The 144,179-nt window shown below is 39.2% G+C and overlaps 3 protein-coding genes across 6 annotated transcripts; 1 reads left to right on the plus strand and 2 right to left on the minus strand.

Moving 5' to 3' along the window:
* Positions 1-31,790: 31,790 nt before the first annotated feature.
* On the minus strand, positions 31,791-80,625 carry SH3YL1 (SH3 and SYLF domain containing 1). 3 transcript variants are annotated; one of them, XM_050894311.1, is made up of 10 exons: positions 80,570-80,625; positions 72,169-72,279; positions 71,035-71,148; positions 70,470-70,534; positions 67,205-67,317; positions 62,626-62,754; positions 60,487-60,631; positions 59,698-59,770; positions 58,912-58,968; positions 31,791-32,376 (listed from the first exon to the last, which is right to left on the minus strand). In XM_050894311.1, coding segments are annotated over exons 1-10 (1,008 nt in total). In that variant the 5' UTR covers positions 80,571-80,625; the 3' UTR covers positions 31,791-32,176. The 3 variants fall into 3 exon arrangements, with proteins under 3 accessions (XP_050750268.1, XP_050750267.1, XP_050750269.1); XM_050894310.1 differs by having other exon boundaries at positions 60,469-60,631; XM_050894312.1 differs by lacking the exon at positions 31,791-32,376 and adding an exon at positions 48,040-48,086 and having other exon boundaries at positions 60,469-60,631.
* A 317-nt stretch (positions 80,626-80,942) lies between these two features.
* Positions 80,943-99,668, plus strand: ACP1 (acid phosphatase 1). 2 transcript variants are annotated; one of them, XM_050892957.1, is made up of 6 exons: positions 80,943-81,024; positions 90,560-90,633; positions 90,914-91,027; positions 95,497-95,558; positions 97,868-97,973; positions 98,877-99,668. In XM_050892957.1, the coding sequence occupies exons 1-6, from the start codon at positions 80,982-80,984 to the stop codon at positions 98,952-98,954; spliced, it is 477 nt and encodes a 158-aa protein (XP_050748914.1). In that variant the 5' UTR covers positions 80,943-80,981; the 3' UTR covers positions 98,955-99,668. The 2 variants fall into 2 exon arrangements, with proteins under 2 accessions (XP_050748914.1, XP_050748912.1); XM_050892955.1 differs by lacking the exon at positions 90,914-91,027 and adding an exon at positions 90,745-90,858 and having other exon boundaries at positions 80,946-81,024.
* Positions 99,669-102,734: 3,066 nt separating this feature from the next.
* Positions 102,735-116,841, minus strand: ALKAL2 (ALK and LTK ligand 2). The gene is made up of 5 exons (XM_050892958.1): positions 116,518-116,841; positions 113,971-114,024; positions 113,781-113,861; positions 111,321-111,387; positions 102,735-103,390 (listed from the first exon to the last, which is right to left on the minus strand). The coding sequence occupies exons 1-4, from the start codon at positions 116,774-116,776 to the stop codon at positions 111,323-111,325; spliced, it is 459 nt and encodes a 152-aa protein (XP_050748915.1). The 5' UTR covers positions 116,777-116,841; the 3' UTR covers positions 102,735-103,390; positions 111,321-111,322.
* Between the last annotated feature and the right edge of the window lie 27,338 nt (positions 116,842-144,179).

Raw genomic sequence — 144,179 nt, forward strand, 5'->3', positions numbered from 1 at the left:
TGGTGGCCCTGGCCACTGCTTCCCACCACTCTCAGCCCTGGGGGGCTCTTATGGGACCAGGCACCTCTGAGAAGGAAAAGAAGGGCACGAGGTGTGGGCAAGCTGCAGTGGAAAAGTAATTTCATACAAGAAAGAGAAAGGGAGGGATTTTCAGGAGCACTGAAGGAACGGGAGTTTTCCCTCTCAGTTGAGAAGCTGCTGGATCAGGCTCTAAGTCACCTCCAGAAGGAGATGCAAACCACCTGGCAGGTCTGACAGAGCTCAGGAGCAAACCCAGCCGTCCCCTAACAGTGGTGCTTGAGCAGCTTGTTATGCTCTAACTTTCCTAATTTTCAATATGTGATTATTTCACCACTGAAATGGAAGGACTAAATGCAAAAAAAATTTTTTGAAAGCTATCGTTTTCCAGCTGGTAGGAATACATCGTGTCTCCAGAGTGAAAAGTGCTCGTCTGGTGCAAAACGTCTTGGTTTGTATTTAAATCAGCCGTGGTATTTAGTGACATCTAGGGACTATCTTCGAGTATTACATTTTCTGGAAACTACACGTATCTACATGTGTCTCCAAACATCAACCAGAGGTTTGAACTCTAAGCCATTACTTCCCGCCGCGCTGGTAAATACTGAAGTCTGTGGATAGACATTTCCATCTTTACAGTGACTGAGAAATGCAACAGGCCGTGATCTGTGGAAACAGATAAATGCTGAGGGACTACTTTATATTTTAAATGAAACATTCTGAGTAAATTAAATATTGCAGTTTTTGACCGGAATAGAAGATTTTTGCCATAACTCTGTTTACATCCTTTTTCTCCATGAAATTACATTTGTGGTTTATTTTCAAAAAAGTGCCATGATAGTCTTAGGGCATTCCAACAAAGGCTGCACTGGCAATTTTTTTATTGGGAAGAACATAAAAATTTCTCATAAAATGCTAAAAATCTGTGGCTGATGAATTATTTTTTTTTAAAAGCTAAAACTGCTACCAGAATTCAGAACTGCACGGGCATGCTGCTGGGCTAAAAATTCGTATCCAAGTATTTGCTTATGGTGCATCCCTATGGAGAGTTGCTGTTGCCTTACTTTTCAGTTCAGAAAAGAAGACTACTAAATATAATGGTCTTGAGACATCATGTTTACACTTATTCCTGTAGTAAATAATAATCGTTATTTATTTTGTTTTATGAATTAGATGTTATTAACTTGGAAACCATTGCTACGTTAGATACTGCTAGTGCAAGACTGTAAGGAATAATCAGCATTCAATCTATATCAAGCCTACACAACAGTTATTTAAAAATTCACAGTATTTTTAAGAGTGGCAGTCTGTTTCTATGGGCAAAATAAAGACCAGTAACCCTTAGATTTAACCCCAGTACTACTGGTGATTTTGCTATATGACTGCGAGGATGTCATTTAATCTTTTTTGATGAATACTGCTCTCATCGACACTGATGTCAGGAAACAGGAGCCAGCCAAGTGCAGCTCAGAGGAGAGCAGGACGGCTGACTGCTCAAATCCTGCGGTTCTGCAAGCTGGAGCAGCGTGTTCCCAGGTGGGTGTCAGTGGTGGCATCTGACCCTTGGTGGACATGGGTGGCCAGGCAGCCCCCACGAGCACTGTCCCAGCCTGGATGCCTGCGATAGCCCAGCCTCGGGTGGCTTTGCCCTGGGCTGTGCTCACCCCTCCGCAAGGCACCGTGGGCAGGGGGAGACTTACTGACTCAATACATAGTAAATATAAGGGGGTGCAGGCAGTGTGCTTGATCACATTTTAGAGTATCTAAGTTATGAAATAACTTAAAGTATTACTGGTTAAGAAACAAGATTCTTGTTGATGCATTTCTCATTTGTGTGTATTCAACAACTGTAAGTGAATAAATATCAGTTCTTCTTAACCAGCATTTCTCCTCTTTCAATCCCACTTTGGAGAGCTGGGGAAGCTGCTTTTAATTCAATTTACCCTTTGAGTCCCCTGCCATTGGTATTTCCAGGCATTAGCCACTCAGGAAGCAACTGCTGAGCTGGAGGACCAGGTCTGAGCATCATGTAACCTACAGCCTCGTACTGCACCCCCGGGTACTCCTGACAGCATGGCAGGAGTTACATTGGGTATTTCAGGAGAAGAGGGAAGGGCTAGCACCGTGCTGCTTACCCTGAGCGGTGCGGGGCTCCCGAGGAGTCCCAGCTCTGCTTGGCACGACAGTGCAGCAGCAGCAGGTCATGGGCAGCACAGGTGTCGGGGGCCGTCGGTGCCTTCCTTAAATAGACTGCTGTGGGAGCCAACGTGAACAGGGCAAGGTATGTCCCAAACTAAAACACCTCCACTAAAAATTCCTCCTTTCCTCCCACCCAAACCCGCTTGGGATTACAGAAATGAGTGCAAAAACCAGAGACCTTTGGTCATATCGTTCTGCACAAAAACTACTCTGGAGGTTTAGCTCTCATGACAGGATTCTGTCAAACTTGAGATCACTTTGCTAAGAAGCCAGCTGCGCTGTAGATGCAAACAAGTCCATGCTTGGTGGACCGAACAGCAGGATGAGCCATAGCGGCATCATGGGATCTTGCACTGTCATAGTAATTTTGTTGCCAGCACCTGTGATCCCTGGTAAACGTACCAGAGGCTGTTCCTGCTAGGAAGTCTACTAGTTAAATGGAAAGAAGGGCAAGAAGAGGCATAAAAGGACTTGTAGTCTAAGGTCCCAGAGTAGGCTCTACATAAGAGCACTAGAGCCCATATCTATCCCCCTTCCCAAATTTAGTGAGGGATGTCAGAGCATTTCAGTGGTTCTCAGCTATCTCAGCTGTGGAAGAGTCTCCTCCAGAACATGATTTGGATATGTGGGGGGCAGCCTTTCCTCTGGCTATTGAAGGAGATCAGCTGAGATGATGTGTAACTCTGGTACCTTCATCTCCAAAAAAATGGCATGAATTTTGACCTACATCTCTGGTGTGGCAATCTTGATAACCAGCTCTGCTGACAGTTCGTTTCTCAGTAAGAGATTATGTACCGAGGAGTGGTGGAGGCCGACATGCTTACTTGTTTATTTGCTTTATTTTTAAACTCAGATGTGTTTTTTGAATGTTGCCTGTAACACTACACTGCTGGGAGGGATCCCAGTGCCTTTCATTCCTTGAGGTTTTTGGGTCTGTGGTTACTCTGCTGGTCTCTGGAAAGTATTTACTGCACATGCTTATGACCACGGAGCCATTCATGCTACTACAAATATATTGCTGATTAAATAACCTTGTTCCATTTTGAATTTCATATTGCACATCTTCACAGGGATACCCCAGCTTTCAGTGCGCACCAGGCAGACCACGGTGATGCTGCCTGCTCCTGGACCGCTCAGCTCCTGGACCGCTCAGCTAAGCAGCACTTACACCATGGGTCCAGGCAGTTGTGCACCCCTTTTGTTCTCCTGCTGCTCCACTGACAGTCCCACCAGGAGAGCGGCTACATCACGCCAGCCCCTGCTCCGCACAGATGTGGCTCCTGTACCTTCCCGAGCGAAGCAGCTTGTGCCTGGCTGACCTTGGATGGAGGCGGAGAGGGCATGAGGCTGCCGGCACCAGTACACGTGCCCTTGCCCTGCTGTTCAGCAGTCACCTGAGGTTCCAGTTCTTCTCCCTTCTGCCATCTGCTTCATATAGGCTTTTCTCATGTTAATTACTAACCTACTTATTTGCTTATGAATAGGATAAATTATGTTTCTCCCTGGAGAAATCAAGTGCTCCCAATCTGAGGTTCCTTCAGAGAGAAACCTGTGCCCAGGCTCGACAGAAATAATTGCCTTTGCCCCAGCGTAATGACAAAGACATAAGCAATCTCTGTGGCCCGGCAGTTTAGTGAATCTATCTTCTCTTCTTAATGGCTGGATTAGAGGCTTTGTGCTCCCAGGCTCTGGAATAGTTTTCATCTCTCAGAGAATACAAATAATTGCTAAGAACAAACCATGCTATCACAGTTGTCATATATTTCTTGGTTGAGTTATCACCAATAACTTATCTATTATCCAAGGTTTATTGTTTTGGCACCTTTGGGAAACATACATGAAGCACAATGCATATAAATCACGTTGCATTTTGACAGCGTCTTAAGATTTATGGAGAAACTAAAGAGAAAACAGAACCATTCTGTAAGTGGAAAGGATGGGAAAATTATTGATTCAAAAAATGCTTAGAATCGTCTCAATCTGGTAAGACAATGTGAGCAAAAGTTTAACTTCAGATCCATGGAATAATGCCAGTGACCTGAAAATAGTAAGGGATTTTTAAGCAGCTTCACTGAAGTCAATGGGGGGCAGGGAGGGAACCGTTTTTGATTTCCAAAGTCACAGGTAGACTGACAGAGAATGCTTTTGAAAATCCTGCCTGCAATTTGTACTGTTTAGAATAAGTTAACAGTTACGAGAAAGTCTTTTCTATTTGGTTTTCATGGAAAAATGTTTGCTACCAGAACAGGGGGAACAGCTAAAATACACGGAAGCCTGATCACACCCATGAATCTGTGTTCAACCCAGAGACCCTGAAGCTATAATGCCACTGCCATTTTCCCTGAAAAATATTTGATTTTTAGTCTGTCTGGTACAGACTCTTTATTTCCTTCTAGGTCCTGTAATACGCCTCTAATCATTAAGGTGATTCCCAGAGCATGGAAGTGAGTGACCTAACTCCTTATAAATGTTATTCAGCCCACTTGAGTCCTAGGTAAAGATTTCAACTTTGAATCAGATGGAAAATACCTTGTGGCAGAAGTAGCTGCTTCTGTTGTCCCAACACAAACAGGACAAGTTGGCTGTCAGTCTTGCCCCTGGCTGCCCACTCAGCTAAAGGCGTTGGTTCATGACATCCATCTCTGATGGCACCACAAATGTGCATCCCCAAAAAGACACGTTATCCTTACATTCTTGCTCCAGTAAGATGTCACCTAGAACACCAGGTTGGTGCATTCTGATGAATTAAAATATGATTCCAACTGAAAAACACCGTTGTGTTAAAACCTGGATAGTTTGAAACAAATTGAATTGCTTTGGGTTGGATTAATGCCTAGTTTGAGCAAAAGTGGTTTTTTAAAAAATATGCCAATATTTCCACCTCCAAATTAGTAATTGTATTAGGCTGGCCATAAACCTTCATTAACCCATATTTTAGAGGTCAGCCACTAAACCAAGTTATTAATTATGCACATAGACATAATTCTTAGTTTCTAAAATAGTGACAAAGTAGTTAGAATTCAAAAAAAAGAAGCAAAATGAAGAGAGCTTGATTAGGAAATTCCTAGAAAAACTAAATCAGAAGAAACAAAGGTCTTAACCAGGTGATTATCACAGAAAAACATAGTGAAAAATGAGAAGTCCAAAAGTAAGAAAGGATACAAATTGAGAAAAATATCTGTATTAACAGATGACAGTCATGGAAGAGTCTTGTGCTAATACATCTTTAAACACATATACTTCTATTTTCTGTCCTCTTCGAAAATACTGATGATCAACAACACAAAAACTGACATTACGGATTTCTGACTGAACACGCACAGAAGCACATGCATTGCCGGGTACGGGACATCAAGTCCCAGGATAACAACTTGTCCAAAGGCTTTTGTGCTGCATGAAACCAGCAGTTTAGAAACACAAGACTAATGCTCCTTTGAAAAGAGGTGATGATTGGTGGTTCATTTAATGCACTGTGCAACCAGATCTTTGATCATCACGACAGAAGGTGCAAAAGTTTTCATTGCCCATAAAGGACAGTCTTAAACATCAAACGTCACTTTGCCTACTCAGTGGCAGTTCTGTTTACAAGATTATTCCCATTATTTCCACTATTTTATAATTCTTAGGTATTATAGGAACTAACAGCTAGGCTTATCTAGGCTCCCTTTCTCACGAAAGATTGGACCAGATGATCTTTCAAGGTCCCTTTCATCCTGGGCTGTTCTGTGATTCTATGATTCTATGAAAACATTGCTTATTCATTTTTTTCTAGTACTTGAAGAGGTCTCATTTCTATGTACTATTAAAATAATGAAATACCTCAAAAAAATGTAAAGATCCTGGTTGTGTGTCAGTCTGCAAACCTCTACACAGGTGAAACAAACAAGCAGCGCTTGGGATAAATAGCCCTTCTTTGGGTCTGAGGTCGAAGAAGCAAATCTGAAGTTAAGAAAGATCAAGAACAGCTTGAGAAAGGCTGAGAACAGAACAACTGCTCTGAGTTTAATTTAATTATTTTAATGAATTAGACAATTTGAAAAAAAGGCTTGGTAGAGGATTTTAAAAGAGGACAGATGATAAGGTCATTAGTCCCAGTGGAATAAAAAGAGAGGGACATTTGTGGAAGAGAATGCTTAATAGGAAAGAGTTTTTCTATTGTCTATAAAACAAGTGGAATTATGAATTTTAATTTTCAAGTTCAGCTTTTGAAGGGGAACAGGGCTGAGAGCTCAAAGTCAAAGTGTCCGCTTTGTGAAAAATATTCTCCCAATGCTAACCTGTGTCCTGGTTTCGGCTGGGACCAGAGTTAACTCTCTTCTTAGTAGCTGGTACAGTGCTGTGTTTTGGATTTAGTGTGAGAATGATGTTGATAACACTCTGATGTTTTAGTTGTTGCTAAGTAGCGCTTATCTTAAGCCAAGGACTTTTCAGTTTCCCATGCTCTGCCAGCAAGCCGGTGTGCAAGAAGCTGGGAGGGGGCATGGCCAGGACAGCTGACCCGAACTAGGCAAAGGGATATTCCATACCATAGAACATCATGCTCAGTATATAAACTGGAGGGATTTGGCTGGGAGGGGTGGATTTGGCTGGGAGGGGTGGATCGCTGCTCAGGCATCGGTCAGCGGGTGGCAAGCAATTGCATTGTGCATCACTTGTATTTTCTCAGGGTTTATTTCTCTTTTTTTTTTGTTATATTCCTTTTCATTACAATTATTATTATTATATTTCATTATTATTATTGTTAGTATTATATTTTACTTTAGTTTTTAAACTGTTCTTATCTCAACCCATGAGTTCTGCCTTCTTTCCCGATTCTCCTCCCCATCCCACCAGGAGCGGGGGGGGGACACAGGGAGTGAGGGAGCGGCTGTGTGGTGCTTGGCTGCTGACTGGGGTTAAACCACGACAACCTGATGTTTATGTACATTAGTGAGGGTGTGTTCACCTTGGTGTATACAGCTTGGTTAGTTTTGTCCTCATAGCACCATTCTCTACTTGATACCTGGATGAAGCATATCACATTCAGAAAAGGACCAGTGAACTGTCTATACATTTCTTTAGCTCTGTTGGCAAGGGACACTTACTGTGACGGCTGCAGAGTGGTGTTGACTGGTTTTAGCACTTAACAGGCATCATGTGGCATATCAAAAGATAGCATCTCTTCCTACAGATCTTGCCTTTCGTCTGTCTTCAGATTGCTAGGGCTGTAACAATACAAAGAACGAAAATGAGAATAAGACATTTAGTGTTTCATCTTAAAAAGAGCAAACCCAAATATTTTCAGATACAACCACCAACTTCTGGTCTTTCTGCCTCACACAGGCAAAATGAAATATGATTTCACCTACCTATTAGAGTTCTTTAGCTTTTGGCATAGTTACACCAAACTGTGGGAGCTTTCTGACTTGCTTTACAGCTTGAAATGCAGTTACAGGACTTTCTCCTCATGCACAATTGACATTGTTAGCAGCAGAAGCAGCCCAACTGGGAAACTTGCTCTAAGAGGCTGCCACACTTGGCTGGTGGTCACTACAGCTCAGAAAGATGCTTCAGGGGTGGTACAGTGGGGAAAAACTGCTTATTGCCCTGTGCTGACCTTCTGAAAAATGTCTTTGCTGTTTAGATGATAGTCTTGTCTACTGGAATCCTTTCTGCACCATCTCCACTGAAGTCAAATGGAGGCATTAATGTTTGAACAGTGCCTGTGTTTGTTAAGTGCCTATCATAGTCGGCCCCTACATCTTAAACTGAGGTCATTAGATACTTCAGCCCACACAGAGTGCTTGCATCTAGCTCTAGCTGTATGTGCTCCCTGCACCTCAGCTCCTTCCTGTATAAAGAGCTCAGATATGTGTAGCAAACTTGCAGTGGTGACACCCACTGACGTTACACTACACCTTGTTTCTGTCCCCGCAGTCCTAGAGGGTTTCTTGCAGGTGCCATGTAGTGCCATCTCCAGTCATTCAATCCCTTCTTTTCTTCACCCAAGCCACCACAGCCATCGGAACCTTGGAGAAAAGAAAACAGATGGCCTTAGGCTACCTTTGCCTGGTGTTGTCAGCACCATCAGCACCTCACTGTCATCAAGAGGATACAGGAGCCACAATCTGTCCTTACACATTTGGTTTGTTCTTAAAGAATACAATAATTAAAGTAATCAAAAAGCAAACCTTAATCTAAGATAACTCCATACATTGTCTCATTGTTTTAGGGGAAAAACATATTTGTAATGCTTTTCATCAACAGTTTTAGCTATAGCGACTGCATGTCTATTCACTAAACTCCACAAAATCTATGCATCCCATAGAGACTGGGTGCCTGTTTAAATAACCAAATCTTTCTCTTTTTCCACTAAACAGCACTAGAGATCTATGCTGAATTCGAGATAAATGGAAACCAGGATATATAAGACAATTATAGACTTTTCTTACATTTTAAAAAGAGTTTCTCAGAGGGGAAAACCCCCAACCAAATGTAAGCAGCACTGTTTCAGAGTAGGCTGTGCAATTCTGACACAAACACTGTCCATTTGCTTGTTAATCTTATCAGAAAATCCTCCTTGTGATGCAAACACCGTAATTTTTAAGTAGTTGAAGCCTTTTATTTACCTATGCCCGCGCTAAGTAGTTTTTTCAGTCTTTTTCGCACCTTTACTTCCATTAAACTGTGGTCTCAATTAATTCTCCTTAATTTTAGGCTACCAATTGAATTAAGAACCTAATGGCTTGAGGCGCTGTGAGGCCACTAAAACTGCCCTCTAGACATGTCCATTTCCCTGTGAGGCCGTGGAGGGGACTCGGATGCCTCAGACACAAGCCCAAGCAAAGCTGGATGACTCTGGTTTAGTGTTGAAGTTACAGGGGAGGAAGGGATAGGGGTTGGGGTTTTTTTCCCTCTTCTACAACAAAACTTTTCCTTTGAGAGTCTTGATTAACTCTGTAGTTGATAGCAGACAGCATTTTCCTTCTTTAGACAATTAAAGTAATCAATTTCATGTGGCCACTCAGGGAGAACTGATACATAACTATTTGTTTTCTTTCGTTACCTCTCTAAAACATGGACTCCTGATCCCTGCTGGAAAGGAACAGGGAATGGGGAGGAAGGGGGGAAATTTAAGTGGACAGGGGATTCTAGAGACTTCTTATGTTCATTGTAACTTGACCCCCTTCAGATTAAATAAAAGAGCTGGTAAGGCTACAATCTAATGTTGAATGTGTCTGTATACCAGCCTGCAAACTTACAACCTTCATTCAGGCTATGAATCAGATTGTGAAAGCTGGCGTTCACATAACTGAATATTCTCCAAGCCAAATGCCATCCGTGGCTGCTGCCTGCCTCGGCTTGCCGTGCTGGAGGGGATATTCATAGCACTGACCCCAGGAGGAGCCTGGGGAAGATACTCCCCAGCAGCTGAGGAATAGCAATAAGACAATTTCATGGCATGAAATGCAATGTTAGTGCCTTCGCCCTCTGAAAGGAGAGAACGATGGGGAATTTCTGTAATATTGGGTCCATGACCTTCTTTCTCTGTGGCCTGCATTTCCTCCCACTTATAAAAATGATCTGAGAATGTAATAGCAGTAAAGCATTACTATAGCTTGCCTTCTGGGATGGGAAGATTTGGGTTTCCTTGCCCAGAATCTCACATTCTGGGTGTGGTGTAAGCAGTGCCTACAGTGCCCTCTGTGCTCAGGAGCTGTTGGCAAAGCATCACCAGAAATACATGGGATTCAAGCATGTGATACAAGCTCTCAAATGTGGTCCTGATGCTTTGGTGCTCCTCTGCATCTGTTGTTCCTGCATACTCCCAAATGTCAGGATGGTCTTTGTTCACATTCGTTGTTCTTGTCAAGGGGGCAGGATGCAGGAACTCAGGACGCAGCTGAATGCTTGCACTATGCTTTAAACGGAGGTCATTTGAGTTAAAGCTAGGTGAATAAACTGGCTGAGGCTGCAAATACGTCCTTTAAATGTTTGTTTACTGCATTCCAGTGGTGTGGCTTACATACTATCAAATCTACCTTTGTCAAATGCAGGAAGAAAAGAAAACCATTCTCCTCTGTACTGAGAGTATGGAAGCCAAGTTTCTGTCTGGAATGATCTTGAGGGGCTGATTTATAGATATCCAGAAATACAGGTTTATAATGAAGAGGTAGAGTGTCCCAACGCCGTACATACAAGTGGGGATAGCTACATTGCCTTAAAAAGCAGAAACACGACACAAACCAAAATCCTCTAGAAGATGTTAATAATAAGTTTTTAATCTGTTCTCTTTGAAGTAGTTCTTTTCCTTAAATGAAAAGTAGTGAGGGAGACCCAGTATCTTACTAGGTATCAATCTTACCTGTCTGAAAACTATTTTCGTAAAACTTGTGTTAGGGTTTACATATCCTTACAAGTGTAACTATTTTTCTCCCAAAAGTGCAGTCTTTGGGTAGCAATCTCACACAATTTCATGAGATGGTGTACATGAACATAAATTCAGAACTTAATTTTCCCATGTTGAGAAACTTCTACTCTTAAAATGAAGTGGCTTATCACTTTTCAATGGGAAGATTTGACAGAAAATGGAGGGCTCTGACTTGTGGATATGAACATACCATATAGAAGATGGCAGACAGTCTTAAATAGTTCACCACAGTTCAGCCAGAGGGATCAGATAATCCCAGAACACTGAGAGAACTGGCACATGGAGCTGCAAGTCTGGTAGAAACTGTTATAAATACACCCTTCACACTGACTGTGGTAGTTTTTGACTAGAGAATAATAAACTTACTAGCTATATTTAATGAAAGAAAAACACAAACCAGCCATCTACTGATCCATTTGTCAGTATTCATGATTTCAGAACAATTTTGAAGAAAAACATAAGTAAAGATGTGGAAGAAATGCAACAATACTTACCAAATATGGATTATGCAAGGCTTATCTCGCAGGTTTTGTGATAAGCTGTTCCCGGGTAAGGGTGCTGAACCAGAGCCAAACTATCCGGACTTGTCTAAAACACTTGCTATAGCCTTTGATCATGTCCTACATGAGAACTGAACTGAGATGGAGAAGATGAGGAAAATGGAAAGTGATCATCAGGACAGAAATACTTAATAGGGAGAAAGTGAGGTGTTGCTTTGAGCGGGTATCTATGGAGCTGAAAAGGGCTTTTTTTGACAGAGACTGGTCATGAGATGGGGCTGATTTAATATTTTAATTGATGGTCTTCCCACACAAAATGGGTACTTACAAACTTTGCTAAAAAAGCAGAACACTGAGAAGCATTACAAGCACAGAGGGGGCTCAACATCTGGACAGTCTTGAGACCTGAATTTATAGAAATAGGGTGAGAGTTAACAGCACAGAGTGGAAGTTAGAGCACCAGGGGACCATGAATTAGCTTCAGAAGTAACGTCTTTTAAAGATTAAGCAGTGGAAGGTCCCCAGTGTTCTGATGACGAAGTATAAACCGACATTAAGAAGTCCAAAGGCGTGTTTTCTTTCTTGCCAAACTGTTCTCAGACATGTGGTTTTGCTAAATAAGCTTGGGTTTCACCATACATTTACCTGCTATTCTGCTTTTCTTCTTCAGCAGTGTATTTTTCTGTTTCTCAGCTTCGGAGTGTTTTGAAGCTATTCTCATGACAATCACTGGGAAGGAAAATGAAAACCATAAAGAAATAAGAGGAAGAGCTTTTTTGTTTCAAGATAGCAGCAAAAATGAGAAACCCGCTCCCTGAATTTTCCTTTGCCTTCTGGCAGGATTATGCAAAAGGCAGAAGAAAAAGACTTTTTTAAGAGGTAAGGCAGATGTTTGCTAGAAAAGGTAGCTCCTACACAGGGTTTCAGACAGCTCGACAGGGTCATGCATTTTCACCGACGCACTAAAAGAAAACCTCAACGTGTATCAGTAACAGAGTTATTGAAGGATAAGGGCGCCAATGAGCACTGCTGCATACATTCAGCTTGCAGACGGGCTTAAGCAGCAGTTTGTGCAGGGTGAGATTGAGCGGGGGAATGATCTTGCCTCATGGTCCAGCCCTCGTGTAAAACAGTCCCTGGACCTCACTTGTGGGAAAACTAGTTTTTGGGGGTACCCACAGGCAGTCAGGAGGATTGCACTAATCAGTGCAGGTGCAGGGGACAAGGTCCGAGTAGCTTATTGAAGAACATGCTTGGGAAGAATCAAGGGGGTGTGTTTTCTTCTGGTGGGGACTTTTTAAGGGCAGCCTGCCAAGCGTTTCAGCAGCTAATTATATCGGGAGTTTATTTTTTGAAGTGTTTATAAGTGATCCAAAAAGAGGGAGGTTTGATTCTTCCACTTGACATGTGCCAAATATAATTGGAATGATCACACAGTGGTCAATCTGTGAACAAACTGGATTTGCAATTTTGGCAATCACTGGCTTTTGAAAGGCCCTCTGGAAATCAGGATGGTTTGTTTCATGCGATGCTGACAGTTTGTGCACAAAAAAAGAATAGAAAAATAAGCACTTTCTTGCTAGACAAATAAGATCTAGGATGAAATCTTACTCTTTTGAAGTTGATGGCAAAATTCCCATTGGCCATGATTTCACCCCAAATCTTTCAGCAGTGAACCTAGTAGTTCCTAGCAGATCTGCAGAAAAAACCACTATGAAAAGTAATCTGACAAAGTTATCTTTTCTCCTTGCAACTATAAACACTGTGTATGATCAAGCTGACATTGTCCTACCTGTAAAAACCCCATCATTTATAGAAATTAGGAAGCGAGGGAAGTCATTACTTTCTTTAGGTCAATAACATAATGGCAGGGAAAATGTCTAAAAGTGCTTAAAACAAAGGCTGAGGACTTTTTCAGTCTTATCTTCAATATTCTTTTCTTGTCCGTTTAGTCCCTTAACTTTATCAGGCTGTCATTCTGAATGACTGGCTCAAGGTCAGTTGTTTCTAGTATTTTCTTTGCTTGTACTGCTTATGCAGTCTTCTGAATTGTTTTTGTCCTTCCAGTTTTCAAAGTCTGTGGGGCTTACTTTTTAAAAACCTAGAAGGAGAAATGGGAAATAAGTAACATTTCTTGTCCTGAATTTTGCCATTTCATCTGTTCTCCCTATTTCTCTTTTATTTTTTTTTTTTATTTTAGGATTTCCCCAATATTTTAATTAGAGATGAAAAAACTACAAGACTAGAAAACTCTATTTTTTTATTTTTAAAACTACTTCATTTAGGCCTTAATTGAGCAAAGAAACTTAGTTCCCTGTTAAATTTAAGCATTTATTAAAGTCCAGTGTGACTTAAGCACATGTTAAATGTATTTCTCAAGAGAAATGGAATATATCTATATATCTTTCAGCTATACAGCATCAGAATGTACATTTTAGATTGCCACCGCCACTATCCAGTAACCTTCACTCTAGGTTCTCCTACTATCAGCTCGGCTCTTTTGACTCCAGTGGGAGCAAGATACATTTCTTTAGTTACTTCTCTCTGTGTTGAATGTTAGAACTCAGGACAAAATCCGAACTTCAAGAGAGGTCGTTAACTTGTAAACCTTTCTCATTGATACATATTTGCTTTTGTGACAAAGAGTAAAAAACAATTACTTAGTCTCCTAAAAAATGTCATTTATACATGTCATGTTCAAAACCAATGAAAAATTACAAGTGTTTGTTCAAAGAAAACAAAAGGAATCCAAACCAAAATATGCTGTTGTCAATGCAATGTATGAATACAGACACGAGGATGCAAGTTTCCTTTCTAATTCAGACTTTCAGTTCCAATGATCGTAAGTTTTTGTCAATGTAACAGAGGATAAAAAAATGCTTTCAAAACTGTTTATTAACCCAACTGGCTAGCAGGAAGCTCTATTTGTCAAAAGCCAAGTTAGCTATTGCTCTGCTGGCTGCCACTGGCAACAAAGTTTAGACTGTCTGAGAGCAAGACTCCCACTGAAATGAACTGAGCCATCAGAATTCTGCATTTTTGAATGGCAGCCAAACTGTACTCAAAATTTGCTTCTTTCGTGAAGACTTTATCCCTTCTGTATATTATTTCCTTGGTAAATTTTATTCCATAATGTGAACTACAGATACTCACCTAATAACCAGGCAAACATAAAAATGTAAATGCATATTAAAATCTATGGAGCTCATACTAATGTTAGCATTTTAACGTCACATAAATTTGCAGAAAGGACTATCAGGTCATGTAAATAAATGAATTGTGTCAATTTTCTGTAGTTACAGAATCACCTGAGATGTCAAGATATTCTTTGTGTTTCTCTTTCCAAAAAAATAGCTGGTTAGCTAGGTGTGGCCCCTGTAATCATAGTAGTGATGTGCCACAGAAGTATCTAAGAAGAAAAGTAACAATAACTGTCTTTTTCCCTTTCTCGTCTGTGTGCTAAATTTTGTATTGAGCCTAACAGTGTATTTTTCTTTGATTCTGCAAGGAACTGAGTTGATATACCAAAAGCGGGGGGGGGCACGAGAAATTCCAGGACAGTGAATGCGAAGAAATCAGTTTTTTACTTAGTTCTGAGGGGATTTGGAAATCACACGCATCAGGCATAGATGTGCGAAGGCCAAAAGGAGAACTGCTTCATTGAGATTTGCACGGTCCATTGCTTACACGTTTGCTCACAGCTGAACGCTTTCTACTTACTGCTCATGCCATTATTGTGGCAGGCTCACCCTGGCAAGCACTCGGGGCGGCTATTAATAATCCACAGGAGGGAAAGTTTTGCTATTAGAAATTACAAACAGCTTTGCTTGAGACATCATTTTTCTTGAGAGGGCTTCCAAGTTTTAACCGTATTTCTGGCTTCGCAGAACACTTCACAGATTTCTGTGTAATCCTTGTGGGGGGGCCTTGCTAATGTTTATGTTGTGCCAATTTTATGCTTTTGGCTTTATGGGATGAGGATAAGGAGAAATAAAAGGATGTTTAATATCATCGGGAACTCAATAGAACAACAGATGTCTCTTCCATTTATCTTTAGTTTATGGGAACAAATGGACTGTTCAGTTCTTCTGCCATCTTCCTCCTAAAGCCTTAAAGACAACTCCCAAAATAAAATGAGGCTGACACACCAACCACAAAACATTTGGATGAATTAATTGGTGCTGCAAGTCTTCTGATACAATCCTTTTACACTCCCTCTATTCTACAGCTTCTTCCCAAGTTCTTCCTATCTTGCCCAACCTCTCATTTTCTCACAAATTCCAGTGTTGGCTGGCAGTGCTACTGCAGCTCCTCTTTACTGAAGCAGACTGATAAGACCATTTTAGCTGGTTAGATAGATACTTATTTATCCTCTCTATTTATCTGGAATCACAAGATCTTCTTCCAGGAGTGACATATCCCTTGCTCCTTTCCCTTTGTCCCACACGACTTGGGCTTTGACTCTTCCTGCTCCATGTGCATGAGGAAACTGGTATCTGGGCAGTCGTGTCTTGTATGTCTCACAAACACTTCTCAAGAAGCCTTGATCAGCTTCTCATATTGTCCCAATGATATTAATTTAATTTAGAACATTTAAAGTATTAGGAAAAAAGCCCCAAAAGATAAGAGGATGGTAAACATGGGTACTCTTGAGCTAATATAGAGCCCACTGCTGTTCTTGCTGACATTGATGGTATCTTTTAATCTGTGATATGCCTGGGGCTGTGACCACTGTAACTCTATGGATGTTGACACATTAGCCAACTGCTCTGTAAATTAAATGCCCTTTACTTTACCCCAAACTCTTCAAATATGTTCAGTGAGGCAGCTCATTTCTTAAAAGAAGAATGTCCTTAGGCATTCAATATAAAACTCTAAAGATTTCAAGAGGAATTGGATCAAACCTTTTTAGCATATAAGCTATTTTAATCTAGTTTCCTATGGGTTTTTTATTTGTTTGTTTGTTTGGGTTTTTTTGCATTTCAGCATTTACCAAAGGACTTGTAGGACCACAATGGAAAAGCAGCAAAAATGAGCTTTTTCTTTCTTGCATTCTTTTTTTTTTGCAATGAGAACCTCCTATTCTGTATTCCATTCATGTGATACTTCTACTTTCCACAGATGTTTCAAGTTAGGTAGGATATGTATCATCCGTATACTCCCACCAGCAAACAGCCAGCACCCAAACTTGCCAAACTAGAAGGTGCTTGGCCTGGACTCCTCTTGGCTTTGGACCTAGTAAGTACAAACTATGGCCATTTATAGCGTCTCTAAGACAGACCTATTTGCTGTCTGTTCGCTTTCGGGTAAGCCAGGCAGGTGCTCAGGCGACAATGCCTTTCTAAACAAAATGGGCATGTACACAACAGAACCTTGCACAGAATTCCACTGTGCTGTGAAGGAGAGCTGCTGCCTTCACTGCTCTTCCCCCACCGTGTTCCCACAGTACGGATGCTTATTTTAAACTTTTTTTTTTTTTCCTTCCCCATGTTCTTGCTTCTTTTGGATGACATACATATAATTGTGAAAATATAAAAGGGGCCAAAGGTTTGCTTTTGGAGTGATGGATGCCTGGGACAGCCAGGGTTTACCCAGGATGGCAAGTCTTCTCTGTGATACAGCTTTGATTATTTTGTGGGCACATAGCAATATTACAACTAATTTGCTTTCACTTTCTTTAATGCCATGGAGACCACAGGGAGCTCAGCATATTACTGTGCTGTCCCCTAAAATAAATGACTAGTCCAAAATGACTGCACACAAGCAGTAAGTTGAACAGTGCTGCCAGGGTACCAACATGGAGAATCTAAAACAGGAGTGCTTTAGAAACACACTTCCATCTTTCAAATGTGCCTGTGTTCAGTTCCTTCCAGGTATTAGTCCTTGAAGTGTTTTAAACACAGGATGTTCCTCACATTGCACATGGGTAAGTGGCAAGGCTGGCTCAACCAAGAGATTGTATCCAGCAAGTGGCAGACTGGTGAGCTGGATTGACACAGATGCCCAGCTTTCTCCTCTCTGCCTACTGCTTTGCTGTTGTCCCAGCCTGACAGCCTGGTCCTTGATGGCTTCTGTTTGCAAAAAAGGTGTGACCAAAACTTCATCTTCTGGTTTAAGGAGATGACACTTTATCTCATGGCGCTGTCTCTGATGTGAAAGCTGCATATAACACCTGAATTCAGGAGTATAAAAGATAAGGTTGTCAGACTTTGAGAACAAACTTATCTACGTTTGTCCAGAGAAGACATAATTTTAACAGGAGTTACTTACATTTCCACGCTGACCTTTGAAAATCATTTTATTCTTACTTAAAGGGAGAATTTTTCTGTGCCAGTTCACTCCTTGGCCTCCTTGCTGAGTACACTAACCTGGAAGTTTGTTTCATCTATGGGCACAAAATATACTTCTTATAATATTATTTGGTTCGGTTCTGTTTTGGATTCATGGGGTAACATCGGTGAAGGAATTATACCCAAGCACTCAAATTAAAATCAGGCCTACATCATATCTGCACCCTGAGTTATATTTGGCAATGTACAAGTATTTTGAAAGTCATGGGAAGCGAGCAGACCTTGAAAAAATACGGATACTCTAAATGTTGATATCATTGCTGTAAACTTTTTCATTGCTCTGGTATTCGGAGTACTCTACACTGTTTAATTTGAGCTATTAACATTCCAAATGAAAGTAGCAAGAACTCCACCATAAGTTTATCTTTCTTTGACTAATCTTAACATGCACCCAAATCTCTGTCTAGCTTTCCAAGAACCACATGGTACGGTTATATTTCAGAAGCACATTATCTACGCTGTCTGCTTTAGCCATTTTACTGACACTGCCTAAGTGGCCCCCCAGGAAGCACTTACCTCTCTCCAGTGACTATGTAGGGAGTTTGCTTTTCTAATTTTTCTCTTCTGAATCAGGGCAAAATTAGATCTTACAGTAGACTAAACCAAACGATGCCAATATGTCCACCAGTGTCAAGTTGGAGTTTTGATCCTTTAAATCTTATTCATGCAAGTAAATCAGCAGTGCTGCTTGTGGAGTGGAAGAGAAGCGAAGCTATGTTATTAAAGGTCACGGGACCAGGGCTTCAGAGTATTGATGGCTTTTGCTCCACTCAGCCTTAAAATTCCCATGCTCAGCCCCCTCCCTCCATTGCTGTATTTTAGCCAATTTCTAAGTAATATTCCCAGCACAATATAATCCTGAACTTCAAAGCAGGCTCTTATTTCTTTACAGATGTAGTAAAAGCAGTTATGAAAATAAACATCAGCTAATAATATAATGATGGAAAGGGCATGATGCAATGTAATCCAATCAAAGAGGTTCAGTCCAGCATTACTTCTTCACCAAATACTACATATAGATACACACACATGCAGAGGCACTCATAAAAACTGCTACACAGAATCTACCCTTAGCTTACTCAGTCCCGCTACTTTATTACCTACTGATGCAGTAAAGCCTTTTGGCATTAATTTAATAAGTGCAATGAATACTTATAAAAAAGATACCAAAGAACAGGATTTGAAAGAATCTTCTTTCTCTGCAACCAGAGTTTCATCCAGCTTCAGTGTATTTTCCTTTAACATTAAAATCTGACATGTCAGTGCATAGGGGGAAGTTTGCATTTTCTTTACTACAGGCAATTACTAGACTGTTGTACTGTTAGTGCAAGAAAAATAATGCCAGGTGAAGAAAAAAGGAAGAAAAGGAATATAATTATAAAACGCACATTTACAGCTTTCTGTATCTCTGATGCACACATTCTACTGCAGGGATTTCAATCACTTTTTATTTCAGTAGTTAAGTTTCTTTGCTCTGAAAGGCCGTGAAATGCATAAACACAAATCTAAGAGCAATATGTATGAAAGTTACTGAAACACTGTAGGATGACAAAACTACTGGGAACAGCAGAAGAAAAGTCCCAGGCAGCTGGAACACCTGAAACACACTTGAAGAAAATTTTATTTTTCCCGATTTTTACTGAAATTATCCTTCAACATTTTTGGGAAAAAAAAAAGTAAATTTAAACACTTTCTATTTTAAAGAGTTTAAAAAACGGACCATTCTTGTGAAAGGGAAGATTTTGTGGAAAATTCTGTTCTGTTGAAAAAATGACTTTTGTCAAAACCAAATACCACAGCTGTGATTCAAAGAATCAGAGAAGACCACATACCAAGACGAGCACATTCCCCTTTCAGGATCCAGAAACTGGGACACCAGCCTCCATACACTTCTCAATACTTATGCAAGGATAGTCCCTTGCTGTCATCATTTCAGTTACGTAGGTCTGCACGTGGTATGCAGATAGCTGTATGTCTGAGGTAGAGCTCTGGTAAAATGCAATGCAGGGAAAAAAATCTGTGGATGGTTAGCATAAGTGCTTACAGCATGCTGAATTTATAATTGTACAGCCTTTATTCTGAGGGAACTGAAATTCATGAGCTGGAAAAAATAGATTTGAATAAACATTAATTAAGACATTCACCTTTCCCACATAAATAGTGGAAATTGATACTAACATACGTTGACTTGTTTCACAAAGCATAGATACCTTTGCCATCCTTGTGTGTGCAATACTTCAATTAAGGTTATCTTGTTCCAGTACTAAGTCCTGCAATAGATTCTTCACTATCTTTTTATTTAAGTTTGGCCATCATTTGAGTGGTACTTGGGCAGGTTTCATCTCACTTCAGTAAAGACTAGTTGTTTTGTACCTCATGAAGCATGTATGGGCCAAAGACACAGATTCCTTGTGCTCGAAGTCTCTGCTGACCTCATCTGCTGAACTAAGGATCTGTTTAAAATATATTGTCATTTGGATTAAAGTTAATTTTAACACAAAAGAAAAACATGCAATATACCTGTACTATTTTAGGCATATCTAATTCATTGATCTTATTAGGAGTTGGTCATCGAATTCCTTTTAGCAGTAGAAAGTAGTGGGATGCCCACAGTATTATTTTACGCAGTTACGCAAATTGAAAGGTTTTGTAGTGAGAAAAAGATAAAGACAACTATAGACAACTTAAGAGAGTTAAGTACAAGTGCTAGATTTAAAAGGGAAGATGCTGTTTCAGGATGCCAGCCATGTTATACAGCTGTTTTTCCCAGACAGGAACCCAAGGGTCGAAGGGACCATACAAAATCCCTTGGGAAAGAAAGGTGACATGAATACTTGGCGGCCGCCTGAGAGGAAATGGGGAGCACGCTGAAAGAGGGGGAAAGGAAAAACAAAAAATGTAGCTAGGCAATCTGACAAGCACAAAGGCAACACTACACAGACTTTGCAGAACATACAAGCGCAGAATAAAGATTTAGGTGAGAGAGGAATAAAGATTTCTTGAATTTTTAACCCTTTCCTGCATGTATCTCTGAATGAGTAAGAGACTGTTTGAAGAAAGCCAATTCCGCATGACTGGCCATAGGTTCTTAGACGAAGGGATATTTTTTGCTGTGTCAAATACAGCTGAGTTTATCTTGTCATGCCATCTGGAAGCAAAGAAGTGCAATCATGGGCTTCAGTTTAAGATTAAAAGAACTGTGATGATATTCCTGGCTACAAAAGAATGAGAGAGCAGACTCGCCCTGGAGCCCTGACAATTTTCAAAAGCTTTCCACCATTTTCATTTAAATGTACATTGTTTCCTTAGACTTTCAGGTTTCAGGTCACAATCCAGAGGAGGAATTCCCTTTTTCTTCCTTGTTCCAAAAATTACTGAGGGATGTAATATATATTCAAGAGCCAAGGCACCAAGAGGGATTAACCACATTGTTAACGCTTTCAGTGGACTCTACTTACCTTTCACTGTACCATGTAAGTAAGTATAAATACATCTTGCAAAGGAAGACTCTGTCATGGAAAGTAGAATCTATATTCAGTTCCTCAGGCACAAAGAAAATACCTGCACAGGAAGAAGACATCTTCGTGGTTCAGTAAAGCGTGAAGTTCTCTAGTTTTTGAGTAGTGCACAGGACAATTATTACAGAAAGGAGGTATAGACACCTGACGACCCATTTCCAGGAGGAAATGTGAAAAAGGTCTTGAGGAGAACCTGAAAATTTTATTTTCTTCCAGGAAATCAGTTGGAAAAATCTTCAACAATTTTTGTAATAAACTTTGATGTGTTCCACTGCCCAAAATCATGTTTCCACTGAAGCCAATGGCAATGCTCCTGCAGATTTCAGTGGCTATAAAATCAAGATGTAACTGTTGATACAGAAGATAGTGCTACATAATTAATTTTGTGCTTAGAGATGTCAGACTAGATTTGTTAAGATGTTTTAATTGCTTAGCTGCCATTGAACTAAGTAGAGACAGGCAGTGTAATAATACTCTTCTGTAATATCTGAATCAGATTAGAGGACTTAAATCTTAAAGCCATTGTACAAATCCCTATGATCAACTAATACTTCAGCTCACTTGCACTGATCATGTTCATATTTTTAATTCAAGCAGTAGCCTCAAACGTACAATTATTTTTTCATCCAAGGTTTGTTTGTTATCTATTGATATCTATTTTCTTGATTTAGTTTTTGCTACCTGCAGAAAACTTTGAAAAACAAACACAGTGAATCTATGGAAATTATGCATTTATTTAGACATGTCAGATTTTTAAGGCTTATTACTCTGCTAATTCCATTAACCTTTACTTATCTCCTAGTCTACATTGTTCAGACACCTATTCTGGTTTTCACAGCAGCTTATAAAATACTTTCATTAAAACCCAGAACGGAACTCTCCATCTATCATGGAGGTGCATGACTTTCTTTAAAAACAACAGCCTAGGCTTTGCTAGGGAAGAATGACTTTTTATCTTTGTGACAGAAATCCCAGCTGACAGCCCTGTTTACGCTACAGAAAATAATGACTGCTGACAGTCTCAAGGACCACCCAGTGGGTTATTTACATTTGAAACATTTGAAATCAACTCTGTTTAGATAATGTTTCAGTTTTGCATCTGGCTTGCCTGCACATGTTGCTTGTACGCTGTATTAAAGTTAGTACATCTCATCGGAACTGTAATCAATAACGTCCAAGTTTCATACTGTCAGCCAGGATCTATTAACATGAAACTGCTGAGTTTCATGTTAAACATTTTGTTCATTTGGATTTTGGAGCCCAGCTGTTAACAGAAAACTCTTCATGTTTAAGAAAACTGGCACTTTTAAAATGTAAGTGAATAACATTTAGGCTTTTTATTCTGACATCACCCTCAGGAGAAGAATATAAATACAATTTTTTAATATTATAACGTGTAAAAGAAAGATATTCCAGGCTACCTGGGTTCCCTTAGGCTTAGTGTGTTAGATATCATCAACAATTAATATTGTTAAATTAAGAGCCCTAGATTAAGACAACCCATTTAGCAACATATGATTTGAACATTTTTAAGAAATAACAGCTTTTCATGAGATCTGTATTTTCTTCAGTTCAGGAAGTTCTCTTTTCAGCTCACTATTTTCCATCTCTGTTTCGCCAAGAATATTTCTAAACTGATCAAAAGAAGAGCAACTTGAAGGGTGTTCTATTGATCTAAAACAATTCTCTGAATATGAAGTTAGATAGATACATATTTTTATCCAGCATTTGTCTTAGTACCAAAAAAGGCAATGATGAAATAAGCAGATAGCTTGAGTGTGTCAAAACCAGCAACTAAGATTAATATCCCATATTAATCCTTATTACTGAAGTAGATATGAACTTAATATTCCTGTCAATTATATCTTTCCCTTTCTTAGATTTTCCATTCTTCATTCACAGTGGCAGTGATCCATAGTTTCAGTTCATGTTCCAGTTTGGAAACTTTTGTTAATAGGATTTGAAATTGTGTCTCCTTGCTTAATTTAGTAGGTCATGGAGAAAAAAACATAAACTCATTTCTGAAATGCAAGAATAAAGTATTTATATACAGAGATCATCCTGAAGGATTGCCAACAAAATGACATTAGGATGACAGTTTCAAGGAACAAGTTAATCTTCTCTACTACAGACTCCAGAAAGCGCTCTAGAAGGCATTTCATGCGACCTACCTCTCTCGACTGACTGCTTTGGAAAAACAGACACCTAACTTGGGAGGACTCCTAAGCCTATCTGAACAGGTACTTGAAAGTAGATGGCACAAATCTAGGTATATTTTCAAAAATAAAAATGCTCTTTGGACGATGTATTGGTTGGTGCTGAATATCCTTCCCCTCCACTTTTGTTTTTGTTTTTGTTTTCTAACATTTGTCAGCAGTGCAGTACTGAGTGCTACTCTACGGAAGGGGACCTCTGTGTATCAGAAGAAAAAGCCTTGCTACAACAGGAAAATGCTTGACATCATGAAATACTCTAACTTAAGCTAAGGTAATGTTCCAAACCTTGAGAAGGCAAAACAAGGAAATAGCTATAGGATTTTACTTTTTATACAGCCAATTCTTTTTTATGCTATCCAAAGAGCAATTGTGATAGGAATCTTCGAAAAGAAAGTCTGTTTCCTTTGGCTGCCATGTTCATGACCAGACTCCAAGGGATCTATAGGAAAAGATGCTGGCAACCTGCACAGGCATCTGCAAAGGAGGTCAGGGCTGCTTCAGAGCTTCCGCCGTAATTGGCTTCAAACATGTGAGAAGTATACGATGGCTTTTTAAATGACAGAAGTTAACTGACCAGAAGAACACACAAACCGTAATATAGGAAAAAAAATACTTAGCATGGACTGATGCAAAGTCAGTATCCTTTCTGCTAGGAATGTGAGCTACTGGAAAGCTACTTTAAGAGTATGTATTGCTTGGGAGTGTGATGGTCATGGAGAAAATACTGATTGGATTGTTTTCAGAGGCATATAAATATATCAATAATCTCTGTCTTACACTGTAATTTGAGCAGCAGCCTGGCTCTTAGTAAAGTCAGCAGAGTAATGTAGATTTTAAGTAAATGTAGCACCATTTAACGTTTAAAGTCTACCTCAAAGCTACCAAAAGAATCCCACTGATGTAAAATCAGCTGCAACAGGCTCAAGTATTTTCAGCATTGCCAGAAGGAAACAAGGGGTTAGTCTGAAAAGCATGAAATCAGATATGCAAAAGAAGTGATCCAAAACACATCAAATACAACCTTGGGCTGCAAAATCTTAAAGCAGCTTGTCCCAGTTCACATTTGTAAGAATCTGATGGCTGACAAGAAACCAATTAGAATAAGAGACTGATGTTTTGAATTTCTGGCTTAACTGTGGCCTTAATTTTGACATCAAATATGACAGAAGGAAATTGGGAACATTAAAATACAAGACACACTAAAGGGAATACCAGGCTGAGAGCAAGTAATAGCCTGAGACAGGTTTTAAAAGGTAATAGGCAGATCTATTTTCCACAAAAAATGACCACCACAGAATGTATAACTCAAATTAAACCCAGTATTTTAACAGACATCACCTCTGCTTAAAAAAAGTTCGTTTTGGCCCAAATTTCTGCATTTGATAAAATCTTACAGAATGGCACCTATTTAAGTGACTTGATACTTTAGTAATCAAAAATGTCTCCCAAGCAGCTGGAACTGTCAATCTGCGACAACACTTTTGCATCCAGGTGCTTTATTTATTTCCCTCAACAGCATTATCTAAATTTATTGTGAGGCATAAGTCACATTTAATTGTGTGAAAATTAGAGTCTAAAATGATTTAAAACCCTTGGAGAAAAGGATTTGACTAGCATTTGCATTTGGAAAATAAAATTAAAATGTCTGAAAGCATAAAAGGCACTGCAAATATTGTGAAAACAAGACGTTCAGAAACTCAGAATTCTAATAATGTTTGTTGTGAGACCATGTATCTCATTTGACAGAACAACAACTTTCATTTACAGGAATGATGTGAGAATGTAGGCTGCCAAAGCCAGTTAACTAGTCTCTTCTTCCTCCCCCGCCCCCGCCCCAACTAACTGTTTGGTACAGTGGTTAGCATTACTCAGATGTTTCGAGGGAGCCCACAGGAAGGTTAGGTTTAATTGCCTCGGACACTGTCAAACATAGTCCTCAAGCATTCAGTAAGTCAGATACTAAAAGGCCATGCATAGCACAAGAATAGTACCAGACTGGAGAAGGATACACTGGTGGAAAAGAAGAAGAGAGGAGGAGAAAGTCTTTGCTTCAAAATCTCTTAAACAATAAAATTACTTTAACTATGATTATTGCTTTTGTGAATGGAATTAATTGTATTCAAGTAGTTTATGGAAACTCTTCATATACTTAAAATGACCTTCAGGCTTATATTACCACTACAGGCAATGTCCTCAGGTTCAACAAGCAAGCAGCTCCTGGTTCTTCAGCTACGCAGATCTTCCATGTGGTAGACAGCTACGTTTAGCTCCTCTAGGCACTGCCCGGCTTGCTTTCTCTGTCTCTCATACAGACTTTTGTATCAAATTCTCAAGCTGAAGGCTAGAAATACGCATAAGCGTGCTAGGAGTATTTGCCTTTTCCATAATGTTAAATGGAACGTGAACTTTGCCAGGTAAACGGTTCAAGAACCACTGAAGAGAACTCCAAAGCCGGTACTACCTATAAGCTTCATAAAGGCAGATGCAAAGACTCACCTTAGCAATGCAGATGGCAGAATTTCTCTGCAGTCTACAGTTACCAGAATTTTTATTTCTACTGTTCAAAAACTGATGTAGGTAAGGAATTACAGGATGAATCACAGACATAGAAGAACACGTGGATATTCATCTAGTGTTAGGGTTAGCATGCATTAGTTCATACACTCCTGACATTTAAGGAACTATTTGCACTTAATTTTAGATGAAATGAACTAAAACCTTTTCCAAAGAATGAAGCTTGCTATTTCTTTTTATTTATTTTTCTTACATTAGTTATGGCATGGGAAAAGCCCCAAAGGTTTTCTTTGCAATATTTCTAATTCAATTAAGAGCAAGAACCAATTAAAAACTCACAAATGGTTTCCCATGAACTTTTAGACTGAAGTGTTGGATAAATTTAGATTCTCAGTACAACCTAATTTGATTTCAAAATGTTCTGGCCAAGGTTTTTAGAAATAGATACCCATAGGTAGGATGCTGTGTCTATATTTAGGTAACACAGAAGAAACGTCTACACTTGAAAAGTTCTGTGCATCTAAGTACCCACAATAAATCAACATAAACAGCTGCAGTTCAGCTCCCTTTAGATCAGACAGTTCTTTTAAAGATCTACTGCAAAGGCTATGTAAATTACTATTTTGGCTTCCTTATGATCTTATAGGCATAAGCTATGTATAGAAGTGGTAGAAATGTATGCAATATGGATTTAAGACCGGTAAGTTTGACACAATTTGTAAAAAACTGGTTTCAAAATTTGTGCAAGCATGATTAGAGCTACTGTAGAAATTTATTGAGCTTTTAAAGGACAAACTCAGTCATTTTTCAAGGAGATGCCAGTACTCAATCCTGAGGAATTTCCACCTGCCATCCTACTTCCAATTTATTAAGGCAAATAGAACAGAACATCACTGAGGAAGACATTCAGTCAGACTGAGCTGGTCCTTATCCAAACATGGATCCAAAATAACCACGCAGTGTGCGTGTGTGCGCGCGCGCGCGTGTGTGTTTGCACACATACAGGAAGAGTGAAACAGAACAGTTAACCAGGAAAGACTGGCCTCAGACGTTCTTGTGGAAGGTTCCATAAATGGGAATGTTTGGCCTGATACGAGAAGGGAGAGTAGGATTACATGTTTACTTGTTGCTGAAGAACTGGAGATATTAACCATGACGGAAATTTACACCTACACCTAACAGAAATATTTTTTGGTCAGCAATGGCCTGTAAGGAAAAAAAGAATGGAGGAAAATGTCAGATCAAAAGTTTTGCAGTTATTACCAAAGTTATTTTTAAAATTATGAGTTAAAGTTAATTTACTAGTAGATTAACAGATTTTTGCAAAACAGATATTACAAATAATAGAATCTGAACACACTCTCATTATGGTTTTGGTCATGTACTTAAAAGTATGGCAAATGAACATAAATGGACAAAATGATGTAAGCTGTCAAAGACATGTTAGGAATAAACTCAGTAAGGTTTACAAAACTTCTTAAAATTTCTGAAAGCATAGATACCATTTTAAATAGTTAATTAAAGAGGATGCATTAATTAAAACAGATGCATTAATTAAAATGGATGTGGAAGAAACATCTTCCACAAGATAGTTCCACTGATACCAATAACAGTTGCACACTGTTTCTGTCTTAACAACTAGCTGATGCAATGCCTGTAAGAAAGAAAACACCCTTCTTTTTCAGTTTTCCCCCTTCATTTTGTATCTTTGGCTGGTATCAGGATAAAATGAGTACTTTGGTTTTTAAGCTAATCTTAGTGGTTTAAAGATAAACTTTAAAATGTACCATCCTGTCCCATTATCAAAAGCTGAATACTTTTCTTATTTACATAATTTATTGACAGATGGTTGCCTAAATACTCTGAATATTGAAAATTTTGGAAGCATGGAACTGTCAGATATTATTGTTTCACCATTACAAACATTATGTAAAACTTGGTGTATTTAACAATTATGGGTTTTTTTCTGAGTTTTTTCAATGGATTCTCCTTGCAAAACTAAGAGACCCTGTTGTCAGCTAATGTAAACTTCACTAAATACCAATATAAACCAGATATCAAGTCTTTTGAAGTTTTATTCTCTGGAAAGGGTGGATTTGAAGAAACTAAGCTGTCATATGACTTGAAACCACATAAAACACAGAAGAAGGAGAGTGAGTCTTGATCCAAAAGCTGATGAGAAGATTGTAGGCAGTAGGATCTTACTGTGAGTTGAACTCTTGCTGGATAGACTTGGTAGGTAGTCTTGTTACCATCAATACATACTCTCCAGTATATTCAGCTTTTGTTGTGGAAAACAGAATTTACTTGATGACAGTGGATTGGACAGTGAACAGCCTCACGAGGAAAAACTTGCATGCACTGAATGAACTCAAACCAGGGGAGAAGCTACATCATCTTAACATGTCTAAGGCTCCAGAAGTGCCTTCCTATAGGTGACAGAGGGAGCTTAGGAACTAATTCAAACTCAGGTTTGAAAATATGGGTGGGGGAAAATACAGCCTAGGGAGACTATGGAAACTGTTAAAAGAGGAAGACTACTTCCCTTTATCCTTCTCCAGTTGTAAGCAATGAAAGCTATCACAAATAGATAAAGATGGTAAGACTTTAATCACCTTGGATTTACCTGAAAAAAACTTGTTCAGTCCTCTAAACTATTACAAGGAATATCTTTGGGTCCCCTAGAAACCAAGCAAGACCCAAACTCATGCTGAGGGTGAGAAAAACCTAAGTTTTCATTCTTCTTATCCTTCAACTGTGACATTTATGCAAGCATCTCAGTTTCTGAAAGGATGAACAGACACAGATAGCAGGGAAGATGCATTCAAATGCTTGTAGCAGACAACTGATTTGACATTTTATAAAAGGCCAGAGTTGGTGAAAACTTTCTTGCAAACCTGCCATCAATATGTGTACATGTGTTAGTGAATACACACCAGCTAGACATGTCAGAAGGAAGGTTCTTTGTAGCGCACCTTGCAATACTGATATGCCAGTCCAGTGATCCATCGGTAATCATATCCTGAGAAAAATGCTTAGAGGTACAACAGAAAAAATTATTTCTGGGCACCATGAAATTCAAAATTTGAAGCCTATAATAAGATTTCCTCCAAGAAAGAATTCTACTTTGACTATTTAGAATGGTGAAACATTTAATTTTAAGACAAATTATGATTAAGTTACCTGATGATGTTGAACACGCAGCATACAGTCCTAACTATTACCCTTCGGGAATTACCTTGCTCAAAATAAAGCCTATGAAGACTGACAGGAAATTGGGCTGCCGTATATCAAATATAGTCACAAAATAAATATGGGAAGTACCTGTATTACATATAGAGGAATTACTATTGTCTGATTAACTGTGCTTCAGCAATAAAAATAGTTGTTTTGTATGCTGAAGATAACTGCTTATAAGAGCAAGATAATGAATTGAACCTGCTCAATGCCACAGCAGAAGTACTTTGCCCATAATCTCTGTACCTGTTATTAAGTATCCCCTTGAGGGAACACTATGGCTCCGTAACTCATTTTTTCTCTTCTAGGACGGATACCTATTCATTTGGCCCTACAGACATCTATCCTCCCAACCGCCACACTAAAACCCGGATGCCAGGCACCTCATAACTGGTCTACAAACACATTTAATACTTTGTGCTAGAGGCACCATCTTCTTCAATATCTTTGCTTTCTTGTGGATCTGGGTCAGGCATCCTGTAGCAAAGGAACACATACGTGGACTTTTTTTCATGGAAAACCTCTCTTACCACAACGTAAGTGTCTCTTGGGTGACTCTGTGTATCTCTAGGTTTTTGTTCCTAGACCTCCTGCAGAGAACCTGCTATATAACTACCTATTACTTATAGATCTCTTAGTTTACCAAATCGTGCAGACTGCCTTTTACTGGAAAGCGTTTTTACTGTAAAAACACTTTTGGAATTAGCCTAAGCCCACTGACATGGGTTGATCCAGCCTGTGACAAAAGCATGTAGAATCAGGCAGTAGAGTTCTGGAGTGCTTCAAGTAGGTTTGTTTTTGACAACCAATGGCTTTTCTTGCATTAGGCTAATCCACTAAATCTTCTCTTTCCTATATTATATTTAGATGAAGAAAGAAATGTTCCAAGTATGAGATATGCTTCCCATTTAATATTTCCCCCTCAAAATGCAGCTTGGATTTAGTAATTAATCAGTGCTATCCTGCAGAGTCTATAGACTATCATGAACACTTACATTAGACAACCCCCATTTTTCCCCGAACTCAGCTAAGGCAATCCAAGAAACTGAATTTACATAAACAATAAAAAGATTTTACTGTGCAAGTTCATAAATTCTGACAGTTTCATGGAAGAAGACACTTGAGATGAGTTAAGAAGCTTTAACAACCCTACACAAAGGCAAGTACACTGGCTGAAAAAGCAGCCAGCATTCTGGAAATGACTAATGAAGTACTACAGCACAATTCTGCTAGTGGATGCTTCAGCTTGTACTGCATAACTAAAGTGCAGCAACAGGGTATAATAAATGCAGGAGTAACTCTTTGTGAATATGTGGCATATCTAGCTTCTGGGTCTATGATTTTATTATTAATCCTGTTCACTGAGTCTTGATATTGGATGATACAGTGTTTTCTAGCTTAATAAGCAATAGGTGCAGTCTATGAAAGATAGGTAAACACAGGATTTGCTTTCTTACCTTGAACTGGCAGATGCTACAATGGTCCTTCTAAAGGTGTATGTTAACACTTCCACTGCAGCTACGTAAGGTTATATAACTCTTTCCAACTGGTTGGAAAATACTTTCTAAAAAAATACCTGCAAGCAGTATGTACCCCTTTGGTGGTGGTATCTGTCTGAAAATAGATCACATACATCTGTCTTGTCTACAAGGCAAAGAATATGCAGGATTTTCATTGAAAGGTAGTAAACGCATTCGACTATGGTTTCAGTCTCTTCTGTCTCATTTTGAGTTTGTTTACCAAAAATATGTGGCCCAGTCTGAAAGAAATCCAGAAACTTTTGCCAGTGAGTGGAACGGAATGATTTTCTCATGATGCTAAGTCTTCCTCTATACTAGGCTTAACCTTGCCATTCAGATGGGATAACTTAAAGCTAAACAGCACCTGATAGATTAGTAGATCATAACAGCAGATCAACTGCAACTCGGTTGCTGGAAAGATCACACATACTAATTTTCCATCTGATACTCATGGCACTGTTAGAAGAAACAAGGACTTAACAAAATACATTTTCAAGTGAGGAAAAGCTGAGACTGAAGAAGCATAATTATCATCTTGGCATTAACTCCATATAAGATGCAAATTCAGCATATCCAGCAACGAGAAGGAAACTAAACTGGTTCTCAAAAACTCCAAGTCTCATTCTCACTTCTGCTCTGACTTGTCACATCAACTTTCAAGTCAATATCTGCATCTGTAAAATGAAGTTGATTTACAAAAATACTCAAAATGAAGTTGAAATCTGAGAATGACAGTGCTATACATTACTACTACATATATCCTACAGAAATACCTTCCGTATCTTACTGTTAATAATTTACTCTATTTACTCTGTAATTTACTCTATGTTGCTCTTTCCTTAAAGATTAAACATTAAAAAAATCTTAAATGGGAAGAAGCAGGAAGAGTTGTGCAAGCTCACTTGTGAAGCAGGCAGAGATTTCTCTATCTTGCTTTCCATCTGTGGAACAAGTTCCTACAGGAATCAAGGGATATCATAAGCCTATGTATTTTCTGGGAGGGACTATTCATGCATTTTATTAAACAAACTTTCAGAAGTGCTTAAATTCTTCAAAGATGAGGGCAATATAAGACAAGCTATCAGAGAAGCTGAACTGCTTAACTGTTACAGTTGTTTAAAAAAAGGTCTTTGTATCACAAGGACAAACATTGGGGACCAGACCTAAAGTAGTTACTAAGAAAAACTGCAGTGCCTAAAGTGATTTTTAAAACCAAGTATAAAGGTAATTTCTTTTGCCATACCTGCAAAAAAATATCCATGTTTAGTAAAAGTAAAGAACTCCAACTCAGAGATGGTTTGAAGCAAATTTGAGAGCATTTATTATAGAAAGAGACCATAAATTATAATTTAACAGAAATCAGTATTTTTTCAGTGTGTCTAGTTTTAAATTGTTTTTAATTTTTCCCTCATGTAAAAAATAAATCCACATAGCAAGACAGAACTGAAACTAGACACAAATTGGAGTACTTTTTATATGGCAACTTGCTCAAAAATAAAACTTCATCATAAATTGACTATCACCTACTGTTTATTCAAGAAATAAGTTTAGGGGAAAGTTAAGGTCATTTAATGCATTTCAATTTTGTGTTAGAATAGTCTTGATCAAGAATCTCATTTTAATAAAATCTGAAAAGTTACAATATTTTTTTTGTGTAAATGTATTACTGCTTCAACATTTTCTTCTATACAAATTTAGTTGTTACTTATAGCAACATAATTGGCTGGGAAGATGCCAGTTTGTCCTCCTATTCTTCCTTCCCACCAATCGAACTGGGAATCTGTTTTGGTTGTGACTGTGATTTTGTCTCCAGCTTTGAAAGTCAAGTCACCTGGCTGCTGTCCTTCAAATGAATAAAGTGCTGTCACTTCTACTGGATTACTCCAAGAGTTACCTGAAGTGAAAGAAATTAAATAAAAAGGAAATTACTAAACTGCACATACAGTAAGTCCTTAAATACAATATTCTTAAATGACAGTAGAAAACAGTGACAAAGACACCAAAATAATTTATCTGAGCATATAAACTGCTGATGAAAAACCCCCTCCATTTCCACTACATTCTTAGGTAAGTGAAATTTGGATTCTAGCCTATCAGCACAGTCTATTTAATAAAGTAGTACTCTATACAAAATAAAGATCAGCAGTTTTTTCTATATGCCTCATACGGTCAAACAGAGACAGTGGGAACAAAAGTGGTGTGTTGAAGAAAGTGCGAGTGCTTCCTGAAAGATTGCTGAACAGAACCACTTTTGGGTTTTAGTTCTGGTATGTGTTCTCTGTGAGTTTCTTCATAGAAACTGCAAAACTTAAAGCAGGGATTTGATTTTTTTATCAATACTCAGGATATAGGATGGTAAAATACAAAATATCCACAGCACTTCCCTTCTCTTTCCATAGGGTTTCCAGTGTCTAGGATTTTGGTGTATCTCACAGGTTAAACATAACACACAAAATGTACTACTGGAAAGAACTGATTATGGTTTGATGTACTGGAAGTGACTTGGCTTGCATAGTGGTATTTTAGACCACATATACAAATGGCTTTTATTCTCTTTCCACCAGTCTCTTACATAACTCCTTCAGTCCGTAGCTGGGGTTGGAATCATGCCATGAGTCTTCTGATCTAGTTTTAAAATCATGTAAAGTCTCAGATACCATTATCCAGCCTCCATTCCTGTTGACATTTTTTTAGCCAATATCTCAGTGTTTATTACTATTGAACTTTTAATCTAAGTGAATATCTTCAATTTGCTAATAATTATGTTTGCTCTCAATTCCTTTAACTGTCTGAAGTATATGAGGTAGTTGCATTTGTTTAATGTTGATTTAGAAAACAGTTAAATCTCTTGCATGAATGCATCTAAAAGTAAAAAATGGAAGGTGCAATGGAAGACTAGTTAAGAGGAAATAATGAAGACGTTTACACAGTTAAGTGGAGAGATTTCAGGATTTCAGCTCATACGGACATGACAGCTGCACAAATGCTCAAGCATGCAAGATTAAAAGCTTTTAGCATTAGCTGTACCTGCTTGCTGCCAAAACTGTGTTGCAAAAGGGGAAACCCAAGCTCTTCTTAGTCTATACATTGCAAGTACAGAGCTAGAAAGGATGGTGACAGAAGCACTGATACAACTATTTTTTTGGCAGTCTGTTGTCAACAACTGATACCCACAGAACTTTTCTTCTAGTTGCTTTTATCACTTCAAAAGAAGGAGGAAAAATCCTTTTCCCTCAAGCCTCCCAAATACAAACTGTAGCCAAAACAGGACAGACAGAGAATAATGGACTACAAATGTATGCATAAACAGCATAGATTTTTTTTTCCCCAGCATCTGTCAATATGAATGTTCATTCCATAGGCCAGTTCTTTCCCTTAATGATCTGCATTTGTAGCAATCATCAAAGATTAACACAAAATTATTGGCCATGTGCTGGGAGAGTGTTGGTTGCAGAGAAGTCAAATGCTGTCTTCCTTGATCACACAGTCTCTCTCTCCTGATATCTATATTCATGATCTAAAGTCACACACTACTATTTCTTTTGATGTGAAAACAAAACCAGATGAGAATACCCATGTTTATCAGGTCCTTATCTCCACCAGTTACTCCTACCAAAAAAAGGCAGCAATACAGCTTTTCTAAATATCTTTTTTACTTTCACACTTGAAACCCTGACAGACTGAGTATTCAGCAATTACATGATCTCCGCCAAGAATTCAAGCATTTGATACAGTCAGGATAATATGATGTGTTCCCATGCACAGTGTGATTTGAAGCTAGATATTTTGATTGAGGAAATCATAGCAAAAAACCACAAAAGTAGAAGATGCTTTGACTTTTTAGTCCTAGTTTTAATTGAACAACAGTAAGAAAATACTGTAGCTCAGGACTCTCTAGGTGCTACGGCATGAAAACAGTTACGACTCAGTTGCGTATAAAAAGGAAGAGGGGGTGCGTTTTACCCCTGTGCCACATTCAGTCAGCAGGCATGGGTAAAAGTGCATTTTACAAGTTACGATGAAGGCTACAAATCCTTATACTTTGAGTTCTTAACCATATGTGTTTCCATCACCTAAACGTTCAAATGGATAACCACTCAAGGAGAATTAGAGTTACTATATAACTGCCCAAACTATGTTAATATACTTGGAAAAATCAGATAATTGACAGCACAAAAGAAGAGACTGAAAGTGCTAAAAGTGACGGTGAGAGCTTCTTTTCATTACATTCAATAGAAGAACTGTCACCACCACTTTAATATGGTGGACTCATAGCAATGGCAGCAAGTAATAGTTACCTCCTCCATGGCTGAACTTGCATTAAGAGTAAGGCTATAATTCCTCTTATACAAACTATTGAGTATACTGAAATTGGCTTAGTAAAAGTAGGAAGAAAAATGAAGGGAAACTAGACACAAATTAAAGCATGAAAAGGTGGAACAAAAGAAGTGCGTGTGAGATATTAAAGTGTAGGAGTGCATTCGATGCACCAAAATCATGCCTCCAATAATTGTTTCCTCTGTCATATGAACAAGATTGTTTTATGCATTTCCCTTCCCACTTTTTGCCCCTGTGCATGTGTAACTTTTCAAACGTACAGAAACCTCAAAGCACTACAGCTGATTATGAACACTGAATTCTGTGTTCTTGCCCCATTTGCTACCTGCTGTCATTTAAAAACATTTTCCAGCTTCATTCCTGTCAGCTCTTTTATAACAATTCCTACTTAATTTTCCCTAGCAGCTCTTTCCCATACTATAGTTTCATTTTATTTTTCACAAAGATTCTAATCTCTGTGCTTTAATTCTGTATTTTTGTAGCATAAAAGAGATAAAATGCATATTTATTGCCTCCAGATTGCAGCATCACATGCCTCATATTTATATGGATCATCCTAACAAATAAGTATCTTACATGAATGCATTGTTATGAAATCTACCACATATATTATAAGGGGGAGCTATTTCATGTTCTTGTTTCCTGATTTCAGTTTTACATAAAAGGGTTTTAAATAAAATTGTTATAGTCAACACGAAGATTGCTGAATGCATATATTGAAACCACATTTGCAGCTCACACAAGATGGTGCTACAGTGCTACATACAGCATATGATACTGAACTCATTAAGATTTATGAGTATGCACACTGGAATAAAAACAAATTACATTGTGGAAAATCCTTAATTAATGGTATCTGAATACACACAGCACACTTCTACAAACATAGCGGTCAAAACAGAAATATAGAAATTTTGGCTGAAGATCAATTAGTGCAGCAGCCAGCATACATATTCAATGCTCTAGCATACATGGGTATGGCGTATGCTTGATAACAAACTGCTCTGACCACAATATCCTTTCATTGTTATTCATCTTTACATACCATAATGATTTGAACTTTTTGCTAAGGACTACTGCTATAGATTAAGGACTTGATGAGGTATAAACTAGAGTGAATTTATGGCCTCTTGGGCGCGCTGCAGTACCAGCCCCAGAGTGAATGAGAAAGTAATAAAACTATCTTTAATTACAGCACATTTACCGCAGAATGAAAGCATTCTCTAGAAAGTTGCTATAGAACAGATACACTAGCTACATTTCTATTAATCAACTGAAGAGTGTCAGAGCCCTTCTTTGACTTTGAGACCAACTGGTGCAGACTGGCCACATACATACTACTAAATGCTCACCATCCAGAGAGGAGAGCCACATCCAAACTACCTACTGGTTTCTATACTGGAGTAACTCCTAAACCACACCTGTGAATTATCTGGGAAAGTACTAAGTGAGAATAACACCAAGGAACTTTCTAATAACACAACCACACAGTGCTTGGGCCCATGCTTTCACACCGTTTAATTTACTAGTAGATGTAGCCACTAGTTTCGCATTCTAATGTGAACCTATAAAATATTAGTAAGCCCACAGGCTGATTCTAAGACTGGTTTTTAGAAAAGAAGAGGCATTCTACATCATTTTGGGTTCAGCTTATTATGCTTTCAAAAACTAAATCTCAGTTGGAAGACAGAATAGTACAGTCCAGCTGTGGGTCCCAAATTTAACTTTACTGGCATAGATGTATATATCCCCTAGCCACTGAATGTCTGATGCTGAAGAGCTTGCAGAAGAATTATATAAAATCTGTAAAGTGCTGCTTTTGGCCATTGACACAGCAATAAAACTGAAATAAGTTTCATGTGCTTGAGGTTAGTGGTGAGATTGCTAAACATCCACTTTGCAAAATTCGCTAATTGTCAGCAATTAGAGAGCTAGCATGATTTTGTGGGTCATGTGTGCACCTATATGATAGAAACTAGAAGTGAACTAACACAAACTATTACTGCTGGTTTTGGGTTCATCTAAACCATACTAAAGAGCTTGCAAAAAAGGAGCCCTGTGACTCAATTGTCACTGCCAACAAGCCATCTGATCAAGGGTACTGATGACTGACAGGGTAATCCTCTCGTTGACTGTCCATATATTATGCACTTTCTGCTAAATCTTTACTTTGGTAAATGGGCTGTGGGTCTGCTTTCTTTTGAAGTTGAAAGGTTATAACATTGCTTCTATTGGGACGCAACGTACCATATGAAAATGTGATTGTCTAGGTAAATATGTTTTTTCTGGAAACTGAATAGTCTATCTTACTCAAATTTTTTGTGCAACATTTAGAATGCATGGCTATAGTTTTTGTTATTTAAAAATCAATCTGAATGAGCAACACATTCGACATACTAACTTCTACTTTCTCTGTATTTTGTAAAGAAGTAGAGAGAAGTGATTGGACCTGCCACACAAAATGTTAAAAGTCAGATGAGTCTCCAGCATCAGAGATGACAGAAGTTGTATAGTGCTGGCATAAAAGCTCCACCAAAAAGTGTCAGCTTACAGAGAAGCTGTAATAGAATTCTCATTGGTTAAATGGAGACCTAAAAAACTAAGCAACCACATGAACCCTGTTTGTGCAGCAGAAGTAAGAGAAAAACAACAAACAGATCAAACAATGGAAAACAACTAATGGATCTAGGCAGATGCTTTTAAAAACAAATATATCAAGTATCAAAAAGGTTTACTATCACTAGTACAGCATTCAGAGGCATTGAAAGCCTCGGGTATTGCTCACAGGTTTAGGATGAGAGCTGCAACTAACAGCGAACAGACAGAAATCTTAGTTCTTTACCCGTTATGGGACACTGGGCTTTCGTTTGGACAGGATTAGTATTGAGTTTATAATTAGAGTCCAGAAAAGAATCCAAAGTAGGCTGAAGAACTAGGTTAATTACTGGGTCCTGCAAATCTCTGAGTAAAAAATGATAGTTGGTGCCAGCAACAATGAAGAGTTTATAGGAGATTTTAACAGCCACCCTTAGCAAATGGTCTGGACACCACCTGCTAAGATACGATTGTGAGTGTAAATACTGTGTGTGTATACATATATTGATTATACTAAACTGCCTGAAGGATGTTTGCCTCAAATTATCATATTAAAAAGCAATACTATTATCAGGTCCCAACTGGACATGTTAAAGAGGAAGACAACCATCAGCTTGATTCAACAGCTTTACATGAGCCAGCAACATGCCGTTACAGCAAAGGCGGCGAACAGTATCCTGGGCTGCATCAGGCAAAGTATTGCCAGCAGGTCAAGGGAGGTGATCCTTCCCCTTTACTCAGCACTGGTGATGCCACACCCGGAGTGCTGGGTCCAGTTCTGAGCTCCTCAGTACAAGAGAGACATGGACATGCTGGAGAGAGTCCAGCAAAGGGCCATGGGGATGATGAAGGGACTGGAGCATCTCTCCTATGAGGAAAGGCTGAGAGAGCTGGAAATGTTCAGCCTAGGGAAGAAAAGGCTCATCAATGTCTATAAATACCTGAAGGGATGGTGGAAAGAGAATGGAGCCACGCTCTTTTCAGTGGTGCCCAGTGACAGAAGCAGAGGCAATGGGCACAAACTGAAACACAGGAGGCGCTGTCTGAACATCAGGAAACACTATTTTACTGCGAGGGTGACTGAGCACTGGAATAGGTTGCCCAGAGAGGTGGTGGAGTCTCCATCCTTGGAGGTATCCAAAAGCCATCTGGACATGGTCCTGGGCAACTGGCTCTCGGTGGTCCTGCTTGAGCATGGGGGTTGGACCAGATCATCTCTAGAGGCCCTTTCCAACCTCAACCACTCTGTGATTCAGTGAAAAACTTCAAAGAGACTTTTGAAACAAAGTTACCTTGAAGTATAAAAGCAGCATGAAAATTCGTAATTGGAAAGGAAAGAGTTTGGACTGCAACAGCAGTAATCAAAACCCAATTTTATACAAATGGAAGTCACCTTGCCAGCATCATCTCTGTCTAGGCCAGACAGAGCAGCCTCCCTGTCAGATACTGTAACTAACCCGTGCCCAGCTAGGGGAGTGCCAGCATGGGGTGCACCTAGTAGGGACTCATATCTCTGCGTATGTGACCTCGTGGTGGGGCTTTCTTGTCAACATACGGATCAGTGGGTTGTAGAGAGCTGCAGGAGCACACATAGAGCTGCAGTACCCACATCTCCAACAAGAGGTTTGTGCAAGTAGGAGAACCTGCACTGCCAGAATAGATTGTGAGTGCTCATAACCCATACTACCCGTGAGAGGGGATGTGCATGAATGTAAAGCTTTGTACACATAACACTTGATATGCGTGCATGCCTGGAAGTGCAACTGAAACTTTGGAGGTTGCATTTAGAAACCTAAGGTGTTTATTAACTTTTTTAGTTAGTTATTAACTTTAGTTGTCTAATGTTGTGATTTATTTGCTGTAATACTGATGTTGATCCTGAATGTATACTTCACAGATTACTAGCTAATTATCTGTCATTAGTGAATTAATAAAGCATTTTGATCCTGATTTTGGTTTAAGTTACATGAACTGAGCAGTCTTTCCCTGTGACAGTTCTTGCAAAAGTGTTTTCTCCCACAGCAAAGATTAGGGTTCAGGCTGAATGGCTCATGGCCACTGCTGAGCTATAAGTAGTAATTATAGTGAAAGAACTTATTTAACTGCTGGTCTAGTAAGGAGGGCAAGTATGCGTTGTGATGATAAAGCTATGCCGAGAGCAGGAATTCAAATATGTAATGAAGCGCTAAGCTCACTAGCAGTCCCATGAGAAGCTAGGATGGCTGTTCCTTTTTGCAAAAATGAATCAGCTTAGCCTAGGACTGACAGAGCAATTGGGCTACTGTTAGGGTTAAGACTAGGATCAGAGTTTAATAAAGCAAGGGGCTGAAGAGAAAGATTCATTGGTGGACAAGCAATATCGGGAATGAGATGAGGCATTAAATGGCAAAAGTAACTATCTTACAGATATTTCTGGATTTGCTGTGTTCATCGACTGATAGAGCTAGATCTGGAAACTAAAAGACAACATTGGATCCTTGCAGGACAGGTGAGGGATAGAATAAGAGCAACAAACGCCTTATGGTTCATTCTGAGGTGGATATGAGTTACTGCATTACAGTCAAAGTCAGCTTTAAGGGTGGAACTAGAATTTGAGTACGGAATCCAGTCAGCAACAGTTATTCAGCTTCTGCACTCACTGTTAATAGGGGTTTGAACCAGTCCAGTTCTTACAGTGATGACTGCTGCCCCTCCTCCTTCATATTTTCAGACTTGAGGCTTACTGAGCTATGTTTTGGGTAGGATTTGCGTAGGAACTGTAAGCACCAAAGAGATACATTTTCTGCTGGATCCAGCATGCTGTGCATTAGAATGTGGAAGGCAAGGGGTGGGGAAAGAAAATAGCATGTAGTAAATTCTGAAGGCATCAGGGTAACTACTAATGACAGGGATAGCTTCTGAATTAGTGCTAGGGCTCATGATAGTAGGAACTAAAGACCTAAAATTTTGACTTGAGGAATGTAGCACCATTGGGCCACAATCATGCCTAAAGGCAGGCAGGGAAATGGCTTAAGTTTAACTTTGAAGTAGGTAGATGAACCACTAAGTTCAATCTGTAATACTCACAAGAATGGGATGAAAGCTGGATCTGGTAGGGAGTGCTTTTGTTTCTGTTTGAGCTCAAAGACATACTTAACCTGAGAGTCAGTGGAGGAATGTAAAGGACAGGCAAAGTGATAGGGCAGGAAATTAACTTTGAAGCAAGAACTGATTCTAGATGAGAGTAAAGGAATATTGAATTTGCAAAGGTCAGAAAGAAGGATGTTGCAACAATTGAATCATAACAGGACAAAAGCCTGGACAAAAGTGGAGACGGAAAGAAGACGCTGCATCTTTGAAATGGTATTCAGAGAACAATCTATAGGACTCATTGTTCAGAAAGTGAGAACTTCTAAAGAAATTCAACTTGAAGATCACACATGCTCTGCAGTGCTCAGCAACAGGCAGTTTCAGATTCTATTTGATCATTTTTAGCTTGAATTCATAATTAGTTAACAATGGAGTACCAGAGTAAGGCAGGAAGAAATGGATCTGGAACAAAGGTAGTTATGAGTTGTTTGCAGAAAATGTTGTCTAGCAAATGAAAAGGGACAAAGGACAGCTAGCTGGGAAATCTTAACAGAAAAATAGAGGGCTGATAAGGACGCCTTCTCAGTGACACACTGGAAACATAGATGTAAAGGCAATTACAGACATAGCCCAGCAATGGAATTCAAGGAGCACAAGTATTACCAAAGAAAACAGACGATGACAATTAAACTATCAGGTTAAGGGAGGATGGAATGTGATTTCTAATATGTGGTTATAAAAAGGTCACCAAAGACTTGGAAGTAACAGTTACATTTACATCAGTGAATGGAGCAGTACCAAGGCCAACTGTCAGTCTGGTCCTGTCCACGCTATTAAACTCCATGTCTCCAAATCAGAGTAGCTTCATTCATATTGACTACTGGGGACAGTCTCTGGCACATACTAACTTCCAAACTACTAAGGACAGTCCACTACCTTTCCCAGATCAAAATCATACCAGGAACCTGCTAACAATTTAATGGAATAAATGATAAAGTTTCAGTGCCCAAGCACATTCCCTGGCAATGTTTAATTTATCAGTATAGATAGAACCAATGGCTTGAACTGGGTGCAAGAGAAACTGCTTTAAAGAGGGTCCAGCATAATACTGAAGAACTCTAAAACAACAAGATAAAAGAAGATTAGGTAACAGCAATATGATCAACTGTGGGCTTTGTGAGATGAAAGAGGATGAGATGCTAACATTGGGAAGAGATATTGCTGGATGAGATTGAGAGGTTAAGGGTCAAAAATAAGTGACAAGATAGGATGGATACCTGAGATAAACAGAGAGGGGATAGAACAATGAGAATGAGAATCTTCTCCATCTGTGAAAGCTATAAAGTTTAGAGAAAATATGAGCTGAGGACAAGTAGAACCATCATATCTCTATCAGTATCCTCCTGAAAGATACCCAGTATGGACTGGTAAGAAGGGACAGACACTGGCTAGGACCTGAAGAATGGTCTAGTAATGCAAGACCTCTATACAGGTGAGACTAGGAGCACTAAATAAAGCACGTTCTCTGAGACTTAGGTCAGTGTCTGGTGTGTTGCCAGACATTAAACCATCTTTTTGGCCACATTAGTCATCTGAGGAGGCTATTTCAGAGCTGTACTCCCCCAGTCGGTAAGATAGCTTTCTTAATGTCCAGCTCCAAGTAATTCACTGCTAGTTTACATCTATTTTTTTGTTTGTCGACATTGGCCTTTGGCTGAAACCCTTCTTTCTTGGCATTTACCTTCCTCATGCTTTTATAGTCAAAAAACATTTTTTTAAACCTTCAGACTGTTACACTAAAAATAACTTAGCTACCTCATATAAGTGACTCCTTGCTCCACTCATTGTACTTATTCTTCTCCACATCTATTCAATTTAACCTAATTTTTCTTGAAAATGAGTAAACAGAATATTACCATCAGGTAAGCAGCCTGTAGGTCACTTCTCACTGACTTCTCACACTCTACCATCAAGCGCAGAGCTGTTTAAATAGAAGGGTGACAGAACTGAAGGAACAGAGAGCTCATTTTGTGGAGATCATGGATTTAGTTCTGAATGTGAAAATAAAAAAATACTTGGGATGAATCACCACAGGAGACTGTCAGATTTTTTGATGAGGAGATAGCCATGAATGAAGAGATCAGCAAAGAAAAAATGGAAGGGGAAGGAGAGCAGAGAACACTGGAGAAACTGGAAGCCACAGAAAGCCGAGGTACAAGAACAGGAGAGGTATTAGTGACGTAGCGGAGCTGCTCTTTTAGCTGAAGGCTGAGCTAAACCAAAGCTGCAGAATAGGTGATAAAGCTAGACAACACAGAGCTAAGGGGCCAAATGCATTTAGAAAAATGATAATGAAGTTACAAAAACTAACAAGGAAGATTGAGAGAAATCAAAATAAAGGGGATGTGTACATAATTTCAAGAAACTTAAATATAAAGAGATAGATTTTGAATATGAATGGATGTATTCTAAATCCCAGAACTGTAAACCCAGAGCCATATCAGAATTCAAGATAATACAATATTGAACACAGATGTTACTCATTAGTTTGATGACCATTAATCCAAGAAAAAGTCATCAGTTTTATAAACCATTTTAATATTAGTAGGTTTTGAAAGGAGAGAAGTGTCTGTGTACAATAATGGAACCTCTTCCAAGGTTACCAAAGACAAAAAAAAGGAAGCTAGCAAACAGAAGACTAGAGGGATGCAAAGTTAGGAGGGAAAATAAAGATGCCTTTGCAATTAGTGCCTTTATCTGCTCCCTGACCATAAGAAAAAATACCAGCACATGAATTAAATGGTGCAGCTGTTTCAAAGAGACTAAGGAAATAGGCCTAAAACCAACCTGTTGATATTAATTTAGAAAACAGTTAAGAACAGCATTAATCAGGTTGAAGTCAAAGCACTAATTTTGTGCTGGACCACCAATATGGAGAGAGAAATTGGACAGTGTGTTGTCTGATACAACGCTAATTCTTCAGCTCTCTCTTCTCCAAAGAATTAGGAAGCTGAAACTACTAATAGTCTCAGTGATACAGCACCTTTTTCAAGAACGAGGCAAATCCGATGTCTTGGTTATGTATGATCAGTCACACTGGGGAGTATCTACCTTTTACTACATCTAAACTTACCCTCTTGGTTTCCATTATATTTTATGTCTATTTCTGAACTATTATGTAAAACAGCAGCTACGAAAATAACTTATGAACATAAAGTTATGCCCCACAAAGATTTGATTTCTTAGGTGAATTGTGTCAAGGATAGCCAAAGAAGCATTGGAAGGGAATGGAGAGGCAGTGTGTGGAAGAAAGACATAAAGCTTAGTGCTGGATTTCTGAGGAAATCACTAATTATTCCTACATGCCAGTTTCCTGCAAGCTGTTCAGTCCTTTAATTTTAAGGATCTCATGCCTTACGTCACTACTACATTTTGTAATTGCTTTTAAATAAGAGTTTTAAAACAAGAATGAATACTAGTTTTAAATTCAAGACGTGAATTAACAGTGGTTTTGATCATAATAATTCTAATGAGTCACACTAATGAGTTAGAACAAAGAAACAATTGAAGATACACTTTATTGATATTCTAAAAGACAATCTTAGAAATAGTTCAGTTGTCTGAAAGCGTGCATGTATGTGACTAAACTTGTCTCCTTAGAAACAAAACAATGGAAACTATTTCATTTATGTTATGGTAACAGTCAAAAATGCACAGAATACCTCTGAAAACACAGAAGATGATCCTTGGGGGTGTAAAGAAATAAAGCTACAAAAGTACATAATTGTATGTTTATTACTAACCACACGCACACATACAACAAACAAAAAATCTTTTGTTATAACTAATTTTTCCACTCAGAGTTTGGAAAGCAGTCAAAATGATGAAAACTGCAACAGAAAACAGTATACTGTTATTGAAACGGAAAATATATAGCTTGCAATGGATGTGACTACCAGTTTGAATATTTCCTCAAATTTAAAACCCTCTTGCATATATTATGTAATTCCTTTATTAAAAAGGACTGGCTCATTCACTTGCTAGAACGTAAACAAAGAAAAAAAATATTTCCACAGTGATATTATAAAATATTGAAACTACATTGCCTCAAAATATCCACTTTATGACCACATGCAATAATAAAAACATGACAGATACAGTATCTTATTCCATGTGACTTTTGGAAAATCGGCATCTTGGAGATTAAGACCTCATTAGGTATAGTTCACTGGATACTTATACATCATAATGTTTCAGGGATGTAGAAGTTTAATGCAATTAATAGTCCATGCTTTGATGATACTTGAATTCTGAGGCTTTACTACTCACAAATAGTTTCTAACAAATATTGTTTAGGTAATGTGAACTTTGGCTCAAAGTTGGGACCCAGACCCACAAAGGTGATGTTGAGTTCACGTTCACAGCTACGTTGCACAAAAGTTAAGTGAGATTACTGAATTACCTAAGTTACAATGTCATGATAAGCAGAAACAACATACCTTATAATGTTAAGATTCACTTACTGGGCAATGTCTGTTCTCAGGCTTTATCATTCACTATGCCTGGCGATAGGCCTAAAGCAGCCTGGAAAGTGACAACTGGTCTGTGTTTAAAGACTTAAGAAGGAAGTGAAGCAAGGAAAGTCAGAGAAAGGATGAAAGGAAGTGCCACATGAGTTATTACACAGAGAAAAAGGCGGCCGTAAACTAAAAGATGTCATGGCTTTCTTCTCTCAAGACAAGACGAAACATCAGCCAGTGTGGGCTGGGGAAAAGGGAGTAAAGCAGAAGCATATTGTAGTATGTTACACACTGGGACTCTCTGAAGAAATTAACTTTTCAGGTCCTGTATGGCAACAAAACATTACATGTGCTAATGCCTACTTAGAAGAGTCTCTACGCAACTCTCACTCAGAAAGAAAAATAGTAGCCCAACTGTATCCTAAATACCAGAAGTCAGGAAAATAATTTCAGTTCTTGAATCACACCAGTATACAGATCAGTTCTTTTTTCAACCTAATGTGCTTCATTTTCCATATTCTTAGATCACACCTCTCAGCCTTTAATCTAAGAAGAAAAGGTTTTATCTTAGCTTCTAGAGCAGAACAGACATATACCTACTTACAAATTTCATTTTAGTTGTTTCTGGACAAATTACAAACCAACCATTTGTTCAATCTTACAAGTGAAAGCTCAAATGTCCTATCCACATTAAACTACTAATTTCCTTAATGGCCTTTTTTATTTTGTTTTTTAAATGTAGACTCACCTCAAAAAACCCTCAGCATACACAAAACAACAACCTCAGATCTCACTGAACAGATGTTTGGGAAGGCCTAAATATGCACAGTAGATTTTATGTTTTATATCTACAGGTACTAATCTGCTATAATCAGATATAAGCATAAATCTTTCTGTACAGATACATGAAGTATGTCATATGCCACCATTGATCCAATTAATCTCCAATAATGCTCATCTGATCGAAGGTCAGGAGACATGATATTCAGTAGATCATGCTCAGAACAAATAATCTCTTGCCTTAGCTGCTGTTTTGCCACTAACAATGGCTTGTTTTGGGTCAGTAAACAAAACCACTTGTCTTTCCTTATTTTCTGGAAAAAAGCTTCTTAAGATTCTCAAAGTATTTAAATTCAACATTGAAATCTGAAAACAATTCCTTCTTCATAACTAAGAAAACGAGGATGGACTTTTTGGGGTAACTGAGCTTCCCTAACACTGCAGTAAATGCCTTTAATGCCCACACAAATGCATATTCGTGCTATCAGTTACACAAACCTGCTCTGAAGAGGGAGGGCAGGCACCAGTTGCTTTGCTCTATTCCACAATCACTTTACAGGCAAAGAAGTGTCCTATATCCGGAAGACCTGATGTCTGTTTTGTTACAGCAGATGTAGATTTAAGGCAATTTCAAAACGTTCAAGGTACCTTGGATAATATCAAGGAAGGCCTGTATCATTCCAGGAACTGCACTCTTTAATATGTCTCGGTACTAAATGTACACCCCAGTCCTGGAAAGGAGTGCAAAACCAAATGTTAAGCCCTCTTCCACTTCCATGGGAACTGTCTCAGCAAACCCTATTTTCTGAATTAGTTGCAGAGCTAGACGTTATGTATTACTTAACTAGGTACTCTGTCCAGGTTTCCAGTATTACAAAGGCCTCCAGTTGATTTCCGGAATAACTTAATAAATACGTTCTCCATTAACAAAGAAATCGTGGCTGGAAAAAACTATTCCATGTTTAATACTTGTTGTTAAAGACAGTACAAACCAAAGTTAGCCACAGATGTTCCACACAAGGTATGCTATCCTCAATTTTACTCCAGAGCCTCAACAGGTAAGAAATTCATCATCAGCTGCAACTCCGTATGCATGGAATGGAGGTATTATACACACTTTTATAACAGACTCACAAAACCCAGAAAAAGTATTTTTGACCTTTTCCACATAAGCTGGAAATGGACCATTTCAAAGCAGCTTCCATGTCACCAACTTGTGTCACATCTAGCAAACAAAACTGGTGGTTTCATTGGTGGTTGAAACAGACCTCACTATATTTAAAGTTTAAGTTCCTGTGCAAATTAAGCTCATTCAGTATGAAACATATTTCACTGTTTTTGAGTTTCTGGCCTACTAGGGAACATGCTGGCTCATCATCTTCAGCTGCTGATGGAATGTTTTCTATCTTTGTTTCAGCACACTCAGCTTTTGCATTAAAGTGCCTTTTTTGTCAAGCATCTGTGGATGTATTTGATATTTAGGATATAAAAAAACACCTCCCGCTTGCAAGAGTCAATTCTATAACAGTACTTTTGCTGATTACTTTTTGGATTTTTCTGCCTTTTCAAAAAATGTTTAAATTTTCATTCAAACTGAAATGGTCAAATAAACTATATCAATGTCAAGGGCTTTATTATGTTCAAGACTACATTAATGCAAATAATACCTGTGCTGAAATCACACTGCAAAAGCTGAGATGCAATGCTAAGCATAACCTTCATATTCTGAAAAGTACAGTACAGTAATGAGAACTGAGCACTGTTTTATTCACGTCAAACTGATGATTCAGGAATGATTTGCAGATCTTTTATTAGGTCAACAAGCTTCTCCATGTTTCCTCTACACATACTGAGTTAACATCTCAACCTGAATACACTGTCTCTGCATTTTGCTTCTCAAATCTCTGTACTGTCAGATTCAAAAGTTCTGCTAGTGTGTTATTCGCACATTAGCTAGTTCACTTGATATAAGTCTTAGCTTTTACCCCAGTCTGGTAAACAACCTACAGCCTCAAAAAAAAAAAAAAAAAGAAAAAAGTAGTAAACCCAACTTAATTCTGTACAGTTTCTGCCAGTTTCTTAGGGTAATATTTTGTGAAATACTGATTGAAAATTGTTTTCAGCCTTGCATGGAGAAAAACTTCTCTTCACTGGTTAGAAAAAATGGTTAAAAAAGAGGTATCTCATATGGAACTATACAAAATAATATTATTGTACAAGGCCTCATTTAAAGTGCTGTTGACAATCCTCATCACCAATGTTTAAAACTGGACGAGGAACAGGATGACCAGGAACAGAAAGCCTGTTTTCAAGAGAAAATGAAAATGAGCTTCACAGAATAAAACTCAGATGAAAGAGGTTACTACTACCAGACAAAGGACTAAGACAGAAAAATATTTTAGCTAAAGAACAAGAAAGCATGAGACAAAACTGATTTAATCTTGCTAAGAATAAATTTAGATAAAAAGCAGAAAGAAGTTTCAAGTCATTAAAAAAGAAAGATTCAGAAACTGCTTTCTGTAAAAAAAGCTGGTGAGTATCTATCTCCTAGCTATTTTAATATGAAGTCTACCACTTTCATGATAACATATTTATATTACGTGAACACCTACAATATATAGAAAACTCCTGTTAACTTCAGTTGGGTTAAGGGGCTCAGGGGCTGTTGAAATCTATGCTAGGATTTATTCTTGCCACAATTACTTATTCTCATTGCTGTTGTGTTACTCTACCACCAGTACAGCCATTATTAACTCTACCTATACAATGGGCACCATCAGCTTATAACTTCGAAAGGTATTCAACAGATGTTCCCTTCCTCTGCCAAATGGTGACCCAAGCAATTGTACTTCCACTTACAGTGTCCCATAGCACAATCCTGTATCATTTGATCACAGTCTAAACTGGTAGGAGAAAGGTAGATACCCCTACTTCATCAGAGAACAACTTCAGTAAGAGCTAGAAACAGCACAGACCCATGAACGAGAGCCTAAACTGATCAGTGCAAACTCGGCAACTTGCAACATCCACCCTTATGAAGATGAAGCATCTTGGACTGCCGCTATCAACCCAACCTGTGTTCACATCATGCTTCCCAGGCTAGCACACCCAGCCTTCACTGAATACTCATTACATCAGCCTGGCCAAAAAGTACACAGTTATGACAAAGTTCATGAAATGAAACGGCAAACAGTTCTGCAATTTTCAGTTAATATTTAAGAATGGTATGGACAGTATTCGTCATACTTTTATAAACACGATGCAATGCTATGTATGCTTTTAGGTTAAGTGAAATATTGGATGTGTAGATGCTCCTTCAAAAGAAAAAGCTTATAGTAACTACATTTGTGAAAAAAATATCCCTTAGTTCAAGTATGAGGAAATTCTGGCTTGCGGATGGGATTCAGCCACTAACTCCAATTTGTCCAATGTGCAACAAACATGAAGGCAGATTTTTCCCCCAACAGTACCTCCAAACTTCCTCTGCTGCCCCATACCCAGCTGTACTACTAATCTAAAATTCTTCCTCATCCTTCTGTAGTAGTTGACAAATGGCAGAACCGGTGGAAGGAGTAGGGAAGAGACAGTCTGAACCTTATGGCAGGGACCGATACATGAAATTGTGTACCAGAGCAAGTTTTTCCTTTCTATTTTTCCTTACAGAAGAGTTTTCTATTTTCTTATTTTTTATCTTCTTTTAACACCTTCCTTGCTAAATAGCAAAGGATCTCTAAGAACACAAACATGCACCACTGAGAGGGGGAAGTCTCACAGTGTATGAACAAATTAATAATACCTCACTTCCTTTCCACAAAAGTAGAGGTCGTTTCCAGCTGAGCTTCTTAAAGGAACAACTGGAAAAAGAGTATGTGAAGGTTGCCTGATATGGCAATAAAATTGTTAATGAGAAAGAGAAACTCCATGGAATATAACCAGAGAAGCCTCAATGAAATTCTTGCCAGACCTCCCCATGAACAGGTAAGAAGTTTCTTGAAACTGTATCTTTTTGTAAAAGTGAGAAGCATTATCACACCATTTCTAGAACAATTATTTGTCATACTAATTTAGTTTATATTAGTGTTTGCTTTATTGATTTCTTTTTGCGAGGCCTCCTATTTCTTAATAAGGAACTGACAGTTTTTCCACAAAATGTGAATGACCTTCTTGGTTCAATCAGCAGTATCCAGCTGGCTGATCTGCACAATGTAAAGCTGAACTAGCACAGCCAAGGTAGACACAGGACCCCAGGACCCTCCACGACAGAGAACACATCACTTTTTGGGGAACTATGGCACTTAATTTTACTGCTCATGGAAAAATATATTTAAAGTGTTTGTTCCATCAGGGTGACAACTAATGAATTCCCAAAGAAAGGAAAGTATTATCAGAGCCTTCCCTTAGCACTTAGTATAAAGTAGATGTTCAGTATCCTTCCAGAAACAGATATGCAGCATTTCCTCCCATCTCCTTCCTGCCTCTCACCAGAGACAAGGGGAGTGTTGGGGACTATGTGGAAGACAGGATGTTATCAAACATGCAGTTTTCAGATTGTGCTGGTTTTGGCTGGGATAGAGTTAATTTTCTTCATAGTAACTACTATGGGGCTATGTTTTGGATTTGTGCTGAAAACAGTGTTGATAACACAGGGATGTTTTCGTTATTGCTGAGCAGTGCTTACACAGAGTCAAGGCCTTTTCTGCTTCTCACACCACCCCACCAGCAAGGAGGCTGGGGGTGCACAAGAAGCTGGGAGGGGACACAGCCGGGACAGCTGACCCCAACTGACCAAAAGGATATTCCATACCATATGATGTCATGCTCAGCATATAAAGCTGGGGGAAGAGGAAGGAAGGGTGGGATGTTCAGAGTGATGGCGTTTTGTCTTCCCAAGTAACCGTTACGCGTGATGGAGCCCTGCTTTCCTGGAGATGGCTGAACACCTGCCTGCCGGTGGGAAGTAGTGAATGAATTCCTTGTTTTGCTTTGCTTGCGTGCGTGGCTTTTGCTTTACTTATTAAACTGTCTTTATCTCAACCCACGAGTGTTCTCATTTCACCCTTCCAATTCTCTCCCCCATCGCGACACGGGGGGAGTGAGCGAGTGGCTCTGTGGGGCTTAGGTGCCAGCTGGGGTTAAATCACAACACAGATGTAGTGAAGCTTCTTGTCCCTGCTATCAAGATGGATCTGTAAAGCGTCACTCTACCGTTACTGCAAAATGATCTCCATTTCTTAGATCACTGTTAGCTTTCATCTCAAGCCAATCAAGCACAGGGCATTTTGTGGCAGTCTGGATAGGAATCCTGTGTATCTATCACTTCCTTGAGGTACTTACAAGTCCTTTTTGGCTTCTATTAGTATTAATGAAGCAGAAGCTCCCATACTCCCAAAGGCTTCTCTAGATAAATAGGTAGGAAAGCAATTTAAACTTGCCTTTATCCTACTACTTGAACAATACAGAAAGAAAATACTATCTAATGCAGTACACAGCTTTGAAACAACTTTTTAAGCATATATTTCATAAATATGCTAAGACATTAAGCATGCTTTACAAGGGCCTCAGACAAAAGACTAACCTATACAATTTAACATTTGTATGTTCACATGAACAATTTCACATTTTAACTGCATTTACAGTGCATTTAAGTGCTTTACACTTAAAAAATAAGCGTAGATTACACTGAGATTTTCCTATGATTTAGCTCTAATTTCCTAATTTTTATTCCAAGCCATTAAAAAATGCCAAGAAAAAATATTGTTCCCCATGCCAATATGTCTGGTTCATATTTAGCATAACAGCTCTCTGCCAATGCATGCACACATCAGAAAGACCCCAATTTCATCCTAGCACGTCTGACCTCAATCCCTCCATGCCTTGTTGTATTGAGTTAGCTGATTATACACAGCAAGTTATTGGTTTCATTATGACCAGTGAAGTCCTGCATGCTACATATTTTCCTCTCAGCTTCCCACAACATAAGACATAAGCAGCTTGATTATCTGACTTATTACATTCATGATAGTAATAGTACAATCCTAGTAAAAGTGAATCAGGGATAAAAACAGTCTCAAAAGTAATTTCCTGGGATTTCCTGGGTTTGGTTAGTATTAAGAAAGAGCTCATAACAGCAAGAAAATTAATACTGTGGGGGACCACCAGATGGATGTTTTATTTTTCCGGTAACTAAATATAAACATGTCACAAGCCTTGCCAGGAAAAACACAAAAATAGACCAAGCTTAGCTAAAACTCTTAAAAACAAACAAACAAAAAAGGTACTTCAGTTACTTTCCAGGGAGTTAACTTCCTCATGTTTACTAAATTAGTAGACAATATCATGAAGGATTATGACAGATACATCATACATCTCACTTCGTAAAAATTTTCTAAAACAAGTATCTATTAGCCACACTGAGCTGTCTTACTGATTTCACAGTTTATAATCTGCTAGAGTTCCTCCTCAAATTATAGTATAGAAGGAACAGATTACTGCACAGCTTGATGAGGGTTCTTGCTTACAATGTGAAATAGTTCTACTCGATCCTACAGCAAATCTCTGCCTTTCTTGGAAAAGGAGTAATTCATGAACTGAAGAATGAAAAGTGGCTTTTTTTCAGTTCCAAATACACAGCACACATCCATAGCACCTGAAGGAATATGCACATATCTGATTTTATCTGAGTTTGTTATTTTAATTATTTTATCCAGTTTTCAGTTAATTATTGAAATAGGTATCTTTTATTCACCATAAAAAAATGTCTACTCCACTTCCCCATGAAGACACACAATGGGAGAACAATTTCATTAACCAGTTAACTTCCTTATCTACGAGGAGTGAGTAACAGCACAGAAATATCACAGGAAAATATGGGAAATTCAACTGAAAGAACGGCTTCCTTTATCAGCACTCCATCAGGTGGAGCTGATTATTTATCTACGCGTTCTCATACCCCCTTTAATGAATAGACTTTTAAAAGTGTGCAGTCTAATGCCTATGAAAATGACTCAGGGCCAACATTTCTGAAATATCAGCCAGTCTCAGCGACAGAAATAAATCATGTTTCCATGGATGATTTCATTTCCAGTTCAAAAGCAAAATGCATTTTTCCCCTCATTGTGAACAATGGAGTCTTCCTCCATCCTTAAAAACAACAGGTTTTGGATTCCTTCTCCCTTCCAGGTCTATGCAGACAGCATGGTACAAAAACCATTTTATAATCTTAAGTTAAAAGCTTTTGATTCATTTTTACTACAATTCAAGTTGGCAAATGAATCTTCAGAATGATGACACCATTTTAAATCATCTTGATTCAGAACAGACAGAAAGAAGCAAAAATTGCTATATTGACAATATTCTAGAAAGACAGACTTTAAGCATATGCTTTCTGACAACAAAGGAAAAACAAAAATTCAGGTAATACACCGGGAAAAAGTTAGCCTGAGGCCACAGAGATACCTGAATTTTATTGGCTCCAAAATAGATGAAATACTTTTACTTTACTATTGTGGTGTTTAGTCTTAATTACAATAAAAATGCCCAAGTCAAAAGTTGCTCATCAAGAGGAGATTTGGGCACACTTACATTCCTCTTATAGTGTAGTTGCCAGAATTTTTTTGTCAGCGGGTATTTCTAAATGTGGAACTGTATTGCTGATATAAATAGCTGTATGTTAGATTTCCAGTTAAATTTGAGTTGTTCCAAAATAGTACTAGTTCTGTTAAAACTAAGTTAAGAGAAGCTTATCAGAAAAATAAAGCGATTGCTTCAATACACATTTAGCAAAGCAAGGCTATTTTGAAGTTGCAAGCACATAGAGTGACGCTCTCTTTCAGCAGCTCTAATTAAAAATTCCATTGTTTCACTACATTGTGTTTAAACCAGCTCAGCAGTACACGTAATTAGAGGTACTAATTAATGCAGACAGCTAGAATGGTGTCCATGTTCCAGGTTGTATTTTGTCTTTTCCCTGAATTTGATCAATATTATCCTACAGGGTAGTAGCTCTAAAAATAACAAGATCATAAGTCAGATGGAAACTGAACTGCAGAACAGGCATGCAAGTAAAATAAGTGAAACAGGAGGTGAAGTCACAAGTAAAAATTATGCTATTGCCCTCAGAGCTGCAAAACAGATGTGTTTTTTTAAAGCTTTTTACCTCAGAAGCAGTCTATGAATTCTTAGTCCATATAATTGTGTTGGCTTAGTTAACACATTTTTAACTGGCCACAAAAAACCCTCATAATGTACTAACAAAAAGAAATTCACATACAGACCCTCAAGTTTCCTTGACAAATATGTTTCAGGAGGCATGAAAATCTGTCTTGGAATTCTCACAGCAAACAGATTTTCATAGATCTACTGAACCATCTGGCATTCATAGATTACTGAAAGAAACATTGAGATCATCTCCAAAACTATAGAGAATTGGGCCAGACCTGATTCCTGGAGAACCGTAACCATGAAAAGCAGCATCTCTGAGAGGGATTTAGTTAACACAAACCGAGTTTACCACAACCTCATGGTACCACCTAATCAAAAAGGTTTGATATTGCCTCAACTGTTTTACATACAGTAGCAATAGGTAAGAAGGTTAAAATAAATAAATGAATAAATAAATAATAATAAAGGTAAAGATTGAAGTTTAGTCCAAATCCATTATGGCTTTTAGGAGCCCAAATCTTATTGATCTCAGTGAGCTCACATCTCAGAATGTGCTATTTGTAGCACTATTTAAAATTTGAGAGGAAAGAGAAAATGACTTATGACAAAGAGCTCATCAATCTGTTTAGCAATCAAAAGAAAGATCAAGGAAGATCAAAAGGTGATTTGATTACAGCACAAGTGTCTCAAAGGGAACAAGAGGGGAACAAAAAAACCCCTCTGGGTAGGAAAGGGCTCTTTAATATAGTGAAGAAAGCCACAACAAACATCATTGTCTAAAAGCTGCAGACAAATTCATATGGGAAGGCATGAATTTTTAATAATGAGGTTGACAAATCACTCAAACCATCATTAAAGGAAGGAGGGTTTTTTTTGCTTCTTAAAAACGGTGACAAATTTCTCATCTGCCTCCATGTCTTCATCAGTAGGCTTGATATAGCACTTTCAGTATGTAAGAATACAAATATATGCCTAACGGGTCAGTAACAATCTGTTAATATTTTCATATTATTTTCCAAGTGAAAAGTTTCTGCTGAAAAACTAGTTACAATTCATATTTTGTTTTGGTTTTTTTTTTTCCTTAAGTTTTACTGTAATCAAGTTTGGGTGTGATGATTTTATGCACAATAGTCTTAAGAGTTCAATGTCTGCAGACAGATAATTTATGCAGTTCAAAAATCAGAAGAAGAGGGCACACATTTTCCCCAAGATAAAATTAAATTTAAAAATATTTCGTTCAAGTACTTGTGGAAGGTAAGAAAGCCAGTGTTTCTGAGAGAAATCTAAAAAAACCTTGAACACTTAGGCTTTACAGGCACAAGTTCTTATGAGTTTCTTAAGCAAATCATATCACTGCTTGAAAGACGCAAACAGCATCATTATTTTCTCCAAATTATGACAAAATACTTACACTGTTATAAAAAGAACTGCTTTTGTGTTTACGAGGAGCATTTTATCTTACAGTATTGTAGCCACAGACCCACCCTCCTGTTCGTAAACATTCCTGAAAGGGAACACATGACTGAGCAGAGGCAGAATGAAACACTAAGCAAGTATGCATTTTTGAGGCCCATGATGATTTTTGATACTTGTGAATGAATAGTGAAAGAACAGTGTTTGGAAAAAAAATTTTTTTTGCATTTTCATCCCCATTCCTGCCTCAAGTCTGCTTCCTGATTGTTTCAGCATCTTGGCAATTTTAAGTGATTCTTTTCCAAACATGTGAACCAGTCCTTTTCTGATTAGCTGAGCTGAAGCAAAAGTGAAAAAATGTCTGACTTGTGATTCTGAACAAATTGCCTGTTAATGATTCAGTTCTCACGAACATTCCCGCTAGCCCAGCTCCTGCTTTTATTAGCAGATCGCTACTCCTGCTGCTACCAGTTCACTTGGGAAACCACATCACTGCAACGTTTTCAGAATTGTATAGTATTCAGCAAACTGTTACAGGTAAGTCAAGTAATGATTTATCTACATTTTTGGTTACCTGCTGCTCCATTGAAGAGCCCCAAGCAGAAATAACTAGAAATCACAACACTAATGAAAACCTAATATCTAGGATTAGATATTCTAGTGTGACAAACTATCAACCTAATGTATCTAAAAAAATTGTCCTAATAAAATAAACTTCTCCTGAGTTTACAATGCCCAAGTAGTCCACTAGAGAACCATGGGTCATTTATGTTACAGATCTGGTACAGAACTCTGCAGAAACCTTCTATCCAGATAAAGTAAAGTTAGATTGTGGTAATAAAGCTTGGAAGGACCAGTCAGCCCTTTTATTAGATTGTACAACATAGAGGGGACAAGTAGAAAAATGAAGCTGCAAACCTCTAATTCTAGTAAGGGAGGAGGCATGAACTTTCATACTCATAAGCAAATCTAATTTCTTTATCTGAACAGTCTCCAGAAAATTCTCTCCTACTGTAGAAACTTCATACTTCACTGAATCACAGTAACTGTAGCAGCTATTATTTTTTTTTCTTCCAGAATTGTAAAAGGTCTCTGCAAATCATTATTTTTTTAAAATAAAATTTGTGGTATTTCCAAGTTTCTGGAAATATTTTAAAGCATTACTGAACCTCATTTTACAACTAAATGCATTACCTTAAGTATTATTCAGTTACGTGAAAACAATCTACTTGCATCTGAGTTCATGTATCACATTATCAGTTTAGAAAAACATGTTTTTCATTTAACATTCTTCTTGCATTTGAAATAGGTAATGTAATATAACCTATCTAGATAATTCAGGTCCACATAAAATAATTAAAAGCGTTTCATCCACACGTCTAGCTCTTCTTCCATCTAATCACAAAAATTAATGTTTCAACCTTTCTACTACTTTTGTAACTGTTGCAAAACCAAAACCTTATAACACAATGCCAACCTCCCCCCTCCCTGCCCAAAAGCAAGTCCTTACTACTGGCAACCCAGAGAAGCTTGTTGCTCAACATCAAAACCTACCCCTGCACCAGCCACTATACCTAAAATGTAGCTTCCTAAAGATTAGTTTCATGCACTCTTCCATTAGTTATCTAAAAACGTTTTTTTTTTTTTTAAACTAGACAGAAAAAATGTTGAACATTTTTTTCAGATCACTGTAGAACATCCATTGCAATCCTGCAATAAAGATTGGCTAGTACGAGCTATAGCTGCCGGCAGCTCTGTTGAAATCATCTGGACTATAAACAGGCAAGAAGAGATTATTGACAGGAGGTATGGCCTTAAGGCTCCTTCTGTTCCGTCACCCAGCATTAATACTCCCTTTGTTACCAATGTGAAAGGGACTGCAACTCTTTTCCAGCCTCCCATCAACATGCATGTAGGCTATGGTATTGAGACACTCGGGGAACTGACTTCAACCTTGATTTTTCCCTGTGATAAGAACAATTCTTTAGCCTTTAGAAACATATAGTACTTCTGTGGATTCAGATAGCATTTGAACTGTTACCTATGGAAACACAATCTGCAATAGAAAGCAAAATATACCATGTCAAGCTTGTAAGGTAAACAAAAATTTACCATGAGACAACATTTCTTGCAGGAAGCGTCATTTGCACAAGGTCCTACTGCCTCTTGCACTCCTCAAAGATAAGCTTGTGTACTTCTAGAAATCGTTAGGAATCCTCAGTAGTAGACTGATTGAGTCTACATTTTGATTTCAAAGAATCTTGAAAGCCATCAAAAGATAGCTCTGGAAGATTTTTACCTTGTCACTTGCACCTGAATGGAAGAACACTCTCTTTAATACAGCAAATGTGTGTGCAAGTTTTTCCTACTGCTTTAGAAACCTCTTCTCAGTTGGTCAGGGGTTTTTTTAAGACTGGGAAAGTTTAGTTTTAATGGCCAGAAGACCAATTTTTCTTTCTTTTTGGATGACAGCTACTGAGTCCAGATCACTAGAGTCATCATTCTTTTCCTGGTAAAAGTTCTACTGCACAATAGCAAATTTTGATTCTCAGGAAGTCTCTGATCTGCACAAGTCACACCAACAGCTCAGCTTAAGATCCTCCTATGTCGGTCCTCTCAACAGACACACATATCAACAGCATGTATGGAGAGAAGATATGAAGGAGAATGTAAAGACAATGACACATACAATTGTGCCATATAATGGCACACATATGCCTTGGTCTTGGTTTTGATCCTAGCAGAGACCACTAAAACATTTATTTATCAAATGGACAATATATTTCATGGAAGACATAATTTATTTCACTGACTGAAACAGCCAAGTCTTTTACCTGTGAAAGATGAGACTCTTTGTGGGTGACAACACTATAGTAGCCAAATGAACGTAACCACTTTCATAATAAAATTTTTCCCTAACAGATCACAAGTTTCCAGATGATGGGCTCCACAGTTCAAGAGTTACATTGCTAATACTACAGAGTAAGATTCTCCCATTAGAGCTGAAACTGCTTTAAACTTAAGAGAATCAGAATAGAACAACAGACAAGTACTATCTTTGTAGTATAATTCAGAGTTATCTCAACTCAATGCAAAAACCTCAAGGAGTATAAATGCAATGGAAATCTGTGTTTATGCCAGCATAATCAGATATGACCTGTGGAAGCACTTTTTAATTAAAACAGGAGTTATAGTACCTTGCATAAGGACTTGGACACAAGCTTGTTATATCAGCTTGCTTTTTCACTTCAATTAGGTGGCAACGTAAAACAGTTTTAGTACTTTCAGTGCATTTTTCAAGCTCACTGAATAAAGCAAAAGAACTTCTGCTGTTTAGAAAAAGAACATCGTTGTTGGAATGTAAAGCCAGGGAATAAGATTCACATTTATGAAATATTTTCAGGAGAGCATACAAGACCCGAATCTCATTTTAGCACATGGACAATAAAGAAAAATACGTATGGCCAGATATTGTTATACGTCTTCCAAAGTACTTTTAGGACTTCTCAGATTCCACACTGCATTAATAAAATATGTGTAAGCTTAATACTTACCCACAGAGGCATAATCATTTGGAAGTTCAGGATAAAGTTTGTTTGTATTCTTTTTAGCTGAAAGAGAAAATAAAGTAGCAAGTCATATGATATACAAACATATAATTTTATATTTCATATACTGCTTTTCTAATATATGTCCAATAGTTACAAAATGATTGCAGTTATCTAAGGAGCAGTATAGAAGAAAGAAATAAGGACTTTGCCTTATATCCTTGTCCAGAGAAATAAATCAAGTTAACAACAGGAGCTGCACAGTAAAACCTCACTTTCAATGACAGCACGTTGGCAGACAAACTGTTATAGAGCCAAAACTCTGCCTCCTCTGCCCTACTGTAAGACCTCTACCTATTAAAAGATAATGACAACCTAAAAGAGAAACTAAGTTTTCTAGAAACTAGAAGTTTCTAGAAGTAAGACTAGCAGTTTCTAGTAAGACTGTTCTTTTTACTAAGAAGTTTCATTGTACCATGGGACTTCTACGTATCCAATAAACATGAATTCTTCCTTTGAACTATTACATGCTTTTGTAACTATACAAACACCATTTCTATAGCAAATCTGTCAGAGAGAAAAGGTTTGTTAATAAAACAAACAAACAAAACCTTTACTCTTTATCACTCATGGCACTATCCCCACATATTTTCAGTATTTGCCCAAGGAAGAGTATTAACAACATATTTTTATAGAGACGGCTACTACTATAATAATTGCATAACATTCATTAGCTTTAATGCTCTAATTTTATATAGAGAATAAATTAATCATTATCAAAATGTTTTTAACCTGGTGGTGTTGGTCTAACAGCCGGTTTAGGTGGTTCTGGTCTCGATGATGGTCTAGCAGGTGGGTCATTTACCTAAAATGTACAAATTTTTATAAAAAGTTGCATCACACCTGGAAGTAGATTGTTACTTCAGAGCCTAGAGGTATGTCAAGTTACACTGAAGGAAAAAAAAAAAAAAAAAATCTCTTTCTCCACTGAAATTGTATGAACTTGATAAGCACACTAAAGAACTAGTGACATATACATGACTGTAAAGTAATTCACCATGGGTTTAACAAAGATGAAAGTAAATGATTGTGTATTAGCAACATCAACACCTACAAGAAAACATTTTCTACAGTCTTAGTATTATATTGTAAATGTGATTGTTTGAATGGAAGACAGAAAAAGTAGAAAAATGAAGAGTATCCACATCAAACCTGGTATGCTCATTATTTGCAGATTAACTTGTTGATCAAACAAAGTTCAATCAAAAGTTGAACAAACTTTTCTATTCATCACCTCAGATTTGATTATGCAGTATTATAAAAAACAAGGATATACTTTGTTATTCTGGAGGATGCAAAGCAAAACCAGCAACATTCTTGTCCAGAAGAGCCTACCAGGGCAACACTGGAACAAACGTATTACTCACATGCAGTATCTGCAATGTGTTACGCCTTTAAGCATCCAATAGAGAAGTTAAGAATGCCACATGAACATCAACATTACAACTGACTAGGAACAATTCAGGAACGGAAAAAGCCTATGTGAAAAAGACGTGCACAAACCCTTCTTTGTTCCCTTACAGCTTTTCCTGGATTATTTTTTTGCTCTTCATTTTCATATACTTCAGTGAAGGATGCTAGAGTTTCATAAAGATCTTCTGCTTGAGCAGGAAAAGGCACATCACCAAGCAAGATGGCACTAGCACGAATATCCTGCCCGTAAAACCTGACATAAAAGAAAAGATGCCAGGTATTTGATCATCGTTACATTTCAATGTGTAGATAAATTCATCATGTGCAAATGTTTCCCCCCCCCGTTCCCTGGCCCTGCATTTCTCCTACTGGTCGTCTATTGAGAAGTGACAGAACTAGTTCAATGCTGTAAATTTGTTATGATAAGTAATTGTAGCAAACCTGAATGCCTACCTACGACCTTATTTCACAATGTTCTTCACCAGTAATATTTTGTTCCTGGTATGCATCAGCTAGACCATTTGAAAGCCAATCACATAGCAAACTGAAGAAACACACACCACTTTTGCAAAACATTGTAATAGATTCCTTAATGATGTAGTAAAATTCCTCAATGGAAACACTGGAACCTCAATTTTATGAATGGAGATAGCTAAAAGTTACTGACATGCAGTCATTAAAATCAGTGTTAGTCTTTGCTGATATTAGCAGAATCAAAGTTTTCATAAACACAGAACATACAAGTGCAAGTCACTCAGAGGTTCCTTGGCTTTTAAACTTCATAGGCTGCACAAAGGAAGCAGCATTCCATAAGCTGGGTATTTTCTCAAATTCCGTGATGCTCTAAACCAGATTTTTTTTTTTTGTTTCAAATGGCCTAAAAGAACATTTCTCATTATGCAGTAAATACCTCAATACCTATCTTCTACAATATTGTGCTGAGTTTAGATGGCAAGGTTTTGGTAAGGGGTAGGGCTGCAGGGGTGACTTCTGTGAGAAGCTGCTAGAAGCTCCCCCTATGTCCAATAGGGCCAATGCCAGTTGGCTCCAAGATGGACCCGCCGCTGGCCAAAGCTGAGCCAATCAGCGATGGTGGTAGTGCCTCTGTGATAACATATTTAAGGATAAAAAAACCTGCACAACAGCAACTGGGAGAGAGGAGTGAGAATATGTGAGAAAAACAACTTTGCAGACACCAAAGTCAGTGAAGGAGAAGAAGATGCTCCAGGCACTGGAGCAGATTCTCCTGCAGCCCATGGTGAAGACCATGGTGAGGCAGGCTGTCCCCCTGCAGCCCATGGAGGTCCACGGTAGAGCAGATATCCACCTGCAGCCCGTGGAGGACCCCACACCCAAGCAGGTGGATGCCCAAAGGAGGCTGTGACCCTGTGGGAAGCCCGCACTGGAGCAGGCTCCTGGCAGGACCTGTGGACCCGTGGAGAGGAGCCCACGCTGGAGCAGGTTTTCTGTCAGGACCTGTAACCCTGTGGGGGACTCAGGCTGGAGCAGTCCATTCCTGAAGAACTGCACCTCATGGAAAGGACCCACGCTGGAGCAGTTCATGAAGAACTGCAGCCTTGTGGGAAAGACCCACACTTCAGAAGTTTGTGAAGGACTGTCTCCCATGGGAGGGACTCCACGCTGGAGCAGGGGAAGAGTGTGAAGAGGAAGGAGCAGCAGAGACAACGTGTGATGAACTGACCACAATGCCCATTCCCCGTCCCCCTGCGCCGCTCGGGGGGAGGAGGTAAAGAAGTTGGGAGTGAAGTTGAGCCCAGGAAGATAGGAGGTGTGGGGGGAAGGTAGTTTTTTTTAGATTTGTTCTTCTTTCTCATTATCCTACTCTCTTATTAACTGGCAATAAATTAAATCAATTTCCCCAAGTTGAGGATTTTTTTGCCTGAGATGGTAATTGGTAAGTAATCTCTCTGCCTTTATCTTAACCCATGAGCTTGTCGTCATATTTTGTCTCCTCCCATCCTATTCAGGAGGGGGAGTGACAGAGCAGCTTGGTTGGCATCTGGCGGCTAGCCAAGGTGAACCTGCCACAGATATATAATCTCTAAACATTCAGCATCATCTCAATATCCATTGCAAGATGTCTAATTTGAAGAAACCCTTGCCCCTCAAGAAACTCTAAACTCAGCACAGTATGTTCTCACAACAAACTTTTTCCAAACTGCATGTGTCCTAGTCCATTTTGTCACTATGCCTTCACTGAATCTTCTAGATTTGAAGAGAACTTACTTGCGATTTGTTTCTTTCCTTTCAATTAAACAGGTTCCTTCCAGAGATACACCTGCAAACAGTCCTCGAGATTTGCAGTATGTATAGACAGCAGCAGAGCTTCTGAGGGCAACATCCCCTTCTAAGTTTCTAGAAGGAAAAAAGTTTTGGTTGACATTCTTCAATATGGCTTTGCAACATGAACAGCAATTGTCTTTTTATTCTAATCCTACCAAAAGTCAGCAAGAGTTTCACTTCCCTCTGTTCTTACAAACTCTATTGAATATATTCAAGTGGGTCAGACCTGAAATCCATTTTCAGTTCTTATTTCAGACAGGACCCAGCACAAAGTAATTAAGTTGTTTGATAAGGTTTCCTCTGAAGCACAGAACAATGTTGCCTCATGTGAATGCTCCACCTTAGACCTCCTCTTACATTCAGAAGTTGGAAAATGATTAACCCATGTTTTAATCAGGTTTTAAAATGATCTGATTATGTTTGTGGTGACTTGGAACTCTATTCAATATATCCAAATCCTCCTTGATTTTATGGTGCCCAAAACAGCACAAAGTATTTCAAGTAAGGCCTTATCAGACCTAAATAGAATCGGAAGACTAGAACGTGTGTCCTACACAGGATCACATAATATTTTAGATTTGAAGATACCTCAGGCAGTCAGCCAGTCCAACCTCCTGCTCAAAATGGATACAAGATCTGGTTGCTCTGGGTTTTGTCTAACCCGTTTTTGAAGACTTCCAAGGATACAGATTCCACAGACACTCTGAGCAACCTGTGTCAGTGCTCAATTATACTCATGTTGAAAATTTTTTTCTCACATCCAGTCAGAACCTTTCTTGTTTCAATCTATAACTACCATCTCTCACTGTCTTGACATGCACCTCAGTAAAGAATTGGGGTCTGTCTTCTTAAATCTGGCCAGGGACATCAAGGGCAACAAGAAAAGCTTCTGTAGGTACGTCGGTGATAAAAGGAAGACTAGGGAAAATGTGGGCACTCTCCAGAAGGAAATGGGAGACCTGGTTACCTGGGACATGGAGAAGGCTGAGGGACTCAACCACTGTTTTGCCTCAGCCTTCACCGGCAAGTGCTCCAGCCACACCACCCAAGTCGCAGAAGGCAAAGGCAGGGACTGGGAGAATGAAGAACTGCCCACGGTAGGAGAAGATCAGGTTTGAGGCCATCTAAGGAACCTGAAGGTGCACAAGTCCATGGGACCTGATGAGATGCCTCCGCAGCTCCTGAGGGAACTGGCGGATGAAGTGGCTAAGCCACTATCCATCCTATTTGGGAAGTCGTGGCAGTCCGGGGAAGTTCCCACTGATCGGAAAAGGGGAAACATAACCCCCATTTTTAAAAAGGGAAAAAAGGAAGACCCGGGGAACTACAGGCCAGTCAGTCTCACCTCTGTGCCCAGCAAGATCATGGAGCAGATCCTCCTGGAAACTATGGTAAGGCACATGGAAAATAAGGAGGTTATTGGTGACAGCCAACATGGCTTCACTAAGGGCGAATTGTGCCCGACAAATTTGGTGGCCTTCTACAATGGGGTTACAGCTTTGGTGGATAAGGGAGAGCAACGGATGTCATCTACCTAGACTTGTGCAAAGCATTGGACACTGTCCCGCACAATGTCCTTGTCTCTAAATTGGAGAGACATGGATTTGACAGATGGATCACTTGGTGGATAAGGAACTGGCTGGATGGTCGCATTCAGAGTTGGGGTCAATGGCTCAATGTCCAAGTGGAGAGCAGTGACAAGTGGTGATGCTCAGGGGTCGGTATTGGGACCAGAGCTGTTTGTTTAACATCTTTGTCGGCGACATAGACCGTGGGATTGAGTGCACCCTCAGCAAGTTTGCTGATGACAGCAAGCTGTGTGGTGTGGTCGACACGCTGGAGGGAAGGGATGCCATCCAGAGGGACCTTGACAGGCTTGAGAGGTGGGCCCGTGCGAACCTCATGAGGTTCAACAAGGTCAAGTGCAAGGTCCTGCACATGGGTCAGGGCAATCCCAAGTGCTGGGCGATGAGTGGATTGAGAGCAGCCCTGAGGAGAAGGACTTGGGGGTGACAGGAACCTCAACATAACCCAGCAATGTGCGTTTGCAGCCCAGGAAGCCAACCATATCCTGGGCTGCATCAAAAGAAGTGTGGCTAGCAGGTCAAGGGAGATGATTCTCCCCCTCTACTCTGCTCTCATGAGACCCCACCTGGAGTGCTGTGTTGAGCTCTGGGGCCCCCAACATAAGAAAGACACGGACCTGTTGGAGCAAGTCCAGAGGAGGGCCACAAAGATGATCAGAGAGGTGGAACACCTCTCCTATGAAGACAGGCTGAGAGAGTTGGGGTTGTTCAGCCTGGAGAAGGCTCCAGGGAGACTTTATAGCAGCCTTCCAGTACCTAAAGGGGGCCTACAAGAAAGCCAGAGAGGGACTTTTTACAAGGGCATGTAGTGATAGGACAAGGGGTAGCAGTTTTAAACTGAAAGAGAGTAGATTTAGATTAGACATAAGGAAGAAATTCTTCACTGTGAGGGTGGTGAGGCACTGGAACAGGTTGCCCAGAGAAGTTGTGGGTGGCCCATCCCTAGAATTGTTCAAAGCCAGGTTGCATGGGGCTTTGAGCAACCTAGTCTAGCAGAAGGTGTCCCTGCCCATGGCAGGGGGGTTGGAACTAGATGATCTTTAAGGTCCCTTCCAACCCAAACCATTCTATGATTCTTGGTGGTTCCCTGTTGGGAATGCAGCCTCTTAGAAGACCTCAAGGTCTTCCCTCCTCCAGGTTAAATAAGCTGAGCTCCCCCAGCCTCATCATTCACGTGCTCCATGTCCCTGGCCATCTTGGTAGCCGTTCACTGCAAGCACTCAAGTTTATAAACATCTTGTACTGCAGGGCCGAAACTGGACACAGTATTCTAGGCACAGTCTATGAAGTGCCAAGTAAAGGGGAACAATCACTTCCCTTATCTACTGGTTACAGCTCTGTTGATGCAGTCCCCTATGCTGTTCACTGCCTTTTCTGTCTGGATGCACTGCTGGCTCAGCTTACTGTTCACCAGGACCCCAGCACCTTCTCAATAGGGCAGCTACCCAGCCTGGCAGGCTCTGCCTACATAACTGCAGAGGGTTCATCCAACCTAGGATGCAGAACTTAGCATTTGTCCTTGTTTAATTTCATGGGGTTTCCTGTTGGATCTTTCCTCTACACATTCTAGGTCCACCACTCTGAATGGCGGCCCTACCCTGAAGTGTATTGGCTGCACTCCCTGATTTGGTGTCATCCACAAACTTGAAGAGTATATTTTGCATCTGCTCCTCCAGGTCACTGATAAAAATATCAAGCAGGAGAGGTCCCAGAAGAGCGTCCCAAGGAATTCCAGAGAAACCTGGCTTCTGAGTACAACATGAATCATTTACCACTATTCTTCAAGCCTGATGATCTGGTTTTTCACCTGTTTGCTAGTCTGCCCCACCCTGACACCTAGGCAACAATGTCCCGGCTTGGACACAGAGATGTTGCAGGACAGCATACTGAATGTCTTTGCAAAGCAGATGACGTTCACTGCCCTCCCCTGATCCACAGATCTCTCTCATCTGTGGAACAGGTATCATCTTATCCTTTTATTTTGTCAGAAAAGATGAAAAACCATCAGTAAAAACCTCATCATTAAAAAAAAAAAAAAAGCATAAGGAGGCCCATGTCCCATGAGCAGAGTCTGACGCAACTGGGCTTGGTAAGCCTCGAGAAGAGAAGACTTAGGGGGAACCTAACAGCAGCCTTCAAGTATCTATGAAGAGGCAATCAAGAATATGAAGCCAGGCTCTTTATAGAAGTGTATGGTGGAAGGATAAAAAGCTATGGACATAAATTGAAAAAAGAAATGTTTTGACTGGATGTAAGCCAAAACTTTTCACCATGAGGACAGGTGAACAGTAGAGCAGGTTGCCCAGAGAGCCTAAGCAGTCTCCATCTTTGGAGGTTTTCAAGACCCAACTGGAATAAAGGCTTGAGGAACCTGATCTGAAGTCATAACAGACCTTGCTTTGAACAGGAGGTTGGAGTAGAGATCTCATAAGGTCCCTTCCAAGTTAAATTATTCTGTGATTATACCACCTCATCCTTCAAAGTATGCTGGCTTAACCACTTAATGTTTAAAAGTAATTATTTGGTGTGGTTTTTATTTACTGTCAGGCAGATCTGTGGTGACAGAAAGCACAGACCCATAGGTTAATGAAAATAATATTGTCAGGCACAGTAGCACCTGTGCTCTTTATTGAGCCTAGCCAAGCAGTCTCCTGCAAAAGGAGAACAAATCTCAGAACGCTTTCCCTCTACCAATAAATGCCTTTATCAGGAAAGAAAAAAAAAAAAAAAGGCAAAAAAAAAGGCAACAAGTGACTGAAAAGGTGTAACACTACAAGAACAACATGGTCTAGTCAACATACAGGTTGCCCAGGTTGTTTTGTAACATATCAAAAAAAGCCACACTAATGTTTATATATAGCTTTAAAAACTAACTTCCATATTTAATTCTACCCCATATTTAAATCTACCTCATATTAGGAAAGTATTTTACTCACCTCCCCAGAGGTCCAATTGCCACAGTAAGATTTCCTCCAAGCGTAAGATTCCCTCCTTTGGCAAAAGCATCTACTGCTCTTTCATGATTCAATATTATCACTAAGTCTGAAACCTACAAAATATCAAATAAAAGTACTATGCTTTTTACTAAGAAAGTTAGAATGGCACAGGAGAAGTATCTTCCGTTTTGCAGGAAAACAGGTGGGAGTATCAAAGATATTCCCTTCTGCAAATGAAATCTAGCTCCAGATTTATCAAGGTTTTAAGTCAAGTGAGAATCTCTCATTCTTACAGAGAATTACTTCCTTTCTTATAAAGGATTCTTTTGAAACAGTTTTCATAACAAAGTTGATTCTTTTTCTGCAAGGTATTTTGAAACTAAGAATCCTTTCACCTACTTTTTAAATCAATTTGACTGATTCTTTTCCAAGTGCTGATATGGTCAGTATGTGATAAACAACAGCTGTAACAGAAATCCTATTTTAATTCAAAATTTCCTTATTAACAAATTTTTATTTTCTATGGCTTTTGCTAACAATTATGAAGGCAATTGCAGATGTGAAGAGAGATCAGATTAAGAAAATCCTTCCATAATTGAATTAACAACAGCAAGACAGAACTTAGTAAACAAAAATTACTGTTGAAAGAATAAACAGCAAAAAGGATACAGGTTTTCCCATTATTGACAAAATTTTATTTTCTTGACAGAAAATTAGGGGTTTAATACATATATGTGTATATATATGAATTAATATTTAATTTGTTAACACTTGAATATATGAGATGTAGCCAGTTTCTTCAAGAAACTATTAAACCAAACAACTGAAGAGCTAACAAAATATTTTTGAGAGATTCAAATGCAAAATGGACAAAAAGGAAAATCACTATTTTTAAAAGACTTTATTTGCCTGGATTGTGACACAAAATGCATGTACCAAAGAACTTCTACTACTATTTAAGGTGATGCCTATTACCATCAGTACTGTAAAACTATAACTCTATTTGATTTAACAAGTTTCAATAAAAGTCTCCTACAACTCTTTTCCCTAACCAGGAAGAATTTTAAAGAAGCAAAAAGTCTTTCAAACACAAGCATGATCCTATAAAGGTCACTCTGTCTTACCTGAAAGCTCAGTAAACACACTACATGTATTAAAATACTGCAGCAGTACCAGCCTGTTCAACAGAGTAGATTACACTTTTGTAACTTACTGTGATGGATTACCTTTTCAACAGATATCTTGACTACTCAAGGACTACTGTACCTGATCTTTCATCTGATGGACTTGACTGAAAGCCAGGTTCAGAAAAAACTTTCAACTTACCCCAAATTCCAAACAGTGACAGCAGGGAATACAAGAGGAAATACCAGATTACTTGCAAAACAAGGCTGGCCCAGAAGTATTGCACGTAGCACAACAGAGGCCTTTGTTATTAGACCCCTGGTAACCTCCACCCCATCCCGAACAAAAGATGGCTGACATGAGTAGTTTCTGAATCATCCATGGATGGAGAGAGAATGTAATTCAGGATGCTGCTACCTCCTCTTACCCATTAGCTAAAGCTAAATGAATCCATAGTGAGAAAACCTTCAAGGAAAGCATTTAGATGAATTTTAAAATTGGTCTTCAGTTTGAGGTACCAAGTTGTTTACTATGACTTCTGAAGTCTGTGATTTCCTTCTTTTTTAAAACCACCCTTAAGTACCACTACAACTATGCCAACTATAATCTCTCCTACAGGAATAATATTCAACCAATGTCTACAAGGTTTAAGTTTATATATGACTAAAAGAATGTTGAAATTAGACTCTGGGCTCCTAAGCCACTTAGGTATTTCTGAATAGCATCTCTTCTCTAGAAGAAATAAATAAGATTGTGTTATAACAACGTCAGTAAGGAAACAGTGTTTTGTAAGCTGACTAAAATTTCAAATGAAGGGCACAATATTGCTTAGAAAAAACACCCTCTCAGAAATAGCTTCTGTACTGAAATTATTTAAGTATCAATAGTAAATGGTTACATTATCTAAAATATCAGATGGAGATGATTACAGGAAAAGTTTCATAGATTAATCAAAGTACATGAAGAGTCTGTTTCATTGTCATAAAAGCAACAACAACAACAAAAAAGCAAACCACCAGACCCTGGGGCTCAAACTCAATGTTTTGTAATGAATTCAGATCCTGCATTCAGGAAAACCAAAGAAAAATCCCTACAAAAATTAATAATTTTGTATTCACAGCATCCTTTAAAAAGTGCACAGCAATAATGCCCGAGATCACACAGTGAACAATGAGGATACAATAAAATATCGATCTGTTGCTCATTACGTGAGTGCTGGCTGACTGGCTGTCAGGAAAGGATTGCTGCTTAGTTGTACAAGACACACTGGGGGCTGGCATGGACCACCCAGATCAGCTATGCATGGATTCTTCTGAAGAGCAGAACGCCCATAGCAAGAGATCTTGTTGGCAGCATACTGTTACTTTGATTTGCTTTGGGAATCACCAGAACAGAAGCTAAACAGAAGGACAAAAGAAGGACAGGAGTGGAGGCTAGCGTGGCAAAGAGGGGGAAAGATGGAAACAAACAAAGGTCAAGGAGCTGTGAGTAAGAAGAGACGGGAAGCAGAGGCAGAGCTCTGTCAGGGCTCAGATCAACAGGATTTCTCTGAACTTGTTGAGAGTCCCTTACTTAACCATTTCTACTGGCTGGAAACTGGCTCATTTTCTGTAGCATTCCTTCAGAGGAGGCACCATCAGTTTTGGTGTTCCCAAACTGAAGGGTGAAGTCAGTAATCACAAGTTTGAGTGCGAAATGCATGAAGTACAGTAACATTAGCTAGGCTCCAGTTTACTCCACCTTCAATTCCTTTCACTCTTTCTTGCCAGATGGAGTCTTTGTGCTCTTTAACAAAGCATTTGATAGAGTATTAAGTATAGGATACTTTTAATTAACTCTAATTGGCTTATACGTGAACATCAACAGGAAGCTTTCCATAAGGGAAAAATTCAGTCTGCTAGAAGTGAGAAATCGAGGAAATAGCTGTTATGTCATTTCTTTTCATTTAAATCTCTTCAAGCAATTAGACTGATAGGATCAAAACACCTATTTTGTTTGTCTTGCAAAAATGAATTTTATGATAGCTTTTTTACACAGAAAAATAGATTGTACTCTCTCACTAACATTTAGATCTTTGTCAATGCATCTTAATTTCTTGCAAAAAAAGTTACCAACAAGTATTTCAAATGCAAAATTATACCTCAATTCCAATTTCAAATCCACCACCAAGGCCAGCAATTCCTATTGCAGAAGGAGCAGACCAGGCTGTCATGCAAAACAAGACAAATTTACAGAATTTTTACCACATGTTACAAGAAATACTCATTTTATTATTACAGTTAAAAAATGCTAAAAAATTCTCTATTTAAAACTCTGTTCAAAACCACTACAATGGAATCGCATAACTATACTGGTTTATCCCACAGGAAGGAATTTAAGAAATACAAACCCTCGTGACCTAAACAAATCTTTGTTATAAATTATTTATCATACAGTTGTCCATAATTGGATATAAACCATTCTTCTAATGAGTTTTAAACTATACGCTTTTATATTTCATCCTTTTCTACAAAGATACTGAAAGCATTTACATCTGGTCAAAAGTAGGTACAAAATTTGGAAAACAGCTTTCAAACCAAACATTGTTACCTACTGGCTTGACTCTTTACACATCTCATGTTTTTTGCTATAAAAAGAAATAATGAACAAAATTTTTTTTTTCTTTTAATTCTCCCATGAAGTACAAAAGGAAAATATCCACTTACTTCCATTAGGAAGACGAGCTAATACAATTCCACTTCCGCCTCGAGCGGTCAGCAAAAATCCAGCTTTGATAACGGACAAAACTGCAAGGCCTTTGGCTTTAGCTATTACATGAGCTGAAACGGCAAAATCATTTATTCAAGATATTGTAAGAGAAGTTCTAAGAGAAGGGGAAAATAAAATGCTACATTTAACAATTTTGAACACATAAGAGTCAAATAATCAAAGCAAAAGCTTAAAGAAAACTGCAAAAAAGCTGAACTGATAATGATGCCTCCACTCCATAGTCAACCACTAAGCTAGTCACAGGTCACATTAGCCTGTGCTGATCTCTACACTGTCACAACCGCTTCAGCTATCCCAGTTAGCTCATACAGAATTAGTTTGCTTATTGCCACAAACATTGTATGTGAGTACCCTTAGCAAGATAAAGAGGCAGTGAATAGTTGACATCCACGTCTCTACAGATTTTTGGAGGAGAGGAGTCTGAATTTAAATCACAGTGACACACAGCAGCCTAATCAGCTTATATCATTAGACAGTGTTTGTGGCAAATAAAGTGTCATCATCTTGCAAGTCTTATTACAGACCTTCTGCAACACAATAGTTACAAATTCAAAGCCACAACCAGCAACACCAGATGAAGGAAGACACTAGGAGAAACACAGAATAACAATTGCAAAAATAAAGAGGACAGCAGCAAATAAGAGTGCTTAATCAGTATCAAAGGAGAAATGCAGCCTGATCTTTCCTTCAACTTATTTTCATCTAGCTAATCTTAATAAACACAGATATTCAAGAACTAGAGCTACTATTCCAGGTTCTCCCTTAAGAACAGACATTCACAGGGTGAGCATAAGACAGTCCATCCACCCCAGAGAGAAGCCTTCCTGTGCAGATACCCTGTGGTTGTAAACTTGCAAAAGATCTCTCCCAGTAAGTAATGTCTGGCTAGAATACAGCAAACTGAACCCCTTTACTTCCAAAATGTTTCCACAAAAGTTACGCCACCCCAGATCTTCATTCCTCTCTAAGTTATGGTCAGTGAAAACAGATGGAATTGGTAAAGAGAGCATGATTGCAACACAGGGGAGTGCTGGAGGTTTTAGCTGAATCAAAACATTTTCTTTACTCACGAGGTATGATTTTATCTGGTCCATTTCTGGAAGTTATTTCTGTAAATTCTCGTAATATTTTAGCTGCCTTTTTAGCTTCTGACTTCAGGTTGGAAGGTATAGGGTTATTCACTGTAAAACATGAAAGAAATAAGAAATTATATCTATGGTCAGTTTGGGATAGCTTATATAAAAATAAAACAGTGTAATTTGCATGGGAAAACTGATTCTTTACAAATAAAGAGTAAACCAAACAAATGGGGAAACAGCAAATATAAGAAACAATCTTCTGCATCAGACCCATATTTTGTCTCTGATGGTTGTAACCGAAGACGTCACTCAGGAAGAGCACACAAGCTGGGTTCTTTTCTGCAATCTGTTCCCCTTGTAGTTCCTCAGAATCCACACTGGTAACAGCAAGGATGTTGGAGATACATCCTCAGTTGTTCCTGTTAATATTTATTTATGGGCTTGTTGCATATGAATTTGTCTAATACCTTTCCAAACCTGCTGATACTCTTTGCCTCCAGAACTCCTGCACCAGCAGTTCACTACCTGCTACTTAAAGAAACACTTGATCTATTTTAAATTAATCTACTAGTAACAGTGAACGCTTGCTAGTTCAAGTCTCATGAATTCTGGTGAACAGCTACTGCATTCAACTTATCCACTACCTTCATGCTTTTATAAATAGCCACAGCCCCCAAGCCTTCTCCACTTCTTCAGGAGTCCCAGCCTTCTTAGTCTCTCCTCAAGGTAGTTGCTCCATCACTCTCATCACTCTAATTGCTCTTCTCTGTACCACCATGAACTCTGCTGTCCTTCAAACCGGCAACTGTTGACCAATGAACACTAAAAGGTTAACATGTCTTCAGGAGATTTCTTACAGAGCTAAACTTGCAGCATGTTCTGAAAGTGAACAAAATTCTGTTTCAGACTAAGAAATTGCCTTTAGAAATCTACTTTCTGTTGAAGGGCTTATCAATATTTTCTCTCCAATGTGATCCAACATAAGCACCTCTGCAGATTTCAACTGAGAAAAAAGCAGGGATTAGGGATAGATTATGTTTGCTTTATAAAGCTGTAGACTACGGTAGCAAACACAAAAAATCTTGAAATTTACCCCCCAAATCCACGAGATCATAAATGCTACAGAAGACTGTTGATTCGATTTAGATCTACCAGATCTGCTGTCATTAATCGACTACTGAACAGAATCAAGTATTGTAAGATATTCATATTCTGCAACAGTATAAATACCACTTTATGTATGAATAGTAATGTTTCACCTGTAGATTTGCAAAAAGAGGCCTTATTGCAGATAAAAAGATATGAGTTCATCTTGATTTTTACATCTACTAAAACCCATCAAAGCTATCACTTAAATTATTCTTGTTTTCCTGTCTGGACATATTAACATCCACCATTTCCAAGTTTATCAGCAACAAATTGTCCCAACAACATGTGAATATATTGTCAGACCAAAGATGCATCTAGCCTCATGTCTCCTCTCTGAAAAGAACTAGCGACAGTATTTCCATAAAATTCCACTGTTCTTAAATTCACAAAAGCATAGAAAAGGCCATGCATAGAGAAACAACTTTCAGTCAAAAAAAGTGGCCTAGTTTTTTAATTGGTGTTCCCTGAACATTCATTCACCTCTTCACTCTGGGCAACATTCCTACCCAAAACCATTAAGGTGAGGACTAAATAAATTTTGAGATTAAATCAATGAAGCTTGGAAAGCAATTCAGCTCAGACTAAGTGAAATGCCTAGCGGCAAGTCAGCCAAGTTTCTGTCCAGGCTCCATTGACTAGAATAGGAATTACACGTCTACTTTTCAAAGTGAAGTATATTCCTCTTGTATGTTCTCCAAGCAAGAAGGAAGATTCCCAGAACAAGAGAGATTTTGACAGCTGAGTCTCTGAACTAGCTTCCCCATGAAAGCTTGTAGCAACATTTGGCTTTGGTGAAAACGCAGCAGGTATAACATTGGAGAGTTTGAAGTGACAGCAGACATCAGAAGGTTGTGCAGAAATATCAGCCTCTCTGTGAACAGAAGGAAATAAATGCATAGAATGCAACAGACTCTAAACTGCATTGCGGTAACAGAGAGAAGACATACTAATCTATCTCCTAATCATCCCTTCTGTTTTCAGAAAGTTAAGATGATGGCCAAGTGCCCGTGTGTGAAAGGATGAGGGAAGGTGAAGCTCTAAACTCTAAGAGCTCAGGACCTTCAGAAAAAGCTATTGGTATGTGCAATTTTCTCTGACTGTTAAGGCACTAAAATTGTAAGCCAGCTCGCAGGAGTTTTGAACATGTGTTTCTTCCTTGGTTCACTAGGCTGGAACCTGGCTACACGGACACAGCAAGAAGAAAGACCAGTGTAGCCCAAACAAAACATGAACAGACAACTGCTTTTGGTAGATTAACAAACCAGGCTGGAGCAAATGTCTCCATCACTTCTGTTGTTTGTACTTGACATTGCATTTTCAAGGTCAGAGGAGAAACATGACCAGCATGTCGTAAGAGAAAAATAGGAAGATTTTTGCTTTTGTATGGAGATACATTGAGGCAGTCTCAAAAAGCATATTGCAACACCGTTCTTCTCAAGAAGGCACGAATAATACACTTTTAGCATATTATAACTTATAATTAATATTTTAACACACAGTGCATGTCCGTTTGCATCATCAGGTGAACACTTTTGTATGTAGGTTTTTACTTAAGATACTTTATAAGTCTAGAGGTCTCAATTTTGGGGAGGGTCACCTACCCATTCTACCCAAGATACACATTTCATGAAGATACACTTCATTTTAACTGTGGTAAAATGCACATTTACGTGCCTGACCATGCGGGACTCAGAGCAAAGTGATCAAGACAATGAAAATAAGACATGTGCACACTGGAGATAAAAAAACATTGCAGAGATAAAAAAACATCACGGAGCAAAAGCAAGCATTATCCAGCTTCTAGATTACACAGAAATAAAATAAACTTCTGTGCTCCTCTCACTCTCCTCTTCCTTATCTTTGCATGCATTCCTTGCCTAAACAGACAAAACCATAAGTGGGATTTCTGGGACATCAAAAATGGTTTAAACTTCTGTTCACCTATCAAATTGTCCTCTTCCCCCTCAAGCTTACCTTAGGATTTGAACTGTAAAATTATTTTCTTAAAAACTGATTTAATATTGCAAGTCTATTGAACAGCTGTTATAGAAATATCTGCTTTTTAATAAAAATACCATATGAAATACTTAGAAACAAGCAGAAGTTCCATGTTCAGTTTACCTGTTCAGTAACAGAAGGAATAATTCTGTAGCACTGTCTTCACTATTAGCTTTTAAGTATGCATATATAATTGTCTGTTTTGTATTCAACTAATGCTCAGGAAAGAGGTAACCAGGAGCAATAAGACAATAATATCTATCAGGAGGATATACTGACTGATGGATTTGGAATGCCATGACCAGCGAATGCTCAGCTGGGAGCAAGCTTCATTTGCACTCCTGCTTGTTGTTGAAAGGAGAAGATATTGAGCATATGTGAGTCAGCAACACAAACCCCATGGGGGAATATCACACCAAAATTGATTAACTGCTTAATTTGTAAGCTGATGAGGCAAGTGCGTCAGCCTCTAATTTACATTCTGACTAACAGTAATAATGTGTTGGCTGAACATTTGGTGAAATTATCTGAGCAAGGTGTAATAAAGAATAAATAAAGCCTTTTTACTTAAAAGCTATAACTAATTCTGATATAATCAAAATTCTGCTGAATATGAACAGATGAAATAAAGCATGGTAGTGTTATGAGGACCTGAACATCAAAAGTACAGTTTCAAAGAAGATTGATGATAAAGTGGAGACAAAGCCTCACATGCAGATTTCACACATGTTGCCCATGTATATATGAGCTTTGAAGTATTTGGTGGAAGGTGGTTTTGAGTTTTTTTGGTTACAAAAAGAAGAAAAAACAATGGCAAATACCTTCTACGAGCCTCAGACAGTAATTCAGTCTTCACTTCCACTTCACTAAAAGTTCAGAAACAGCACAAGAATACATTAAAGCATAGCTGATTTTCAAATACCCATGGTTATAGCAGCAACATCAATGCTAAAAAGCTTGTATGAACAGAGAACATTAAAAAAAATGATTAAGAACATTCATAAACACGAGAACTAGCATAGTCAACAAAGGTTAAAGAAGAACATCTAATGGGAAAGAGAAACCTGAAAAGCAAGACAGTGCAGTGTTGGAAAAGAGCCTAAACAAGAGATTTCAATTCAGCATTACAATTAAAGAGATGAATGTAATTTTGGTTTCACAAATGCGTAACATCGTGGTACTGTGGTAGCCAGCTCCAGCCTTGGGATTCATCTGGTACTTGGAATTCCTAGAACAGCATGCAAGGTGTGCATCGTAAGCATTTTGCCTAACCCAAGAAAGTGAAGCGATATAGAGCAGTGGATGACAAGCAGCAGACTATGTTAAACATGTCTCCACCAGTCTCTCTCCATTTACTAATTCCAACACTTGAAGCCAATGGTAGACAGCAAAGCAGCCAGGTCAATGAAATGTCAAAAAAAGATCTGTGGAGTCCAAGGAAATAGTGGCAGAAGTTGAAAAGGAACCTGAAGGAAAAGGATGGAATAAAATAAAGGCAATAACCGCTGCCTTTAGTTGAAACCCAGCAGACTTCTGTTGTCAGAGCCTGAGCTCCTTACTCCTGGTTTTGGAGCCAACAGCAACAAGCAGATACTGTCTCCTCGAGACTCCAAGGAGGATGAAAGAGGAAAGCCTCAGAATGTGCACTTTGATCATCCTGCTGGAAAGCACTAATGGTATGGCAAAAAGGAGTCTAGGAAAGCAGTAGCAGGGAATGAGAAAGTAGCAATTATTAACACAGAGGTTCATGCCAATTGTCTATGTTGTACAATTCTGCCATAGGCACCTGGAGAACAGCAAGGGAGACAGAAGGCAACAGAAGAGACATCAGTGTAAGGCAATGGAAGCAAGTTGAGAAGGAGAAAAACAGGGTCTCTCTGTACAGTGAAGCCTTACACTAATCTCAGGTATTTCTACCCTGCTCCTCATCACTTGCATTCCTGAAATTTTACCAACTTTCATGCAGTACTGTTCCTCAACAAGCCTGGTGTGAGTAGTTAGTGCTATGTCAGAGACAGCAAGAGTCATGTCAGGGTACAAGTACTACAGCAGGAACTACATGGCCTTGCAAAGTGGCAGCTGAGCTGCACTGGAAGACTCTAATGTGTGCTTTCACAACCGACATAGCTGAACAATGCACTTAAAAGAAAAATGTCTTCCCTTTGTGTATGCAAGATGTTTCAACTAGGTGATGCCTCCTTATTTCTAAGGAACTGTGGCATGTGAAGACAGACGCTAACTGCCCGAGGCACAGCTGAATCAGAGGATTTGTTCCAAAAAGCACATCAGACATCCATTCAACTGCACGGGAGGCAGAGCAGTGGAACACCTGTAGCTAGAAGTCTTCAAAAATCCTTGCAATTTTTAGCAATTACAAGAATGCTAAAATCCCGAGTCCACAGTTCTACAACTGAGTTGTAGCCTTTGCACTAGGAGAGAGGATAAACACAAGAGGCTTGGGGAAGAAATCACTCAGTTTGTACAACGACAGTCAGAAAACAGCATTTTCAAGAATATAGAGACAGTGGTACGCTCTACAACAAGCACCAAAGGCAGAGTTACCCTGCGGGTTGTCTGAGACTAACAAGTGAACTCTTCCAAGAATTTGTACTGGGAGGATTGCAGGCTTTTGCTCAAAACACGCCACCACACCTATCCACCTTGCCGCCCAAGCCCTGGGAAACTGTCTACCTGAAAGCCTTTTAGCAAGTCTTTCATATACGCTTATTGTAATATGTTTGATGTGTAGTTGGTACCAAAGGGATTGGGTGCTCCCACCAAGCAAGATAAGGAGCATGACCGAAGCTAAGTAAGAGCTAGGAATTCAGTTCTGCCTGTCTCTCCTCATGTTAATACAAGAGTTGGTATGATATGTGAAACTTAGACATGAGGGTAAGGGGAAAATCCCAAAGGGAATCCCAACTTTGGCTTGCTAATTCTATTTTAATCACGAAGAATACACTTCAAGGCAATCCAAGCAGGTAAACAACTACATTAATCTTTGCACAAGAAAGCTCTAACTAAAACAAAGCTGTACTTTTCAGAAAAAAATCCTAAAACCCATCTTGTTTATCTTCTCACCAGGTACAGAAGCATACAGAGAACAAAAATGTAACAGACTACAACCCCAATGTGCACTACACAATAGCCCCATATGCTACAATAATAACCTACATGAAAAAATATTTGGGTACCTTAACAAAATACAGACTCTAGCTATTTCCTGCAGAAAATATTTAACACTTCTATCAATAAAACTGTCACTATCATTCTGACCCTCTCATTTCCCCATTTCATAGATGTCCCAATTCCCTATGTGCACATGCCATATCTAAGTTACTAATTCCCACAACGAATTAATTTCTACAATTAATCACACAAGAAACATTTCTTCAAACTAAAAGGAATGAACATTGAAAAAAAAGAAGTGTAAGTGCTTGATATTTATTTATCAAGAGTTTGAAGAGCCCTAGTTCTACCTAAGCTCTCAGACTGTCTTCTTCACAATAGCGTTTCTCTCCCACTAAGTCATACAGCCTATTCTTCATAGCAGCCTTGCACTACAGGCTCTTTTACAACAATGTAATAGATGTTTAAAGAAACCCCAAAACACAGAGAGCTTATCACATCAGAAATTGTAATTCTTAGTGGTGAGAAACCATGATACAAGACAAAGAACACTGAATCTGTTACAGTTCATTTCAAACGTATGAAGTTGACATTAACTGAAGAACGTACAGACTGTGACTCTCGACTACTGAGGGCTGAGAATGCAGAACAACGCTTAAGATAACAATCCTCCCCACTCCCCTCCCCAAGACATAGAAACATGAAATACTTTGTCTCAAAGCTAGAGCTAGGCATGTATCTACATGCAACATACACACATACAACTACCGGGTTTTATATGAACTCCGGAATGGTCTCTCAAAGCACTCACTTCTATATACAGCCTTACTTTCCCCTGACCCACAAATGCAGAGAAAGGTGGTGGTGGTGGGGAACCTACTTCCTATATTGACACCTCAAGGCACTCCACTTGATAGAAAGCAGCAATAAAGGCACTCTACACTGCTCAGGCTATATAACATGGCAGAGCTACATGTGAGAACTACACAACCGACTCATCTCGCCCTTCTCTCCTTCGTCGAGGCTGCATCTGATAACTGAGCGGTGCCATGGCCCCCCTCTGGCTCCACCACCTTGCACTCCTGACACCTGCAAGCAGACCTGTGCGGCAGCAGAGTGCTGCAGTGCATAAGGAGGGGAATGCTGAATAGAGAATCAATGTTTCTGATTACAAATCATTTCCACTGTAAAGTAAAATAAATAAATATTAAAAAACGCAGTTGTACAACTGCATTTACAAAAAAAAGTGACGTATGCAGGCCAGCATATGAAGTTGCACAAAAGGAAACGTGCTATTTGTTCCATTCCACAGAAAATATGTTATACAAGCTTTTCAGGTTGTAACAGTTAATCAGTCATCACTTTCATCTGAAAGTCACAGATTTGGCACAAAATTTAGAATCTGGCATTTAACCTCCAAAGTGCTACATTTTGACTGAAAAACAAGGCAAACAAGTCTTAAAAGCAGCAGAGGAATCCAGTCCCGGCCACACCCTGCCCTCGCCGGGCCGGTGGCCAGCGTTACAAAACCCAGCCAGGTACACGGGATATCCCAACAGATGAAGACAGATACAAAAAAAATACTCAAGCTCTTCTGGAAAGCGAAGCGCGCGTGTGCTCAACTTCACCAGCAGCCTGCTGAGGCCAACACCGTGTTTGACGCTTCTTAAATTTCTACTTGAAGGATGCACCACATGCCGCAACATTGGGCGAGAAAGGAAATCAGTAGAAAAACTAAGCGTTGCTCGCAGTGTAAGAGCACGTTTGCTTAGTTTGCGGTGAGAGCCTGACCGGCTCAGCGCGGCAGAGACCCACAGGGCAGCAACCCGAGCAGCCCGCCAAGGGCTGACTGGCCTCGTAGCGCCCTGCGCCCTTCTGGGTGGCTTCTGCAGCGACAGGGGAGGCGGGCGGCTTCCTCCCCCCCTGCCATGCCCGCCCCAGCGGCTCTCCGGACAGACGGCCGCTCGCCCGGGAGGAGAATGAGGAGGCGGCGGGCAGGATGGAGCGGGCCACCGCCTCAGCGGGCGAAGCCCCAGTGGCAGCCGAGGAGGGCGGGAGCACTCCGCCGCGGTTCGCCCCGCTAAGGAGCCCACCTGCCCCCCACGGGGATACTCACTCCTGCCCGGGCCGGGGCACCCCCGCTTCGCCTTGCCTTGCTTCGCTTCGCTTCGCCCCGCCTCTCCTCACCACGGCCGCCGCCGCCGTACTGGGCCGCGCCGGGGCGGCTCCGCCGAGCCGCGCACCTGCCGCAGGTGAGGCGGGCGGGGCCGAGGCGGCCGCCAACCGCCTGCCTGCCTGCCTGCGTGCCCCCCCCCCGCGCACGCGTGCGGCGCCGTGCCGTGCCGTGCCGTGCCCCCCCCAGTGCACACACTTGTGCCCGGTAGAGTTTCACAGTTCGCCCTTTTTTCTCAAATCAGGCAAAAAATGTAGCCGGCTGTAACAGCCGGTGCCGTAAAGCGAGGCGCCGGCGGCGCGACAGCCGGGAAGGTCCCCTTCCCGGGTGGCTGGCTGGCTGGTCCCGAGCGAAGATGGCGGCGGGGGAGGCGAAGTCGGTGCTCTTCGTGTGCCTGGGTGAGCGGGGCGAGGGGAGAGGCGGGTCTTCTCCCGTCCTCCTCCTGCCGCTCTTCGGTCGGGGGTACCGGGCGGGGGTGTAGGGAGCGCGGTGAGGCGAGGGCCGCTGCCGGGGGAGCGGTCGCGCCCGGCGGGGCTGCGGGTAGGCCCGCCCCGGCAGCCGCAGGCGTCCCGCCCGAGGGTGGCCCTGCGGATGTCTGCCTTCTCGGGGAGGGCCGGAGTAGTAGCCGAGAAGGGAGGTAGAAAGCAGCATCCATCTCCTTCCCGTTTGTCTTTGTGATAGGTCGGACTAACCAGTAGGAAATAACACGTGAAATCCAGTATTGATAAACGCGAAGGTTATGTGTGGCGAAGAGCGGCGCCTAAATACGCATAAACCAACGTGAGCTCCGAATTAAATACTGCTACTCAAGAGCAGCACTGAGGGGTGGTTGTGAATAGCTTTCTGAAACGGGCTGCTCAGTTCTTAGCTTCTAGAAGAGCAAGGAGGGAATGGAGAGCCCGCCAGCAAGCGTCCTGACGCTACACGTGTGCAGCGGTACCTCGTGGACGCGGTTTGCAGTTCTGAGCACCTGACATTAAAAAGGGAGAGAAAACGGTGACAAGAATGACTGAAGTTAATGGAACAGTTTCTGTAAGAAGAGGGAAAATAGGAGTTTAAGTAAGAAAAATAACGTGATGGAGGGTGGAGATGATTTTGATCTATGAAATTATGGCCATCATGAAAAGGAGTGAAAAGAATATGACTTTTTTGAAGGGCTACCTAAATGAAGAACTAGGAAAAAATTTTTTTTTTTTTTTTTTAAAAGGTATTCTATGTGTTTAAGTTGTGAATCTCATGTCACAATAAGTCATGGAAAACAGAAGTGTAAATGAGATCAGAAAGGGTTTGGATGCTTTCCTGAAGCTTAAGACAATTGATTACTGGTAAGCAAGATGATCTTCTGCATCTTCACAACCAACAAATTGCTAACCTGACTACATGGATTACAGGGCTGTGCCCCATTTTGTACATGCTTTCTCTAAACATCTGCTTCTGCTCCCTTTTGGGGATAACAAACTAGATGGCTCTTTGCTGTGATCTAGGAGGGCTTTTAACATTATCTGCTTCCTAGCCCTTACAGTCTTACCTATGTGCTGAGAGTTGATCCCTGTGAATCCCTGGCATTTTGCCAGTTTTATTATAAAACCATTGGTTAATATGGGGGGTTTTTTTGCTATCTGTTTTTCTGTTGTAATAGGAGAAATGCAGATTAATTGAATAGCAAAACAAGAGTTTAGTTTTGTGAAATATGTTCTGATGTTTACCTTAGAGTAAAATCAGCCCCTAATAATAATTTAGGGAAAGCATTCTTTAGTAACAGATTATCAGTTGCTGTATGTTTGGGAGCCAGTGGCCTAGACAAACATTTTTGTATAAAAATATCTAATTAATATGCATCCTTCTTTTCAAACACCGTTCTAAAGGCAGTAGTAATTTTCACAAAATGATTCATATGTATCTATGGGCGATAGATAAGCCCACAATGGTGATTTGCACTGTAAAAAGTTCCTAATCCAGTTGAGTCTCTGAGGAACTGTTATTAGTGGAAGATAATATAATAATTTAGGTATGGAGTGAAATTATTAATATTAAGCTTGAGGAAAGCATCAACAGGTCAGGACTGATGTTAATGGGATGGATTTTTTTAAACAAATGTTGTAAATACCTTTTCAATTTCCTCTTCTATATTACTGGCTTATAAAAAAATAACCGTAATGGTATGTGGCGTGTGACACAAAATCTAATTGACATGACAAGCACTTCTTTTTTCCAGTCAAATATATACGCTTTTCAGTTAAGTTTTGAAGGCAACTTGTTTCTTCTTCCTGCTTTAAGTTTGCTTGATTTTTTTTTTTTTTTGGTAGTCTTGAAGGGTGATAGTTAAGCCTTAATAGGTTTTTCATCCTAAATTTTATTAGAAATAATACCTATGGTTATTGCTGAAAAGAGTACTAAGCAGATTTTTAGAACTTCATTTATCTATAGCATTCTGCGCTGGTTAATGAAACACATTAATTCTGAAGTTTGCCACATTCAGTGAGAGCTGATCCCCGAAAGTACAAGCCTTCATGAAAAATTACATTTTCTTTCTACATTATTTTGAAAGAAACCTATTACTGAAATATCTATTGACTGTTCTGTGTTTGTAATGAGATAAGCAGATATTCATTACACAACAAAATACAATCTAGTTAATGTGCTTAACTACATTAATGATAAGGGTTCCTCATCACTAATAAGTAAATGAAGCACCCAGCAACATATGTAATTACAGTATATGAAAAGGCACTGGGGAAGATTTTTTTTCCATTTAGGGCAAAGAAATAATGAAAACTGGAGGTGAACCAAAATGCAGTTTGCTCTTTTTACACTTATGTAGCTCATCTAATTAATGGTTGAGCTCCAGAAATAAGCTTAGTATGATGCTGCGTTACGTAAGTCAGCCTCTTTCTCTTTGATGACCTGTCCACTATAACATAACAAGCTGCATGGGCATCTTAGACCAGGCACTGGCTTACTGATCTCCTCCACGTGTGGAGGAACAGTTGTAGGACAGGTCAACAGTAAGCAAAGTGGTTTTGGCTGGGTCCTCAGATAATTGATGCTTGTTGTGAATCACTGAGTATGAGTATTGCCATCAGAGATCTAGACTGCATAAAACAATTTCTAAAATGACAATGAATTTATTGGGTATGAGGAAATTAGGTTACAGCTACAGAGAGATTTGAGTTTCCCAATTCAGTTGTCACAATCCATTATATGCATTTAGATATAGCCAAATACAAGGGTTCGTGGGACAAAATGCCATTTATAGCTGCAGAATGGGAAAGCAGTAGGTTGGATAAGACATTGAAGAAGTCATGGAAAAGAGCTGCTGTGATGAGGGTTCTTGGCAAGCTGACAAAAAGAAATAATGCCATTTTTTGGGTAAAGAAGAGAATTAGATAAATGTAAGGAAAATACCTTTCTTCTGTGCAACATTGGTAAGGTAGCTGTAAGAATACAATGCCTTATTTAATCTGTGTTTCAGAATGATGCAGAAGTACTAGAGAGTTGAAAGCATGGTTGTAAAAGCGATCTTGGAATTGGAAAACAAGATTAAGATGTGTGCTTAAAAAATGTTAAGAGTCTGATTGTTGTGAGTAGGTGCTTATGTGTTGAAAACTGTTATTTTTACTGGGGAACCTTTAGGTTGCTGATAAAAGCATAATGTTCCAGTAGTTGATAACTCAGTATAATTAATTTTGCTGCAGGGAAAGATTTTTAAAATGTAACCATTCAGCTAATTACCTGATGGTTTGACTACCATGAATCCTTGCAAGTCATATTGCTATTGACATTGATTGCATCGACTAAGCCTTGATTGGCTAGGGACTTTGAAACCTAGTGCTGCTGTAGACATCCCCATTTAGATATCTTGAGCCAAAATTGAGTTCTGCTTAGATATATATACACACAGGTGTATGCTAATATTTGATTTCTGAGAGAAGTCCCACTGTGTGTTGGTAGTGAGGGGATGTATGGAAGTTAGATGATGTCATTTAGGTACCTATATACTTAGGTGTTTCAGATAAAGAGTGTAAGTATTCAGTGAAATTAACTGTGAATGGAAAGGCCAGGGAATCTGGACTAAAATCAGAGCCTTGAATGGTTCCTTACAAAGCTAATTGAATGCTGAGAGTGACAAGATAGACTTAACTGGAAAGAAGTAGGACTCATGATGAAGTTCAGACAGGAATTTGAGTACAGAATGGAATAGAGTGAGTAGTAAGTTTTAAACACTTGCTTATGAAGGGGACCTGATGGATGATGCAAATGACACTGGGAAGCATTATTACAGTCACTCAGATGAACTGACCATGCATGGAAAGATAAGTAGAGTTAAAAGCAGGTTTTTAAATGTGAGAGGATGAAAGCTCATAAAACTTCTGTTACAAACAGCAGACAGAAAAACAAAGGAAGAAGAGAAAAGAATTTATTTGCATTTGGGGAAGGTCTGAAGGAGTTAGAGAGCTGAATAAGGAACAATGAAGATACAAAAATGATTGAGAGAATAGATGATTAGATCAACAATAATGTGCTGGTTTTGGCTGGGATAGAGTTAATTTCCTTCACAGTAGCTAGTAGGGAGCTATGTTTTGCATTTGCGCTGAAAACAGTGTTAATAATACAGGGATGTTTTAGTTATTGCTGAGCAGTGCTTACACAGAGTCAAGGCCTTTTCTACTTCTCACACCACCCCACCAGCAAGGAGGCTGGGGGTGCACAAGGAGTTGGGAGGGGACACAGCCGGGACAGCTGACCCTAACTGACCAAAGAGATATTCCATACCATATGACGTCATGCTCAGCATATAAAGCTGGGGGAAGAAGAAGGAAGGGGAGGACGTTCAGAGTGATGGCGTTTTGTCTTCCCAAGTCACCGTTACACGTGATGGAGCCCTGCTTTCCTGGAGATGGCTGAACACCTGCCTGCCGATGGGAAGTAGTGAATGAATTCCTTGTTTTGTTTTGCTTGTGTGCGCAGCTTTTGCTTTACCTGTTAAACTGTCTTTATCTCAACCCACGAGTGTTCTCACTTTTACTCTTCCGATTCTCTCCCCCATCCCAACGGGGCGGGGGGGGAGTGAGCGAGTGAGCAGCTGTGTGGTGCTTAGTTGCCAGTTGGGGTACCACAAAACCAGCACAAGTACCTAGAGATGAGCTATGGACCTGAGCATGAAATGGATTCAAGTTGTCTTTCCTGTCAGTAGAAGCAGCGCTTCCATTTCTGTATGGAATGGGACAAAGATTAATGCAGAGACTGGAGTAAGAACTCAAAAAATTAAGCATTGGCTTGGATAACTGTCAGTGGAGTCCTTGTTTCTAGAAAATGAGTGAGAAAGCATGTCTCCATAAAAGTGATCAACAAATGGTTCCAGTACTGATTCTGTGATTGAAATTTAAGTCTCTTATCCTTGAATCACCATATTTGGAGATGTTTGTAGGATTTATTTCAATGGGCAGACTCTGTCTGGGTACCTTGGGTACTAGTTTTCTATGATTGAAGATGTCACTACAACTTAAAGAGCTTAAAATTTAAAGAATGAAGGGAGAAGATGGAGATTCAGAGAATTTTCGTACTGTTATCTTCCACATAAAAAGAGCGTGATCAGATCAGTCAGAAATACAACAAAGGAAAAAGGAACACCAGAGGAGGATAGGTAGCAAAGATAAGGTGTAGGTAACATTTAAGGAAAATATGGTTCAAGTCCAAGGAGGAAGGCAATCTCCCTATGAATCTTTTTGTGAGATTTCCCCCTTCATTCCCCTATTATGGCTGTCAATCCATGACTTAGGAAATACTGTGCATCTGTGAGGAACCTCAACAAAGCCTGGAAAGACAGATGTGGGATGTAAAACTGGATATGAAAAGGATAGAAATTATAGTGGGAAAGGGATGATGACTCAAAAAAAAGGATTGAAGTTTGCATATGTCAGTGAGATAAGATAGGGCTTTACATTAATGATGAGATGAATGATAACAGTTGCAAGGAGTAGCATGGGTAAACAGTTGGTTAGGACGAAAATAATATTGCAGAGTATGCAGAGAAAAGAGCTTCTATTAAGTCAGTTCTGAGATTCTGTCCATAGTCCCCAAGAATAGATTTGAATGGTGACTGCAGTTCCATAATAGTGTTAATACCTCCGGTAGTGTCTGGAATGTGTCATCATGGAAGACATTAATTTTTAAGTCACAAACTAGGTTACGTGTTTGTTTAAAAAATAATATAACTGCAGTTTCTAGTTATTGCTAGAAGTGGTAGTTAATATATCTAATCAGTCAGTGATCATGGTGCCATTCATGATGATATTTGCTATCATATCATCAAAGAGGATATTTATAGCATTTATTTTAAGTAGTGAACAGGTTATAGAAGAGTGAAAATTTGGAACAAGTTATTCAATCCAGGTAAAGCAGAAGGTTAAACAAATAGAAAAAGCCATGAAGGATTTATTGCAAAAGTACCATTTTGAAATTCTGGGAGCTAGTTAATGAATTAGTAGGACCAAGTATTAATCATTGTTTATTACTGATGTTTTGAGTGTAGTAATGAAACTTACTGTTCATGCATAGTTGTGTGGGATCATTCATACAGAGGAAAAATATTGTACAGGAAGAAGTGGATGGCCTCAGCAACTGGTGTAATGGAAACAGAATGTAATAGTTTAGAAAGAAGACTTAAAGGTCACCTGTTTGAAGAAACGGAGAAAGAGAGGGAATGGACAAATTAGAAGTCCGTTATTATGATCACAAATTTGATACTCATGAAGGAGTCAAATGTGATTGTAGAAGTTATCTCCGGTTATTTTCAAAAAAGCTAAGTAAATATTTCAGACTTTTTTTTTTCCTTTTATAAAACAAATTGGTAAAAAATTTTCCTGCAGTGTAGTCTGTGGTTTTATTTGTCAGTATTCAAGAAAAATAAATTCAAATTGGAACAAGTACAGAGTTGGCTTAACTGGAGTGATTAGATAGGGTCAGTTAATTTCATGAGGAGACCGAGAGCTTGGTTTGTTTAGTTTAGCACAGCCATGCTTGACAAGGGTTCTGTATCTGTTGAAGGAAAGAAAGGTTTTTAAGATAGAGAGGAGTGTTAACCAAGATCAGATGAGCATAGACTTCCAAGAATAAATATTAAGTGGGAATTGGAAGGTTTCAAGCTACCACAGGAAATGAGTATCTGGAATAGCCTTTTAAGATAGATGATGCTTTTTGAAAGAGAGCTTGATGTGTTTTTAAGAGAAGTGATGCTGTATATGCTTGCAATATCAAAGGATTGGGCTCATTGATTATGAAGGTTCTTTTCTGTCTTATGCTGTATGTTACCATGTTCCCTCTGTTTCCTATTAAAATTACATTGTTTAATGCTTAACTCGCTTGCTCAACTAAAGTGAGATTTATTTTTTAATTTATTATCATATTCTTTAATATTTTATAATTAATAAGTATTAACCTGTTTTCTCACTTACTTTATTAATAAAACCAACTTTTTCCTGCTTTATTTTTCTTCCAAGACCAATTTAGTTTCTCTACTTGGAATAAACTAGTTCAAACAAAGGAAATAGTATGCTTTCTCCTGGAAGAAGATCTACTGCCATCAAAATTCACATACTGTTTCAGCAAGATCAGTTTCTCAATGGTTAGCCAGTGCCTGTTGCCCATTTAGTGATTTGATGTTCTCTAAAACTGACAGTAAATTTGTATTACTTCAGTGGTTCACTTCCCACTTTGGTTTTTTGTATAGTTGGTATGATTGACAGCAAGTTATTAAAGGCCCAGGTCATAGCAGCTTCTTTCTCTTTAGCAGTGCAGTATCTACCTTGATATTTTGTTTGAAAATATAGGCATGAAAATGAGGCTAAGTGCCTGATCTGAACATTTCTTTTTGCTGTCAGAAATTTAGCTTTGTTCATGGGCATTTCATTTTTTTACTGTTTGAGATTTGGAAAGAATTTAATCAGTAGCAGAAGAGTGATTTATTTAAAGGTACAGAAATGAGCGTTGCCATTTGTGATATACTTATCTGCTCAAAAGTCAGAGATGAGCAAAGTCATACATTCTCTTTGATGGAAAGTGAAGATTTGTTTGTATGATTTCTTGTGCATCTGGGTGACATATCATATTATGAATATCCATCTAGTTACTCAGAATTTCTGAAGGATGAAAAGGTAGAAAGAGTTAAGTAATAGTTGAATAGACTTTATTGTTGTTGAGACATTTCATTCTTTTTCAAAGAATATGTATTTTTGCATGCATGTTTGAGAGGTCTACCTTGGATGGTTAACTTAGTTACAGCTTCAGCAGTGGAGCAAAAATGCTGCAGATCCATTATTTCTAGTTTTGAACAGGGCACTATTTCATTGTTGAAATAGGTTCTTATTGAAAACAAGGTCAGATCAAGTGGCTAGTGCAATTGGAGGCCATTGGAAGGGAAGACTAATTATGTATTTATATAATTAAGTACCTTAACTCTTTGTTGGCTGATTGACAGCACTTCAGCTTTTCCATCAGTTATGTTTTGTTCCTAATCCTCCATATTTTGGACCAAAAAAAATTTGGAAAATTTATTTTCCTGAGGTGTTTTTAGAGCTTGTGTAATTGATTTCTTTTTGGGGTTTTGGAATTGGTATCTGGAAGCTGCTCTTGATGAGGGTTCTGTTTGACTTGCAGTGACTTCACTTCACTGGTCAGGAGCATTTGTACTACAGATTGTTCAGCCATTTCACTATGTTGGTTCCACAGCAGTGATGACTGTGTTTTGGAATTGTCCAAAAGTTTTTGTTAACAAGTAGGTAGTAATGTAAATACTTCAGGCAAATAGTCATGATTCTTCAGTAAAGCATTAGTTGAAATTTGCCAGTGTGTAGGAAGATTTGAAGATAAAGATGATTTGCTGCCATTTAAATTCCATAATTTTGCCTGGTCTTCTGTGATCACAGATCTTTGTGGAGGAGGAGAGAGCAATGTGCTTACACAGTATTCCTCCTATTTATTTTAATAAGTTGTATCTTTTCATATAATAATATGTGTTTCAAGAGACTGATGGATAGTATAGAATCATAGAATGATTTGGGTGGGAAGGGACCGTCCAAGATCATCTAGTCCAACCCCCCTGCCATGGGCAGGGACATCTTTCACTAGATCAGGTTGCTCAAAGCCCCATCCAGCCTGACGTTGAACACTTGCAATGATGGGGCATCTTTAACTTCTCTGGGCAACCTGTTCCAGTGTCTCAGCATATTCATCGTAAAAAAAAAAAAAAAAAAAAAAAAAAAAAGTCTTCCTTATGTCCAGTCTAAATCTACCCTCTTTCAGTTTAAAACTGTTGCCCCTTGTCCTGTCACTACAGCCCCCTTTATATATAGAAAGGCTGCAATAAGATCTCCCCAGTCCTTCACTTCTCCAGGCTGCACAACCCCAGTTCTCACTCAGAGGTGTTCCAGCCTTCTCACCATTTTTGTGGCCCTCCTCTGGACCTGCTCTAACAGATCCATGTCTTTCTTGTGCTGGGGACCACAGAGCTGGATACAGTACTCCAGGTGGGGTCTCACCAGAGTGGAGTAGGGGGCAGAATCACCTCCCTCGGCCTGCTGGCCACGCTTCTTTTGATGCAGCCCAGGATACGATTGGCTTTCTGGGCTGCAAGTGCACACTGCCGGCTCATACCCAATTTTTCACCCACCGGTATCCCCAAGTCCTTCTCCGCAGGGCTGCTCTCAATCCCTTCATCCCACAGTTTGTACTGATACTGCAGATTGCCCCAGCCCAGTTGCAGGACTCTGGGTTTCCACCCTTGCAGAATCTCTTGGGTTATAATAGCATAAGCAATCTGCATTCTACCTAAGCAAATAAAAATCTTTAGTCTGATCTGTGCTGACAAATCCATGCAATTATTAATTTTTTGTTTTTAATCGTCTGAAATTTCATTTTGATCTCCTGTTTCTGTAGGAAACATTTGTCGCTCTCCAATAGCTGAAGCAGTTTTTAGAAAACTTGTAACTGATGAAAAAGTTGAAAATAAGGTAAGCTATTTATTTCTGTTCCTGCCTAAGAAATAACTGTCTCGTAGCCACTTAGTAGAAATATAAGCAGTGAGAAAGGAAACATAAAAATATAAATTTGTTTTTCTGTAGTGGAGGATAGACAGTGCAGCGACATCTACCTATGAAATAGGAAGCCCTCCTGACTATCGAGGACAGACTTGCATGAAGAAGCATGGCATTACCATGAATCATATTGCCAGGCAGGTACTGTACTTTAGTTTCCTTTAAATATGTGTATGTATTTGTTTTGTTGTTACAGTGGATGACAGACAGTGCTGCTGTTTCAGACTGGAACGTGGGGCGCTCCCCAGATGCAAGGGCTTTAAGCTGTCTAAGAAATCATGGCATTGAGACAGCACATAAAGCACGGCAGGTAGAAGAGAGTATATTTTTCTTTCTTATTCATACCCATGCTTTGTTTAGCCCTAATGATTACAGTCATGGAAGTCATTTGACCAGTGCATGGTTAAGCATCAAGTAATAAATACTATGTGCAGTTTTTCAAAGGACTCCAAAGTGGCCTAACTCTTCTAGTGGAGGTTAGTGAATTTCTTGTTGTTAAGCTTCATTAGAAGTATAACTAGGAAGCATTGGAGCAGTTTCTGCATTATAGAAAAATCCTGCCTTCAAATGCTTAGTATTTTGGGCATTTTTCTGAAACCTTTTTTTAATACTTTTTAAAAATGGACTTACTCTAGTAACCTGTGATGCTTCTTTCAGCAAGGAATTGTATTTTTATTTAGCACATCCAAAAAGAAGTAGAATACCTGTTCACCCATCACAAAAAGCTTCTGCTTTTGCATGAAGACCTTTTAAAAAAATTTCGAGTGCTAAATTAGAACAAAGGCACTCAAACCCAAGATTAGTAGCATGGTTGGTGGTAACTTCAGAGGAAAATGTACCCTTGAAGCATTCTTAAGTCAAAGACGGGTTTCTCACTTAGTGAAATCCTCTAAGTTTTTCCAAAACTCATGTCATTTTTCATTAACAAAAGAACATGTATTTCCACACTGCATTCCAGAGAGATCGGAAATAAATGTGTCTGCATATATAAAAATCATTCAGATGCTCAAATAAATGCACATAGCTTACTTCAGTTAACTGTTCTCTGCATATAAGATATTCCTTTAGGGCTTGACCTTTACTTAGCTTAAGTTTATGCCACTAGTTCTTGTACTGACAAAAAGATCAAGTAGTCTTGTTATTATCTTACATTTCTGTTCCCTTCTGAATTTTACTACTTTACCTTACTGAGGTCATACTTACTTTCTTCAGTTTCAAAGACTACATGTTTAGTTTTTTAAGTTTTTAAAATAAATTCCCTCAATTAGTCAGTTGCCCTCTGCTGACGTCTCCTGATGCTAATCTCTCTTATATAATAAGACAAACAGGACTGAGCACAACATCATTTCAGTTTTTCAATGTTTTACTGTTAGAATAATTACTAGAAAAAGTCTGTTGTGATCTTTTCCTGTTACAAGTTCTGGATTTACTATTTATCAGTGTTTATGAACAGCATTATTTATCATTATACAAGCTAAATGGTACTGAAACTAATCAGTTGGTGTTTCAGTCACAGTAGTGTAACATGTTTGTATTCTTAAAAGATAAGCCTTGGAAACTTGAGAACAGTTCTTGGGTATTATTAGAGTGGTTTATGAGCAGTTAAACTAAAGCAAAGCATCCAAAACCAGTTGATCCTCTGCCTTGAAACAAATCTATATATCCTCCTTTGGCAGAGAAGGAATGAAAACACTTTAATGAAGACATTTGCTTGTACATTCTGGCAAATGCAGAGATTTTTAAAGCAGAAGAGCCTAAAATGTTACATATACAGGGAGAGAAAATTAACAAGAATGAGACAATAAAATGAAAGACTAACAGGATGAAAATTTGTCTAAAACATCCCAGTACAAGCAGTTACTTTTATAAAGAAAATTTTCAAATCCCTGAACCACAGGTAACTCTTCATTTTGCACTGATGTTAACTATGTAACTTCAATATTTCTTTTCAAACTTCTGTCAAGTGGTCTCTGCTGATCCTCTAAACTGTGGACCTGATACGGTCTCATAGTACTTCTGGAAAGAGAGGGACTCAACAGTGTAGAATAGGACTTTTCAGAGCGGTCAGATTAGTACAAGTGGAAGTGTATTTGTTTCACTGTTAGAGACAAATTCAAGGGTAGAATTTTGTCTGTGACTTGTTTCAGAACAGATTAAGAAAGATTTAATACAGAAGCTGCAGAAATAGAGAGGAGGGATTTATCTTCTGTTGCCTTCGAAATACTGTCATAAGATGACTACCTCATGCAATTATCCTCTCCACTCCTGTGGAAAACTGTTACCCACCCAGTGAAAGGCACTTTCTTTCATGTAATTTTGTGCATAATTATGATAATCATGGATTGTATCCCTTTGTTATTCAAAACTGACATAAATGCTACAAGAATGATTTATGTAAGAGAGAATGTTAAATTGGTTACATCCTACCATCGTATACAGTGATCATTTAAGTGAATGTTAAGTGAAAAGTTAAGTATAAAAATAAATGTATATATTTGTATATAAAATAAAGAGTTTGTTAACATTTTAGTTGATGGTAGGTTGCTGTATGTTTATGCACCCGTTGAAATTCTCTAAGCTCTTAGTCTTCATGCACAAAACAGATAGGTATTAATCAGTTTCACTTCTATTCATGGTGAGGCCAAAATTGATTTCTGTATGACTCATACTGTGCATTTGCCTTAAATATGAAATTGAGATGAGAGGAAGGTTGTATTAAACACTGTTTCACAACTGGATAAATTTGAGGACTACTGCCTCTCTTTGGTTTTTAGACAGAGAAAAGGAGATTTCCCTTCTGTAAACAAAGGGAAATGTTTAACAAATAAATTGGAATGATCATGTGTTTCTCCATTGATGGTCTTTAATAATGGTTATATGCATTTTTTTAATGTAAAGTTATTGTTGTCTGTGTAGTTCCATCCAAAGTTGACTACTTGAGCTCTCCACCACTCTTCTCAAAATGTACATAAATTTTTATGTCCTCAATTTCTTCCCCCAAAATACTAGCTTTCATAGTTTTGAGGAATATCTTCAGTTCACTGGAGTTTGCTCAATTAAGCTTTTTGTATCTGATATTACTGTAGGGCTTAAGAGCACAAGCCAGCCAGTAATCTTGTTTTTAGGGCTGCATTTGCAACTGTGTTAGTGCGCGTTCATAGGGTAGTAACTGTCGTCAAGGATACAGAGAGTGTGGGAAGTGTGGCAGGTGTGTTTTTCCTTTTCATTGGTTTTTATTTTATTCTTACATATGTCTGTACTACAAAGAAATCTATGCCCACATATTTTCATAGGGGCCAGTGTTTAGCTGTGTAGAGCAATCAGAAGAAGCTTGTAGAGGTACTGCTTAGAGTTGCCAGGAAAACAGAGCTATTTCCACTGCAAAAATATTTTCGTAGGTCAGAGGCACTGCATGAATACAGCAGATATTTTTGCAGTGAAAATAAACAAGTCTGCATTAGCTTTCACCATTAACCCTTTCTTTTCAAATGCTCCCCCCCACACCTCACCAATTCTCCTTGTGTGGAACGTTTCATTTATGGCTTTAGTCTGGTGATAATTTCTGTAGGTCTTTTACTCCCTGTTATGGGAGCTGAATCAGTATCTATTTGCTGTTTGCACAAAAAATAAGTGTTTTTTTGGCCATCTAAAAGTTTTTTAATATGTAAATAATTTTTACAAGTTAAAACTCTGACTTATAGGATAATGTGTTTCGTCTTTTTGTCTGTTCACTTGCTTACTCATTTCTCTAGCCCATCCTTCCCAGAGAAGCCTGCCAGAAAAACTTGTACTGAACAAACTTTCCAAGTTTCTTGGTTATGGTACTGCACATAGGACTATGCGTGAAATGCAGTCTTAATGTGAACTCATTATAGATTTTATTCCATTTATTCCTCCTCATTATGGACACTTGGTTCAGATATCTTATACTAGCATACTGTGCATTGTGGGCATGGTCTGGGAAGATTTTACCCTAAGCAAAGGCTTAAATGTAAACTGAAATATAATTATACTGGTAAAAATCTGCAGCCATCCTTATTCCAATACAGATAACATTAGTTATCTGCAATGTTTGTCTACCTGACTCTGAACTCAGATCTCTTGAGTTTGGTTAATATTCATGTTTAGGAGTCAGTAAGCTACAGGAAAGAAAAGGAACAGATGGTAGGAAGATGTACAATAGATCCCAGATTTTTTCACATCATACCACAAATTTTGTGAATTTATATGGCCTAAAATACTGTGAATGCATTTGTTTTTAAGAGATTGTAACTCATACCATCATACTTCAGCTTTACATTTCACTTGGTGTCTTTTTCTGTGTAGTGACAAATTTCTAGATTGGAAGTACTGCAACTGATTCCAGGTTACCTACATTTTTGTTTTCCTATCAAGAAGGTAATTTGTCTACATTTTTATTGCATGGTTTCCACGACTGGAAACCTGCTTTAGTTTTAGTAATTGGAAAGCATTAGAAATGTCACTTGTAATGATGTTCTAAGTTGATGCATAAGATGTTTTTAAAAAAAAAAAAAAAGTATTGGTAAAACAGCTAACTTTGTTTTTGTGGATAACTTGCAGAAATGGATAAATAATCATGGCAGAGTATATTTAAAATGCCTTAAGTTATTGTAAAAGTTGATGAAGGTACACAGTTTTATTCTTTCCAACTGTATCTCTTTTAATAAATCAGAACTACAAAATTTGAAAATATTTTGTTTTCCCCTTTTTATAAATCAAACACAGTTTGTAGGCTAAAGCACATATTTTTAATTCTAGGTTACTAAAGATGATTTCCAGACCTTTGATTATATACTTTGTATGGATGAGAGCAATCTAAGGTAAAGTATGAAGAAATGGAACAAATTCATATGGGTTACTTGTAGTGATGTCTCATAAGTCACTTTGAAGACAGATGTCATGTTTTACTGCTTAGCTTGTCTGTTTTTTTGGTTTTGGGGGTTTTTTTGTGTGTGAATGATATCCTAATAGATGGATTCTTCACTTCTAGTAAGTTTAATGAGCTAGAACTCAATGGTTTATTTGTGTGATACATGCCACTCAAGGATTAAGGACGTGGAAATTTAGTATACTTTGTGCTATAGATGTGCAGCTGATGTCTGTATAGTTAAGAATGAGGACGTACTGTCTTGATCAAAGTGATCTGTTTTTCTAATTGCATGGGATCTAAAAGACACTGTGGAAACTTGAAGGGATTAAATATGGTGTGGGGTTTTTTTTTTTTCTTTTTTCTTTTTAAATAGAAATAGAGTGAGCTCTGAAATAAGTAAGGTTGTTAGCTTGGGGAAATCTTGTTTGTTACTCTTAGCCGTGTTCTAATTAAGTGTGTCTTTGAGACAATTTATGCTTTAGAAAGATTTGGTGAAGTAGCTGCCTAGTGTGAAAATTTGGATATCATTAACAAAATTTCTACTTAATTACATACATATTGATGATTGGGGTTAAGGGGCTGAGCTTTAATAAACTACAAGTGTCAAAGTGCTTGTAAGGACTATTACTTGTAAAGTTAGTTTAAAAAAATAAAACAAAAAAACCCAAAATACCACAACCAACAACAAAACCCAAATAAAACGCTATTAGTGGCATGTAAAGACTTTTGGAAGCAGCACCACTTAACTGAAATAAGTATCATTTTGTTGAATTTTCTAGAATGTGTTGAATGACCTCTCTTACACAGCCTGCATGAATGAAGGGTATATAACACTTGGCTTGATTGCAGCGTGTTAGGCAAAGACATGGCTAGGCTTACTTCTATTTTCACTTGAATTCTTAAATGGCAACTTACTTCTGTATTAACAATTTCTATGGTATGAGCTGTAGAGCAGAAGAAACGTCACAGCTATAATAGGGATATTGCTACTGCTACACTTAAGTTTCACCTTAAACTTCCACCCAGTTCAACGATTTTCCCTGGGAACGCCTATTCGTAGCACTAGGAGGGCAAGCTGATTCCAGGTGTTGATGGAGTGCCTGTCATATCAGAAAAGGAAGATTTGGGACATCCCTTTTCCTTAGTACCAGAGCCACCTGGCCCTATTCTGTTCATTAAGTGGTATGCCAAAAGCCTTGAAAGAAGTGGTTAGCCACTTTTTTTAATAATAAGAGGCTAGAGAATTTATTGAAAATCTGTGAATTCAGGCAATAACTTCTTAGCTGATAGAGAGGTCCTGATTTTTCTTCAAGGAAAACCACTATTGTGGTCTCACTGCTATTTCTAAACTATCTGAAATTAATTTCTTAATCAGAATTAATAATTAGAATTTAATTTCTGTGCTTATGACTCTAAGTATTTACAGGGTATTTTGCCTTTTTTTTTAATGCTGGGTGAGTAAAATGATGATTTGGTATGTAGATGTGTAATATTAGAAGTATTTAATATGTTCTGCCTGGTCAGCATTGTGAAAGTCCCAGTACTGAGCTGCTTTTAATCTGAAGATGATGAGAGGTACATTTTAACTGCATTGGGGATAATGGACGGCCATTTGTAAGTAGATGGGGAAAATACAGTCTCAAAACCAGTATGGTTTATCAATGGGAGGCAATGTAGAAGAAAGAGGATGTGACAACTGATGAAATGTTACAGTATGTCAAAGAGAATACAGGTCTTGCTCGCCAATTTACCATTTTCTGTTAACTGAATGTAGTAGTAGGACTTCACATGAGCTAGAAGCAGTATTGAGAGAAGTTGTAGCATACCAATTTAAAACGCTGGTTTTGAACAGATGGGAGAAGCTAACTCATACTTCTGGAAAAATATCTAGATAATTTTCATTATTTTTGTTTAATACAAGCTAAAGGTGGATATTGAAAGTAGTAATGATTGATGTGAGGAAGAAGTTGATTGAACTTACTATTACAAAGTTCTCCTAAGCCTTAGGTTGAATGCCCCACTACTTGTTTATGCCCTGAATTAAGTTTATGTGTATGTGCTCCATACTCAATTAAAAAAAAAACCCCACAACAATAAACAAACAAAAACAAGCAGCAGCATAGAGAGTCCACAGAATTGACTGAGTCCAGATGCGTATTATTTCCTGTGTTCTCTAGAAATGGTCATGAGCATCTCATGCTGATGCCAAAAAAGTTCTGAAGAAAAATTCATGGGAAAATTTTATTTTCTCTTTTACAGGGATCTGAAAAGGAAAAGCAACCAAGTTAAAGACTGCAAGGCCAAAATTGAACTACTTGGAACTTATGATCCACAGAAACAACTTATCATTGAAGATCCGTACTATGTACGTGTAAGAAATTCTTTGGGTGGCTTGATTAAAAATTGTGTATGTATAGTATATAATCTTTCCAGATCCCACAGTTGACATGTGACATATAATCTGATGTTATACAAAGCCAAGTGTAAACATATTTTTTAAATGACTTAACAAAACAATATAAATTATTGGGATAGGAAAGGAAAACAGGTCTTTATGCCTGTAACAATTATTTAAATTTAAATAATGCAGTGCACCTATATTTTCAATATTCAGTGAAGCCCTGGGTGGTCAGCCTCCTTGCCAAGAGGATGTAATCAGGAAAGATAGACACAAAGACATGGACAGAGATGGTCAAAGAAGTTGACTAATATCAGCCAAGAGCAATCAATTAGATTAAGATTCTTCAGTTTAGGAAAGAGAAGTGGATAAAGATGCAGTAGGGTTCTATAAAATCTTGATATGATGGGAAAAGGTGAATAAGGAATTGCTGCTCATTACCCAAGAAGCAGAGAATATCAAATGGCATTAGTGGGAAACAGGTTCAAAACAAAAAGAGGTTGGGGTTTTTTTTCCACACAGTGCTTCATTAAACTGTGAAACTCAACATGACAGGTTACTGTGAATGCAAAGAAAAAAAGAAAAGGCTTATAAGGGCTCAAAAAGTGAATGGAAGAAATATGTGAAGGAAAGTTCATCCAGGACTGTTGAGTACAGAGTCACACTGTTTGGCTGTGGAAATTCCTGAGCTGTAGTTAGTTCAGAGTAGGGAGAAATATGCAAAAACTATCACCAAGTATTTGTACTGTTCTTATTCTTCCCTAACGTCAGTTATTTGCCATTACTGACAGTGAGAAACTAGGTTGCAAAAATTTTTTGTTTGAGCCAGTATTGTTACTCTTACGTTCTTTTTCCTCTGTTCTTTTCTAGGGGAATGAAAAGGACTTTGAAACTGTTTACGAGCAGTGTGTTCGGTGCTGTAAAGCATTTTTGGAGAAGTGTCATTAATGCTTCATCATTTTATTTCTAAAAGAAAATAATTAGCTTTTCCTCAAATATGTAAGGTTTACTTGATTGATGTATTTAAATTGTAAAATTATGGCTCAGTAGGTTCAAAACTTTTTCAGTTTAATTTTATATTTTAGCTTTTCTGTCATCTAATTAAAAAAATATAGAAAAGTTTTAATTGGATTAGATGATCAACCATTTTGTCACACATCAATGTAATAATAAAGTATACCGTTCAGAATAAATTTATCTGTAAACTGTTCCAGTGCTTTCTCACAAGCACTGCAAAAGTAATGTCTTACTTCTTTATGTGCTATACTAACTAAACTGAGGTCTTCTCATGGTGCCCTTAGTTAATTTAAATGAACTTTCAATGGCAGTCTGCAAGATAATAGTTCATGTATGATAACTTAGGCGTGTCATCCTAGTATCATTAGACAGCCGTTGGACTGAAGCTGTTTCATATTGAGCCTGCTAGACTAAAAGAACTGCCTGGCCCCAGACAGACATGGCTCTTAGCACTGTGTCAAAGCTGAAGCAAGCAAAACCTCCGTGGGTGTCATCAGGATCCTGTGAAAATGCGTTTTTATGTCAGTTTAAATGCTCAGTTATTCAAAGAAGTAGTAATTTCTGTTCTAGTACATTTTTATACTAATTAAGTTGAACTCAGGTCAGAAATAGTGATTGATGTTAATAAGACTTCTCTGGCTAGTCTTTCTTTGGTCTTGTGGTCAATTCCTTGCACACTGATACAAGTACATGTAACAGCATTCACTTTGAGGACAAAACAGGTCAGCTTAAAAGCCTAAATGTCAAATGTACATTTTGTATCTCATAGTAGTCAAATACTCAAATCCATGCAATATAATCAATGAGAAATTTGCTGTAACCCCAGTTCCTATGTGGGTGTCAGACAGTATTTTCAGATTTACTCAGGAGAATGGATAGCCTGTCAAAAGTGTTCTCTGAGAGTATAGTTCAACCTGAAGACAGTCCATCTGTAATGTAATACAAAGTTAACAGAAGGCCAGCAAGTAGAAAGTTCTGCTCTTGGACAAAAATTAAATGCTTTGTAAAAATCCATGCCTGTTTGTCTGAACATCACCTTTCATTTTTGCCTTAGAAATGTACATGTACTGAGATCAGTAATGTAACTGATACCATGACAATTTTCCTATTTTGAATAATACCAATATTGGTATGAAGCAGCATTACCACATTATCTGTAAAACTTGCTTGCTTATTTATTTAGCCTTGTTTTTGTCTCTGTCTGCCTTCCAGACTAGTAGAATAGCCTCTGTATTGTCACCTGCTCTCCCTTCTGGGAGAGGGATGCGTTTCGATAGAGGACCCTGTTATTCCTATGGAGGGAGGAATCCTGGTGTCACGCTGCGTGTGCTGCAGCCTGCACAATGGGGATTAAGTTTCCTGGGACTCTTGCTGTAGAACAGCTGTGTTTGTGTTAGTGAGGTTTCTGTTTTGGGCTAAAATTTCAATCGGACATAAAACTTAAGAACCTGCTTACAAAAAGGCAAGTGGTAGATGGAACACATAAATACAGAAATCGGGATCTTTATGCGTTATTGCATTACCAATAGTTTTGACTCTTAAAGAACAAGCTAGGAATTTGCAAGTTAATAGCTGTTTCATTTCAGGGACAAAGAGTAACATAATATTTCAGGTCCGATCAAGCACTGACTCTGGAAAAAATTATTTTCCGTTTCTTTTATGAATGCTTTGACAAAATAAATGAGGGAAAATGATGGGAGTTAGGGACAAACGATCTTAAATGTGGTTTTATGCACTAACCTCAGAAGTGGAAGTATTTAGGCATAATCTAATGTTATTCTCTGCCAGAACGACCATTTAAAATATTGCAGTGAAAGTAAAGTAACTCAGAAGATTGAGAACAAGCACATTGGGCTTGTGCTTTCCCATTCATGGCTGAGTAGGAATTGAACCCATAGTTTCCTACATATTAAAGTTAAGATTTAAAAATCTTAAATCTTCATCTTTGAGCTGTTGGGGTAACAGAAAGGAGATAAAAAGGGTGTGGTGGTTTACCTTCACTAGACTTAGGAATCTTCCTGTAAAGTGATACTAAGTCAAAACTATTTGTGTTAAATTCAGTTCAGATTTTAAAAGTTTCAGCCTTGAGATATATTTTCAGCAAGTAATCTATTGGCTAAATAATTCACTAGCTCTACTAGGCAGAAAAAGCTGATTGATTGATTTTATCCTTAGTGGGTTTCTTTTGGAGGAGGGGAAGGAGAGCACCATGGTATTTTAAAAGAATTTGTAGAATACAAGAATACAGAACGGGAACTGCCTTCAGGAAGGACAGTTGCACAGTACCGTTATTTGGGTTCCGAGAGAAACAGTGAACATAGGATTAGTACACAAATCGCGTATCATACAGATGACTAAGCTCTTACAGGTTTAAAATACCACTCATGAAAAATGTAATGTTGAATGAAAAATTACAAAACTGACTCCTCCTTCCCCCTCTCTCCCACCATGGCTCGTTTTAGTTTAGGTAGTAGGCTTATACCTAAGACTAAATATAAAAAATCTGCTATAGTTGTATCTTCTGTCAAAGTGTGCTGACTTCTAAATCTAGAGAAAACTTCCATGGGATTAATTAATTTATATTCATTTATTAAATCATTAAATAAATTACTGTTTTCCTTTTACAAGGAAATTTTCTAGAAAGTTTTTATTTAACCAGATTTCAGGTGTCCTACTACAAAAAGAAAGATTTATACTAATTTAAACTCCCATGTCAAGTAATATGCTGTGATCTGATTTCAGTCAGTGGAACCACAGAGAGGCACAGAATTCTACCCACACGTTTACTTGCAGATGAGCAGCTAAGTGAATCCTGTAGCAGTAGATTCCTTTACCAATTTTTTGGTATGCATGTATTACTTCCATTGAGAAATGAAACTTTAGCATTTAGTGATCACTGAAAGCAAATACAAAATATGTACTTCTCCCTTACTAAATACAGCCATGTTCTAGGATGGGATTTTGTACTTCTGCCATTTTTCTTTTTTCTTCTAAAAAGCTAGATGCTGAAGGCTCTTAAGTGTGAATTTCAAGACTCCCAGCTCCTAGCTATTTCTCAGGGTGGGGAGGAGTGTGTTTGGTTTTGTTTTTACATTTTGTGGTTTGAATTGAGGATAAAATGGAAGGTAAATGCCAGTATTCAGATAAAAGTACCTGAGGTTCATCTACAGATCACACACAAAAATATCCTTACTGTTTGAGCCATTTTATTATGACAACTGGATTTAGTATCTGATTTAAAGAAGAAAGGGAAATGTGTAGCAAGGCTTCTTGAGTAAGTCAGTGTTCACTGACTCCTTAAAAATTTTACGATACTAAAATGATGTGTTGGACATCTACTGTTTGTATTGCCTTGGAGTATCATGAATAGACTGCAGATTTTTTGGGGGAAAAAACCAAACAAACAAAAAACCCAAACCAACCATGTGTCATAAAAAAGGTTCAAATTTGTAATGCTGTAGAGAATTGGAGCAGCCTTGTGGTCTGGGCATTTTGTGGGATTGGAACACACGAATCTGTCCGTCCTCACAAATCCATAGAGAGTGTCCAAATTACTGGACTTCTCTGAGGTGGGTGTACCTTTCTTTCTTACTCTAGTGAAGTCTTACTGGAAAGAGGTTTAAGTGTGGATAAATGATAGTAGCTACCGGAAGATAGCTTGTTTATCTGGATTCAGTGAACAGAAAGCAAACTGAGAACAACTTAATACCAAACACTTTATTACTTATGCTTGTTATTTACAGTATTTACATATTGCACGTTCGCTGGAATGTTTTATACATTTATTATATAAAGTAAATTAATGGCAGCTTGTGTTTGTGTACAAAATCCATGCTCCACTGTCCCAAAAAATATGTCTACTTGGAATTACGTTCCTGTTTGTCATGCAATTTGTACTCCTAGGGTACAATGTGACCCCAATGCAAGTCTGTTTTAACCAAACTTTTAAAAAATTGCATAAGCATGAAGGATATCAAGTGACCACAACTACTGTGGAGCAGATCTTTAGTAGTTCTAGATATACAAACATTCCTTAAAATTGTAGAATTAAGCAATAGAACATCAGTTTTCTTGGTGAAATATTTGTGTTTACATAATTTTTGGCAGCATTACACATCAGTTGTAAAGTGTGTTTTTAAGTATGGAGCATTAAGTACTACTGGCAGTTATGCTACTGTAAAGAATGTCAGTCTGCAAACTGTTGACGACATACAAAACACATGTTAATTATGGGAAGTCTGTCAATCTGCAAAAATAAATCTCTTGTTCACAATGGAATATGTTATAAAGGTAATAAGTTCTATTTCCCTGTTGGTTTCCAAGGCACTTCTCTTGGTTCTTGGTGTTTCTTTTCATGGTAATAACATCTGGTGGATTAAAAGAAAGAAGAAAATTGCCTTTCATCATTTTTATACTCACATACATGTGTTTAAGAATGTATTTATCATATTGAAAATAGCAAATAAAACTGGAGAATTCAGTAATAACTTTGGAAAGATCCAGTAGTGCATTTCTGATTTAGCTCAGTTTAGTTCATATCAGCCTGACTGCTAAATGACTGTTTTGTTTGTTAATTGAGGCTGTAATTTTAGAAAGCGTCCCTTTTTGTGCTGGTTCATTTTAGGTAGACAGATTTGGGAAATACAGTTCTACTTATTCAAAATGTGCTCATAGTCATGTTTAGCCTGTTCCTGAGTGCAGCTGTGAAGTCGAAAAGTGAATAAACCTCAAGGATAGTATTAACAGATTGCAAATTTCTGTCTTAATGTCTTGGTGTCAGGAAGCTGTTGATACAATGTCCAGTAATATAAATCTGTCAAGGTAAGGTTTGAAGGATCTAGGAGGGATTTGAGGTTTCATTGGGCCCATTAGTGAAGAAATTTGGACTCGTATAAACAAGAAACAAATAGAAGTAACTTTCTGAGATTTGGTCATATAAATGTAGCCCCTGAGATGGGCAAACACTGAGGCAACACAAACTGAGTAGCAGCTGCAGTGGTTCAATTTGCTGCCTGTTCCATTAACTCTTCCCAGAATAGTTGCTTGGAATAAAATGAAAACCATTTCTGTGACACTGGTATCAAAACCACTGATAGGAAATTACAGGTTTCCACATTGCTTATGTACGTGTATTGTCTATACTCTAGAAATGTTAATTCAAAGGTTGAGCAGTGAAGGTTTCCACGACCCTTTTCCCCCACACCTTTAAGCCTTCTGAGAAAATGTAATGTAACCATCTCTGTGTATACATATCTAGAAATCCATCCTCTTTCCAGTAACTTCAGAGTTTGTTTTCTGCAACCACATTTTCTAGACAGGTGATCATTGAATGCTGCAAGGCTGTCTACCCAGTTTCATGTGTTTCTAAGACAATGTGTTAATGCCCTTATTTTGAAGTAAAAAATGCACTAGGTCTTATTAGTCACCAGGAACTGCACGGGTGAAAGACACTGCTCTTACATGCGAACGGATTCAGCTGAAGCTTGTGTGTCTCATAGACACCAAAAGTCCACGTGGGAGATAAAAAACAGTGGTTCTCTGATACTGGAGTTCTGCTGATGTCATTTTTCACAGTTAAAACTTTCATATTGTCTGTCTGAACATATGTAACTGTCTTTCCCATGATCAGTGTGAATTCTCTGATATTTGGAGTTTCTGTACATTTTCTACTGCTTAAGTATAATTTGTAATAGAATCATTTGAATGCAAAGTCAGTCAGACTTGACATAATCCATTGGAAATCAAGCTATTGGTGCATACAGAAATACTTGTTAGTAGTATTTAAACATATTTAGTTTTGCAATTTTTTTAAAGCTATTTGGAAATGTAATAATGTTACAGAAAAGCTTAATGTAATTTAGGTTTTTTCCTGGCTTTGCTGATAGGACAAATACTTTTTTTTTTTTTTTTTAATACCCTTCCTTAGAGGGGAAGGTGACATAAATTTTCCTTGTCTTGCATTTTCATCTAGCTTATTTTCTCTATGTGTGCTCCCGCTGTACCCTATTTAAGCTGTGATGTTTAAAAACAAATTAACATGCTGTTGGTTTGATCAGTGTGTGGTACAACTGACAAGTTAAACACTGAGAATTTAATAGTTTTTTCATTACTAGTGGGAATATGCAGCTCACTGAGGGTGAAAAACTGGAAGTGGATAGGATGCTCGTTTGTCATCTCATCTATACCTGCTTTTGTATGGACATCTGATCAAAAGCTGTGGGTCTTAGATTCCCGGTGCTCAGCTAAATTGTAGTTTTCTAAATCCCTGGCATTTTCAGAAACCCTTGAAAATGTCCCAGATTTTTAGCATTGATCAATCTGTTGTTACTTTTTATTTTACATAGTCTATGTTATATGCATCAGTCTAGGAAAATTAGACTGGAATTTAGCTGAAAGATGGCAGGTAGACTTAGTGGAGATCCTGAATACTATTTGACTACAGTTTCTGTTGAGAACATAGGTAGCTATACAACTTCTTTCTCCTCTTTCATTCGATTCTTAGTTCTCCTTTGCTAATGCAAAGGGGAAAAAAAAAACCCCAAACAAAAAACACAAACGCAACTAGCAATATTAGCTGAAACCAACCAAACCATACAATTGTTCCAATTTTAAAAAGCACAAATTAAAGCTATTGTAAAGGCATATTACAGCTTTCCAAATTTGGTTCTAGTCACTATCTGTGCATGATGGTAGAGATAAACTCTGTAAGAGAAAGCTAATCTATATAAGAGAAGAATTTAGTGTTTTAAATATCAATATAAACTTTAAAATACTGTGTGAGTAGGATTTTGTAGCAGAACTTCCATGTGCTAACATCAAAAAATTCCTTCCCCAAGTGTGAACACCCAGGTGGAAGTCTGCTCTAATGTGAGCATCGGATCACACAGATCCATACATTGAAGATGATAAAGCTCTTAATGTTACATCTGGTGCTAGCCACAGAGGTCCCATAGTAAGGAAAACTGAGAATTGCCTCTTAATAAAGTTGGACTATGCCACTCTAGTAACCATGTACACTGGCTGCCTGTTTAATTCAATAGTTCTGATAAAAGTCTTAAATTAGTTACCTTGGGAACTACTTCCTGTCACCAAGCAGAGGTGATGGAACATGTCATGGGAAGTTGTATATGACAGATCAAGCTATACTTCCTAGAAAAAAAGGGTCTGCCTTCACGGAATAATATGCAAACCTCACATCTTAATTCCACCTTCACTTCTTTTATGAAATGAAAGTGTCTGACATTTCTTGAGTGCAGTCGATGTTAGTGTGAATAAGAAACTGTGTAAGAGAGAAAGCAACTCAGGGCTGTTGTTTCCATTGTTACAAAACACTTGAAGCAAAACTTAAGAGCCCAAATATTATTTTGGTTTAAGAATAGTTTGAAATAATGGATATATAATATGGTGTACAGGAATGGGATATTTAGTGCGGTATTTCAGTTTTCTCTCTATGTATTTAAAGTTTCCAAGTTTATGTTGTATTTTCAGCTTTTTTAACATATATTACTAGTATGGTCAATACATCTTGAGGATTTTACACAGATTTTTCTGAGTTCCAAAGGAAATTTCAGTTATCAGTGTGCTTTAGCTTATTAGGAATTTTATAAAGAATCTTTGACCTTCGTTTGTATATATATTTATTCTTGCGCTGTCATGTACTTTAAGCAAGAAATACTGTATCTATTGCTTTTCCTTTAAATATTGTTAATTTTATCTGCTTCTCTAGGAAACAAGCAACTGGTAGATTTTTTTCATACACTTTTTATAGTATATAAAGCTCGTTTTCTCTGCTTAGCCCAAGATTCCTACTACTTGTACTAGTCTTGTATTTATTAGTATAAAACAGTTTGTGTCACTAGTTTTATTTTGTTCATTTGAAATAACTGTAGAAACTTAAAAAAAAATTAAAAATACATAAATACTTGTCAGTACATTAATTAGAAGAAATCTTCAAAACGGAAGTATGTAATCGTACGTGATAATGCAGTCCTTAGTCCTTGAACTACTCCTTATGGTACAAGGAGGTTTTAAGCATACATTATGAGATCAGTGTTGGTCTCTAGCAAACACTTAAAGAACAGGTAATGGAAAAGGGAGGGCACCAACAGTAGCACCTGCAGTTTTCAAACAAAAGCAGTAAAATCTGTATGGCTGTAGCCAAAGTTATTGTGACAAATGCTGTCAAAGAGGCCAGATTTTCAGATTCATCACTGTCTGTCACAGGAAATCCACAAGATCTGAATTGGGAACTTCAGGTGAAGCCTTCAGGAATCTTGTTCCTGACATTTCTTATCTGCTGCAGATATGGACAACATAACAGTTGTTGGATGTATCTGCATGAGGTGGAGCAAAGCAAGCATGGAGTATGGGAACTATTAGGAAATGGGGAGAAAAATGAGGCTGAAGAACAGAACAAAAAAGAGCATCAAGGACAGGACTCCAGCATAGCTGTGTTGAACACGAGAAAGAGATGTTAAAGAATAAAACTAGTCAGAGACTGTGCTGGTGGCAACCAGGGAACACAGCGTGGGTTGCTGATTGGAGGAAAAAAAAAAGGACTACTGAGTGATGTGGTAGTACAAATATGCTGCTCTGGCTTCACTCATGCAATCTCAACATGTAAAAGGGCTGTTACTGGGCCCCTGCATTGCTGTATCCGTGGGGCAGGCAAAATGTGAACATATGCTCTAAAAAAAGAAGATGGAGCCCAGTTACATATGTGTAGGATAAATGAGAAAAAGTGAAGGCTCCATAAGACGCATTGTATCACATCCACCCACCGCCCTCTAGGTTTGTATTGTGACAGTAATGGATGCCTAATTCCTGTTTTCGCATCTTATTTTCTTGTTTGATTTTAGCACTGAGTTTCAATGCCTTGTGTGCTTTAAAGCTATGATAGTCCAAAATGCATTTTAAGTACAAATAAAAAACAAATCTATCCTTTTTTTTTTCTGCTTCTTCCCCCCCCAAATGGATCTCTAAACATGGACAGATGTCCATGGATCTGAAAAATGCACCAAAACTACTAGTGTGCCAAAGTATCAAAAAGCAATAATTAATCTATAGCCCAGCCCACTCATAAGCCTCCAATGAAACAAAAATCAGATACTGAGCAAAACTGGAAATCTAATTTGCTGGGAAAAAAATGCAGGTGTGGATAATTAAAAATGTGTTATTTTAGTAGTTTATAATATAGGAGTTTAAAAAGATTTTTTTAAATGTATTTGTTATTACAATTAATATAAACGGTCAGATTCTGTTTGTGAATTTAGACCTTTGTGGAGTAGTACCACATAAGAAATTTTTGTTATATTCAGGAGTTAGTCTGAGCTTTAGAACTGATACTAACTAGTAGCCTTAGGGCAGAAACCAGAAGTTTTTACCTATTGCCAGACTATAAATAAACTCTTCGTATACTAGAGAGCCATCTTAAGTAAGAAATGGCTTCGAAACCTTGTCTTGTTATGTATAAATGGTACTATGTTCAAAACTTTGCAACTTCTTGAAAACACCTTGGACTAATGATAACTATACACTTTGTGGAGAAAAAGGACGGTTTGATAAGTGGAAAAATACAAAAAGAACTCATTTTTCTACAGCTCAGTCCATGAAATGATGAGAACAAATAAAGCCTGCATTATACTTTTCTGTGAGAGGGGATGTCTTACCCACACAAATGGAACTGATGCAGTGGAAAAGCTTTGAGAAGGAAGGATGCTTAATTTTATGGAGACACCTGTGGATCTCAAGGCATATGTGGTAGAGAACAGCATTCCTTTCTACTAATAGAGGTTGCTTAAGAGTGCTGATACTATTAATGATTTGTGTCTGTGTGGAGAATAACAGAAGTGGAGGCTTGTTACTCACGTTGAAACATGCCTGCTAGTTGAGCAAGGGAGTTGTTTGGCAAAATGAGATGGACTTTTTTTTAAACAGACTCGCAGCTTGACCTGTGAACTAATTGAGTTACTGTTCCTTCATGTTATGAGTTTGTGTTTACATGATAGCATATAAAGATACAGATAGAACTTTCTAAGGAAGGGGAGAAAAGAACTCCCTACTCTGATGTACCTGCTTGTTAGTATTGGTAATAACATCATTCACCTGTCTTTTGCAGGTGAATATCATTATATAATAGCTAATTTGTTCCTTGCTTTCTGGATCTTACAATTGAAAGGTTGAATCCCTGGCATTTCTCCTAGTTAGATCAAAGGATTTACCTATTTGCTAACTTTTATTTGTCCTAATACTATTGTAGTAATTGTACTATTAATTAATTGTTTCCATGATTCCATCCCTGAACACACAATGTATGGATAAGAGATTCCTCTCCGTGGCTGCATGTTCCAAATTAAGACAACAAGTAATATAACAGTTACTGGATGTTAGAAACATTCTGCATTGAAGCTGGGCTAGTTTTGGTTTATTTTAGGAAGTGAGGCAGAAAATACTTAAAGAAATGTTGAGTTCAGCCTAAAGTCAGGATGCTGAGTTACATCTAATGCTTGAATATATTACACCTCTGCCCTTGCCATTAGAAAAGTCTGTTCTAATGTCTAGCTGGAATCCTCTCTTGTTGCACTTAAACAAATTATGTCTTATTTTTCCGCACTGGATAGAGAGAATGGCTTATAGCCACTTTTTATGAAATTGAATAGCTCCATCATGTTTTCCTGCAGTCGTCTTTTTTTTAGATTAAATAATCCCAATTCCTCTTAGCTGTTCTTGTAAATTGAGTTTTCTAGGTCTTTGGTCATCCATGTTGCTCTTCTTTGGACTCTTACAAGGAGCATCCGTTTGTCTTTGTGGTGTCCTTAATTAAATACAGTATTCTAGCAACAGTGATTTTTTTCAGGTGTTTTATAAACAATGTTTCTATTTATAAATTCCAGTACTTTGTTTGTCTTCAAGTGTGACATGATTGACATGCTTAGTTTGTGATCCACTACAACCCCTACGTTTTCTACAGAACTATCTGTCTAGCTATTCACAACTTGCCATGTATTTCTGCAGTTGATTACTCCTGCATGACTTCATAATTCTGCTCTTTCCTTTAAATTTTATCCTGTTTTTAGACTATTCAGCTAATTTTCCAAGATTATTTTCAATTTCAAGATTGTACTCTATCATGGTTGCTTCTCCTACACTACTGTCATCCATAAATACACTGTCTTGTATCACCCAAGTTATTAATGAAAATATTGAACAATACCATACCCATAATGAAGCTGTGTGACTCTGCTCAATACTTTTTTCCAGTTTGACAGTGAAGCATTAATAAGTTATTTGTATTTTTTTGCAGCCGTTTTTACATTTATCTTGATCACATTTCCCTAGCTTGCTTGTGAGAATGCCATGCGACACAGTGTCAATGCTTTAAAAAAATAAACTAAGATGCTTAACATCTATTGCTTTTTCTCACTGACTCTCTCCACAAGATGTGTATTTTGTCAGAGAGTTAAAATATCTTGGTTTGACAGAATTTGTTACGGACAAATCCATACGAGTTATTACATATCCCTTTGTCAGAGGTCACATTTTTGTCTCGGGTAAAGGTTGAGGACAGAATGTAAATTAGTCCTTTTGTACTCTTACGTGTCGGTTTTCTAGAAACACAGATAGTTTGGAAGTACTTTTTTGTTTGGTTGGTTGGCTTTTGTTTTTATTTTGGTGCATGGTGAAATTCCCCAAGTATTTGTAGGAATTAGAGGTACATCTAGGCAAAAAGGGAGAGAATAAACCCATAGACATGAGAGGTGAACACAATGAAAATCCCAAGGAATCCGAGTAGCTTAGTTTATCAGTGCTACTAATAATGCATTTTAATTGAATTACTATAAAAGCACCTGCAACCTATCTGCATTTATAAAGCTTTAATGTGTATAGCTATGTATATATTAACTCATACTGAAATGTACACCATAGATCTACAGCTGCACACATAAAAGGGCTGCTGCTGCCAATACAGGCAATTGTGTACTGAGTCAACTCTTGAAAAAAAATAAGCTACAGCTGTTGTGTTTTAACAACAAATTCACTATCTGCTAACTGTATGCTGCTATGAATAATTCACAGCTGATGCACATGGTCTTCTATATAATGACTTCCAGTAGGGGGTACCCTTTATTTATTGCCAATATTTGCCAGATTAAGCCAGTTACTTCAAGTACTCTGAAAGGGGTATACCTTAGCCAAAGGACAATTGTTATTATACTCCCATGAATTTTCATGTATGAAACACAAAATCCACTGCTTTGCTACGCAGTGGAATGTCATTACTGTTATGAAAAAGCTTACCTTTATCCTTCCATGCACATTGGGCTTACTGCCAACCGAGTAAGAAGCCTGGCACATCTTTTATAGTCTGTCATGAAAAAAGAGCATAAATAGATTACTAAAGAAACCAATTTTGCCTTTAAAAATCAAAATTGATAATGGTGTGCAAGTTTTTGTCATAATAAAGTTCAATGAACACCTTAGTTTGCAACAGTATAGAAATCAGCTCCTTAGACTTAGAAATTGTGTAAAAATTGCATAACTGAAAGCCATGTCTAATGGCACATGTAACTATGCAACTGACTTCTGCATCTGTACTATCCATAAACAAATAGCATGAATGTGCTTGGAGGCTCTCCAAGTGTATGTATGTATGAAAATTTATACATTTGTGTGCTTAAATGTGGGATCTAAACATGTGACTGTAGTATTTCCATACTAGAGGAAGCATAAGTAGTGCTCATCCATCTTTGAAATCCAGCCCTCAGTGAGCAAGTCCATCAACTTAGTATTAAGTAATGCAACTCTCCAATAAATTTTCTTCCTGGAAAAACTGTTAAATTAGACAAATAACATCTCCTAGTCATATGAATGTGAAGTGCAGCCCAAGTAGGTGACCACATCATACAAATTCATTCATAACTATCGAGTTTCATCTTAAAACTTGTAAAATTGTTTTTTTCCACAGTAGTCCTATTGTTAGTAGTTCTTATTTTAGGTACCTTCTGCTTTTTGATGCATTCACAATAAGGGGCAGAACCAATGCAAAACTAAAAAATTAATCAAGATATTTTTTTTTTTCTTTAACACAGCAAACTGAAAGCAAATATTGTGAAAGTTGGTTATGGACAGACAGCAGAGTAAATTACTTTTTAGGTGCCAATGCTACTATGCTGTACAAGGTACTAGAAGGTATGCCAATAAAATGCTGTTGTACTGGCTACCACTGTGTTGCAGCATCATAGATGCTTTTAATTTTTTTTTTGTTTGGCCTTTGAATTTCTACATAGAATGAACAGTATTACCTGAAATCAGGATATTATCAAAAAGTAACATCATACTGCGTATGAAGAATTAAAGCAGGTTGTTTACCTCATTTTCCTAGAGGAAAGTTACTTTAAGGAGACGCTAGTCAGTCCAGTCCAGTGACTGATGTTGATTTTCGTTAGGCATTATTTCATTAATGAGTAACTACATCTAATGTTTCCTAGAGATGCAATGTTAACAATCCCTAACTCACAGCATAGATATGCTGTAATTGCCATTCATACAAATTATCCTCCATTATCCAGACATTATGTTGGTGGGTATGTCACCCGTCAGGAGGAAAAGGCTAATTCAGACTTTAAGACCAACTAGTTTTTAGCTTCACAGCTTGGAGTACTCATTAGTGCTAAGTCAAATGATGTTTGTGTTGTGATCCTTATGAAAAAGGTAACATGACCATTTGCTTGCTCAAAACAGACTAGTTAGGAACAACTTCCATCTCCATCTGTGTAAATGGAACGTGATCTGGTTAGCCATTATCTATAAATCCTTATCTTTCCAAGGTATTCCTAATCTGAAGCCTTACAAATAGGGAAAAAGTCTGCAATTCTTACCAAATATGCCTTTAAAATATATTGGGCTGAAATACTTATTAATACTTGAAACATGGAATCTGTAACTCGTTTCTATTCCCAGCTCTGCTACTGACCCAACTGGTTGACCTCAGACAAGTAAAATAAAGTGTGCTTCCATTCTGAAAAGGCTGTACTAAAATAGCATCTGCTTAGTCAACAGGTCCACCTCAGTATGAATCTAGAGTCACATCTACTGACTGATAAATGTCAATGTTTGATTTTTTTTTTTTAATTGTCTGTGCTGCCAACACTGATGAGGTATCATAAGCTGCATTTGCTTATTTGTGTCCATCAGCACTTTTTTTTTTTTTTTTTTTTTTTACTAAGCCTTAGGAAGTTACACTTTTGTAATTCACTGAAGACAAAGGTTGCAAACATTCACTGTCAACATCACTGGTAGATTGGTAGCTGAACAGTGAAAATACAAAATGTCTATAAAATATGTTCTATGTAAATAGCCAATGAAAAGGAAATAGCCCCACCTGGATTTCTGATCCTATCTTGAATTTGCAGCACTAGAAATTAGATATGAGACGTTTGCAAGAGGAGTCATGTGTTCCTATGAAAAGCAAACACCTTGGAACCAAAGAGGCATATACATCAGTACTTAAGGAAGCAGTGTTTACAGCCATTCTACGCAGTGTATTTGCAGTGAAAAAGTTGTGTTTCCATTTTCCTTACTGTAATGCCGATGCTGTTCTAGCAACGCTGTAAAGCGTACTTAGTACATTTTAGAGCACTCCAAATTCTTCATTGCAAGGAATGTATTCTAACATTGTATCACTACTGGTACCTCATAGAGCTATTAACTTTTAGAGCTTTCTGTTGTTTTATGAAAGTCTCTGGTTTTGGCACTTACATGCTGGGATGGTGCAGTCCCTTGTATTGTGATAAAGCCGATGAAAGTGTTTACTACATTTTGGGCTAAAGTAGAGTGGACCTGAAACATAAAGAAAGAATAAGTTATGAATCAGCACAGCTCACAGAAATAGTGCAGCTTACGGCATGTATGTGAAATGGTGGATACCCAATGCAAAATTAAAACATACCTGTTAAATGCTTTAAGAACTTGTCTTTCATCCTCAGATCTCTGGGAACTATTTCTGTTGGACAGAAAAAAGAATAGTCACTCTGCTGCACTGGAACTATGTTTGCCAAGCATAGCATGAGGACAGGGAATAAACTCTGTCCAGCAAACATCATCACTGTGTCTTGACAGATGCACAGAGGTCAAAAGTCATTTGCATACAGTAGGCCAAATTGCAAACATTTGTTTTACATAAGAAGCCACTGTAAAATGCACTGTGAAACACACTGTGATGATGAAACAAGTAACGTCTGTTAGGTGTGCAGTCATTAACGATGATGATTAACTAAGATTCAGATTTTAGCTATGAATTACATTATCAAGTTTACCTAGATTTAAATTCTTCCAGAAATTTTAGTTCATGGTTGCTCAGAAATAGCATATTCCGCTAGTGGTAAAGACCCAAAGATATATTCAAGTTTGGTTTTGTGTCTTCTAATTCTTTTATGCAAATGTATCCACTCTTTTGTCACAGCTATGGTTGTACAAGCGCTGTCCTGCTATAATCATGAAACTGGATTGATCTACTTACAGGAATCTCCCCCCCCCCCCCCCCCGTTAGCAGTAAATAAAATTCACAGGAAATGATCCCAAGCAAATTGCTCTCTTCTGGCTCCCTACGTTTGTGGTTTACCGCCTTGCGTTTTGTGTTCAGCAGATGGCAAAATGAAACTGGTTTACTGAAATCCATTTTAGCCCTAACCCTTGCTTGTGTCTTCCTGATTTACAGCTATCTTTGATTGCTTTCCGTTACGAACTCTATGCTGATAGCTTAGCGCTGATTGTGTGTGATACACTACGTGGTGCTTTATTTATTTGACCATAAATGCCTGAGCAGCCTTTTTCATTCCCCTGGCACCTCTTATCAGATATAAAGCAGAGAGCATTTCCATCCACATCTGATTCACTTGTGAGGTTAGACACTTCTCGAAAGTCATTCTTCATTTACTTCTAACTTTAGTCAGTGTAAGTAAAATTGACCTTATCATATTTGACCTAATTATGTCATGAAGAGCATTAAAAACACACATGCTTCACTCAGAAATTTCCCGTGGGACAGGCTCACTGGGAAAGCGATGCCAAAACTGGAAGGAAAGACTCTAAGCAGTAGTTCCTTTTCAGAGTTGCTGGCAATAACTCCATAATAATAACAGAATGAAAAATCCTGCTTAGGAGTCAATGACACCACTACCAACTTATCTGCTCTGAAGTAGGTTTATTATTTACTTAGATAACTGTTCAGCACAAACCAGATGTTTCACACCAAGATGCTGATGTAGGGTGGCCAAAAACTATGCCCACGTTCCACGTTGAGATTTAGAGCTGTGCAGATCAGGATTCCCTGCTTAGTCTGGCCTCTTTAACTTCTCAACATTTTTAAAACAAAATGTTCTCACTGTGCTGATCTTAAGTGGAACAAAATTGCCTTCCTTTGTATATTCATTAATCATCCAGATGGAGAAGTAACATTTTCATGACAACCACCAACAAATGCAAATCATGAGGATATTTGAATATGAATGAGAATGAGGAAAAGGTACAATGAAGTTTATGAGATCAATAAAGGCAAAATAAATGGCATACTAGCAAAATGAAAGCCAGTTTGGAAAAAGGTGAGTAGACATCTGCTGGAAAATATTCAGAAAGTCACTTTCAGTAGGAGGGGTAAGATGAGCAGCAGTAATGCTGTAAGGGTTTGGGAGTGACAGTGAACAGTAAATTAGACATGGCAGCAGGAGAAGCCAAATCAACTTTCACCTGGATGCACAGAAGTACATCACGAAACTGAGCAGTAACTATCCATCACTATGTGGCTTGGTACGACTGCTTCCGGACTGCTCCACACAACCCTGAACGTCTTACAAACAAACCTGGGCTTTCACCGGAGGTTAGACAGGAGCCATTCAAATGAGTAGAAGGATGACTCCAGGAGTGTCCCCAAGTGGTCATAGCTTGTAAAGTGACAGAGAAGTACTCTGTTTCAGTTCCCTGCTACTTCACAGGTGCTACCTCCGGAGTACAAAAGGGACTAACAAGTGGGGCAAAAAGTTTAATGAAGCTGAGCTGCAGGAAAGACTTCTAGATGTGAGATCTATAAGGACATATTATAATCCTGCAGGGGAATTCTTGCTAGGGTCCTTTCCAAGAAAGACTTAAACCAAGCATGTTTTAAAAAGCGGTAAACTTCCAGGAAACAGTGTTTTCATCCCTTATTTCTTTGATCTCAGCCCATTTCAGTCTTTTCCCTTATTAACAGGTTTCGTTCAAAGCCAACACACCGGACTTTCAGTTGGGTACATTATCCAGAGAGTAAGAGACTCTGAGATGTGAATGGAGTTTTTCTATTCCAAATTTGCCACCTGTGTCTGCTTCTGACACCAAAGGGAATCTGCAGGTATTTTGAGCGGTGAATTCTTGATATAAAATTAGTAACCTGATGTGATGTCTCATTCACCAAGGCACCCCAGAGGAAAAAAAGAGATCTCCTAAGTCATGGACCGTGACTTACCAACTCTCTGCTCGTCCTGGTATCCTCCGTAGTCGGCCACTTCCCTTCGATCTAAGTTATAGTCGTGCTTGGAGAAGTACTGCACCCCACTGTCCTTCTCCAGGTGGTACCTTTTCAGTTCCTGAATGATCTCCATGATCAGATTTAAGAGACTTTCCCTGTCTTTCAAATCTGCAGAGTCAGTTTTCTCTTTGCAATATCCTGCTGAGAGCATTAAGAGCACCAGCCCCAGCAGCCCAGGAGACCTCAGTCCACTCATTGCGGTCTGACCCGAAGGGTGCACGAACAGATGAAAAGGAAGGATCCGCTGCTGTGGGAGGCCTCCTGTTCCACTGGAAGAGAAAAACGGGGCTGGGTCGGAGGTGGGGAGACTCACGGGGGTGAAATCGGAAACATTACAGGAGGAAAGCGCGGAGACGGCTTCGCAGGTTACACAAGGCGGGAGCCCAGCCCGCTCCGGCAGCCCCGCGCCGGGCTGCGGGGGGCCGGCAGCGCGGGGGGTGCGCCGCCGGGGGAGCCCCGCTGCGCCCCGCGGCTGGCAGCGCCCCGCTCCGCCGCAGCGCCCGCCCCGCCGCGCCGCCCCGCCGGGAGAGCCGCCCCCGCGCCGCGGGCAGCGCCCGCCGGCCCGCCCGGCAGCCTGCGCCCACGGGGGCCCGCGGGAGGGCGGGCTGCGCAGCCGCCGAGCGGGGCGAGGCGAGGGGTGCCGCGGCGGGACGCCCCTCGCCCTGCGCCCTGGCGGAGCAGACCCCCGGTCGCGACGGGCTAGCGGCGCCTACCGCCCCGCCTCGCCCCGGCCGCGGAGCGGAGGAGCGCGGGCGAGGGGCGACAACTTTCCCCGAAGTTTTTTGCCGGAGAGCCGGGGCAGCTGCGCACCGAGCGAGCCCCTCCCCGCCCCCCCCTCCCCCCCCGCGGGGCTCCGCGACGGGGCTGCGGGCAGGAGCGGCGGGACGGGCGGTGCGTGGCCGGGGGGCAGCCGTCCGGGGGCAGCGCACGGCAACGCCAGCCTTCGCTTTCTCTGTCCTTTTTCCCTCCCAGCTCGGGGAAGGGGCGCGGGCGGCCGCGGCCACCTCCACAGGGAGCGGCAGCCAGCCGCGGCGGGGGACGCTGCCTCATCCCTGGAGCCGCTCGCCTTCGGACGGCTAACTGCACCCCCGCGCTGGGTGCCGGGGGCGGCCGGCCCACGCACACGGCTGCCCCGCGCTCCGTGCGCCGGCTCTCCCCTGCCAACTTTGGCGGGCGTCCGGCGGCGCCCGCCTCCCGCCCGCGGGCTGTCACCGGCGCGGCCCCGCAGTGCCGCCGGCCCCGCCGCACGCAGCGCTCCGGCTCAGCGGGGCGGGAGGGGTGGGGGCGTGGGGAGAGCGACGGGGAGGAAGGAGGGTTGCTGGCCCGTCCCGGCCGCTTTACCTGTCTCTCCGTCCCAGAAGCCGAGGTGTCTTCCCCCCGGGAGCCGCTCCCCGGCTCTCCCTGGACGGCAGCAGCCCGCGAGCGGCGGGGAGTCCGAGTTTTCCGCGGCTGGCCCGCCCGCCCCCTCCCGTCCCTGCGCTCCCGCCGTATCCACAAACTACTCCATCGCCGCCAGCCCCAGCGCAGCTGCTTATATAGGCTATAGGATGGACATGAGACGGCAGATAGTATCGACTTGGAAGTGGGTGGAAAACAATAAAAGTCCACTTGGCAACCTCGGGAGCGTCGCTGCTTGCACAAGCCCCCCCTTCCCGCCCTCCCTTCCCTCCCGCCCCGGTCCCCCCCGTCCCTCCCCCTCGCTCGGCTCTCCCGGGCAGGGCTCAGTCACTCCTTCGCCTCTCTCCGACGTAAGGAGTCGGTCCCAAGTGTGTGTGTGTGTGTGTGTGGAGCGGGAGGGGGCGGCGGCGGGAAGATGGGGACGGGGGGGGGGGGGGGGGGGCGCGCCTCGCCCGAGCCTTTAATTAGAAACGCGCTGAGGAGCCGCTGAAATATTCATGGCCTTGGCGCGGCTCCCCGTCAGGCGGGTCCCCGGCCCTGCGGCCGCAGCCGCCGAGCTCCCCGCCGTCCGCCGCGGGGGGCCGCGTGGCGGGGGCGGGCGGGGAAGCCGCCTGTTTACCGGGAACCTCGGCCCTGGCTGCGGCGGGGAAGGGGAGGTGTTGGGGCGGGGGCGAGCTGCCGGGGAAGAGGAAGGCTATTTTCTGCTCCCGCCGACCGGGAAGCCCGCGGAGAGGTGGCTGGAGCGGGGTCTGGGTGGAAGAGGCGGGCGTGTCGCCTTTCTCGCCGATTCTTGGCAAGGGCAGTCCCGGGTGGCGAGGCGGCTTCCTGGGCTCTCGGCGCGGCGCTGCCTGGAAGCGCTCCCAGCGGGGCCGGGTGGGGTGAGGAGGAGGGCGAAGGCAGTGCCGCCGGCAGGAGAGCTCCCTCAGCCGCCGGCTCCCTCAGAAGAGGGTGACAGCCCGAGCGAAGGGGAGGTGGTGGCGGGGCGACGCGACAGCCTCCTGGGCGCGTTGTGCTCCCCGGTACAAGCGAGACCCCTGCTGCGAGAGCCGCCGCTCCCCCCCAAATAAATAAACTCAGCGCAAATCCTCCGCTGCCTTCCCCGCGGAGCCCCTCGGAACGTGCGGAGCGGAGGGGCTGAAACACGATCCGGCTGAACTTTTCTGTTTGCTTTGATTGTGTGGAGAAACCTCTCCCTTGGCAGCTGAAACGGGCAAATACGGAGCTGGATCGCGTGGCGGGCGTACTTCCCAAGCCCCGAAAGACGACGGGGTGGGAACGGGGGGCGCTCGGGGCCCGCCTCCCGAGGAGGCAGCGGCGGCGGCCCGGCGGAGCGCCGTCGGTAGCGGCGGGCAGGGCCGCCCGCCCCGCGCTGCCCCGATGGCCACGGCGGACAGGTACCGCGCGCCGCCGGCCCCTCCTCAGGCAGCGGCAACGGCAACGGCGACGGCGACCCCCAGCGGCCGCTGCCGAGCCCGAGCCCGGCGCTGCCGCCGCCCGCCGCCAGGCGGCGCTGAGGGGCGCGGCCGCCACGGGGTCCCGCCGCTCGCGCGCGAGGGGCCGGCGGGCGGCCGTTAACGGTCGTCCCCGCTGGCCCTCGGAGGAGCCGCCGCTTCCCGCGGGGCGGAGAGCGGGCAGGAGGAGCGGTACGGGTACGGTTCTTCTGCGAGCGGTCAGACAGACTACAGGAAAAATTATGATTTCTGTTTCACAGCGTTCGCTGTATGTCTCTTGTTTTATGCGGTTGTATTCCCTAACTGCTACTTTATTATTTTTACGTTTATTAGCTAATTTATCTTTCCTTTAAAAACAACATATAAATGGCATGTGTGTATATTGCTACAAAAAACTTAGCCCACGCTGTCACAGTGAATTTACTAAAAACAAAAAAAAAAAAGGAAAAATACACCACGTGATGAAGAAAGATACTCAGAGGCAAGACTGAGCAAGAACGCTTTGTCCGGAGTCCAGAATCCTACCCCCTCTTCGGCTTCATGGTTTGTTTCCAGTCACCTTAAGACTCAGGGAAAAAAATAAATTGAACGGGCAGTTCAACAGTGAGAAAGAGCGGCCCTTTGCGTGACATAACTTGGTATCGCTATATTTACAAGTTAGTCGTACCAAATAGTGACACATTAGGGTCACCTAATGGAGACAGGGAAGGTGGAAAACGAGCCAGGTAGTATACAGCCTGGTGTTCTGTTTCTACGATTACATTTCAAGTAGTCCTTCATCCAAAGTAATCTCTTTGGAAAAAGATACTACTGTAGAACTGAAAGAGGTGTTTGGGAAGTCAGCTAAACACCTGGGTGGATTCTCTCCTAGCTTACAACTACAATTTCCGTGTCATTTTTGGTCACCATGCTGTAAGGAAGGAGCAGCCTGTGTTCTGAGTGCACACCAGTTCAACGCGGGAATGTCAGGCTGCGACTTTCCTGGTAAGTTAGATGTACCCAGACATGTCTGTCATGTCTGGCACGGAGACCAGCTGGCATGGAAAAACCTGCGAGTTGTTGAATAATATGGCTAATGTAGCTTTCTTCCTTTTGAAGAGACTGGATATTATCAGAAACTGCATTAATCCCTCTTATGAGGTAACTCCACCGTGAGTCTGGGAATGGAATAGCTGGCATGGGCCAAAGACACACCAAGGACAAATTAACATCATAGACAATTTCATCCCAATGCTCAGGAATATTCCCTTTAAATTAACTAATATAGATGTAGACTCAAAGTACAATGGAGATATTAACTGAGATATGAGGTAGATAAATAAACAGTCTGTTGCCTTTTTATGCATGCGGAAGCTGAGGCAAGGGTCTATTCTGATGTGTTTACACTGAATTATACAAAGATATGTAATAGCTCCCATGACTTCAGTGGAGTTAATTGAAATTCACACTGATAGATTTAGGATGATAATTTAATGTTCCAACAGGTTGCGTTTTCTTAAGTACGTGTTCTCAGGGCCCCATCTAAGCTAACCACCTAGATGCTAACCACCTAAATGCTGCCAAGCTCCTACTCTGCATATATATTGCCAAAACTGCGATCCCTGAGACTTCCACCCACCCTCAGTCTGACTCCTGAGGCTTCTAAAGTGAGTAGGTTCACTGTTTGCCATGACCGCTCACAGGTTCTCAGACTTCTTCCCTGGATACCAGGAAGCGCCTGACTCTTGTCAACACTAAGCATCCAGGATAGTGAAGAAAGCATTCTTCTGGGATTTACAAAATGTAAATTTTAATCCCTTCAGGCAGAGATGAAAGATGAACACACCTTCCCAGCCAGGACAAAAACCTACTTGCTTTCCTTGAAAGAAGATGGAGAGGGAGATATGAAACCCAGTCTCAAAAAGCAACATGAACCTGGGAGAGCAGCTCATAGAGGTAATGCTGTACAATGAGTATTTTGGCTTGTCCTGGAGGGGTAGGTTTCATTTAAAAACACCTGGTGCGATTTTTTGGCTTATTTTTACAGGACGTCAAGTTAGTGAACTCTTTTGCAATCAAAATCTATGAATAGATCGATCTACAATGTTATTAAAAATGCCCTATCTTTAAAGTAAACATCATGATTCTCAGAAAAAGGACCTTGTGAAGTAAGCATACATGAATGAAAAGATCAAATGCAGTATTTGGTGGATAGTTTTAACCAGTGCACTGTTCCATGTTCCCTTGGTGGTTATGAAACAGAGGCACTACATTTGGAATTTGGAACAAATGCCAGGCAGAATTTCTAGCTTTGTTAAATAACAAACATTAGTCACTGTTTTCACCAATTCCATTCTATTATGCCATGCTAAGACAGTAAAGGAAAGATATCTTGACTTCTTTTACTTACATGGTGTACGTGAAAACATGAAAATATGTTCTCTTTGGTTCTGTCTTCTAAGACTGGTGAAATTTTCATGCTAAGAGCCCTACAGTTTCAAGCACACTCTTGTTTCAGCTGATTATAACAGACATGAGGGTTCCTATCTATATTTAATAAAAGCAAGTGCAACATTTTCTGAAGTGGTTGCAGAGCAGAGCTGATTGTCTAAATCAGGCTCATAACCAATACATGAACTGAGTGTACACTTAGGAGAAAATTCCAATGGACATTCATAAGACTAGACTAAAAATGCTTCTTGTGTTGCTCTTTATTGACCTCAGAACCTCAAAACAATATCTGAAATACATTTTTTCCTTAAACGTCACATCAACTTACAAAAATCTTAAAAAGTCAAGTTGCACTGTTGGTTTAAAAAACAGACTTTTCACTCCTCACAAAAGAAAAGCGGTATTTAATCTTCAGGTTACACCTCAATCCCACTAAATATGATGGAATGAGATGGGGCTGGTAATTCTGTTGGGTTAATGGAGTGGGTGTCAGTTGGTTGACATGGCAGCTGGACTTCCAAAATATTGACCACACACATGGAATCTACGTGCATGATAGTTACTTTTTAAATCTATATAGAAAAATATATACATCACATCCAACAGATGATACTTTCCAAAATCTCTGCTCCAAGTTATGAAAATGCAGAATATGTTTTCAATATAACGTATTGTACATAGCATAAAATAATATTTATGTACCTGGCTCAGTCATCTCTGTGAGCCTCCAACTCTCAGAGGCAATGCGCAATGACAGCTGCTGGGGAGAGTAAAGATGAGGCATTAAGAAGTCCTGTAGCACTGAAATCAGCCAGAGAACATATATAACTAGAACAAAAACTTCAACAGATGTTAGGGGTATTAAAGCCAATTGAACATTTTAAGGGCTTTCCCCACTTCCTACCTGATGCAAATGCCAACAGGATTAAAATCCCATCAATCATTGCTGCAACCAAAACTGAAGAACTTTGATATAGTTCCCAAATGTTTTATCAGTATTACAGACAGGGCCAGCTTGATGTTTAGTAGAAAGTTTAAAAAAAAAACCACAACAAAAAACCCAAACCAGATTTCTGGCTATAACTTTTCTCTGCAAGTAAATTCAAGGCTAAAGACAGCTCTGAGTTGGCCAACGCATCAGTTAATTGAGCCGGTTTCAAAATCATCTTCAATCAGCTTTGCAGTGCTGCACCAATGCAACAGTGCTGCAGCAATGCAAAGCTACTGTGGAAATGCTACTGAACCAGCAGGAGGAAATTTAAGTCTTACAAGAATAGTCTCACTTTTTTTAGTTGCCTTTCATGGTCTTCAAAGTATCCCCTGAAATCTCTGGAGACCACTCCTCTCAATTATTCCATATTTAGGTTTTCAGAGATACTTTATTTTGCAAAGTAAAGGTAAGTGCCCCGGAGAAGCAAGTCAAACCACTCTTGACTGTAGACTGTTGCCTACAGGAGGACACTAACATAGACCAGACCCCTAACTTTTAAGCAGCTAAGGGGGCGTGGGGGGTTAATCCCATTCTAACAAACTATCTTTCGGGCCATAAGCAGTTCTACAGCTACTGTGCAGCCGTGAGCCTACTATGTGTGTGTTCACTGTAGACTCCTATCTGTTCACTTAGAGTTATATAGCTGCAGCTGCAGAAACTGCCTTCCCACATCAAATTAAGACTACGAGTAAAAGCCCTAGCTGATGTCTCATTAGCTGATAGAGTGCATTACATTTTCTGGCCTGCTCTAATCTCTCTGCGCCAAAGGAAGGAGGATGGCTTCAGTGTACATAAGAACTCAGTAGTTTTAGAGGCAGAGTAGCTTCCTCTTTCATTCCCAACCATGGTTCTTAGCTCAAGGAGACAAGGGGATCACGCGTGTTTTTTAGAGCCATTGCTGATAAATGATAACATGTTTTTATAGTATAGCCTAAATTTGAGAGTGTTATCTCACAGTGTGTTTGCACCACCTCTTAAAAATTTTACGCTGAAAAACAAATGCCATCTCAGGCAGCGTAAGAATATCCCATATGACTCACTATCAGCATCTGAATGCTAAGTACAAGCATCAAGACTTTAAAAAGCAGAGGTACTTTTTCCTTCTGTGGGTCATCAGTAGGCTTATTTAGTGAGCAGGCCCCGTGACTATCTGGTGGACAGCTGGATGACTTTTTACAGATCAGACGCAGAGCAGGCCTATCGGCAAGATCATGGTCTAGAGACTGCTTGTTAGGCAAGCATACTCTTTAGAAGATCATGTGCCTACAAAAGCAGCTAAGGGAGGGCGGGAGGTTAATCCCATTCTAAGAAACTATCTTTCAGGCCATAAGCAGTTCTGTGGCTACTATGCAGCAGTGAGCCTACTATAGGTGTGTGTTCACTGTTGACCAGTGGTTCTCTCCTAGAACCAGCATTGCAGTCCCAACTGTATCCAGGCAGCTTCCTCCTGACCAACTTCATAATTACATAAGCTGCCTTACAGGGTAAAGGCAGAAAGTTTATTCGACAGCAGTGGAAGACTATGAAGAGCAGTCTATAGATTTAAGATTTTGCCTCCTAGCCTTTCTTGATTCTGCACTTGAAGTGATATAAAGATATGAAAATACAGAATATGTTTTCAATATAATGTGTTGTACATCCACTATCCCAGGGTTGTGACTGTTGTCTCTTCTTGTATGGAAGACTGCTGTCCTTTAGAGGAGAGGAAACATCCTGAGTCAGCCAAACTGCAGGAAGTCCAGGACCTGGCATACACAGGCTGCATCTGCAGGAGTAAATATAATGTGCTCAAGAACATTGATAAAGTCTTTGGCACTTAAGCCAGCTGGCACAGGATAGGCCACATCCGTTCTGTCCATCCTTCTTACTGCCTGTGAGAGGACAGCCTTACGCAAACTGCTCATTAGGAACACTTCCTGGGCTGCCCAGCTTCCCAACAGTACCCAGAATCGATCAGGAGAGTTGTCACAGACTAACCGCGTGCCAGGGACTGCTCTAACAATTTAACAGTATCGATGGCTGGGTTCCAGTGCCAGGAACCCTCCCTGGCAGCATTCAGTTTTGTCTTCTCGTATAGGCACAACCTGTGGGTCCCATCCATGGTGCAAGGGCTAGAGGCAGCTGCAAACCAGCCATCCCTCTGGGGACTCTTACCAGTTGGTAGAACTGACAGAAACTTTTTTGCATCATGGCCTAAATTGGAATAAAATAAGCATCAGAAGCTGGGAACTGCAGCAGCTTCAAAATGTGGCTTCAAAACGCAGCTTCAAAACTTGAAATCAGGTCAAAAAAAGAATTCCATGTCTTTATGGTCAGGCAGCTGTACACAGCTTCCACTGGAGGCAGCAAAGAATCAATGTAAATTGGGCAGAATCACAGTGAAATCAACTTAGTTACAGAACAGAATAAAAAGATTTTTTTTTTCTTTCTTCACCTCGTGCATTGTCTGTATAAATGTGAGATCTTTTAGATCTTGTATGGCAATGGACCAAAATTGTCCATATCTTTAGTTTTAGCCCAAAGGAAAAGCTAAAAAATAATTTTATATGACCTTTACAAGCTGGTCTTTCTGCTAAGACAGAAAATGACTTTGCCTCACATTACATTATTTTTAACAAACTATAACATACTTACTGAATATTTGGCTACTGCGATTGCTCTCTTCAGCCTCTTTCCTGACCTGATTTTCCCCCCAAAATTACTAGTCTATTTTTAATGGAGACATTTTCACACATAACAGAATAATACTATTTTGAGACAGGTGAAAAATACCATTTTGAGACCGGTGAAAACGTTCTATTCATTTGAGTGGTTGTTTATGATGATGATGATGATGATTATTATTATTCACTTTTTTGTCTTATTCTAAGCTAAAATGTCAGGTTTGTCCAAGTTTGTTTCACAGAACATTAATGCCAAATGATTCTGAAACTGAAAACTGACTTGAATTTGACATCATCACAAAGTGGGACCAATCTTCAATTTTTATGGGTTGTTTTATTGTTGGTGTTGAAGTGTCAGATTGAAAAAAATCGCATTGTGAAAGTCTTTTCCACAATTTTCACTTTAACTTGTTTCTATTTAGGAAACAGCTAAATGAAAAAAAAATCAACAGATATAGCTATGAGAAGACTTTATGTTGCTGAATTAGTACCTATTTGTTATCATAAAAGATAAAAATCTAACTGACGATTCACTATTTATGTTATTCATTTAGATTTTACATTGAGCTCAGCCTGAATAACAGAAGCAGTGCAATTGTTTTCACCTTTTCCAGTTGGCATAGTCATCTGGTGAAGTCTTCATGCATTTTTATAATGATTTAGTGACAAATACCACAAGGGAAAGGTTTCTGTCTTAAAATGTTAATTTCCAATTAAAATATTCAACCGAGAAGTTATTTCTCTTGTATGCAAATTTGTGAAATGTTGTTCTGATATACCTAAGAATTTGTCTCTGTAATTAAAGGAATGCAGATGGACTTCTCTCACTGCCATCAGGTACTGCACATAGATAGGGCTATTTACACCCATTTTCTTACTTCTTTTGCAGTGCTAGTTTAGTGGAAATACCACTTTGGTGGTTTCAGTTGAGTCAGGAATTGCAGTCAGGTGTTTCTGTTAGAGGCTGTCATAGAGTGAGGGTGTTCCCCGGTCAGTGTTGCCCACAATGCAGCTGTGACCTCTGCAATTATTCTATTTGAAAACACAGGATTCAGAGTGAAAAAAACCACTTGTTTCAGACAGAGCTATTTGTCTCCTTTTCTTTGTCCATTCCTCACTTGTTAGAGGAGCAAGAGGACAGTACTCAAAGGAAAAGGGTTTTGACTACAGTAATAGTGATTAGGAGCTAGATGAAATCTGGAACTTCCATTCTCTGAAAAAATCCAACATTTCAAAACATCTTTCTTTTGATTTGAGACAATCTCACAAACAAATAAAAAACCTTCAAAAATATTGATGGTGGAAAATAAATATTAAAAGAATTTCAAGAAATCAGGATATCCTGTGATTTTTCCAAAATTAAGTGGTGCACCCAGCTAATTCAGAAATGAGAGCACTCTTGGGAGTTCCCCAGAATTAGAACTAGCACAGGGAACATGTGGAACAGGATGCCTAACAGATCAAGTCTTGAAGGGTTTTCCAGGGTCTTTAAAGCTTGAATTTAACTAGATTTCCCAAGGCTACTATGTTCTTGGCTCCATGATGTCCTGCAACTCCTTACTGTGCCAAGAAACTTGATCTTGAGATTGGCTGTTCAGTCTGTTAAGTCCCCAGTTGTCTGACTCTGAAGCAGTCTGTTTGGTGCAACCTACTAGGGAGCTGCATTTGTGATTTGTCAGCGGCTGATAGAAAGTAAAATGTTTCTGCAGAACTTTTTTTTTAACAGAGGAGTGCTCCTCTAATGAAATATTGCCATGTTTGAAAACATCTTACTAGCTCTCTTCATGTAGTAGGAAGTTCTCAGTCTGAGAAACTGGGTGAAGGAATAGAAGTTAAAGGAGCATGATCCATTTAGGGTATTTCTTAGTAGCAAAATGCTAAATATTGCTGCTTTTTTTTTTTTCCTATGAACAAGGTAAAACTCGCTGTGTTCAACAAGCAAGTCCTTCTGTAGGCAAGCAGTTACCTACCGAACAGTGAGGCACAAACAAACATCAGAAAAAGTTCTGGTTTTTATGTTCATGGCAAAAATAAGTATTTTCATCTTATTCACCTTAATCTATATTCAAGGTGAGATGGCCCTGACAGCAGAACAGTTATCTGTCAGCAGTGTATCCCAGGAGAATGGCAAATGGATCTGGCAGTTTTCTGTAGCATACTTTGGAAAAGAAACATTATTCCAACATTGATCATATATGTGTCCAGAGTAAATGGATGCTCTGATTAGTTGCTCCAGGTAATGTGGAAAACAGGTACATTTTTGTTCCATGAAAGGGAAATTGCGTGGTTCTTTCTTATCTTACCCAAAGGAGTAGGTACAGAAGATCAAACTCAGGTGATATTTAACTCAGTAGAACCACATTAACCTTGGTCCTAGTTCTCTCAGTTGATGAAATATCTATATACTTTATGTCTCTAGAAAAGGTCTTAATGAAGCCAGCCCCAATTAACTATTTAGACATCAATGGATTAATCATAGGTTAATGGAAGATAACAGAGATAAGTTATTGTGTTTACTTGCCCATTTTAACAGATTTTCATGTTATTCAAGGCAAGAACAACTGACTCTTTTTCCAGTTTATATTGGAATGTTTCTTTTGACACTTTCTACAGCCCTTAAATTATTTTTATGTTCTTTTTTTGTGGTCCTTTCACTTTTTTTCCCTGCAACCTTTTGTAAAAGGAAACATCAGAAGAGTTCTTAGCATGCCAGTAACAGTCTCACCACTCCTGTGTGTGGATTTACAGTTGTATATCTCTTGTTAGTAAACTCAAGTACCAATTCATTCTGCCATTTTGCTACAGGTTGGCATTGGGTTATTATATCAGTAGCACATATTTAACTCCTTAACAATATGATATCTGTGCAGTTACTTTTGTCAACAAAAAACTATTGTCTAAAAAAAAAATCCATCCCATCTTGTTTGACAAAACCTATGTTTTTGTAAAATCTGTGTTGACTGAGATTAACTAGAATACTATCTTTTAATGCTTTATTTATTGATTTTTAAATCATTTTCTATTAATTTACCTCTGACTGGAATCAGACTAATCAATTATCATCCATATCACTCCATTTCCTCATCCTGAATGGTGACAAAAAAAAAATAAGCAGTGTTTTCAGTCTTCTACAGTTTCATTGTCGCTGTAATAAATAAATAAAATTAAAATCAGGAGGCCAGATATTTCCTCAGCAAACAATTAAGTGTTACTGGAAACATCTTATGCGCCTGTAAGATGCTTCTCTGTTTTTGATGTTGTCTAATATCTTTCTCAGTTACTAGTGAATTAAGAATCTTTCCTTTATTCCTATGTGATCCATGTATCTTATCTGGCTTTCTTCTAAAGACAGAACAAAAGTATTAATTGAATAAATGTTCCTTTTCTGCACTATTAATAATTTAACAATTCATGTCTAGTTAAAAGGCCCGTTTCATTGCTATGATTCATTTCTTTTTCAGTGCATTAGAATTCCTCACTCTTAGCTGTGCCGCAAATGGATTTTTTTTTTTCCACTGTTGTTAGTCTTCCTATAGTTCAGGTGGTTTTAGCTACCTATCATTGTGTGTCTATTATTAACATGAGTTTTGTAAAGGAAAGTCATGCCTTACAAATCTATTGTGCTTTTTTGGAGGAATCAGCATGCATTAGGGGAATCTGACTGATACTGTCAACAAACTGTTTCAAAAGGCTCCTATATAAATAAAGCATCCACTGAGTAAGAACCAAAGCTGTTGTTACATGGGTAAATAATTGCCTAGAATACAGAAAATGGAGATTGGAGTAAGGAGTAAATTTTCACAGTGCAAGAAGGTTATCAGCAGAGCCCTTCAGGGATCTGTGCTAAGATTGATAATTTCAGCATATTCATAAATGAGGCATTCCTCAGAAAATGTGATAGTGTTTACTGATATTAAGTTATTCAGGAAAGCCTGACCATGAACAATCAGAAAAGAGCCTTATAAGACTGAATGGTCACTGTAATGGCAGATGAAACTCAGTATATGTACATCCAATGTTAAGCAAAATATATGGGAAAATAAATCTAAATTTTACACAGAAAGTAGATTGATCTCTGAGCTGATTACTATTCTTCTGGAATGATGTCTTGGAATTAGAATAGATAGTTCTGTTTGTTAAAAATGTCATCCTGGTGCTCAAAATCAAGTCAATGTTAAGAACTATTTAAAAAAGAACAGAGAACACAGTGGAAACCACTCCTTCCCTCTCCACGGAGCAGGGTGATTTGTCTGCAGCTGTGTTCCCTCCTCCCTCCCCACTGCAGAAATATATACTAGTACTGGAGGAGGTTCTGAAAAGTTTAACAAAGGTGATCAGGTATGTGAAATAACTTTTATACACAGAACAGCTAAGTGGATTAGGACTTTCAACATGGAAATTATATCAGTGAAGGGGTGTGTGGTAAAGGTCTGTGAAATCAAGAGTGCCATGGGTACAGTAGTAAATAGGGAATGATTGTGCCTTCCAGTGCAAGGTTTGGGGGCCTTTTAGATTCAAAACAGATGATAGGAAGTGGTTCTTAACACAACATGTGGTTTATCTGCAAAACACCCTGACACAGGATGCTCCAAATGGTGAGAGTTTAAATGTATTCAGAGGTGACTGGAAAAATTTATGGAAGAAAAAACTAAAATAAAAGGCTACTAAATTTAAAAAACTGACACCTCCATCCTCTGAAGTTTGTGAATGAGGTCCTGGGGATTCCAAGAGTAATCTTTTCTGATAAACGTATCATTAAATGCATGCACTTCTATGCTATTTCCTCTGCGTCCGCTTGGCAGAGTCTGGATGCTGGTCTACGTGGAATCATGGTGTCAACAGGTATGGCCACTCTTCAGGAACGTTATGGGCGAGAGCAAATAATTCAGCATAGGGCATTAAGAAATTTAAAACACATTGCAAACCAGATCTGTCAGAATCAAAATTTGCAGTTGTGATTGTAGTTTGACGTTACATTTTAAGCCTATCTAGAGCCTGTTTGCCTTCAATTACCTCAAAATCAACTACAAACTGCGTCACTGGCTCTAACTTTTCTCCTAGCTCTGAGGACACCATAAAATATAGCAATTAATTAACATCTTCAGTCCCTATTTTTATAACTATAATCTTATTTCAAACCTAACCATAGTTTTTAACCAGTTTGATTTGTATCAATTGCAGAATTTAGTCAATTCACCCTTGCTGGTGTCCAACATCCTTGCTCTGCAAATTTCATAGAATCTAATAATAAATCTGCTTTCTGTCTTCATTTATAAGATGACCTGAATCATAATATCATGCCCGGTGTTAGATTTAATAAAAGTCAGTGAACCAAATTTTCCCTGTAGTTTTCAATAAATCAGTTGCCCGTGTTGGATACAGTCCTCACTTTAACCCTGCACGTTTGGAGGGATCCGGACATAACCTGAAATCCCTGTGCAACCAAGCCATAACACAACAGCATGGGAACCTGCAGTCATAAACATTTTGGTCCTACCAGCACCAGCCCACTTCCTGGCTCTTGGGGTTTAGCTTCTCACTAGTGCTGCCCTAACCTGTAATCTTTATCCTACCTCTCACCTAAATCTTAGTTACAAGCCTACAAAGCAATAGATCTGCCAAAGTGATAGACCTGAATAGAGGACAGTTGAGCAGTCAACAATGGAAGTTAGATAGTGTCTTCCAACACATGAGTCTTAATGGATATATTTGCTGCAGAAGTCTAGGCAGTACTATGTAGCCTCCATTAACAAGATCTGTTCGTGATCTATGGGATAGATGTTTTGGGAAACCCTCTGGTACCTGAAGAAGAGATACTTCAGAGGTCTGTGCATGTTCAGTTCCTTTAAGTTTGAAGTGTTCACCAGTTCAAAGTATTCGCACGTTTTTTGTTCTTGTCACCTTTTTAAAAATTTTTCCATTTCTTTGACTGAGGCTGGTAATGTCTCCACTCTCAGTGGTTGCTGTTTCTGCACTGACTGTAATATTCTTTTATTTCTCTTTCCAAGGACACTTTCTCAGACTTTCCATATCTTATTCTGTTGTTGTTGTTGTGTGTGAGGAGTATTAAACTACATAATGGCAGCTACTCTACTCATTTATGGGGGGAGGGGGAGAAAGGCAGTCACAGGTTATTTATGCCGTTACTCATGACAGCAACAAGTTACTTTATATTTAGAAGTCAATTCAGAAAATGTTAACCATAAACCATGCTTGTTAGTTCCAGCCTTCACCCTACTCAACCAAAGATTTGAACTGTACAGCACTTGTCCCAGTTCTTTGCAATCCTGAACCCTAGCCCATCTCCAGACCAAACTATTTGCTTAATAGTAACCGAGGATCCCATCACATGCACTATAACCTATTTTGAGTTGCTGAAAATCAACTATATTTCTTACATGATATGATGATCATACTTGCTTCAGAAATAAACATCAGTTTGATGGCTCCAGACCTCCAGCTATTCCTGAAGATCTTGAAAAATCTATATTAAAAAAAAAAAAAAAGAAAAAAAATATTTTCAGCAGTTTCTGTTGAGAAACCTTAATTGGAAGCAGAATTAAGTCTACTATAGGCCAAAGACGCATGACAGTTATGATCTCTGACCCTCGTTATAATCCTGTAGATGACTATGCTTTGCTGTTCAGCTCTGTTACCCTTATAAACCACCTATCAATACTTAGTAGAAAATAAAATAAAAGCCTTTATATGCCTGCTGGTTCCTGGTTTTATCCTAGCCATGAGAGCTTTGCAGGGTTCAAGTTTAAAGCTAATTAATCTATTCTTCCTGTTCTGAATACTTTCACTTTACCAGCAATGCAGTGATGACTCACAAGAACTAATTTTGCTAGCTCCCTCAAATAGAGTTCATATGTCTTTTTTTGAATCTAGCAAATCGACTGTTTGTGTTATGTAATAAAATGATACACACATGCTTGCAATAAGCCCAGGAGGTTAATTCCTACCTCAGTGAATTACGGTCCAGGCTAGAAGGAGTAGGAGAGCTTGCATACCAATTTTTCAAGGATTTGTGGATTTTAAAAGAGTGGGGCTGCCATTGTGTGTGTCCTGATTCTTCTATCATAACTGAAAAAACTTCTTGTTTACTCAAGGAAGAAGGGCTTTGTTGTTGTTGTTCCCTGGATAGAATTGCTACATTCTCTTTGTGTTGAAACAGTGATCAAGAGTTGTTCCATGGAGTGATACCAGCAGTCCTCTTGCGATGACCATAGGCAGAGCCAGTCCACCTGAGATGGAGAATGTGTGCAGCAAGGCTGTTGCCAGTAGGAAACACAGATTCAGAGGTCCTTGGAAGCTAGCAGCACACCACCAGCAACAGTTGCAGCAAATGTACCTATAGCCACAGTTACAAAGAAGGCAGCAGCAGTCCCAACAGAAACTTCAAGAAGCTGTGAGCAATTGCAAGAAATTATGGCACAATAAGAGCTGCAGCTACAGGAGCAACATTGAAAACAAGAGGCTCCAGAACTAAGGAAAGGGATTAAAAGCTGTTGCTTTGATCAGTAGACCACAACAAAAAGAAAACCAACACATAGGGCAAGTACAATGATGTTGAAACTCACAGGGAATGATTGACTTCCAATAAGATCAGCCTGAGGGCAACCTAGAAGTGTTGCTAGAGCTTTCAAGTGGCTTACTGAGATCCAGACACCCTTGGGTTGTCAAACCATCCAATTTGTGGAAGGCAGCTTAGGAAATCCCAGACCTGCTGCAGGAATTCTTGCAGGAATGGAAGATCACAGGTCAAAATGTGGTCTAGCATTCACTAAAACTGAAGGCTAGATCTTACTAGTTCCTTGATATGAACATGATATGAAAAGCATTCTCAGGAGCTATTAGAGTATCCATGAACCAATACTGTATTTTACTTCATTAAGAGAGAGCAAGTTGTTGATCTTCATGGGATTCTGGGGCATGTTGTGAAGGATGACTATAATATACAGGGCCTGGATCTATTATGTTTAGCAAGTCCTTGATGCTTTCAACTGGCTCCTGATTTTCAGGACTGGGGCATAGTAACAGACATGGAGATTCTGTCCTCCTGTTTTGATATTAAGGACATGCATTTATTTGGACACTTCTATACAGGTAGTTGCACAGCTTCTGAATATAGAAAGCCTGCAGCATACAATAAAAGAATAGCTGAAGATGGGTGTTAACAACATTGAAGAGTTAGATAGTGAATAGGATAGCTCAACCATATTAGTTACAAAGTGTGACAGAGATCCGACTCTGTATTGACTGCGATACATCTGGTGCTACAATTATCTTTTGTGGATGTTGGAACATTTTGATGTCTTTATCTCAGCTAAGTATCAGCAGGCTAACCTGGGGTTTATCTCTTGCATGAGCTGCAACAATGTTAACAGAGAATAATATTGTAAGCATAACTGAGAAATGAGCTGAGAGGCTGATCTGCTTTCTTAGGTGCCTCTTTCCTGTTAGCATACATTCATTCAGCTCTCACGGTAGGAGTTTATTGCTAAAACATTGCATAGGTGTTCCCCACCCACTCTTGCTGTCAGGGCCCTGAGCGCAACAACAATAGCCCCTGCATTCTTTTCCCCTCTCTGAGGTGTTTGACCACCTGTGGTCAAGGCCAGCTCTGATACAATGCTGTCGTGTAACCTGGGACCAGACTGCTGTGAAAGGAGTTGTGAAAGAGCTGTGAGGAGCTGTGAGGCTGGAGGCCTCACCTGGCTCAGGAGCTGAATTTCAGTTCAGGGACCTTGTCCCTAGTCCTTATCGAACACTTACATTCACCCCAAACCCATCTTTACCATACCAAAGGGTACCTGTAGTAGCTAGAGAAACAGCTGTAAAACATTTACCTGTATCACATCCAGCACCCGTCTTATTTTGAATTTATGTCTGTTATGCTCCTCAGTGGAACCGTTACTAAAACTGTAAACTTACAATTTTCAATACATCAGTGATCCTGAGAATTCAATAGATGGGAATTATAGACTGGAAATAACTACATTGAACCCATCCGCCTCTGCCAGTTCAAGTTTTGCTTTTGCTGGCCTTTGAGAACTCAGGAAAAGTTAAGTTTTTACTGTGTCTTACATAAGAACCTCACACCTTTTCCAAAAGCCTAGGCACTTAACTGTGGCCAGGAGATTTCATTCATCCCTTAAACCCTGAGGTAAGATAATAGTGCCCACCAGTTTCATAACCTTACAAAGGGTTATAAAGTGAGACCAAATAGCTGACAGTACAGTATTGGAATAGAGGCTCATGCTATCGGAATAAAAGCTGGTGCCAACAGGAGTGGGGGAGTCATGGTTCATTCTGTGGCAGTTATGACTAATAGATGCAAATTGAGAGCAAAGATTAGGAACAGTGATGCAGTTAATGCTGGCAGGATAGATACAGAAGAACTTGATCTTGCAGGCATCTTGCAAGCCGTGCAGAGCTAAGATGAGTGTTGAAACCATCAGGGCAAATACTTTATTTTTGTTTCTGGCTAAAGGTAGGTGTATGCTTTGATTCCGGATGCAGCCTTCATCCAATTTCTGCATGTTTAGCAAGATCCAGCAATAACCTTAAGAAATCAATCACTCCTATTCTTAAATTTAATCTCACAATGGGGGGGGGGGGCACAAGGGGTGACAGGAGTGGAGGTAACAGCACAGTGCATAATATGGCTATATCCCCAAATTTCTATAATCTCCTCTCCCCAATAGTACTACCAACACCAAACTCAAATCTCATTTTCAGGCTTATTATCAGCCTACAATAACCTAGGAATTAACTGTAAGATACTAGACCTTGCGAGGTCCAGTGCAAGTCCCAGTTTGCCAAGTAGCATGCCTTGACAATATAATGCAATAAACTTTTCATTTTGCCATAACCCCATGTTGGGTTTGTGTAGAGGGGAGAGGCTACAGGGGTGGCTCCTGTGAGAAGCTGCTAGAAGCTTCCCTGGCTCCAACTCGGACCCGCCGCTGGCCAAGCCCAAGCCCATCAGCGACGGTGGTAGCGCCTCTGTGATAGAATATTTAAGAAGGGGAAAGACAGCTAAAAAAAAAGCTGCAGCAAAGAGAGGAGTGGGATGTGAGAGAAACAACCATGCAGACACCGAGGTCAGTGAAGAAGGAGAGGGAGGAGGTGCGCTGGAACAGAGATTCCCCTGCAGCCCGTGGTGAGATGGCAGGCTGTCCCCCTGCAGCCCATGGAGGTTAATGGTGGAGCAGAGATTCCCCTGCAGCCCCTGGAGGACCCCACGTCGGAGCTGGTGGCTGGGCCCGGAGAAGACTGTGACTCCATGGGAAAGCCCACGCTGGAGCAGTTCGTGGTGGACTGCAGCCTGCGGAAAGAACTTGCGTTGGAGCAGCTCATGGAGGGCTGACCCCGTGAGAGGGACCCCATGCTGGAGCAGGGGAAGAATCTGAGAAGTCCTCCCCCCAAGGAGAAAGGAGCGGCACAAACAACGTGTGATGAACTGACTGCAACTCCCATTCCCGCCCCCCTGCGCCACTGTGGGGGAGGAGGTAGAGGAATCGGGAGCAAAGCTGAGCCCGGGAAGAAGGGAGGGGTGGGGGGAAGGTGTGTTTTTAAGATATGGTTCTATTTCTCATTTTCCTACTCTGATTTGACAATTTTTTTTTTCCCCAAGTCAAGTCTGTTTTTTGCCTGTGACCATAACTGGTGAGTGATCCCTCCCTGTCCTTGTCTCGACCCACGAGCCTTTTTGTTGTATTTTCTCCTCCCCATCCTGCCAGGGGGGAGGAGTGAGTGAGTGGCTGCGTGGTGCTTTGTTGCTGGCTGGGCCTAAACCATGACACCCCAACCTTTTCCTTTGTCTTAACTGCACACTAGCAGGCTGGAATAGCCACAGAGCTATCTCCTAGACGATACTCACTAGAGACTCCTTCCTACAGATCAGGCTACTGTTAACAAGTTTAAAAATAAGAAGCAGGATTAGGATAACAGGGACTACAGAGTTGGGATAATGGCTTTATCTTTCCTGCAAGGTCTTTAGGAACAGAATTATAGCTGATTTTGGTCTGAATGAGAAGTTAAGGTTAGTTCTGCAAGGGAAGGGATCATATTTCTATGGAAAAGGTAAAGTCTGGGGCTAATTTTATGGTATGGAGTAGCATTAAGAACAGCAGGGACTGAAGTCTTTTAAGATGTATTTTGCAGAGGCAGAATGAGGATGAAGGTTCTTAGAAAAAATTACTTGAGTCTTTAGGTATGATGGTTGCATTGGAGGATTTACTGTTTTAATGAGGTTTAGGAATAGAAATAAGTGTAAGGTGAGAAAATCAGATGAAGAAATTAAGTTTATTGCTAGACTGAGCAGAGCATACAGGGCTAAGAAGTTCTGTTAAGGAGTTTATGGGCCCTTAAAGCATAGCTGAGGGAAGGGCTAGAATTGAGACTAGGGAAGGGTTAAATGTGGGTTCTGTACAAGAGGTGCTGAAAAGTTTTGAGAATTTTGTGTTTTCTAATGCCTGCAGAATTAGGATGATCCCACAGCTGGCCTGGGTAAATGGTTTTATTTCTGGTTTGACTATGCTTCACATAAATCTAGGACGGGTGCTGTAATGATTGTGAGGGAGTATAATAGTTCATCAGCGACTGAAAAAAGTTAATTGTTGCAGCCTGTGTAGACTAAAACAAAGACTGGTGTTTAAAGGAATACTGTGGTTAAGACTAGAGTAAGAGCTGATGTCTCAGTTAGGGACTAGTGCAGAAGATGATAACCAAAATCTATGTTTATACTGGAACTGGAACTACAAGTCTCACAGAGCTGGGATAAGAATTTAGTAATAGAGGCGAGTGGGTTCTCCATAGATTTGAGGCAGATTTACATTGTATATCTTATTTAAAGCTATATTTATGCTTGTTTTAAAGATTAGATGCTATAAAGCGAGGCCTTTAGAGCTAAGCTGGTTACAATATAGTTCAGGATCTTCTGAGCCAAGATGAGGGATGGTCTTGGAAAGCCTAATGTCTAATATTGATGTGGGCGTTGATTGTTGGTAAAAGGAGGTTATTTGTTACAGTTAGGTTTTTTTAAAGTCAGGAGATCAGCTATAAGAGATTTGTTTCTACAATTTCCAGATCTTCTTTTCTGCCTTTTTTGCAGCTTCCAAAAATAGTCTTAGCCATTTAACACTTTCTGTCCCTGACTCTGTGAGTCTTATGGGTTACATGTAGCCTACATCTTCAGTACTTCTTAGTCTTCAAACTGAAATGAAATATAAACCAAACTTTAACAATAGACTTGCTGGCCAGGTCCATCTCATTCTGACCTATTTGACCCTGCTAATTGCACCATCTTAGGCCTGCAAATCACACATAACAAAGTGAAAAATTAAGTTCCTTCTTTGCAAAGTTGACCTATCACCCAAAATAGATACTTTATTTGTACTCTACAGTTGTGGACTATACCATGCCGTGTATGTGACCCACTTCAAGCCTCTGGTACTCTGCATTCTAGAGAGCAGGGCTACAGGAACCTGAAAAGAAATCTTGTTCATCACTTCTTCATGTTGTCAAAGTTAAATCAAAGCTTTCTTCAGGTATACTCTAATCCATACTTGTTGTAGGTAGCATTGCTGGTAAACCCTTCAGATGCTGGAGAACTCTGTTGATATTCTCAGGACCAAACTTTATCCCTATTGATAACTATATCCAGAACCCCATAACATCTAAAAAACTAACCAGAACTAATTTGCTCCTCCAGCGCCAGGTCTTTCACAGCCCTTTGTGCTTTTCAAGTGCTATCAATAACACTATGCTCCTTCATCCCTCCAGGTCCTAATCTTACACCTTTTCTTAAACGAGCAGTTCACATCTGCCTTCAAACTAAGCAGAAGCCATTGTCCCTGCCATTTATATGCCCCTGTATGAGCTCTCTAGGCACTGAAGGATCCAGAAATTAACCTAGATCTTCAGTCTTCTTGTCTCAGATGCTAAATCTATTTCTAATCCAGCCTTAGCCTTACCAATAGGCTGAATTCCATTCCCTAACTCATTTAATGCCATTTTCTCATGTTTTCATGTACCTAAGTGTGTTCAGAATCCAAAAATAAAACTAGATGTTCAGTCCAACTATAATTGTAACCCTAAATTTAGGCAAATACCTCAAGAAGATAAGGAACTAGCTAGAATTATTGTTGGGTTCTGCTGTTGTACCAACTCTACAGGCCTTGCAAATGCAAATAAATTAACTTTTCAAATTCTTCTCTCTAGGACTTCAAAATGTGTGATAGTAAAGCTTTTTCATGTCTAATGAGAGATTTGTTTTAAATGTGTTTTAGGTTATCATTACAGGTGCTAGCATAAATCTCTGCTGGTGCCAAACCTGGCAGCAGTGTCAGGAATTTGCCAGTACTACTACAGGGAGTGCAGCGCTGGGCTAAGCCTCATTTCTGTTCTCAGTCACAGGACTTGCTTGATATGTGACCTGCGGTGAGTTCACTTCGGAAGTGCATCATGAGGTTCACTCCCACTTGGTGTATATATATCTTCATTACAAAATACATGAATCTCTTTTTCCTAATAATATGATTAAGTTTTAAAATATTCCACGGTCTGAAAGAAACTTTGTCAAAATTTCTCACATGCATTAAGCAATGGACTTTGCATGCCCAATTCACTGTATAAACAAGGCTTCTGCCCACCTTCAGAATAAGAATTCAGTACTCAGTTGTCAAACTTAATTAAAATCATGTTATGTTTTCTGTGTCAGAGTTAAGTTTTTATCTTTTCACAGATGCTTCTTTGTGGTTTTGTATTCATGAGTGAGTTCTTAAATGACATAACATGCCCAGGAGACTTTGTAATCCAGAATTTTTGCTTACTAAAAATACTTACATTCTTTTGCTTGCTCATAAAAAAAATGTTACACAAATCTCAGAATTCATGGACAAAATCAAGGTGTGGGGTTTTTTTTTTTTTTCCTATAGGAACTCTGTCAAAATTGTTACTGGATAAAATGTCAACATAAAGTGCTACCATTCACTTCACTATGGTAAAGTATATACAAATATATATTATGTGCTATGATAAAATACCAAGTTTTAAAATACTTCCTTCATTTCCCTACATTGTGTAATTAAACCAATTTTGGATTTATTATCTGACTGTTCAAAAAAACCATTGATTTTTGGATAATTGAGAGCTAGAGCTTTAGATTCTGAGATGTTAATTTATGTTACCAATAGATGTTACATTTAAAATGATGACTTACTGGTGGGTTGAACTAACTACAAGGTTACTTGTAGACCTTATGAAAAATTACAATGCTTTATTAGCATTTATTTTTTTTTCCTCCTTTTTTGGTTTACAATTACTTCAGTTATAGTGTTTCTCTACGTCCCTTCCGTAAAAATAATCCCAAACAACAGAACATAGTTGTTAGAATGATCTATTTAATATATAAACTCAGTCCTAGAAATGGATGGAGCATACTGAGAGGTGCTGAAAAGAAAGTCATCCCAAGACTGATATTCTACCCACAATTTCAGTGTCAATAAACAAGTAAAACAAAGTTATTACAAATATCCATTGATTCTGTACTTAATAATAATAGGATGTATTATTGCATACTTTGCTCACAACTGAATAAATTTAGGAAAAACACAAATGATAATTTAATAAACATAAAGAAGTTCAACTGAGATAACACAGGAAACCTTAATGTAGATATTTCCAAATTTTTGATTATATGACTTTGAAACAAAAATAGGGTTATTTTTCTGTAGTTCTTTTTAGGTACCTGAAAGTAAATTATTCATTTGTATTAGGTCTCCCTGAATCTTTAAGTAGAACCAGGTTTTTATCCAAAAGGAGGATTCATCTCGGGGAAATCTGAGTGCAGTTTTTAGATTTACCTGAGACCCCCTAAGACACAGCAGGTGCTGCTTCTTTATGTCTTTTTGCCTCTGAGCATGATGAAGTTCAATTATAGTTGGAGTATCTTTAACTGTCACTTACCTACAAACAGTCTCTGGTCTTGAAAGCATTTAGTAAAACATATAGCCTTCTTAACCTTAATAAAAATACCCTTTTCCTATCAAAGCCTATTAAAAAATTTCTTCCAGTCTTCAAAAACCCCTTAGACTTGAGAGTTCTTTAAAAATAAAAGCATAGAAATGCATCTTTTTAATATTTGCCCCATACTTATTTCAGCAAATACTTGTGCTTTTTCAGTTGTATTCAAATGAGATGAAGTTATTAACACTATTACAGTCTAAATGTGCAAAGCCCTCTGCTAAGAACAGTAACAACTATCATAGTTAGTCCTCACTTGTAATTAACTGTATTAGCTCTACGAACTGCTCTACCCCTATATAGCCAATTTCGCTCCCTACATTGACCCTATCAACTTTTTTGTGTTTAAATTCACAGTTGCCCCCAGTTTTGCAGTCAGTAGCATGGTGCCAAAACTGCTTTTTCATATAAGCTTTTTCCACATTATTGTATTTCTTCATTTAGGAAAGACAGAATTTAATAGCCTAAATGCTAAATTAACATGCAGCCTCCCTTTTCCTACACTTTGCCCATTTTGTACATGCTTAAAGCATTTAGATGAAGCGTGGAGAATTCTGAGCACAAATCTTTTACTTCTCTTCCACCATATGGCTGGGGTTGGTGCTGAGCTGGCACAAGGTGCCCTGTAAAAACAGAAACCTTTGCAAACGTAAGCACAATTTTGTGCGAAGCTCAACCAAGCTCAGTTCAATCCTTCTTCCCCTCTGTATAGTAGCACATAGTTACAGCCTCCATCAAGAAAGCAGAGAACCTGAATTGTATGCCATATGCAGCCCAAGGGGGATCATGCACTCCAGGAGAATACGTCTCCATAAGAATATTATTTTAGGGCTGCTTTGGGTGGTATTGACCAGGCATTTTGCATCTCTTCCGAAGTTGTGTTGCCATTCTAGAGAGAGTTCAAGATTAAAAGAGTAAGAGAGAGACAGAAAGAGAGAGACCCTAGAGGATGGAGTGTGACTTCATAGCCTAGTGACCAGGCATCTCTGCTGAGAAGGCAGCTCCATTTTAATCCTGCTCCTTGTTCACTTTCTACATTTCATACTAAACTGTTACTAGTTTGATAATCAACCCTCCTCTTTTCCAGAAGATTGTCCTAGCCACCTGGTAACAGTGTTACGTCTTTACTTCTTTGCTGAAATCTTTATTTTTCCATAAAATAGAAATCATGGATGATTCTTAAATCCTTCAATGTAGAAAAATGCTACAGGAGATATGAAAAGTGTCCTTTCTTCTTGCAAAATGACAACTCTTAGAGAACTACCTGAGTCACTCTAAGGTGTGTGTGTCTGCGTGTGCATGTGAGGCCCCTTCAGGCTGAAGAACAAAGTGAAGTCTTCCCACACTTCACACGGGGTGTTTGAGTGTGCACGCACATGTGTGCACTAATCAGGAAAAGACAGAAGGATCACATTCTTAGTATTTCTCTGGAATAAGACATGAAATCCCTGTTAGCTCTTTGACGGCACAGAAATAAGCATGTCAGGGACAATTTAGGCTATAGAGATGTTCAAAGACACATTTTCCTCCTCATAGTTTTTCTAATAGCTGCTTTGAGCTGGCTTGTTCTGTGTTATTTGTTTTGGGTCCTATTCTGAGGTGCCCAGCACCCACAAATACTATTGAGAGGCTAGATCTGAGTTTAAGTTTCAGGGGTCTAAAAGTTAACTGCAACATGTAACTTTATTGGATCTAACATAAGCTTGACTGTAAAAAAAGTACTTTTGTTTATCTAAATGTAAATAATCAACCAAAAGTTATGTTTTCAGATTCATGTATTTTTTCAAGTTAGTTTGTCAATATCACAAAGGGAACCTTACTAACTGATACATTTACTTCCCTAAATATTTTATGTCTTCTGAAAAAAATTTTTTTTTGCAGGTTTGTTTCCCTCATTCCTGTGTAAATTCTCACTGAAGTTCCATCATAAAAAAAGAAAGAGATAATCCTGGCAAAGTATAATGCATCCCTTATATGTCCATGTTTAAAGAAGTGTGACTAGACAGGACTTACACCCTACAGGCATTCTCTTCCTAATAGAAGACATCTGTTGAATGTGTTACGGGAGCAAGACTTCATAAGGCTAACAGGAGTTTTTCTTTATTTAGTATGAAAAAGAATGGCAGAAGCCCCTTGGCAATGCACAGCACAAGAATATATTTGGACTGTTTTCTCCAAATCCCCCACAGTATGTGATCTAATTTTCTTTGAGAAGTAATGGGGTTTAGCTGCCTTTTATTTAAATAAACTTTTATTTGGCTTTACACTTTTTAATGGGAGAACAGAGACAAAATGCAGATGTAAGAACCATACTTTAACACCTCAAGATTTCTCTATCTGCAATTTGGTCATATATGCTTCCAAAATATTCCAATCACCTCTGGTATTCTGGGTTACATGGTAGAAATAGCAGGGTAATCCTGTATTGCCAGATGACTAGCCTCTTGCAAAACTCTTTTCTTTTCCCCCTCTCACATAGTTGGCTTTATTTTGGGTCATGCAGGGTGAAAAATAATCTCTGCAGTTTTATTTAACTACATTCAGAATGAAACAGGGACTCATTAAACCATAGCCATCAAAGAAGGTAACAGGGAAATCCTGCACTGTAACTCATAACTCAGGGACCAAGGGGAAGTGATGAGAACTCTCTAATATCACTTTTCGTTCTCAGTCTGTTGCACTCTAGTTGCACACCACAGGGGACAGGTGTGTACTGCATTCTTTGTGAGCTGGTGAAGCTACAAAGTTCTGGAAAATCACTCTTTTGAAAGCAATTTTCATCATAAAAAGCTCACCAGTCTGTTATTAAGGGCTCAGACATATAGCTAAACTATACTGACTTTGTAAATAACCTATTCTGTTATATTCAATGAGAACTAGTCTGACCAAGCTTAGCCCTTGTGGAAGAAGTTTCTCAAATTATCTTACTAACAATATGTACTTACCTGACTTAGAAAAAGTTGTTTAACAAGGCAACTTAAACATGTTCTGAAGTACTCAGGCTCGAGTCAATCTCTCATAAAAAGGGATTTTGACATTGGGTTTAGAGACACTACTGCTTCCAGAAAACTCAGCATGGGTGGAGAATGGAGAGCGCTGTATTACAGCCATATACAGGGCATATTTGATGTTGTAGTTTCATTAGGACTGTTACAATTAATGTCACTGTCTTGCAATTAATGGAAAGTGACTGGTATAAACTATGTGGTGACTAGGTAGATCTACTCTGCTTTGGAATATGGCAAGCTCCAAATATAGATGAAAACAATGTTTGACCTCTTACCTTGTTGGAAGAGGTTTCACTGTACTGGTTTGAAACTTCCTCCTCATAAAAATATTTGAATTTATTTTCACAATTTTACATCATTATATAATTCTTTGAGCCGTCATTGAGTATTAAGTTAATTTTAGCTTATTTTATATGGCACATGAAGATATATAACTACTATTGCCATATCTCCTTCTAGAATATACTAGTATTTGCTCAAATTTTTCATTGGTTTTTATTGTTAAATGAGATTATTCAGAGTAATCAATGAAAAACCTCAGTTGTCAAAGGTAACAATAACTTTGGTTATGAAATACATAGAAGTATTTATAGACAACTTGAAAGGCAGCATTTAAAAAGGCAAA

The sequence above is a fragment of the Gymnogyps californianus genome, chromosome 3, assembly GCF_018139145.2.
Source record: "Gymnogyps californianus isolate 813 chromosome 3, ASM1813914v2, whole genome shotgun sequence".
In the NCBI taxonomy this organism is placed as follows: Eukaryota; Metazoa; Chordata; class Aves; order Accipitriformes; family Cathartidae; genus Gymnogyps; species Gymnogyps californianus.

Excerpts from the sequence above, each read along its gene's own strand:
- SH3YL1 (XM_050894310.1), bottom strand. Across the intron at positions 60,632-62,625 it reads AGGAAAGAAACAAATCGCAA|GTTTTACGGGCAGGATATTC; the intron begins GTAAGTTCTCTT and ends CTTTTATGTCAG. Across the intron at positions 59,771-60,468 it reads CTGTAAGGGAACAAAGAAGG|GTAAATGACCCACCTGCTAG; the intron begins GTTTGTGCACGT and ends TGTACATTTTAG.
- ACP1 (XM_050892957.1), top strand. The coding sequence starts at position 80,982 with ATGGCGGCGGGGGAGGCGAAGTCGGTGCTCTTCGTGTGCCTGG. Across the intron at positions 81,025-90,559 it reads GGTGCTCTTCGTGTGCCTGG|GAAACATTTGTCGCTCTCCA; the intron begins GTGAGCGGGGCG and ends CTGTTTCTGTAG. Across the intron at positions 90,634-90,913 it reads ATGAAAAAGTTGAAAATAAG|TGGATGACAGACAGTGCTGC; the intron begins GTAAGCTATTTA and ends TTGTTGTTACAG.
- ALKAL2 (XM_050892958.1), bottom strand. The coding sequence starts at position 116,776 with ATGAGTGGACTGAGGTCTCCTGGGCTGCTGGGGCTGGTGCTCTTAATG. Across the intron at positions 114,025-116,517 it reads CCAGGACGAGCAGAGAGTTG|AAATAGTTCCCAGAGATCTG; the intron begins GTAAGTCACGGT and ends TCTGTCCAACAG. Across the intron at positions 113,862-113,970 it reads GTTCTTAAAGCATTTAACAG|GTCCACTCTACTTTAGCCCA; the intron begins GTATGTTTTAAT and ends TTTATGTTTCAG.